The sequence below is a fragment of the Phyllobates terribilis genome, unplaced genomic scaffold (genome assembly GCF_046119375.1).
Source record: "Phyllobates terribilis strain yellow unplaced genomic scaffold, ASM4611937v1 Scaffold_8__6_contigs__length_399053987, whole genome shotgun sequence".
NCBI lineage: Eukaryota > Metazoa > Chordata > Amphibia > Anura > Dendrobatidae > Phyllobates > Phyllobates terribilis.
Genome location: NW_027362768.1, coordinates 53,611,576 through 53,755,754, shown reverse-complemented (window position 1 = coordinate 53,755,754; position 144,179 = coordinate 53,611,576). Strand labels below are relative to the sequence as shown.

At 45.9% G+C, this 144,179-nt stretch overlaps 2 protein-coding genes across 6 annotated transcripts; one reads left to right on the top strand and one right to left on the bottom strand.

Annotated features, from left to right (window-relative positions):
- Positions 1-45,282: 45,282 nt before the first annotated feature.
- Positions 45,283-100,790, bottom strand: LOC141156694 (uncharacterized). Of its 4 annotated transcripts, none has more exons than XM_073642962.1 (3): positions 100,422-100,542; positions 75,444-75,835; positions 45,290-47,453 (listed from the first exon to the last, which is right to left on the bottom strand). In XM_073642962.1, the coding sequence occupies exon 3, from the start codon at positions 47,450-47,452 to the stop codon at positions 46,547-46,549; it is 906 nt and encodes a 301-aa protein (XP_073499063.1). In that variant the 5' UTR covers position 47,453; positions 75,444-75,835; positions 100,422-100,542; the 3' UTR covers positions 45,290-46,546. The 4 variants fall into 4 exon arrangements, with proteins under 4 accessions (XP_073499062.1, XP_073499065.1, XP_073499063.1 ...); XM_073642963.1 differs by having other exon boundaries at positions 100,399-100,520; XM_073642961.1 differs by lacking the exon at positions 75,444-75,835 and having other exon boundaries at positions 45,283-47,453; positions 100,399-100,790.
- RNF2 (ring finger protein 2) lies at positions 100,524-130,525 on the top strand. Of its 2 annotated transcripts, none has more exons than XM_073642960.1 (7): positions 100,524-100,654; positions 103,786-103,877; positions 103,957-104,117; positions 111,811-112,026; positions 119,286-119,558; positions 124,579-124,750; positions 129,813-130,525. In XM_073642960.1, exons 2-7 carry the CDS (start codon positions 103,791-103,793, stop codon positions 129,912-129,914), a joined length of 1,011 nt encoding a protein of 336 aa, XP_073499061.1. In that variant the 5' UTR covers positions 100,524-100,654; positions 103,786-103,790; the 3' UTR covers positions 129,915-130,525. The 2 variants fall into 2 exon arrangements, with proteins under 2 accessions (XP_073499061.1, XP_073499060.1); XM_073642959.1 differs by lacking the exon at positions 100,524-100,654 and adding an exon at positions 100,726-100,793.
- The last annotated feature ends 13,654 nt before the right edge of the window (positions 130,526-144,179 follow it).

The window sequence follows — 144,179 nt, the reverse complement described above, 5'->3', positions numbered from 1 at the left end:
GCGTCCCTGCCTTGCAGGAGGCAGGGACGCCGACGCTACAGTACCCCCCCCCTTTAGGCCCCCCTTCTTTAGGCCAGACAGAAATTTATCAAGGATGAGAGGGGCATGGATGTTCTCCTGGGGCTCCCACGTTCTCTCCTCAGGACCAAACCCCTTCCAATCTACTAGAAAAAAGGTCTTTCCTCTTACCCTTTTGGTGGCCAGAATGTTCTCTACCTCAAACTCGTCTTCAGCAGAAACCGGAGCAGGAGGCGTACCTGTAGACTTGGAAAAAGAGTTAAGTACCACGGGTTTGAGGAGAGATACATGGAAGGAGTTAGGGATCCGCAAGTTGGCCGGGAGTTTCAATTTATAGGCCACCGGGTTGATCTGTTTGATAACCTCCAGTGGGCTGATGAACCGAGGACCTAACTTGTAGGAAGGAACCTTGAGCCGGACATACTTGGACAAGAGCCAGACTTTATCTCCAGGACGGAATTGTGGAGGATCCAGGCGTTTTTTGTCAGCGTGTTTTTTCATCCGCTCGGACGACTGAAGGAGTGCGGATCGGGTACTCTCCCAAATGGAGAAAAATTTGCTAACGAGGGATTCCGCAGCCGGATTGTCCACCGAGGTGGAGACGAGAAATGGGATCCGAGGATACTGACCGAAGACTATAAAAAACGGGGATTTGGAGGAAGATTCACTCTCGTGGTTATTGTAAGAGAATTCGGCCCATGGTAGGAGATCCACCCAGTCTGAATGGTGGGCATTAACGAAGTGCCGGAGGTAACTGGTCAGGATCTGATTGATCCGCTCCACTTGACCATTGGACTGTTGGTGGTAAGCGGAGGAGAAGTCCAGGGTGACGTCTAGCAGCTTACATGTGGCTCTCCAGAAGCGTGAGGTGAACTGAACCCCACGATCCGACACGATGTGGAGGGGCAGGCCATGGAGACGGAAGATGTGGCGGATAAAGTCTTTAGCCAGCTCGGGTGCAGACGGGAGGCCCGGCAGGGGAATGAAGTGAGCCATCTTGGAAAAGCGGTCAGCGACCACCCAAATGACCGTACAACCGGCAGAGACCGGGAGGTCTGTTATAAAGTCCATAGCTATATGCTGCCAGGGGGCAGCAGGTACTGGAAGAGGGAGGAGGCGGCCGGCTGGCAGGTGTCTCGGAACCTTGTTGCGGGCGCAGGACCCACAGGCAGAAACAAAGTCTATTACGTCCTTGTGTAGGGTAGGCCACCCGTAGTGCCGAGTAATAAGCTGGAGGGTCTTTTTCTGACCGGCGTGGCCAGCTAGCTTAGATGAGTGACCCCAGTGTAGGATCTTCTCCCGATCAGGTACAGTTACGAACGTCTTACCGGGAGGGAGACGATTTAGACTCACGGGGGCCATCTGCATTACTCTGGCGGGATCGATGATGTGTTTAGGTTCCTCCTCGAGATCAGACACCAGGAAGGATCGGGAAAAGGCATCAGCTTTGATGTTTTTGTCAGCCGGGCGAAAATGAAGAACAAAATCAAAGCGAGCAAAAAACAAGGACCACCGGGCTTGGCCCGGGTTAAGTCTCTGGGCACTCTGGAGGTAAGCCAAATTCTTGTGGTCCGTGTAAATTACCGGGTGAAGAGCCCCCTTGAGCAGGTAACGCCACTCCTCCAGTGCCAGCTTAATGGCCAATAACTCTCGGTCTCCTATAGAATAGTTGCGCTCAGAAGAGGAGAAGAGTTTGGAGAAGAAGCCGCAAGTTACCATTCTTCCGGAAGACGACTTTTGGGTAAGTACCGCTCCGGCTCCAGAGGATGAGGCGTCAACTTCCAGGAAGAATTGTTTGTTGTTGCCGTCCGGGCGATGCAGCACCGGGGCGGAAGAGAAAGCCTGTTTTAAGGAAAGAAAGGCTTCCTCTGCTTCGGGCGGCCATTCTCTGGGATTAGTGCCCTTACGGGTGAGCGCAGAGATTGGGGCATTCCGGGAAGAGAAGTGCGGTATGAAGAGGCGGTAGTAGTTGGCAAAGCCCAGGAACCGCTGAATAGCCTTCAACCCCTCTGGTCGAGGCCACTTCTGGATGGCAGACAGTTTCTCAGGATCCATTCGTAGGCCGGTCTGAGAGATAATGTAGCCCAAAAACGGAAGCGAGGTCTGCTCAAAGAGGCACTTCTCATATTTAGCGTAGAGGTGGTTCTGCCTGAGCCTGAGCAGGACCTGACGAACATCCCTCCGTTGACTGGGAAGATCCGGAGAGAAGACCAAGATGTCGTCCAGGTACACCAGTACGCAGGAGTAGAGAAGGTCCCGGAAGATGTCATTGACCAACTCTTGAAAGACGGCGGGAGCGTTACAGAGACCAAAGGGCATTACCAGGTATTCATAGTGGCCGTCCCGGGTGTTGAATGCCGTCTTCCATTCATCCCCCTGACGGATACGGACCAGGTTATAGGCCCCATGGAGGTCCAGCTTGGTGAAGATTCTAGCCCCCCTCAGACGGTCAAATAATTCCAGAATGAGCGGAAGGGGATATTTATTCTTCACCGTGATCTGGTTAAGGCCTCTATAGTCTATACAGAGACGGAGTGAGCCGTCCTTCTTTTTAACGAAGAAGAAGCCTGCTCCCGCCGGGGAGGTAGATTTCCGGATAAATCCCCGGGCCAGATTCTCCGTAATATATTCAGACATGGACTGGGTCTCAGCAGCGTACAAAGGGTAAATAGCCCATGGGGAGGAGTAGCGCCGGGTATCAGGTCGATTGGGCAGTCGTATGGTCTATGAGGGGGTAATGTCTCTGCCTCCTTTTTATTAAAGACGTCCGCATAAGACCAATAGGGAACCGGAAGACCAGGTAGATTGGCTGGAGTAGGAGAAGGACGGACAGGATGGACGGGAACTAAACAAGTCTTATGGCAGTCCTGCCCCCAGTGAAGGACTTCTCCGGTCTGCCAATCAAGCATGGGTGCATGTCTTTGAAGCCAAGGTAGGCCTAGCAAGAGGGCGTGAGAGAGTCCAGGCAGAACATGGAAGAAGATGCTCTCAGAGTGCAGCATTCCCACCTGCAGAGTAATGGATTCGGTGATGAGTTGGATGGGACGTGGTAAGAGGCCCCCATCCACGGCAGCGACAGATAAGGGTACAGTCAGAGGTTTGGTGGGAATGCGGTATTTTTCTACCAGGGACTGAGAAATGAGATTTCTGGCAGCTCCAGAGTCAAGTTGGGCTAGTTCAAAATAACGGTTCTCCCCGCAGATGATAGAGACCGACAACAACAGAGATGGAGAGGGTTTATTCTTGTCTAGGACGACCTCTCTGAGCGATCCTAGACACAGGCGTTTCCCGACCTCTCCGGGCAGGAACGGATCCGGTGCTCCTTACTGCCACAGTAGAAGCAGCTCCCCTCAGCTCGGCGTAACTCTTGACGGGTTTTGACCATCTTGGTCTGGTCGACCTGCATAGGTTCGGGTGAGTGCGCCTGGGGAGTAGCGGGAGAAGAGACGGGTTTCTGAAAGGTAGGGGCTAGACGTGGAAACCTCCTCTCACGGGTGACCTCTTTGGCGCGCTCCTGGAACCGGATGTCAATCCGGGTGGCAAGAGTTATTAAGTCATCGAGAGTGGTAGGAATGTCCCGACCGGCGAGTTCATCTTTAATACGGCCGGACAGACCCTCCCAAAAGACAGACACCAGGGCGTCGTTATCACAGGCCAGCTCTGAAGCAAGGGTACAGAACCGTATGGCATATTGGCCCACGGTGAGATCTCCTTGATGGAGGGGTAGCAGAGATGATGCGGATGAGGTCTTCCGTCCGGGTTTGTCGAAGACTTTCCGGAAAGCCGTGACAAAGGCTGGCAGGTTGGACACCAGGGGGTCTCCTCTCTCCCATAGAGTATTTAGCCAAGCCAGTGCCTCCCCCGAGAGATGGGACATGATGAAGGCTACTTTGGCCCGGTCGGAGATAAACTGGTGGGACAGGAGTTCAAAGTGCAGGGTGCACTGGTTTATGAAGCCCCGAGCTTGAGCGGGGTCGCCTCCGAAGCGAGGAGGTGCAGAAAGCCTGGGTCCAGGGCAGGATGCCATGGTATTGGTGGGCAGCGGCGCTGCCGGGTTGCGAGTCATGACACTAGCGGTGGTTGCTGGCGGAGCAGTCAGAGTGTCCAGGCGAGAGTTGACATTCCGCAGGTGACTCAGGATGGACTCCTGTTGGGACCTCTGACGGGACAGTTCATGACATAGGTCCGAGAGCGAGGGAGCTTGGGTGCCACCGGGTTCCATGGCCCGAGCAAACTGTAACGGGTCTGGGAGGTGGAACCTCTGAGCAACTATACAAAGGGGCAGTCCTTGTAAGGAAGCGGGTGACACCCAGGGAAGGCGGGCAGGCAGTCACGACTAGTGACGGGGACAGTCTCTGGGTAAGAGGGCAGGAGGTCACGGCAAGTGACGGGGACAGTCTCTGGGTAAGAGGGCAGGAGGACACGGCCAGTGACGGGGACAGTCTCTGAGTAAAAGGGCAGGAGGTCACGGCAAGTGACGGGGACAGTCTCTTGACAGGCGGGTGGTCACGGCAAGTGATGGCTAAGCCTCCAGGTAGGCTAGCAGGCAGGTAGCGGGTGGACGCTCCCAGGTGAGCGGGCGAGAGTCTCTGGACGGGCAGTTGGTCACAGCACGTGACGGCAGAGCCTCCAGGTAAGCTAGCGAGCAGGTAGCAGGTGAGCGCTCCCAGGTGAGCGGGTAAGATTCTCTGGACGGGCAGGTGGTCACAGCACGTGACGGCAGAGCCTCCAGGTAGGCTAGCAGGCAGGTAGCAGGTGAGCGCTCCCAGGTGAGCGGGCAGACGGATCCATAGACAGACTGGCAGGGCTGGTAGGCAGACTGTCGGACCGCAGGAATAGCAGCAGATAGACACGAGTCAGGCAGGTATCAGGCAGGAAACTGGCAGGTAACTGGTAACGGGACCTGAGGGCTGAAGCAGAGCGATGAACTATGCTACAACATTGCTCGGGCACCTCCATTTTGGAGGAGGTGCCTTATATATGGAGAGATCCTCCGGCCATTGGCCGGGGACTCCTTAGGACGGCGCGCGTGGCCCTTTTAAGAGAGGGGGAGCGCGCGCGCCCTAAGCACAGTGGCCGTGAAGGAGCGCGCGCTGCCAGCAGAGCGGGAGGAAGACGCCGGGCACGGAGCGGAGAGGTGAGGGGAACGGTGTCCCTGCCTTGCAGGAGGCAGGGACGCCGACGCTACAACCTTGAAGTTTATGTTGAAGAAAGTCGTGGAGAATGATGGGCGTTACAGTGAGCTGCTTTGTTTGTTAATTGTATATGGAGGTAGCTGCTCCTAGTAAGCACCTGTTCACATCTATTTCTTGTTTTGGAAGTGCCAGCCAGTTTTTTCTGTTTCTATGTATAAGCTTTGACTGAGCACTCCGCCTCTGTGCCACAGGCGATTTTAATTACAGCAGGATTCTATTATCCCACACACAAGCAGACATAATCACAAATGTTCAGCTTAGACACCCAATAATTAAAGGGAACTGAAGCATCAGAAAGGATGCACGTATGGTCACTTAAGTACTTCTTGACCATGTTCTATAACTTATCCCTTCTTGGCATTGTTACAGGCACAGATAGCCCTTTCTGTTGTGCTAGTTTATTGAAAATTGCCCAATTTGTGCACATTTTCCCCCACCTCTGTTGGAGCTGATGTTCGTGTCTCTCCCCATTATCCCTTGGTGTTGAAAAGAGCCGGTACCTCTGCCACCAGCATTGTCTGAGAGTGATGTTTTCAGCAACTGATCTACAACGGCCCTCTTGAACGATTCCATTGTAAAACTCTTTGGTGACTCCAAAAGGAGAGAAGGAAATTTCTCCTTGTACCGTGGATCGAGAAAGGTGGCCAACCAGTATAGGTCGCTCTTGTCACATGCACCTTAGAAACATCTCCTGAATCCAACCTTTTCTCACCTTTGAAACTGCTAAAACTCTTACTGTCGCTCTTATTCACTCACGTCTGGACAACTGCAATTCTCTTCTGATCGGTCTCCCTCTTACCAAACTTTCTCCTCTCCAATCCATCCTGTATGCGGCAGCCAGAGTCATATTTCTGTCCAGTCGCTTCACCGATGCCTCCATCTTGTGCCAGTCATTACACTGGTTGCCCATTTGCTACGGGGTCCAATATAAACTCATCACTCTCACCCACAAAGCTCTCCACAGTTCTGCACCACCTTATATCTCCTCTCTCATCTCTGTCTATCGCCCTATAGTTGCCCTTCATTTTACAAATGACCTAAGACTAGCATTCCCCATAATCCAAACCTCGCACCTCCGTATCCAAGACTTCTCTCGTGCTGCGCCAGTTCTCTGGAATTCTCTACCCCAGACGATCCGACTGATGCCTAGCCCCCACGTCTTCAAGCGCGCTTTAAAAACCCATCTCTTTAAACAAGCCTACCACCTCAACTACTCAACTAACTTTCCCCTGTTCTCGCCTTCTAAATATTATTCAGAATCTGCACCCTACTATTCATCTGTCTCCACACCCTCCATGGACACGATAACTGCCCTCAATACTTGATTATTGCACTTAAGCATACTGGCTGATGACCGGATCATGCAGCTTTATATGAAAATCCCTACTTATTATAATTGCCAGGCCTGAAATAACAAGCACTTTTCACCTATTGTGTCCACCCATTTCCTTGTAGATTGTAAGCTTGCGAGCAGGGCCCTCACTCCTAATGTAACTGTTTAAACTGTCTTACCTTGTATTGAATTTATTGTATGTACATGCCCCCGCTTAATTGTAAAGTGCTGCAGAATATGTTGGCGCTATATAAATAAAAAATATTATTATTATTATTGTTGGATAAAATGTGTGTCACGCGAAGGTCTTGCCACAGACACTTACACATGAACTGTGCCATGTGGGTCAAGCTGCAAAAAGGCAAATGTTCTGTGTCCTCAACAGTACCCATCCTCTCATCGCGCTGACTCGCCTCCTCCTCCTCTCCAGCCCATCCAGGCTGGACAGATATGGAGCTTAGGTTGGGTGTCCCCTCCCCTAATCCACATGTGTGTCACATGACAAATGATACGGTTTTAAATATTAGAGTTAGAACTGTCCCATAAGGTTTGCCGTGACGAGACGGGATGGCTTTCGCATTATTTTGATCAAAATTATGTTAACCAAGTACCCTTTATTATTTTCATGCACTATTGTGATTTATTTATTTACTGCAGGGTATTTGTGTATTATATTTCTGTCTTTGTTTTTTTTTCTGTTTAGCGGCCATGTGTGAACATGCTCTTACATGCTGCATGCACACCAATTTACATTCCAGTTCAGGTCTCTTGGTTTTTTCAGTCTAATGTGTACAAGCACATATAAGGGTGTGGCCGCCCTTTCTTTGAGCTGGAAAGCTTATTCATCTTGTTCCCCATGTCACCGTGTCCACAGTTTTGGTTCAGTTTCTCTGCCCTTATCCATATGTATGTCACTTGACAAATGGTAAGGTTTGAAATATTAGAGTTAGGACTGTCCCATAAGGGTTGCCGTGACAAGGCGGGATGGCTTTCGCGTTATTTTGATCAAAATTATGTTAACTAAGTACCCTTTATTATTTTCATTCACTATTGCGATTTATTTATTTACTGCAGGATATTTGTGTATTGTATTTCTGTCTTTGGTATTTTTTTTGGTGTCCCCTCTGTAGCATTACGAGTCCCCTCGGTAGCACTGAAAAAAAGTCCTCTCCCTCCTCATCCTCCTCATCTTCCTCCTCATCACAAAATGTTGCCTCAGAATATTGGCTGGGCTGGGTAGTATCACCCATTTGAAAATCTGGCTCCATACCAACATGCTGGGCATTCAAGCTTCCTCTTTGAGATTATGCAGTGATTGTTTCAAGAGACACAGCAGTGGGATGGTTACGCTGATAATAGCCTGATCACCGCTCACGAGGTTGGTGCAGTACTCAAAGTTCTCAAAAACCTCACAAATGTCAGCGGTCCACACCCACACGACAGTTGTTATGTGTGGTGGCTGAATCTCAGTCTGACGAGCATGTTGAAGCTGGTATTCAGCTACTGCCCTCTGTTGTTCACTAATCCTCGCCAACATATGATAGGTTGAGTTCCACCGCGTGGGCAGGTCGCAAATGAGTATGTGCCTTGGCAAATTCAAGCGCTTTTGCAGCACTGTAAGAGCAGCAAAAGCGGTAGAGGAATGGCGGCAATGGGCGCTAATACAGTGCACCTTCTCAAGTAGGTACGGCAAGTCACTGTAAGTTTTCAGAAATTTCTGAACAACTAGGTTCAGCACGTGAGCCATGCATGGCAAGTGTACCAGCTTTCCGACCTTTAAAGCCGCCACCAGGTTACGCCCATTATCGAAGACAACGAGACCGGGTTGGAGGTGCAGCAGGAAGAGCCACTGATCGGTCTGTTGTTTTAAAGCTTGCCACAGATCTGCTGCAGTCTGTGCTTTCTGACCTAAACAGATCAGCTTCAGCAGAGTGTGTTGCCGCTTTGCCGATGCGCTGCTGCACAGGTCCCAGCCTGGCAGTAATGGGTAGGGTAATTCAATAGAGGATGAGGAGCAGGAGGAGGGGAGAGAGGAAGTGGAATATGAAGAGTCAGAAACCCTGACAGAAGTTGGGCCCGCTATTCTTGGCGTGGGTAGGATGTGTGATGTTCCAGTTTTCGCCTTTGTCCCACCCTCCACCAGGTTCACCCAGTGTGCCGTGACAGAAATGTATCGTCCCTGTCCACAACAACTTGTCCAGGTGTCTGTTATTAGGTGGACCTTCCCGGTTATGGCGTTGGTGAGAGCACAGTTCAGATTGTTTAACACGTGCTTGTGTAATGCAGGGACGGCACACCGGGCAAAATAGTGGTGGCTGGGAACACTGTATTGTGGGGCAGCCACAGCCAAGAGATCATGGAAAGACTGTGCTCTCAAAAACGGCAACATCTCCACAGCTAGCAATTTGGCAATGTGCGAGTTTAGTATTTGTGCCTGTGGGTGCGTGGCTGGGTATTTACGCTTTCTTCCCAAGCTCTCAGGCACAAACAATTGGACGCTTCGCTGGGACAAGGAAGTGGATGTGGTTGATGTTTGTTGTGTGTGAGCAACCGCAGCTTGTGGGCAGGAGGTATGAGCGCCTGCTTCCTAAACAGCAGATTCTGAAGGACATAGCACAGGCGACATGGCATTGGTTTGACCCGCAGACGCAGATTTCATAACCTGGTTTTCCGCCCACCTACTGGGCTGCTTGGCAGCCATGTGCTTTCGCATACTGGTGGTGCTCAGGTTGCCTTTGTCCTGGCCTCTGCTCAACTTGGTATGGTAGATGCTACAGACTACAATGTTTTTCTCTGAAGGACTTTCAGAAAAAAAATTCCACACAGAAGCTGAACGCCCCCTTGCCCTGACATGGCGCACAGTGGGGTTGCTCTGGGGAATAGTTGACCCAGTTCTCACTCTGGGCAAACCACGACCCCTTGGTGCCTGTGTTGGTGCTACGTATCAATCTTCCCCTGTGTTGCTGTCATGGCTATGCGTGCCAACGGTCCAGGTCGGATCAATGGACTTATCATTGACCACCTCGTCTTCCATCTCATCCTCCTTCCCAGTTGACATTGTAGGCTGACCTGATGGCAACTGTGTCTCATCATCATCAGCCTCCACCTCTGGAGACAGTAAATGACGTTCCTCAAAGTGGATTTCTTCTGGCCGTAGGTCCTCAAATACTGGAGCATCAACGCACGCTACCTCCTCTTGTCCCTCTTCAATGCTGCACGGTGATAGGCCAGAGCCAACCAAAGGATACGTACCAAACAGATCCTCGGAGTGGCCAAGCTTGGGGTCATATGTCTCCTGTGACTGATAATGGCGGGAGGAAGGAGAACCAGCTTCAGGACTGGATGGGCCAGCCTTCTGTGTATCCACAGTAGACTGTGTGGTCGTGGAAGATTTGTTGCTTCTTGACAAATGTGTAGAGGCTTTGTCTGCTATCCAAGACAGAATCTGCTCTCGCTCTTATGGCTTCCACACAAGTTTACGTTCCAGACCGGGAAATTTTTCCAGGAACATAGTGGATGCATCAAACTTCTTCTCACCTGACACCGACTGAGTGCCTTCTCGCGCACCACTGACAACACCACGTCCACATCCCTTAACAATAAACTTTTTTGTCATTTTGGGTTTTGTTGACAGATTTTCAGATGTTGATGGCACAAGCCAAACTAGCTGTCACAGGCAAAATAGTGAGTCAACCATGACTCAGCCCATAGGGCTAATTTTTACAAAGCCTATGCACATTGTGCAGTGGACAAACCAGGACAGTATTCCTACTCCAGCCTAACTACTATTTGTGATTGGAGGCCCTTGGGTTGGTGGCTTCCTGCATCAACCATGACTCAGCCCATAGGGCTAATTTTTACAAGCCCTATGCACATTGTGCAGTGGACAAATCTGGAATGTACAGTGGTCCTTCCAAACTAATATTTGTCATTGGAGGCCCTTGTCACAGGTTGTGCCACATTGTAACTGAGATAGGGGATACATATTCAATAGAAATATACTGTCAGTCACCCTATTTGGCAAAAAACATGACTGGTTTGTGCCACATTGTGACTGAGATAGGGGATACATATTCAAGAGAAATTTACACTGACTGTTGATGACCGACTGATGGCCCTCTGAAAACTTGAATTCAGGGCCACAACTACTACAGTACTATAACGGGGGGCAGGGTGGTAGTCATGGGTGAGTGGCATGTTTGTTTCAGTGACTTTCTTCACCCTGGCCCGCTACAGAAATATGGGGACGTGCCTGGGTGTGTGTGTGCAGTGGTGCTTCGGTGGAGCATACTCACTTCTGGCCCGCCGTCACAGGTGTCGACTATTAGCCTTCAGAAGAAGGAGACCAGACAGTTTGATAAAAATCAAGTCTATTTTACTTGTCAAACTATCAGCATACAAAGGATAGCAGGAATTACACTTATTCACTTCTGCACCAAGCAGAGGCACTTTCTTGGCGGTTACTGGCAACGGCACAATACTTGTGGCAAACGTTACTGACAATTCAGTCTAGGTAGTCGATCTCCATATTACCAATGCAGCGCCACCCGGGTCAATGTGTTTCGCCGTGGAACTGAACTCAGACCAATCTTTCCTAGGGAACAAAAGTAAGGGAGCTTCTCCCACTGTCACCTTCCTATTCAAGCCCAGGCCTCGCTGTCTCTGTCCATCTGACTGCAGCACCCGGGCCTATCCAGCACTAGGGCTGTTCCCGCCACCTCTTTTAGAAAGGTTCCTCAAACGTCTCTTCCTCACTGTAGGTCCTCCAACTTGCCTGTGTCCGGAGAACACTGTCGCACTTGTAGTTTTTCTGAGAACACTTGCTTCCTTTTACACTGGCTCCCACACACACCCTTCTGTTGTACTGGTACCTGTGTCCTCCTGACACGTCCTTACTAATCACTGTCCCTCACTCAACTGAACTAAAATGGCTGAAATTAACTTCCAGTGCTCCCTCACTGACTAAGGGTGGGTCCCAAACCAGTTAACCCTCTGTGTCCCGACTACCATAAGGGTAATGTAATCTTAAACAGTATCTCTGCTGCCATCTAATGGAGGTACCTGAAAACAACAGTTTTTCAGATGACTTAAACATACACAAGATTATTAAAACAGTACAGTTCGGTAGGGGAGTGGAGCAGACATTCTCCACACACCCTTCACAGTACTCCATCGTAGATAATGTTTGTCAAGGGAGGCCCTTGTCATGGAATCTTCCTGCACCTATGGCACTGTGGCGCCCTGCTGCGCATTGGTGCCACAGAACCCAGAAGGGTGCACGGATGGACTTCTCCACAAGAGGCCCTCACACATTCACACACATCCACCCTACCACCTCAGACCAGCAGAGGGAGCCCATTAGGAATATATATAGGGAGGGTGGAGCCAGGCATCTCAGTTCTAGTTTAGTGTGCTCAGTGAGAGAGCAGCACGCAGGCTGCTGTGTGAGGCAAGTTGAGGCCTACAGCACGCACTGAAGAGTAGTGAGGGCCCTGAGTGTGGCCGAAGGCGAGAGGAGAAGGAAGAAGTAGCGAGGAGGCAGAGGAGCATACCAGGCTCACCCAGAGATATATCCCGGACACCGGGTCCGCGCCTACAGGGACCCGTTATACCCAGTAGGAACCCCTGGAGGACTACAGTTAGGTTTACCAAACGCTGACTACAGTACCAGGGCTAGGAGTCACGGAGGCCCCAGCGTCCAGGGAGAGTGATCTCCAAAAGAAGGCCCTACCACCAGGTCAGCAGGTGCGAGAGAGACAGTAACCAAGCTAGGCCTGGCTCCAGGCAGGTCAGAAGCTTAGCGAGTAAAGCAACGGATCAGGAGGCCCTATACCTGCTCACTGGGGAGAGTCCAAAAGTGCGCCCTTCATCCGGAGTACCCTGGACCGTGCCTGCATCATCACCAGTAAAGGTACTAAAGCTTACCCCAGTGTGAGTGTCCGTCTTTCCTCCGGGACCGGCCTGCCGTCTCTCCCCAGCATCCACCATCTACCCCTATACTGCCCTGGAGCTAGCTCTACCTGTGGAGAGCCACACCATCCCTGCTGCCGTAACACCAGCTCCAGAGGACTGCTCTGCAGCGGCGGCCCTCTTTAGCCGCATTCCACAGGTGGCGTCACGAACTTTCCAAATTCCCTATAAATATCCCCCTTTTACTGACCGCCCTGGGTCACAGACCGGGCCAGCCACCGTGATATGCCCCACCGGCATCCACAGAGGCCCGGCTGCCGAGTACCCCACGGCCCAGGGGGCGAGTCAGCCTTGGCGTCACGAACAGGATTCCGTGCCCGTTGCCACCGGGTACTGTGCGCCTTAAAAGACTGTAACACTCACTGTGGTGAAGGTTTCCCACCATTCCCGAGATTTCCCGCCATTGTCCGCCATCTTCCTGTCGCTGCGCGGGAAGAGGAGGGGCGTAACCGCGGGAACCAGAGAGGCATAACCGCTGGAAGCACGCGAAGCCCAGGACATGCCCCACCTCTGACGTCGAACCAGGAAGCGTCAGGTCCTGGAAGGAGCCCAGAGGACGCTCTGACGTCAGACGTGAAGCGACGCAAGGTTCTGGAAGAAGACCATCGCCCGCGGAGCTGCGGCCTACCTGATAAAGAAAGTGAAGAAGGTAGGCTCCAGTTCACTAGGGGGGCGCAGCCATGGCCGATGACCAGCAAGCCGCCGGAGCACCGGTTAACGCTTCAGATGCCCAACCTGCGCCCGGCGCTGCACAGGCCGGAGCGGCCGCTCCACCAGCAGGGGTCGTGACTCCGTTAATACCCATGGCTCTGCCGTATATCCCTGGAGCGAAATGTCTTCCCCAGTATAATGGCAAACCAGACACCCTGTCCGGATTCAAGAGAAAAATATGCAGCGTGCTAGACATGTATTCTATGACTGGGAAGCAGAGAGCTGCTGTGGTGCTAGGACAATTGACTGGTGCCGCAGAGCGGGAAGTTGAAACCTGGCCAGCCGCAGACCAGGAATCAGTATCCATTATCTTTAAGAGACTGCAAACTGTCTTTGAAAACCGCACTGAGACAGATCTCTGGGTCAGGTTCTACAACTGCGTCCAGAAACCTGAGGACAGTATCCGGGACTATGCCTGGCGCCTACAGGAAGCCCTGCGGGCCCTGAAACAGGTTAGTCCAGCCAGCATACAAGATGAGAATAAAATGCTGACGGAACAGTTCATCCGGGGGTTGAGGTCCCAGGAGGAGAGCAGAACTGTATGGTGATGGACTCTAGATCATCCAGACGCCACCTTTGACACCCTGAAGGACATGGCTATTAAGGGTCTACAGCCCCTGGAAACATCAGGGACTGCTATCCAGCGTTACCAGGGAGGGGCCACTCCAGTGCCCGCAGCACCCACTGCTCCTTCATTAACGGCTGAAACAAAGACGCAAACAGTGCCCCCTAGCGAGCTGAACAGCCTGCGCTCTGAAGTGCGCCAGCTAAGTAAAACCCTGGCCACTGTCCTGAGCACCCTGCAGCTACAGACGGAGCCCGAGCCGGAAGGAAGGATCCTACTCGCTGACAGTCCTGAGGATGTCCCCTGGATGAGGAGAAGAAGGAGGACAACGCCACCCCGTGGGAGGACCAACGACCAACGTCACCCTCCAGGAGAATTCATCTGCTACCGCTGTCAGAAGGCAGGCCACACAGCGCGGAACTGTCCTTTAAACGAGCAAACCCTGGGGCCGAGGGCCGACACCCAGGAGTAAATCAAGCAGGCCCATCAAGCTGGTACCATCGGTTCGTGGGAGGAAGACCTTTCCTGTCCATTGTGCTGGATGGCATCGCGACACCTGCCCTGCTGGCCACTGGATTGCAGGTAACCATCATACCTGATGTCCTCTACAAAAGGTACTGGTCCGTAGATGGACTCCAGCCGCCAGCCCCGAACCTCTCCGTGTATGCCTCTAACGGCCTTCCTCTTAACCTAGTAGGAGTTAAGGATGTGACAGTGAAGGTGGGGAGAGCGAAACTAAAGGACCAAGGGCTGATTGTAGTGGAGTCTAATCCTGGTGTTACAGACTTGTATATGATACTCGGTACAAATATTGTCAGTAACTGTTTGGGAGAAGTGTAGTTTTTGCTCCAACAGATTGCTGACACAGCCAAACCAGGGCAGAGGAAGGTGCTCCAGAGAGAGATATGAGCCCTCCTGTACCAGCAACAGGTAAAGCTAACAGGTGGTGAAATTGGTAATGTACAGATGACAGACCCAATACCCATTGTGAGTCCCCCGATGAGTGAAATGCTGATTTGGTGTAGGGCAGCAATAGGTCTCAAAGGACAGAACTACCAGGTGGTAGTGGAGCCCATTAGCTCAGAGCACAGACCTACACTCTTAACTGCTAGAGGGGTAGTTGATGTACGCAATGGGAGGGTACCCGTAAGTCTCCTAAATTGTGGGGAGGATGAAGTTAAACTACCAAGATACGCCACTGTTGCCAGGTTGTACACCGTGAATGATTATGCCATACACCCAGTGGAATCCTTGACCCCACCAGATACAGTGGAGGACAATGACTCAGAAACCTAGGTGGAGGATTGGTGTCAACAGCTCCATGTTGGGACTGACGCCACTCCTGTCCATCAAAAACAAGGGGTATACAGGGTGGTCCAGGAATACGAACAGGTATTCAGCAAACACGTGCTTGATTTTGGGAGGATTAAAAGGGGTACAACACCATATACCCACAGGTGACCATCCACCCATCAAAGAACGTTACAGGCCCATTCCACCAGCACACTACCAGAAAGCGAAGGAAATATTGCATGACATGAGGAAAGCAGGGGTAATAAGAGATAGCTGTAGCCCCTGGGCAGCTCCCCTGGTCCTGGTCAGGAAAAAGGATGGAAGCATGAGGATGTGTGTAGATTACAGACAGGTAAATCGCATAACACATAAAGATGCATACCCTTTGCCCCATATAGAGGAATCCCTGGCTGCACTAAAGTTTGCAAATTACTTCTCTACCCTTGACCTCACTAGTGGGTACTGGCAATAAGCAGTTGCTGAGGAGGACCGGGAGAAGACGTCCTTCACTACCCCGATGGGACTCTGCGAGTTCAACAGTATGCCGTTCGGACTCTGCAACACCCCTGGAACGTTCCAGAGAATGATGGAGTGCTGTTTGTGACACCGTAACTTTGAGACCGTGCTGCTATACCTGGATGACGTGATAGTGTACTCCAAGACGTATGAGGACCATTTGAAGCACCTGGCGGAGGTATTTGAAGCATTGTCCCGGTATGGGATGAAATTGAAGCCTTCCAAGTGCCTCCTGCTCAAACGGAAGGTTCAGTACCTGGGGCACATCGTCAGTCCAGAAGGAGTAGCACCAGACCCAGAGAAGGTCACTGCCATCCAGAAATGGCCGGAGCCGAAGAATCTCAAGGAGGTACGTCAGTTCCTGGGACTGCTCGGGTATTACCAGAGGTTTGTAAAGGACTACACCAAGAAGGCAACACCTTTGCAAGATCTCCTGGTAGGACAGTCCAACAGAAGCAAGAACCCCCCTTCCAGTGGGGTAAAGAGCAGGCTGAGTCCTTTGCAGTGATGAAAGAGATCCGGACTGGCGAAGAAATCCTGGCCTACCCTGACTACAACAAACCATTCCTGCCATACACTGATGCCAGCAACGAGGGATTAGGAGCTGTGTTGAGCCAGAAGCAGTATGGCAAGGAGAAGGTGATTGCCTATGCTAACAGGAAGCTCCATCCTACAGAGAGGAATCCAGAAAACTATAGCTCCTTCAAGTTGGAGCTCCTAGCCTTGGTCGGGGCCATCACTGAACGATTCAAGCACTACCTGGCCTCCACAAAGTTCACAGCCTATACTGACAACAACCCCCTGACACATCTAGAGACAGCCAAGTTGGGAGCCATAGAACAGCGTTGGATGGCCCGACTGTCAAACTATCAGTTCACCATCAAGTACCGGACAAGCCACAAGAACGCCAACACCGATGCCCTATCCAGAATGCCTCACCAGTCGGACACTGAAGAAGAAGTGGATGACCTGGAAGAGATTGAGCTACCTGCCTTCCATAGAAATGGGATGGTCCACGAGCAGCGCACCTCCAGGAGATATCGTGGTAAGACACTAAACCCTTTACCTCACCACAGTTGGAAGGAGACCCAGGACAGCGACCCGGTTGTCAGCCGTATCAAGGAACTGATAACCCAGGAAGGCTCCTCCCTGAAGGACACTTCTCCACAAGCCAAGCCACTGTGGAATGTGAGAAGCCAGCTGTTCATCTATAGAGAGAAGCTGTGCCGAAGGTATGTTAACCCCAGGACCCATGAGATGGTATGGCAGATCGTAGTGCCCAGGACAGACATCCAGATGGTGTTGGAGGCCTGCCACGATCAAGCAGGGCACTTTGGCTGGAAAAAGCTAGAAACTCTTCTGAAGAATCAGTTTTATTGGGTTGGAATGCGGAGTTCCATAGAGAGGTGATGCCGGGATTGTGGTCCCTGTAGCCTCAGAAAAAAAGATTACAGCAGCCAGAAGGCACCCCTGCAGTCCATCAAGACAACCAAGCCCCTGGAGATCGTTGCTCTGGATCACATCAAGTTGTCACCCAGCAGGTCAGGCTACTTCTATGCCCTGACCATGGTGGATCACTACTCCCGGTTCCTGGTGGTAGCCCCCGTCAAGGATCTGACGGCAGAAACTGCAGCAAGGACGTTTCAAGCCTACTTCTGCAGGTCCCATGGATACCCGGATAAGGTGCTGACGGATCAAGGCCCTGCCTTTGAAGCCGAGCTGTTCAAAGAGTTTTGCCATCTGTACGGGTGTAAGAAGATTCGGACTACACCGTACCACCCCCAAACCAATGGGTTATGTGAAACGATGAATAACATAGTCATCGACCTGTTGAGGACCTTACCTCTAGAAGAAAGAAACCAGTGGCCAGACAAACTACCTGACCTGGTAGATCTGTACAATCACATACCTGTGAGTTCCACCAATTGTACTCCAGCATACCTCATGAGAGCAAGACCCGGAAAGTTGCCCATGGACCTGGAGCTTGGAGTGGTAGAGCAGGAAGCAGATATGTCCACTGAAGACTGGGATACGACTCGACAGGAGCAGTACAAGAGAGTACAGGCCTGTGTCGAAGACAGTCTAAGTAGGGTGTGAGATAAGCAGGAACCACAGTACAACAAGAGTGCACCAGCCGAACCCTTGACACCTGGAGAAGTTGTGCTGAAACGAAAGAGAAGAAGCCACAAGCTTGATGACCAGTGGGAAAGGGAACCTTACACTGTGTTGAATTCCAGATTTGACAATAGAAAAACGTGCCTGATTAGCAAAGACGGAGGAAGAACGACTGCAACGGTATCAAGAGACCATCTGAAGTTGTGCCCAAGTCCGCTGAAGCCCCAGGAGGAAGTGCCTCTCACCGTACCGGAGGAGCCTAAAGAAGAAGTACTCCATACTGTTTTAGGAGATTTCCCGTCAGATTGGCCTCAACTGGATGGAGCGGTAATAATACCTGTGCTACACTTCTACCAACAGCCAGAAGACCCTCCACTGCAAGTAAGACCTGTAAGTGCCCCAGAAGAGCCTGCTCAGGAAGAATCCGCGGAAGAAGGATCACCGGTAGAAGCAGAGCCAGTAGGCCCAGTAACCAGTGCACTTGCCAGTCCCGTAGAGAGGATAAGGCAGTCTTGCAGTCCACCAACACATAGAGCGGAAAATAGCGCAAGCACCCACACTACACACATTTCAGTACTACATAGGTCATCGCGTAGCACAAAAGGCCAGACCCCTGTCAGGTATAGAGAATGAATAGAGAAATACTGACAGTATAAATAGTTACCCTGTAGGGTATGTTCTTGTATTAATTTCATGTGTTTATTTATTGATTTATCTTGCCTTGCTAATGGACAATTTATGTGACACGGACACTTCTAATTGCATTTAGTTAACCGTAAGGGTATCTATAAAGGACTCCGTGGCTGAGGACTGTGAGCAGCCCAAAAACTGTCGTGTACATAGTTGCACTCCCTGGAGTGCCTTTTAAGTGACCACGGAACAAAACCTGTTTGGCGTGGCGGAAGACGTGGTCCAGCACCTGGATCACCTATGCCCTGTAGCCACACCCAGGGCCTACGTTGAGGGTTTTCAGGCGGGTCCCTCATGTTCCTTCATCGGTGAAATGGACACCATGTTACGGAACTTACTGTGACTTAATTAATGTTATTTATAATTGTTATTATTGCATTATAATGTTACCTGTAACATTCAAGAAAAGTGCCTCCCATAAAGGGAAGAAATGCTATTGTTTAACCTGTTTTGAAAAAAAATGCTTCAGTCCAGAATTACTGAGTTTTACTAGGGGGGAATGTGGCGCCCTGCTGCACATTGGTGTCACAGAACCCAGAAGGGTGCACGGATGGACTTCTCCACAAGAGGCCCTCACACATTCACACACCTCCACCCTACCACCTCAGACCAGCAGAGGGAGCCAGTTAGGGATATATAGGGAGGGTGGAACCAGGCAGCTCAGTTCTAGTTTAGTGTGCTCAGTGAGAGAGCAGCATGCAGGCTGCTGTGTGAGGCAAGTTGAGGCCTACAGCACGCACTGAAGCCTAGTGAGGGCCCCGAGTGTGGCCAAAGGCGAGAGGAGAAGGAAGAAGTAGCGAGGGGGCAGAGGAGCATACCAGGCTCACCCCGAGATATATACCGGACACCGGGTCCGCACCTACAGGGACCCGTTATACCCAGTAGGAACCCCTGGAGGACTACAGGTCCCAGGTTTACCAAACGCTGACTACAGTACCAGGGCTAGGAGTCACGGAGGCCCCAGTGTCCAGGGAGAGTGATCTCCAAAAGAAGGCTCTACCACCAGGTCAGCAGGTGCAAGAGAGAGACAGTAACCAAGCTAGGCCTGGCTCCAGGCAGGTCAGAAGCTTAGCGAGTAAAGCAACGGATCAGGAGGCCCTATACCCGCTCACTGGGGAGAGTCCAAAAGTGCACCCTTCGTCCGGAGTACCCTGGACCGTGCCTGCATCATCACCAGTAAAGGTACTAAAGCTTACCCCCGTGTGAGTGTCCGTCTTTCCTCCGGGACCGGCCTGCCGTCTCTCCCCAGCATCCACCATCTACCCCTATACTGCCCTGGAGCTAGCTCTACCTGTGGAGAGCCACACCATCCCTGCTGCCGTAACACCAGCTCCAGAGGACTGCTCCGCAGCGGCGGCCCTCTTTAGCCGCATTCCACAGGTGGAGTCACGAACTTTCCAAATCCCCAATAAATATCCCCATTTTACTGACAGACCTGGGTCACGGACCGGGCCAGCCACCGTGATATCCCCCACCGGCATCCACAGAGGCCCGGCTGCCGAGTACCCCACGGCCCAGGGGGCGAGTCAACACAACCCCCAGGAGTAATTTTTTGAAATACGATGCACATTCTGCACTGGACCAAGTAGTACAGTATCAAGAAGTCTTCTCTTGCTATATAATCTGGGGAATTGTAAAGGGAAGTGTCCTAGGTTGTACATGCATATATGTATCTGCATGCTAGCCATGCTTGCAGATAAGTATACATGTATATATTGACCCCACAACGCCCCATGTGTTTCACCTCATGTACAGTTCACAGAGTGTTTGCTGCTGTCGATCCTGGGGGAGGATCAACAGAATGTCCAGCCATGTACTAAAACAGGTTTTGCGAGTATGGTTGGACATGAACAAAGACCTTAGCCAGTGGGCGGGGAATAATACATTATTTCCTGTGCTGGACTTAAAACCCCAGAGCCCACATGTGCTAGCCCCTTTTGGACTCTTGGAGACGATGGACACAACACATGGCTGAGAATCTCTCTTCCCCTGTAACTTCCTTACTTACTAGCCCTACATACCCTGTACTAACCCTCCTAGATATATCTATAATATAACCGGGGATGCGTGTTTCTCTCCGAAGCCTCGATAGACTGCGCATGCATGACGCGCAGTCTGGCTCCAGAGAGAAGCAGGCATCCAGCCGTTACAGGTAAGAGGAGGTGTATGGCGCCGGAGATCGCGCGGTATGCGTAGACACTAAACGCATACTGCGATCTCCGACGCCATACTTACCTGACCGGGAGGAGCGTTGCCGCGGCGCCTCTCTTTGCTTTAGACCGGGGGCGGAGTGAAGGCGTCGGACCGGCGCGTGCGCATAGCGCTATCCGGCGCCATTTTGCTGAAGACACATTTACAGTGTGTCTTCAGCAAAATGGCGTTGGACAGCGCGGTGCTCCGGTGCCGCACTCCTCCCCCGGCCTCCGGCAGAAAAGGACACAGCAGCGCTGGAGCACAGAGAAGAAAGGTGAGTATAACTGTTTATTTTTTTCGTATGCGTGTACAGTGTGAAAGGGGTGAGGGGACCATGCATATATCAGGATTGGGGGGTGAGGGGTACCAGACATACCAGGATTGGGGGGTGAGGGGTACCAGACATACCAGGATTGGGGGTAAGGGGTACCACGCATACCAGGATTGGGGGTAAGGGGTACCACGCATACCAGGATTGGGGGTGAGGGGTGCCACGCATACCAGGATTGGGGGGTGAGGGGTGCCACGCATACTGGGATTGGGGACGAGGGGTGCCATGCATACCAGGATTGGGGATGAGGGGTGCCACGCATACCAGGATTGGGAATGAGGGATGGGGAGCCATGCATACCAGGATGAGGGATACCATACACACCAGGATAGGGATGGGGTACCATGCATACCAGGATGAGGGATACCATACACACCATGATAAGGATGAGGGGTGCCACACATAACGGGATTGGGGGTGAGGGGTGCCAAGCATACCGGGATTGGGGGTGAGGGGAGCCACGCATACTGGGATTGGGGGTGAGGGGTGCCATGCATACCAGGATTGGGAGTGAGGGATAGGGTGCCATGCATACCAGGATGAGGGATACCATACACATCAGGATAGGGATGAGGGGTGCCACGTATACCAGGATGGGGGTGAGGGATGCCATGCATACCAGGATTGGGGGTGAGGGGTGCCACGCATACCAGGATTGGGGGGTGAGGGGTGCCACGCATACCAGGATTGGGGGGTGAGGGGTACCACGCATACCAGGATTGGGGGGTGAGGGGTGCCACGCATACCGGGATTGGGGGTGAGGGGTGCCAGGCATACTGGGATTGGGGGTGAGGGGTGCCATGCATACCGGGATTGGGGATGAGGGGTGCCACGCATACCGGGATTGGAAATGAGGGATGGGGTGCCATGCATACCATGATGAGGGATACCATACACACCAGGATAGGGATGGGGTACCATGCATACCAGGATGAGGGATACCATACACACCAGGATAAGGATAAGGGGTGCCATGCATACCGGGATTGGGGGTGAGGGGTGCCACGCATACCGGGATGAGAGGTGCCACGCATACCGGGATTGGGGGTGAGGGGTGTCATGCATACCGGGATTGGGAGTGAGGGATAGGGTGCCATGCATACCAGGATGAGGGATACCATACACACCAGGATAGGGGTGAGGGGTGCCATGCATACCAGGATTGGGGGTGAGGGGTGCCACGCATACCAGGATTGGGGGTGAGGGGTGCCACGCACACCAGGATTGGGGGTGAGGGGTGCCACGCATACCAGGATTGGGGGTGAGGGGTACCACGCATACCAGGATTGGGGGGTGAGGGGTGCCACGCATACCAGGATTGGGGGGTGAGGGGTGCCACGCATACTGGGATTGGGGATGAGGGGAGCCATGCATACCAGGATTGGGGATGAGGGGTGCCACGCATACCGGGATTGGGAATGAGGGATGGGGTGCCATGCATACCAGGATGAGGGATACCATACACACCAGGATAAGGATGAGGGGTGCCACACATACCGGGATTGGGGGTGAGGGGTGCCACGCATACCGGGATTGGGCGTGAGGGGAGCCACGCATACTGGGATTGGGGGTGAGGGATAGGGTGCCATGCATACCAGGATGAGGGATACCATACACATCAGGATAGGGATGAGGGGTGCCACGTATACCAGGATTGGGGGTGAGGGATGCCATGCATACCAGGATTGGGGGGTGAGGGGTGCCACGCATACCAGGATTGGGGGGTGAGGGGTGCCACGCATACCAGGATTGGGGGGTGAGGGGTACCACGCATACCAGGATTGGGGGGTGAGGGGTGCCACGCATACCGGGATTGGGGGTGAGGGGTGCCAGGCATACTGGGATTGGGGATGAGGGGTGCCACGCATACCGAGATTGGGAATGAGGGATGGGGTGCCATGCATACCATGATGAGGGATACCATACACACCAGTATAGGGATGGGGTACCATGCATACCAGGATGAGGGATACCATACACACCAGGATAAGGATGAGGGGTGCCATGCATACCGGGATTGGGGGTGAGGGGTGCCACGCATACCGGGATTGGGGGTGAGGGGAGCCACACATACCGGGATGAGAGGTGCCACGCATACCGGGATTGGGGGTGAGGGGTGTCATGCATACCGGGATTGGGAGTGAGGGATAGGGTGCCATGCATACCAGGATGAGGGATACCATACACACCAGGATAGGGGTGAGGGGTGCCACGCATACCAGGATTGGGGGTGAGGGGTGCCACGCATACCAGGATTGGGGGTGAGGGGTGCCACGCATACCAGGATTGGGGGTGAGGGGTGCCACGCATACCAGGATTGGGGGTGAGGGGTGCCACGCATACCAGGATTGGATGGTGGGGACAGGATGGGGGTAGCACAAATACAAGGAGGGGGGCAGCACATACCAGCATGGGAGACCATATACCAATAAAAATGCTCGCCACCCGGACGTAGAACGGGTTCAATATATATATATATATATATATATATATATATATATATATATATATATGATATAGATATAGATATAGATATAGATATAGATATATAGATATATATATAGATATATATAGATATACATAATCTATATCTATCTATCTATAGGGAAAGTTAGTATAGTTGGGTGGGCCACATGAATGATTAGGGAAAGTGGGTGGAAAATAGGTAATTGTATATTATTCTTATTATTGTGTACTGTGTTAGTGGGATAAATAGTAGTATTTTAACTTTAGACTTTTGTGTAATAAATACCTTTTATTAGTACACGGCTTTGTCTCAGTTGGTATATTGTATAAGGCACAGATAACGTTAGTGGATATTAATAATTAATAGTCAAGTTTGATGTTAATAGTTAATATCGGACCTCAATAGAGGTGTAGGAGAGTTCCCCATTAATTACTGATATTTTTGGAGGGAAACCTCGTCCTTTTAGGCTATGTGCCCACGATGCAGAAATGCTCAGGATTTTTTCCTGAGCGTTTCTGCATCTCCCTGGCAGAAAAAAATGCATGCAGCGTTCTTCACATGCATTTCCGCATGTGGGTGTCCAGCGCTTTCCAAGAGATTTTAGCATCACTTGGAAAGTGCTTGTCAACTTGGTCACACTATATAAATCCATGCAACCGGCATGGATTTATATAGTGTAACCGTAAAGAATGGTTAAAAATAAAAAAATAATGTATACTTACCTTCCGATGGCCCCCGTAGACTTGCTTCGCTCAGTTCTCCGTTGCCGGCACATCGCGGTACACTGTACTAGGACCTGCTGTCACATGACTGTAACGACAGCGCAGGTCCTACAGTCTACCGCAAGTTGCCGGCAAGCACAGAGAAGGAGTCGGAAGGTGAGTATAATCTTTATTTTTTATTTTATTCCTTTTTTTAACAGTTTCTATGGTACCCAGGTCTGGATGAGAGTCTTCTCTCCTCCAGACCTGGGTACCATCCGCACATTACAACGCATGGAATGCACATCTGCAGATGCAGTGATGCGCTTTTCATGCGTTCTAATGCAAGTCAATGACGGCGATTACACTGCGTGCCTGCAAAATTAATGGACATGCTGCGGATTTTTGAGCGCAGCATAATTGCTGCGGAAAAATTAGCAGCATGGGCATTGACATTGCGGCTTGTCATTGGGGACCATGGGGGATGGATTACCAAGGGTTTCCCAAGCGTTTATGCTGCGGAAATTCCGCAGCATAAGCGCTTGGAAAACGCATAGTGGGCACACAGCCTTACAGGAATATTGACAATCAAAATCTCTGAGCCGTTTGGAGAAGCTTCTCCAACTAATCCTGGAGGGGGGCACCATATATCCTTTGTCCATTGACTTGCACAAGTGATATATTTGAGCTCGTCATCCAGTTGACTAGTTCATATTTATTTATCCTGTTCACAGAGTTCAGCCATACCTGAGGATTGCAGGCCGCACTCACTGCTACCTTCTAGTACTCCATGTCTCTTGGCCTTTTTCTCTGTAGTCTCTGCCCTTAAATGAGTTAAATAATAGAGTGATGGCCCTACAATATGAATAAGTGAGGGCACTCTCAAATGTACACAAGAGGGACCTCCAAAATTTCTAGAGGAGGGCACTTCAAAATGTATGTTACAGGGGCACACGGGGGCTCTCACAAAACTCCGCTTTCCTGCCTACTGCAGGAACTCTGAACATTTGAATTTAGGGCCACAGTATCACATGGTGGTGGAGGAGGAGGGTCAAGCCCAACGTTATGATGGGCACATTGTAAACTGCTATGGAATATGTATTCTACTGAGTGTCAATGATGGAGGGACCGCCAAAATGTCTAAGTAACAGCTGTCCCTCCAAACCGCATGTTACAGAGCCACCTGAAGCCTCTCAGGTCAAAGATCAATATACCTACTGGTGCGTTCTAGCTGTGCTTGTAAAGTGCTGGGGAATAGCGAACTAAAAATGATGTATGACAGAGGGACCTAAAAAATGTATAAGTCAGGGCCCTCCCAATTGTAAAAGGTGAAAAAAAGCCACAACAGTATGTGTGAACAAACACTAAAAGGGATTTTTATGGTTTCTCTGGTTTATTTAGCCTTATATACAAGTGATTATGCAGGAAAAACTGTTTCTTAATCTTTTTGGCCTGTTAAATGCAATTTAGGTTAGGCTTGGTAGTTGTTCTTGTGTGTCTGTAAAAGTGGCGTAATACTGCGACAAACTTATTCCCAGAAACCATATGCGAGTCAGAAATGCATGCAGGCATATTCTCCAGGTTCTTCCCATTCTGTTTCATCACTTTCCCATCCATTTCAGCCTTTACCTCAGGCCCCCAGACCACTTTGTAGGGTCCAGCAGAAAATTACTTGCATTTCCCATTGACTTACATTGTACTCGCTATTCGGAACGAATACGCAATTACTACAAAGTACTCGTTACAAGTATAGCGATTACAAATATTACGGTACTCGCTCATCACTACTGGGCAAGACTAGGACTGCCTATTGCCATACCTGCTGTTCTCCATTAGGGAAGTTCCCCAGAGCTCTATGGAGATTCTCACCGTTTCAGCTGCTATACGGACGGCACCCTCGGGGACTTCTGGACATAGCGAAGGAGACCTAGGAAGCAGAGGTTACACCCCACAGGAGTGTCATCGAGCAAGTGGCCCAAATGCAGGACCAGATAGAGAAGGTGATGCCAATTGTGAGGGAGAGCCTCCTTCAATCCCAAGAGGCCTAAGCCCCGGTCTTCAACCGGGCGGCGAAGCTGAGACAATTTAGCCCGGGGGACCGGGTGTTGATGTTAATCCCCACGGTGGAAAGTAAATTCCTCGCTAAGTGGCAAGTGCCATACGAGGTGGTCGAAAAGTTGAGTGACGTCAACTACAAGGTACACCAACCAGGAAGAAGAAAGCCATACCAGGTATAACACATTAATCTGCTCAAACCCTGGCGAGACAGGAAACTCGTGGAACCTACGTATCTGGAGGCCCATCTTGAAGCCAAGGCTGAGGATGTCGCAATAGCAGAGACCCTATCACTGGCCCAGAAGCAACAGTGTCGAGAGTTGCTACAGCGAAACCGAGACCTGTTTTAGGAGTTGCTAGGGTGCATGCAGATTGTAAAACATGAGATCCGGACAAAACCGCATGTACGGGTGAACCAGAGGCCGTATCGAATCCCAGAGGCCCGCCTCGAGGTAATTTCCATGGAGGTGTGGAGAATTTTGAACCTGGGCGTCATCGAGGAGTCAAAGAGTGGCTGGTCCAGCCCCATTGTGGTTGTGCCAAAGCTGGATGGAGAGTGGCGGTTCTGTAACGATTACAGGAGGCTAAACGAAGTGTCTGAATTTGACGCGTACCCGATGCCCCAGGTAGACAAACTTATTGAAAGGGTAGGGCCAGCCAGGTACATCACCACCCTGGACCTAACAAAAGGGTACTGGCAAATCCTCCTGTCTCCAAATGCCAAGGAGAAGACTCCCTTCTCTACACCGGACGGATGCTTTCAGTACACCGCCGTTCGGTTTGCAGTGAGCCCCAGCTACCTTTCAGAGGGCCATGAACCGGATCTTAGCCTCGCACAGGAAGTACGCCTCAGCTTATCTAGACGACATAGTGATCTTCAGTCAAGATTGGGAAAGTTACCTACAGAAGGTCCAGGGGGTTCTGGATGCGCTGAGGAAGGCCGGCTTTACCATTAACCCGAAGAAGTGTGCTATGGTGAAAGAAGAGGCAAAGTACTTGGGCTATATTGTCGGAAGGGGCAAAATAAAGCCGCAAGTAAAGAGGGTGGAAGCAATCAAGAATTGTCCACAATCGACCTCCAAAAAACAAGTTCGAGCATTTCTAGGACTGGTGGGGTGCTAATGGCGGTTTGTCCCGAATTTCTCCATCATAGCTGCACCACTGACCGACCTACTGAAAGGTACAAAGACGGCAATGGCCAATTGGTCTTCTGAGGCAGAGATGACATTCCAGGAATTGAAGCTCGCTTTGTGTAAGCTGCCGATTTTGATTGTCCCTGACTTCAATAAAGAGTTCATAGACCAGATGGATGCCTCAGAAGTCGAGGTAGGAGCCGTGTTGTCTCAAGAAATAAACAAGGAACATCCCGTGTTATATCTAAGCAGAATACTCTAGGCTTGTGAGAAAAACTATGCTACTGCGGAAAAGGAGTGCTTGGCTATCATGTGGGCAGTTGACATCCTGAGGTACTACCTGTTAGGTCAGAAGTTCAGGCTGCCCAGGTGACTAGGTGGTTTTTAGCAGTCCAGGACTTTAGTTTCTCTGTGGAGCATAGGCCCGGGAAGCTATATGGGAACGCTGATGCCCTGTCCAGACTTCCATGTTTAGAAAACGAAGGTGTCAAAACCCCTGGCTTTGGGCAGAGGGGGGGGGGGGAGGGGGATATGTGACAAAGTCACTGGCAGAATACTGGAGGGTAGATATGTTTCACTGAGATTATTGGCTTCAGTGATGTGAACCATGGGGCATGCTTTACAGGTGGATGGCTAAGTGCTGGGAGGGACATCATCCACCCTATCTCCACTCCAGGGCGTGGTTTGGGGCTACAAAGAGCCAGCCTTTTGACTCAGGAGGTGATCAGTATCTGGAGGCCACCTCCAGAGAGAGGAGTTTGTGTTTGTTTCTGATAACCTGAACCGTGTGGATTTTGCTAATCCTTTGTAGCCGGACCCTGGCCGGTGCAAGGACTTTGCTAGATACTTTCTTATTTTGTTTTGCCGTTATGCCAGATGGGCTGTGTTTATTTTCATGAACTCTACATTGGTTTTTGCCACTTAGTAAACCAACTGAAAATTTAAAGAGACAGTGTTCCATTTCTACCTCCACGTGCAGCCGAGTGAGCAGATCTACCACAGGGGGTATATACATATATTCCATGTGTTGGAATCCAGAGGTTGTTCGCAGTTATTTTGGCTAAAGGTTGTGCAACCAAGTATTAGGCTGAGGGTGCCAATACTTTTGTCTGGCCCATTTTGGAGTTTTGTGTGAAATGATCAATGATTTGATTTTTGCTTCATTCTCTTTTGTGTTTTTTCCTTGCAAGCAAATTAAATGAAGATAATACCAAAGAATTTGTGATTGCAATCATTTTCAGGAAGAAACTGAGTATTATCTGACAAGAATTGCAGGGGTGCCAATACTTTTGGCCACCACTGTATATACACTGCCTGCCTGATATCTCTGCAGATGGTTAGTCCTCAGAAGGACTGTTTGTTGAGATGGATATGTGTCTCTAATATAGTTTGGTACACTTACACTTACTAGAAACAAGCAAATCTCTTCCTAACTCAGCAGCAGGTCTCCCTACACTGTCTGATTCCGGAGTGACTGTGACAAGCATGGCGGCGCCAGGTCTGGTATAGACCTGATGACGCTGTGCGGCCAGCCAATCGCTGTAATGCCACAACCAACATGGCTATGGCATTACAGTGAGTGGCAGGCAATACCTGCATGTTCAGGGAGGAAACTCAGCGAGCTCCTGCCGAGCAACCCCGGAAATACTCGGCGAGTGCCGAGCATCTCGAGCAGTGAGATGCTCGGATGAGCACCGAGCAGTAGGGAGCATGCTCGCTCATCACTAGTCGCTTGCCGATACCTAAGTAGTGAGTAGTCGGGATCGTGTGCTCGCGAATCCCTGATGAAATCCTGACAGTGACAACAGCGGTGAGATATTGTGTGATCTCCCCAGTGTCGTCCCTGTGGAACCCTGACAAACTGGTGGCAAGCGGTGGGATATTACAGATCAGTGGTTGGATTGAGCAATCATTCCTGTCACTGAAAACTAGCACGGTTCTTGCGAGAATTCTGTGCAGAGTTTTAAGAAATCAGACTCAGTGCTTTAATATTTTTTATCTGGAACATTACTGTACGTTTAACAGTTGCATACCCTCCCCTTCTCGTTTTTCTGTCCTATCTTTTATTTGGCAATAATGGCTACAAGTGGAGAGCCCTGGTATACCCAGCAGTCGAAGGCCACTCTCACTGCCTTCTGTGAGCTGAGACAGATTGACCCCACGGGCAAAAACAAGGCCCAACTGATTGCTGAACTGTTGAAAGGTGCCGCGGAGCCAGTCTGACAGCAGAGCCCTGATGATGGGGCAGCCCACCAAGGTCCGGATGGTGCTGCTGCAGTGGTCCCACCTGTGCTTGCCAGCCATACCCGTGGCCAGGGTAGTGTGGACCCCCACCTGCAGATGACCTTGGAGCAGCTCGCCGCAGACGACCGTGACGGACAACTGCAGCTGATCCTGAAATTCCAGGAGTGAGCAGAGCAACAGGCCCAAGCTGACAGACAGGCTGCTGAGCGACATGCTCAAGCTGACAGACAGGCTGCTGAGCGACATGCCCAAGCTGACAGACAGGCTGCTGAGTGACAGGCCCAAGCTGACAGACAGGCTGCTGAGCGACAGGCCCAAGCTGACAGACAGGCTGCTGAGCGACAGGACCAAGCTGACAGACAGGCTGCTGAGCGACAGGCCCAAGCTGACAGACAGGCTGCTGAGCGACAGGCCCAAGCTGACAGACAGGCTGCTGAGCGACAGGCCCAAGCTGACAGACAGGCTGCTGAGCGACAGGCCCAAGCTGACAGACAGGCTGCTGAGCGACAGGCCCAAGCTGACCGAAAGGCTGCTAAGTGACAGGCCCAAGCTGACAGACAGGCTGCTGAGTGACCGGCCCAAGCTGACCGAAAAGCTGCTAAGCGACAGGCCCAAGCTGTCCGAAAGGCTGCTGAGCGAAAGTGGCAAAATGAGCAACGGTACCAGCTGGAGTTAGCCCGAATCCAGCTGCCGAGATCCACCCCATCGAGCAGAGAGTCCAGCAGCACCAACGGCTTTAAACCCCGTCCGGAGAATTTGCCTGTAATGGAAAAGGATGGAGACTTGGACATATTTCTGTGGGGATTTGAAAAAGCATGCAGATAGTATCAGCTGCCCGCGGACCAGTGGGCCTAATATTTAATCCCAGGGCTCAGAGGAAAAGCTCTGGAGGTGTTTGCATCTCTCCCTCGAGTCCAAGATGGAGACTATGAGGCTGTCAAGCAGGCCCTGATAAAAAAGTACCAGCTGACTCCGGAAGTTTACCGGAAAAAAGTTCAGAGCCCTCCAACGTGGACCACATGATAACTACAGTGATGTGGTGGATGGGCTCAGGGCCAACTTTGTGCAGCGAGTCCAAGGTCTGTCAGTCATTACCATCGAGGAACTGAAGGATCTGATGGTGAAGGACCAGTTTCCTCATCTTTGCCTTGTGGAGGTGAGAGTTTGTGCTTGACCGGGAGCCAAATGAGGCCGCTAAAGCAGCCCAGATCGCAGATGCCCATGAGGTCAACCGCACACCAGAGGTGCAGAAGTCAGCCGCCACCAGCTGGAAAGGGGGTAAGCCTACAACTAGTGTTGAGCCACCCCCGTAGTGTTCGAGTTCGGTTCGGTTCGTCGAACACCCGTGTGTTCGCCGAACTGTTCGTCGAACTGTTCGTCGAACACCTTCGAACACCGTTAAAAACAATGGCAGGCAAACAAAAACACATAGAAACACATAGAAAACACCTTCAAAGGTGTCCAAAAGCTGACAAACTGCTCAGAAGACACAACTAACACATGGAAAAGTGACAAGTACATATAGTCATGCGAAAATAAAAGAGGTGGAGGAGTAAAAGGAGGGGGAGACACAGATATAGGCATGTCATGCCCTTCTAAAATCCAAAAAGTGAGAAGCCGACACGGCCAGTCCGCTCCTGCCCGTGCCACCTCCGTGTCGCCGGGTTTGTGCCAGAGCCGCGGTGAACCCTGACGGCCAGCCCCCCTCTCCCAATACTGGTGCCTGTCCGCTGGTGGGTCGAGCGAGCCCCCCTGTGGTGGAGGCAGCTCTAAGCTTTTTAATTTAAATTGTCTCTCTAATTTGAATGAATACACTTTAAATCCATTTACAAGGATCTATTGGAGGGCAAGTCTCATGCCAGCAGCCGCGTAATTCCAGCTCCAGTAGCGTCCACTAAAGCTGCTGCAGTTAAAAAGCTTTTATAAGGATCGAGCTCGGCTGTCCACCGCAAGGCATCCTAATGCCAGTCCCAGCCCCTATGCCTTGGGGTGCCTCCTGATGCTCTTCACTAAGTATCCCATGGTCCCGAATCATTTCCTTTGAAAAAATTAAGTGTCCAAACTACAGGTGGTGTAGCTTGCTTAACAGCCGGGATAATCCGCTGACTAGCAGACACTGCTACTAGGCACAAAGTATTTCCTGGGCTAGATGCAGTTAAAAATTTGTAATTAGATACTCTCGTTGGATGCTGAGAAAGCATTCCATAGAGTCTCCTGGCACGCCATATATGATTCTCTTAAAAAGCTTGGGGTAGGGGTCTAGGGGACCCTTTTATAGCCAAAATCACGGCCCTGTATCGCAATACGTCACCTAGGCTGAAGATAAATGGAACTGTAGCACCCTGAGGGCTCGGTTGCTACAGACGTATTGCACCTCACCCAGAGGTGTGATATCTCACTCTCAGGTAAGGATGGAGTGTGGATCAGGACCCGACACCTGCATGCATTACACCACATTGCCGTGGGGCAGGGCGACCAATATGCCCCTGAGATGGGCACGACAGTCCCTGTCCCTGGCTGGAGTGGGGGGAGGGAACACTGAGGAAGGGGAACCCTGTAGTGCAGGAGCAGGGAGGAAGCAGTTCCTGGGTGCATTGAGAAGGGAGTATAAAAGGTGGGCACCATCTTAGTTCAGTGCAGAGAAGTCTGAGCAGAAGTGGCAGGGAGCAGGGGCTCTGCATGAGCTCTGCTCCGGAGGCGGGCCTAGTAACAGAGGCCCAGGCCTGGAAGAGGGAGAAGGAAGGAAGAGGAGCGGAGAAGGCTCCAGGAACGAGGAATGAAGGGATCCCAGGGGTGCGGACGGGCGAGTCGCCACCGCACGCCCGAATCCACCTGCGTGGAGGGGTCAGGCCAAAGGGGGAGACCGGTCCCCGAACTAGTGGAGGCAGGAAACGACCCTCAGCTAGAAACCGGAGGCTCTGACATTTTATGTGGCGCAGCCCCTCGCTACACCCGCTAGGAAGGCACCACATAGGGTCAGGGAAACTGGCGCCAAGTTTACCAAGAGGAGGCCCGAGGCAGCCGGACAGAAGTGTTGGTAAGAAAGGCCAGACAAAGGACACACAAAGGGGGTCCTGTGAAGTGCTCCAAAGTTATCTGGGAGTTGTCTGAGCCCCTCACCTGGTGAGCACAGTATGACGTGGGCAGCCGTTACCTGCAGACGTGGTCTGGATAATAAGAACTGTGAGTAAAGGCCCTGGACTGCATCACTGACTCCGTGTCGTTACTGCTGCTGCCCTGCACCATCACCCCCATCCTCCGCATACACTGCCCTGAGGCTATACTCCTCCCGTGGGGAGTTATGCTACGCTCTGCTGCACCCACAACACCAGCCTCAGCGGTCTGCACTGGAGCGGCGGTTCACTCTGACCGCAATCCACGGGTGGCGTAGTCGGACATTTAAACATCAAAACCACATAAATAGTTCCGCCACTGGTTTGACCGCCCTGAGCCACGGAACCGGGTTGCCGCCACGGAGACTACAACCACCAGCATCCACCAAAAAGGGTCCGGCTCCGGGTGTCCCAAGGCCCAGGGGGCGCGTCAGAACATTTTCATCACCTTTCACAATCACCAATGGGACAAGGCAGGGATGTTCTCTGTCCCCTCTCTTATACATCCTAGTGACGGAGCACCTGCTCTCATCAATTCGCCATAACCCCAATATTAGGTGGATTGAGGTGGGAGGCACCGAGTACAAGTGCTCTCTATTTGCTGATGATGTCCTAGTATATATCACTCAATCACATATATCCATCCCTGCTGTTATGGCTGAAATAGATCACTTTGTTACATGGTCAAATTTTAAAATCAATGCAGCGAAGTCTGAGGCCCTCGATGTCTCCCTCCCCAAATCCATATAGGATTCCATCCAGTCCAACTTTCCCTTTGCCTGTCCCTCACAGGGTATCAAATACTTAGGAATTCCTATTCATAGAGACCTCTCCCATCTATGTTATCTTAATTTTGGGCCCTTTATTGAACAACTCCATACAGACCACGGTTGGCAAGTTAGAACTGTAAGATTCACTACGTGAACCGCTGGTGTTTTGTGGAAAAGCACATGTACACTGCGTTCCAAATTATTATGCAAAAAGTGTTTAGGAGTGATAAGGGAAGAATTTGTTTGTTTGTCAGTTAAACTCATTGATGGTGATGTGTGTCAGGGCTCTTTATATCACTGTAAGCAATTGCAGACACCTGTGCTAATTAGTTTGGCAGGTGTGTCCAATGAAAGGCAAGACTACTTAAGAAGGCTGTCCCACATTATTAAGCAGCCTACATTTTCTGCCAAAATGGGAAAGAAAAAGGATGTGTCGGCTGCTGAGAAGCAACAAATTGTGGAGTGTTTAGGTCAAGGCATGACTACAATCAACATTGTGCGATGATCAGGATGAAGTGTCTTGGCAATCAAGAAGTATGTAGCTGATTCACAGTACACAAGTGTGCGTGCTGATAAGGGCAAATTGAGGACTCTTTCCTACAGGCAATTACGTCAGGTTGAAAGAGCAGCGGCCAAAAAGCCTTGTCATAGCAGCAGACAAGTTTTTGAAGCTGCTTGTGCCTCCAACGTCCCCCGAACAACAAGATGCAGGGTCCTTCAGAGGTTTGCAGCTGTGCATACGCCATCCTGTCGACCTCCTCTATCCACTTCACACAAGCAAAAACGTCTCCAGTGGGCCAAACATTACATGAAGACTGATTTCAAAACTGTTTTGTTCACGGATGAGTGCCGTGCAGCGCTCGATGGTCCAGATGGATGGAGTGGAGGATGGCTGGTTGATGGACACCCCACGCAAACACGGCTACAGCGCCAACAAGGAGGAGGTGGAGTAATGTTTTGGGCTGGAATCATGGGGAGAGAGATTGTTGGCCCCTTTAGGATCCCTGAAGGCGCTAAAGATGAACTCCATAATGTATGTGGATTTTCTCAAACAGCACTTCCTGCCATGGTTCAAGAAGAAGAACCGTGTATTTCACAGCAAGATCATTTTTCTGCATGATAATGCACCATCTCATGCTGCACATAAAACATCTGCATCTCTGGCTGATATGGGCATAAAAGTGGACAAACTTATGGTGAGACCCCCATGCTCCCCTGACCTCTACCCCATTCAGAACCTTTGGAGCATCATTAAAAGGAGTGTCTATGATGGCGGGAGGCAGTTCACATCTAAGCAACAGCTCTGGGAGGGTATTCTGTCCTCATGCAAAACAATTGAAGCAGAAACCATCCAAAACCTGACAAATTCAATGGACGAGAGAGTTCAGAAGCTCCTTTCGAACAAGGGGTCCTATGTGAAAATGTAACATCACCTAGAATAAAGTTTTGAGTTGAAAACTGTTTGATTTCAGTTTCTAACAACCTGCTAATGCTTATAATTTCAAAAATGACCATTTTTTTGGTCTTTATTAAAATGAAAAGGTTGATCGAAAAGTTTGGGGGATCTAAGAGTGTGGCAACCCAGTAGTCATGATTACTTCGAATTCTGACAATATGAGGGTCATGCTGCAGGTAGTGCAGCAAGAAGGCACTTATGTGTCTTGCGCATCTCGGAGCCCCAAAATTATTTTCCGGGCTAGATGCAGCTAAAAATTATTATTAATTTTAAATCTGGTGAAGCTTTAGTATAGATGGCCTAATAGGATCAGTGCTGCACACTGCTACAAAGCCCAAATTATTTTCCAGTCAAGATACAGATAAACATGATTAGTAATTTGAAAGCTTAAAACGGTTGGTAGGGTGATTTTAACCAATCATCAAGCTTTTACTCTCCCCAGGATGACACAGGGGTAGAAAAGTCGTTTCGGATCCATGATTTGTTCATCTTTATGAACGTGAGTCTGTCTACATTATCAGTGGAGAGCCGCGTGCGCTTATCTGTCAGCACACCACCAGCAGCGCTGAACACACGTTCAGACAGAACGCTGGCTGCGGGGCATGACAAGATCTCCAAGGCGTAAGTGGCTAGCTCCGGCCATTTATCCAGATTGGAAGCCCAAAAAGAGCAAGGGTCCAGTGACACAGTCATGGCTTCAATGTTTACTTGGAGATACTCCTGTACCATCGTCTCTAGGCGTTGACTATGTGTCAGACTTCTTGTCTCCTGTGGCCTTGCAAAGGATGGGCTAAAAAAGTGGTGAAATGATTCCGCAAAATTGATGTTACCAGCAGATACTGTGGTTCTGTTACGGTTTGAGTGCTGAACACTTGACGGTCCCACGATTGGCAAGTTGGAACTGTGAGATTCACTACGTGCACCACTGGTATTTTGTGGAAAAGCACATGTAAGATTCTGCAACAGTCTCTGCTGATACTCCTGCATGCGTGCATCCCTTTCTATGGCAGGAATAATTTCTGCAAATTTACTTTTGTACCGGAGATCTAACAGTGTGGCAACCCAGTAGTCAGGATTATTTCTAATTCTCACAATTCGAGGGTCATGTTGCAGGTAGTGCAGCAAGAAGGCACTCATGTGTGTTGCGCATCCAGGAGCACCAAGTCCCTGTTGTGTTGGTGGCGAGGTAACAATCATGCTTCCTTCCTCTGTCCTCTCCCCCCAACCTCGCACAACAGAAATGTGATCAAGGTCTCCCTCATCTGATGAGTCTTCCATCAGTTCGTCCTCCACTTCTTCCTGGGCTCCTGCACCTTCCTCACTAGTTTGGCTGCTACCATGCGCCCTGGTAAAACCATCTCCCCCACCCTCACATGCCTGCCGCCTTGGTGCTGCCGACCACCTGGACCTTGCAGATGTTAGCCCTTCCGCATACAACTCCTCCTCCTCTACTTCCTTCACCTCCTCTTGTGCCACCACCTGACTCCGAATTCTGTTTAACATGTGCTCCAGCATGTAAATCACCGGAATAGTCATGCTGATAATGGCATCGTCAGCACTAAACATCTTCGTCGCCATTTCAAAACTGTGCAGAAGGGTGCATAGGTCCCTGATCTGAGACCACTCCTCCAGCGTGATTTGCCCCACCTCTGAATCTCGTTGGCCCAGGCTATACGTCAGAACGTATTGCACCAGGGCTTGTCGGTGCTGCCACAGTCGCTGCAACATGTGCAGAGTTGAATTCCACCGGGTAGGCACATCGCATTTTAGCCGGTGAAGTGGCAGGCCCAACGACTTCTGTAGAGATGTAAGTCGCTGAGCTGCGGGATGCGAACGGCGGAAGTGAGCACACAGCGACCGTGCCCTCTGCAGAAGGCCATCTAGTCTGGGATAGTGGGCTAAAAATTGCTGGACAACCAGGTTCAACATGTGAGCCATACAAGGCACGTGTGTGACATTGCCCCGGCGAAGGGCCGCACCCAGGTTTGCAGCATTGTCGCACACGGCCTTCCCTGGTTTCAGGTCCAGTGGAGACAACCATTCATGAAATTGGTTCTCCAGAGCTGACCACAACTCCTCAGCTGTGTGACTCACATTTCCCAGACATTTCAATGTAAAAACCGCCTGATGACGTTGAGCCCTATTGCCAGCATAGTAAGGAGGTGTGCAGGATCCCTTCTGCGCAGTTAGAAAGCTTGTGGCATGACCAGACAGGCTTTGGGTGCAGGTGGAAGACCGAGAGGAGGTTGAGGAGGCAGAAGCAGTGGAGGAACTTTGACATAAAGAGGATTGACGCACAACTCGTGGGGACGGCAAGACTTGGACAGCAGCCCCTTGTCCTGCTGTCACCATAGTTACCCAGTGCCCAGTCAGCGACATGTAACGCCCCTGTCCATGCCTACTCGTCCAAGTGTCTGTGGTGAAATGCACCCTGTCACACACAGAGTTTCTCAAAGAAGCGGTGATGTTGTGTGCGACATGCTGGTGGAGCGCAGGCACACCTTTCTTTGAGAAGTAGTGCCGACTGGGCATCTGGTACTGGGGCACTGCGACGGACATAAGGTCTCGAAAATCCTCTGTGTCCACCAGGCGGAAAGGCAGCATTTCTGTAGCCAAGAGCTTGCAGATGGTGAAATTCAACCTCTTAGCTTTCTCATGGCTAGGAGGAAATGGTCTTTTACTTGTCCACATCTGAGGGACCGAGGGCTGGCTATTGTGCTTAGACGGGGTTGATAAGGGTGTCCCCGGCAAACTGCCGGTCTGTGAGGAAGATGCAGGCGGACATGTTAGGTTGCCTTGATCCAAAGGTGGTGCTATCGATGTTGGACAGCGCTCAACACCAGCTGGTGTTCCCACCTCCAAAGAAAATGATGACCTGCCAATCACGCTGGCTGTTGCGGGTAAAGAGGTGGCAGGTCTGCGCCCCAAAACAGGTGTGACTGCTGTCCCCCCAGTCACAGAGGATGAAGAGGCCGCGGATGCACAAGATATGGCAGACGGTGGTTGGCCCGGCCGGCTAGGCCGCATTGTAGCACACTGAGCTTCCCACTGCAACTTATGCTTCATGTCCATGTGCCGGTTCATGCATGAAGTACTCAAACTATGTATTTTTTGGCCTCTACTTAGCTTTTGCTGACAAATGTTACAGATAACACGAGTTGGGTCATCTTTATCGATCTGAAAAAATGCCCAGGCTATGCAAGGCTTAGCACCCATGCGACCTGAAGAGCCACCACGACTTGTGGTGAGAGGCAGAGTTGTGTTTGAGGATGCAGTTGTTGACGTGCTTCCAGTACTACGTCTCTGTCCAGGAAGGCGCAACCTGACCTCGTCGTCACTAGCATCTTCCTCCACCTCCTCTGCTGACCTCATCTCTTGGCTGACTGTGGGTTGACAGTAAGTGGGATCTCCAACCTCATCATCATCACCCTGTGTGTTATCACACCCGTCGTCCTCAGAGCCAACCTGTTCCTGCCCTGACAAAAAACTAAAGTTGTCGCTCCAATCAGGTATTTGAGTCTTATCATCGTCTTCCTCATTGTCTCCACCAACAGGAGTTACAGTTTGGGAATGAGGGTCTACATTATGGTCAGAACCTTCTGCGTCTGGTCCTGGATCCGACTCATAAAGATTCTGGGCATCAGTGCAGATCATTTCCTCGTCTGGATTCACAGAAGCGCTGGAGTCAACCTCTGATTCCCAGGCTATAGTATGAGTAAACAGCTCTGCAGACTCAACCATCTGTTCTACCTCATACTCAGACGGGCAGCTGGAGATTTGGGAGCTGTGAGGAAGCAAGTGCGATTGGGGTGACACCTTTGAGGACTGGAGTATTTGTGATGTTGAAGTTGATGTGGAGGAGAGCCCACTTAAAGGAGCACTTGATATCCGTTGAAGCACCTGCTGTTTTTGTGCCTCATCTGGAATTTGTAGCGATTGGCGTGGCCGTAAGAAAGGGATCTTATCACATTGTCCGCTAAAAGAAGTAGACATTTTAGTTTGGCTGGAAGATGGTCTTTCTTCTGCAGATGTTACTGTTGCTTTAACACCTACCCCACGGACACAACCTTTTTTCCCCTTCCCAACACGCCTATTCCCCTTTCCACCAGCAGCAGGCCTTTTTCCACTCATTTTGGTGGTTAACTAATTCACAACTCTGGAGTTGTTTGCACAAAAAAACAATGGATGGTAACCGAGCAGAGCTGAGTGGCCAAACTGTGGTATTAGGCCAAAACTATTGGCTGGGTTAGATGCAGAAAAAAATTATATTCAATTTGCAACCTGATGGAGGTCAGTATAGATGGACTAATAGAACAAGTCCCACACACTGCTAGAAGGCCAAATATTTTTTCAGAGCTAGATGCAGAAAAAAATTATATTCAGTTTGCAACCTGATGGAGGTCAGTATAGATGGATTAATAGAACAAGACCCACACACAGCTAGAAGCCCAATATTTTTTCAGAGGTAGATGCAGAAAAAAATATATTCAGTTTGCAACCTGATGGAGGTCAGTATAGATGGACTAATACAGCAAGTCCCACACACAGCTAGAAGCCCAATATTTTTTCAGAGCTAGATGCAGAAAAAAATTATATTCAGTTTGCAACCTGATGGAGGTCAGTATAGATGGATTAATAGAACAAGACCCACACACAGCTAGAAGCCCAATATTTTTTCAGAGCTAGATGCAGAAAAAAATTATATTCAGTTTGCAACCTGATGGAGGTCAGTATAGATGGATTAATAGAACAAGACCCACACACAGCTAGAAGCCCAATATTTTTTCAGAGGTAGATGCAGAAAAAAATATATTCAGTTTGCAACCTGATGGAGGTCAGTATAGATGGACTAATACAACAAGTCCCACACACAGCTAGAAGCCCAATATTTTTTCAGAGGTAGATGCAGAAAAAAATATATTCAGTTTGCAACCTGATGGAGGTCAGTATAGGTGGACTAATAGAACAAGTCCCACACACTGCTAGAAGGCCAAATATTTTTTCAGAGCTAGATGCAGAAAAAAATTATATTCAGTTTGCAACCTGATGGAGGTCAGTATAGATGGATTAATAGAACAAGACCCACACACAGCTAGAAGCCCAATATTTTTTCAGAGCTAGATGCAGAAAAAAATTATATTCAGTTTGCAACCTGATGGAGGTCAGTATAGATGGACTAATACAACAAGACCCACACACAGCTAGAAGCCCAATATTTTTTCAGAGGTAGATGCAGAAAAAAATATATTCAGTTTGCAACCTGATGGAGGTCAGTATAGGTGGACTAATAGAACAAGTCCCACACACTGCTAGAAGGCCAAATATTTTTTCAGAGCTAGATGCAGAAAAAAATTATATTCAGTTTGCAACCTGATGGAGGTCAGTATAGATGGATTAATAGAACAAGACCCACACACAGCTAGAAGCCCAATATTTTTTCAGAGCTAGATGCAGAAAAAAATTATATTCAGTTTGCAACCTGATGGAGGTCAGTATAGATGGATTAATAGAACAAGACCCACACACAGCTAGAAGCCCAATATTTTTTCAGAGCTAGATGCAGAAAAAAATTAGATTCAGTTTGCAACCTGATGGAGGTCAGTATAGATGGATTAATAGAACAAGACCCACACACAGCTAGAAGCCCAATATTTTTTCAGAGCTAGATGCAGAAAAAAATTAGATTCAGTTTGCAACCTGATGGAGGTCAGTATAGATGGACTAATAGAATGATGCTATGCCCAAAAGATTTTACTTCACTAGGTGCAGTAAAAAAATTGGTATTCTATACACAGGTGTTATATCTTGCAACACAGATAGGCTACTCCACTGACTAACACACTCTGCAATAGGCCAAAAAGGATTAGCTTTGCTAGATTCAGCCAAATGCTGTGAAAAAAACTTGCACAGCACTGGCACAGACCTGCCTGGCAAAAACTGATAGGAACTGATGTAACCTAGTCCTGAAAAGGACTCCAATTACAATTAGTCTTTACTCCCACAACCTATCTATTTAAGAGCACAGACCTGCCTGATAAAAGTCGTAAGAAATGCTGTAACCTAGTCCTTAAAAGGACTGCAATCACAACTATTCCCTACTCCCAAGCTATCTGTATATTTGTGCGAAAATTGGCTTGAAATTAACAAGGTATAGCGCACACAGCAACAGCGGTGCCGTCTAACACGCAGCTGCAGCAGTGAGAAAATGGTGGCGACGGGGAAAATGGCTTGGTCTTATAGGGCAAGGACATGTGACATACACTGCCAATGACACATGCCCTTGCTTGTGTGAAAAAAAGCACTTCGCTCCGTGTGTGCGCTGCTGATAGGCTGACAGATTGCACCTCCCCACTGCAAATGCGGGAAAGAGAAAAAAAAATGGAGATCTTCATTGTTCCTGCAGAGATCCATCCCCTGCCCCTCCCCCCACCCCGCTGTACACTCAAACTGCGTATTAACGTTAATTTTCATCATTACTGAGAAAAAATCCAGTTATGATTTTGGTGCACGAACAGTTATCGAACATAACCTCGAACAGCCGAATTTTTCTCAAATTGTTCGTGTTCGCCGAACGGCTCGAACACCGCCCAAAACAGCTCGAATTTGAGATTGGCGAACAGTTCGAGTAGAACAACGCTCATCTCTACCTACAACCACCCCCATTGTTCCAGCCAGCCGGCCGGCCCTCACTAGGTTCAGCCCCATCTTCCAGCACCCGGCCTGCATTTGACTCCCGTGTTATACTTGTGCCCAAATGGGTCACATAAGCCTTGTCTGCCGGAGAGGTAGAAGATGGACCCCACACCTGAGGCCCCAGGGCCCACTGCAGCCATTCTTTTTGTGGGTGGGGCGGTTGGCTGGGCCCGTGAGAACTTACAACCGGTTACTGTGGGCAACACCGTTACTGTCGGCCTTAAGGACACTGGCGCAGAACGCACCCTCATCCGCCCTGAGTTCGTGTTACCCGAAGAGCTCATTCCTGGGAAGACCCTGACTGTCACTGGGTTTGGTGGGTGTTTGCCGTTCCATACCGATCACCCAAGGGTTAAGGGAAGTGGAGGTGTCGGAGAATCTCCCCCCCAATGTGCAATTGGGAACCGATCTGGGATGGTTGGTAGCCCGATACATAATAATAATCTTTATTTTTATATAGCGCTAACATATTCCGCAGCGCTTTACATACATTATCGTCATTGTCCCCATCGGGGCTCACAATCTAGATTCCCTATCAGTATGTCTTTGGAGTGTGGGAGGAAAGCGGAGAACCCCGGAGGAAACCCACGCAAACACAGGGAGAACATACAAACTCCTTGCAGATGTTGTCCTTGGTAGGATTTGAACCCAGGACCCCAGCGCTGCAAGGCTACAGTGCTAACCACTGTGCCACCGTGCCGCCCCTGATACATTCCTGACAACACTCTCAGATCTGAGGTCATATACAGTTATATGAAAAAGTTTAGGCACCCCTATTAATCTTAAGCTTAATGTTTTATAAAAATTGGTGTTTTTGCAACAGCTATTTCAGTTTGATATATGTAATAACTGTTGGACACAGTAATGTTTCTGCCTTGAAATGAGGTTTATTGTACTAACAGAAAATGTGCAATCTGCATTCCAACAAAATTTGACAGGTGCATAAGTATGGGCACCCTTATCATTTTCTTGTTTTAAATACTCCTACCTACTTTTTACTGACTTACTAAAGCACTTTTTTTGGTTTTGTAACCTCATTGAGCTTTGAACTTCATAGCCAGGTGTATGCAATCATGAGAAAAGCTACTTAAAGTGGCCACTTGCAAGTTGTTCTCCTGTTTGAATCTCCTCTGAAGAGTGGCATCATGGGCTCCTCAAAACAACTGTCAAATGATCTGAAAACAAAGATTATTCAACATAGTTGTTCAGGGGAAGGATGCAAAAAGCTGTCTCAGAGATTTAACCTGTCAGTTTCCACTGTGAGGAACATAGTAAGGAAATGGAAGAACACAGGGACAGTTCTTGTTAAGGGCAGAAGTGGCAGGCCAAGAAAAACATCAGAAAGGCAGAGAAGAAGAATGGTGAGATCAGTCAAGGACAATCCTCAGACCACCTCCAGAGAGGTGCAGCATCAACTTGCTGCAATTGGTGTCACTGTGCATAGGTCAACTATACAATGCACTTTGCACAAGGAGAAGCTGTATGGGAGAGTGATGCGAAAGAAGCCGTTTCTGCAAGCACGCCACAAACAGAGTCAGCTGAGGTATGCAAAAGCACATTTGGAGAAGCCAATTTCTTTTTGGAAGAAGGTCCTGTGGACTGATGAAACCAAGATTGAGTTGTTTGGTCATACAAAAAGGCGTTATGCATGGTGGTAAAAAAAAACAGCATTCCAAGAAAAACACTTGCTACCCACAGTAAAATTTGGTGGAGGTTCCATCATGCTTTGGGGCTGTGTGGCCAATGCCGGCACCGGGAATCTTGTTAAAGTTGAGGGACGCATGGATTCCACTCAGTATCAGCAGATTCTTGACAATAATGTTCAAGAATCAGTGATAAAGTTGAAGTTATGCAGGGAATGGATCTTTCAGCAAGACAATGATTCAAAACACCACTCCAAATCTACTCAGGCATTCAGGCAGAGGAACAATTACAATGTTCTGGAATGGCCATCCCAGTCCCCAGACCTGAATATCATTGAACATCTGTGGGATCATTTGAAGAGGGCTGTCCATGCTCGGCGACCATCAAACTTTACTGAACTGGAATTGTTTTGTTAAGAGGAATGGTCAAAAATACCTTCATCCAGGATCCAGGAACTCATTAAAAGCTACAGGAAGCGACTAGAGGCTGTTATTTTTGCAAAAGGAGGATCTACTAAATATTCATGTCACTTTTCTGGTGAGGTGCCCATACTTATGCACCTGTCAAATTTTGCTTGAATGCAGATTGCACATTTTCTGTTAGTACAATAAACCTCATTTCAAGGCAGAAACATTACTGTGTCCAACAGTTATTACATATATCAAACTGAAATAGCTGTTGCAAAAACACCAATTTTTATAAAACATTAAGCTTAAGATTAATAGGGGTGCCCAAACTTTTTCATATAACTGTAATGCCACTGTCAAAAATGTCAATATGATGTATAATAAAAGTGTGTGCTGTGGTAAAGGGGAACTCAGCCACCTCACCCCGCGAGGTGATGCTGCTGAGGATCCCCTAAAGCGAGCCAGTATAAGTGCTATGTGTAAGGAAAGCAGGCATGGACACCAGGAAGCAGATCGTCCCATGCAGGTGACCAGTGTCACGCCAGATAGTGACATGGTCCGTGGTAGCTGCCCCATGACTAGCACGGCTCCAGAGGTGATGAGAAAAGATCGGGAGAAACACAGGGGTCATAGGGAAATTGGTCCTGTGCCACCGACCAGTGTCACAAAGGACTGTGACCTGGCCGGTCTTAGCTCCCCCATAGTGAGCACAGCTTCCAAGGTAAAAGTGACAGGTGAAAAGGTAGGCCCCACAACCGGGCAAGGCAACAGAAAGGTGTGTGTCCCTGTCTGTCGGGAGTATGGGAGGAAGGTACCCATAGCTGGTCAGAGGTGTGGGGAAAATGTACCCCGAACCTGTAAGGGTGATCGGAAAGCTGGATCCCCAGTCGGTCAGAGTGGTGGATCCAGTTGGATCGAGTTGGGTCCACAGCTTGTCGCATCAGCAGGAAGCGTGGGCCAGGAGGTAGGCTTAAGGGGCGATCTGTAAACCAGCCCCTACGCCACCTCAAAAAGGGGGAGATGACATGGAGATATTAAGAAAAATATTAAGGATTTTTCTCTCTCTCTGAAGCCCCTCTCACCCCTCCCTTATCCACTATTTGTCACAAGAGAAGAGAGATCTTTCTGCAAATTATCACCCACAGCAGAAGCAGCTTAAACAAATGCTGGCACAAGAGAGGTTCTACCAACCCAATTAAAATGTGAGTGCATTTTCCCCTGGCAGAGGCATGGGATAATTAGACACAGACCCGTGACAATTTACATCTAGCTGTTGAAGCTTGGTTCCCAGGACGTCAAAGGGAATTTTACCGAAGCCCCAGTCCGACCGGCACCGATACGAAATATGGAATATCTCAAGTTCCATAATTCTGATAATAATGGGACCCATATTTTTAGTGACAGGGTCAGCTAAGGAACAATATGGATACTTTCCTGTCGCTGTAAACCCCTCTGGGGGGCTGTGGCGCAAAAGTAACAAAATAGCAGACGACAACCACGCTATGTGTGGTCTCTAAATGAAGGTAAATTCATAATGGAAAATATGGCACCACTTTCGGTCTTCTGTAATCAACAAGTGAGGAGTTATCAAAGAAGTTTGAGTTTTTAATAAAAACATGAAGGGTGGAGCGCAGCCCACATGATGTCAACACAAGGGGGCGTGTGGGCAGGTCCTCTCTTTGGCATAAAAGATGCAACTGAAGATTGATCCACATTCACTGCCAGGGGGGTATAGAGACTATAAGCAACGGATCCTGTTTGATAACAGTCAAATCAATAAGTGGGGTTGCCCTCCTCCAGCTAAATGTAATCATCTCTGCGATCTGTATAGTACGCAAGTCTTCGTTAACCCTCTTTATCTTGTGTAACTGTATATTCTGTATTGTAATGTCCCCTTTTGTAAAATCTTTGCATATTTTCATAACACTGCCTTTTGGACTAAATATAAAATGTAATAGTTCTGCTTCTTTTGCTCCGTAATCGTTCACTTCACCGAAGCCATATACGCTATCAGAACACAGGTGCTCGACCAGGCCTGAATTATATTTCAAATCTGGACGGTCGTTGCAGCAAATAATAATTGGGCTATCGTGAAGATGACAGTGACTGTAAGAGGGAATATTCACATATTCAATGTGTTGGAATCCGGAGGTGTGACGCCATACGCTCACTGGTCGCTTACCGATACCGAAGTAGTGAGTAGTCGGGATCGTGTGCTCGCGAATCCCTGACAAAATCCTGACAGAGTGACGGCAGCGGTGAGATATTGTGTGATCTCCCCGGTGTCGTCCCTGTGGAACCCTGACAAGATGGATTTCAGTATAGGGCAAAAATAGTTCTATATGAAAGGGTAATGTCCTGTGACAGGTATATTGTCAATCATGAAAAAAATGGTTTGGCCATTAATATTTTCTTATGTCCTATGGATCTCCTTAGACTGAAAGCAGAGACTTGCACCTGTATAGGTATCCAGTGTGGTGGGAAGATGATTAGAAAACTGCTAAACTGGAAAATTAAAGTTTATTAGGGACTCTTCCTTCCTTACAAGCCAATATTTCACTCCAAGATGAACGAACAACAAACTTAATAACACAAGCAAACATTATGAATGAATAGTTGGGATATTAAATAACAAAATGCTTAAGAAAAAAAGGATGCAACTGCGAGCTGGCGTGCATTCAAGGTAGACTGGTCCAATGTTGGATTATGAGAATACAGCACACGTCTGGATTCTGGCAGTTATTAGCCATTTATGCTTGCCAGGAGGTTTACATTGTATGTAACATAATTTATAGCTCATATTTTATTATATTGACATTTCTGATTCTCTTCCATATACAATAGTCCTCTTTAGCCATATCTGTATTGATCAGATGACCTCCAAATACAGGATAAACATTTTGGTCTTCAAACTGATCACTCCAAAATGCCTTCTATATCATATAAAATATTGGATGTTGTCTTTCTAATTGCCTGCAGATAACTCTTCTGGATTTTGGGGGTATGGGTGCAATCCACACCTGGGGGGCATTTGATGCACAAACATGAGGTGATTCCTGGTTCAGGCTATTTTCAGAAGTTGTACTACTTATGAGGGTGCCACGAATTGCTTCTTCGACTACATGACATTGTATACCCAGTGATTTATTTGATTTGGAGATATTGGCCATTACTTTCTTGTTTTTTGTGCCAATTAATGGATCTGTTTGTGTGGACTTATGAACTTGGCCTGGGAAAAATTCAGTCATCGTACCAATGGATCTAGTATGACACGTGCGGGTAGCCTTTCTTGTGATCCCTCTGCTACGAGGCTCTCTAAAAGACTTGTGTATTGGTAACTCTATAAATGTCAATGCATGGTCTTCTAATAAGCTTTGTTCGGAATCAACATCAATCAGATCAGAAGAAGAAGCGATGGACACAGATATGGTATTAGGACACGAAAGAGATGGTGATCGAGCGTATAAATGGTCAAAGCGATCAATGCCAGCAAAACTGCTCATTGGTCTCTCATCTTTCTTTACACTTTTGGATTTTGAGGTTTTATTGACACATGACTCTGATGGAAATATGGTCGGGAGGGCATTTTTTTTCAAACATCGAGTTCTTCCTCTGACTTCGTAACAGTCAAAACTAAAGTGTTTGGAGCAGATACGAAAGGCTCCTTTTGCACTAATGAAAATTTTTTGACACATGGCATCTAAGTCTCCGAAGTCTTGCTGTGTCTCTAACAGCCATCTTTTAATGATATTTATGTCCTTTGGAAAGGAATGCAGAACTAAATCGGGATCTTTAATCTTCCAGGAGCTGTTACATCCATTCACTATGCATGACGGCATACTGTAAAGAAAGAAAATACATATTAGCACCTCAATTCACAATGCTATAACAATGGAGACAGTTTAGACCTCGTTAAAAAAGTTCATTATTTATATTAGGACTGGATAAAAGGTAAGATATTAATATATCTGTTTCTTCCTCTTCTCTTCTGCATAGTTGGAACATTAAGAGAAAAAAACAGTGCAAGATTTTCTTTTCCAGGGTTAGTATTTGAGACCAGAACTTGACTTTTGGGTAAGACCATCATATATGGATCTAAGTGCCTATTTCCAAAGGACAACTCACTCAATTATTGGGTACAAAACTGGAATCTACCACTCTTAAGCAACAGCGTCACTGTCGTCAAGTAAAGCCTGCATCTTCCAATAAGCCTGGGAACCCACATATACACATGTGGTCAAAATTGTTGGTACCCCTTGTTTAATGAAAGAAAAACTCACAATGGTCACAGAAATAACTTGAATCTGACAAAAGTAATAATAAATTAAAAATCTTTGAAAATGAACAAATGAAAGTCAGACATTGCTTTTCAGCCCTGCTTCCACAGAATTTAAAAAAAAAATGAAACTCATGAAATAGGCCTGGACAGAAATGATGGTACTCTTAACTTAATATTCTGTTTAACAACCTTTTGAGGCAATCACTGCAATCAAACGATTCCTGCAACTGTCAATGAGACTTCTGCACCTCTCGACAGGTATTTTGTCCCACTCCTCATGAGCAAACTCCTCCAGTTGTCTCGTGTTTGAAGGTTGCCTTTCCCTGACGGAATGTTTCAGCTCTTTTCAAAGATGCTCAATAGGATTTAGGTTAGGGCTCATAGAAGGCCACTTCAGAATAGTCCAATGTTTTCCTCTTAGCCATTCTTGGGTGTTTTTAGCTGTGTGTTTTGGGTCATTATCCTGTTGCAAGACCCATGACCTGTGACTGAAACCAAGCTTTCTGACACTGGGCAGCACATTTCTCTCTATAATCCCTTGATTGAGATTTCATTGTACCCTGCACAGATTCAAGACACCCTGTGCCAGATGCAGCAAAGCAGCCCCAGAACATAACAGTGCCTCCTTCATGCTTCACAGTAGTGACAGTGTTCTTTTCTTGATATGCTTCATTTTTCCATCTGTGAACATAGAGCTGATGTGCCTTGCCAAAAACTTCCATTTATGTCTCATCTGTCCGTAGGACATTCTCCCAGAAGCTTTGTGGCTTGTCAACATGTAGTTTGGCAAATTCCAGTCTGGCTTTTTTATGTTTTTTTTTCAACAATGGTGTTCTCCTTGGTCGTCTCCCATGAAGTTCACGCTAGATCAAACAACGACGGATGGAGCGATCTGACACTGATGTTCCTTGAGCTTGAAATTCACCTTTAATCTCTTTAGAAGTTATCCTGGGCTCTTTTGTTACCATTCGTATTATCCGTCTCTTTGATTTGTCATAAGTTTTCCTCCTGCGGCCACGTCCAGGGAGGTTGGCTACATTCCATGGATCATAAATTTCTGAATAATATGTGCAACTGTAGGCACAGGAACATCAAGCTGCTTGGAGATGGTCTTATAACTTTTACCCTTAACATGCTTGTCTATAATTTTCTTTCTAATCTCCTGAGACAACTCTTTCCTTTGCTTCCTCTGGTCCATGTTGAGTGTGGTACAGACCATATCACCAAAAAGCACAGTGAGTATCTGTAGCCTTATATACAGGCTTACTGACTGATTACAAGATTGTAGACACCTGTGATGCTAATTGGTGGACACAACTTGATTTAACATGTCCCTTTTGTGACATTATTTTCAGGGGTACCATCATTTCTGTCCAGGCCTATTTCAGGAGTTTAATTTTTTTTAAAATTCTATGGAAGCAGAGTTGAAAAGCAATGTAATTAATTTATTACTTTTGTCAAATTCAAGTTATTTCTGTGACCATTATGGGTTTTTCTTTCATTAAATGAGGGGTACCAACAATTTTGACCACGTGTGTATTCCAAAATTCTGGAAAATGTTACTCTCTAATATAAGCCCGTAATCCATCAAGAGTTTCATGGTATGTACATACTTTGAGAGATACCACTCCTCCCCCTACTCTCAAGCTTACTCACCTATACCCTTTGATTTTCTGTTAGTTAAATGGAATCTGTCAGTACAAATGAACCCTTCTAAATCATCTATATTGTCATACAGGTCATAGAAAGTTGAATGAAATGATAACTTGGTATCTGCGATCCAATGTCTTATTCCAGAGAAATCCAGATTTTTCTTAATATGTAAATTAGCTGTTAACATCTATGGGTCGGACACAGATCTGCATGAGAATCTGCCTTCAAAACTAACTATAAATAAAAGGGGGAGATACCAGTGTGAGACATGTAAATGAGGAGAGCAGACAGTGAGTCTTTACATGTCTCACACGGTTAACGCCCCTTTCATTTAGGGATTGCTCACATAAGCGTATACATTGGATGAGTGCTATCTGTTTTATCAGATAGCATTCAGACTAATATTATACTATGAGGCAGTGCTGACCAGCGTTTTTTTCTCTCATGCCGATTCTGCATTGAAAAAAAAAAAAAAAAAAAAAAAAAAAAATCGCAGCATGCTGTGAGTTGCTGCCCAAATTGGATTGCACTTACCCATTCAAGACTTTAGGTGCGTGGAAAACATCAGCATGCACTCAAGATGTCATCTGAGTGCAGTCCAATTTCCGCGGACTCACACAATGTAGAACATCTTGTTCCACATCTTCTCCTCATCCGAGAGAATTGGATCACAAGGTGACACTCGGCTCAAACTCTGATCAGACTGATCGGAGTGTCATTTACATAACTGATCTGATTCCCTAGCATGAAAGAATCTACGCTCGTATGACCCCGGCCTTATAGTAAGCTCTGGAGGCAGATTTTCATGCAAATCAGTGTCCGGCACATAAAATGTAAATAAGCTGTTAAAATCTAAGAAAAATGTGGATTTCTCTGAAATAAGACATCGGATTACAGATATCAAGGTGTCATTTTATTCAACTTTCTATGACTTACATTCCCATAGAGAGGGAAACTGTGGCAATTTCTGAATCCTTAATAATAATTCCATCACCTATGTATTGCTAAAGAAATCCTGAAAACATGATGTGTTGGGGGCCAAGGACTGGGGATTGGTAAACTGCTATACAATAATGAAAACCATTCCCTGACCACCTTTGCTGTGATTAGACTGCCTGTATCATGGACAATGGCGGTCTAACTTCTGTGGGTACCACGGTGATGATTTCACTAGTCACTTAGTAACTAGGAAGGAACACCCCCTCTACAGCACTGCGGTCCATGTGGTGTTTTCTCATCATATACATTACTGTGCAAAAGTCTTAGGCGGGTGTGGACAAAATCCTGTAAAGTAAGGCTATGTTCACACATCTTGGCTTTTTCAGCGTTTTTTGATGCGTTTTTTAATGCAAATTTTCAGCTGCGTTTTACAGTACCAGCAAAGTCTATGAGATTCCAGAAATCTCATGCACACAACAGGTTTGTTTTCAAAATAGAGCAAGTCACTTCTTTCAGCTTTTTTTTCACCCATTGGAAGTAATGGGTGGCGTATAAACCTTGAAAAAAAAGCACCAAAATGCAGATGTCAGGTTCTTAAACGATTTTTGTGCCAAAACCAGAATGAGATTATTTTTTTCACTGAACTTTATGTACATGCATAAAAGAGACAAAAAGATAGTGAAAAAAAACGCTGAAAAAACACACCAAAAAAAAAAAAAAAAAGCAAGAAAAATCCTGAACAAGTTCCTGGCAAGAGATCAGGTTTTGCTGCAGAAAAAAAAAAACGCTGAAAAAAACAAGATATGTGAACATGGCCTAAGAAAGATTTCAAAGCTAGAAGTGTTAATAGTTTATTTTATCAATTAACAAAATGCAACGTGGATGAACAAAAAAAGCAATATAAATCAATCAAAGCCCCTCGGCTTTGGGCAGAGGGGGGGTATGTAAGATGGCCGCCGAAAAGGTCCTTGACGGAAGACATGCATCACCCAGGTTGGTAGCTTCGGTGATGCAAAACCGGGAAAGCATGATCCAGCACGTTTAGTGCTGAGAGGGTTAATAGGCGTGTCAGGGCCTGTTTTTACCAGCAGTCATAAGAGTTGGGCGGGATTGCCTGCTCACATATCCCCACCCCAGGGCCTGTGTATAAAATGGAGACCAAGTGTCTCATTCAGCGTCTGTGGCTGGAGGTGTGGAGACCTCCAGCATGCATGTGCTACAGGACACTGACTGTGAGCGGGTGAACTCGCAGCACTGTATGGACTGTTTTCTTGTTTTGCTACTTTGTGCCAGATAAGGTAGTGTTTGGTTACTTTGTGCCGGACAATGTTTCATTTACTTGGAGAGTGTAGTTTATGAAGTCCGAATAAACTCACCTTGGACATTTTAAAGAAACTGTGACTACCTCAAAAGCGGCTGAGTGAGTACCAAACCCCATACACTGGCATGTATGTATCATGTGACTGGCGTGTGTGTGTATGTATCATGTGACTGGCGTGTGTGTGTATGTATCATGTGACTGGCGTGTGTGTGTATGTATCATGTGACTGGCGTGTGTGTGTATGTATCATGTGACTGGCGTGTGTGTGTATGTATCATGTGACTGGCGTGTGTGTGTGTGTGTATCATGTGACTGGCGTGTGTGTGCGTGACGGGCGTGTATGTATCATGTGCCTGGCGTGTGTGTGCGTGACGGGCGTGTATGTATCATGTGCCTGGCGTGTGTGTGCGTGACGGGCGTGTATGTATCATGTGCCTGGCGTGTGTGTGCGTGACGGGCGTGTGTGTGTGTGTGTGTGTGTGTGTGTGTGTGTGTGTGTGTGTGTGTGTGTGTGTGTGTGTGTGTGTGTGTGTGTGTGACTGGCGTGTATGTATCATGTGCCTAGTGTGTGTGTGTGTGCGTGACTGGCGTGTATGTATCATGTGCCTAGTGTGTGTGTGCGTGACTGGCGTGTATGTATCATGTGCCTAGTGTGTGTGTGTGTGCGTGACTGGCGTGTATGTATCATGTGCCTAGTGTGTGTGTGCGTGACTGGCGTGTGTGTATCATGTGCCTAGTGTGTGTGTGTGCGTGACTGGCGTGTATGTATCATGTGCCTAGTGTGTGTGTGTGTGTGCGCTCGTGACTGGCGTGTATGTATCATGTGCCTAGTGTGTGTGTGTGTGTGTGTGTGCGCGTGACTGGCGTGTATGTATCATGTGCCTAGTGTGTGTGTGTGTGCGTGACTGGCGTGTATGTATCATGTGCCTAGTGTGTGTGTGTGCGTGACTGGCGTGTATGTATCATGTGCCTAGTGTGTGTGTGTGTGTGTGTGTGTGCGCGTGACTGGCGTGTATGTATCATGTGCCCAGTGTGTGTGTGTGTGTGTGTGTGTGCGCGTGACTGGCGTGTATGTATCATGTGCCTAGTGTGTGTGTGTGTGTGTGTGTATGTATCATGTGCCTAGTGTGTGTGTGTGTGTGTGTGTGTGTGTGTGTGACTGGCGTGTATGTATCATGTGCCTAGTGTGTGTGTGTGCGTGACTGGCGTGTATGTATCATGTGCCTAGTGTGTGTGTGCGTGACTGGCGTGTATGTATCATGTGCCTAGTGTGTGTGTGTGTGTGTGTGTGCGTGACTGGCGTGTATGTATCATGTGCCTAGTGTGTGTGCGTGACTGGCGTGTATGTATCATGTGCCTAGTGTGTGTGACTGGCGTGTATGTATCATGTGCCTAGTGTGTGTGTGCGTGACTGGCGTGTATGTATCATGTGCCCAGTGTGTGTGTGCATGACTGGAGTGTATGTATCATGTGCCTAGTGTGTGTGTGCGTGACTGGCGTGTATGTATCATGTGGCTAGTGTGTGTGTGACTGGCGTGTATGTGTGTGTGTGTCTGGCGTGTATGTATCATGTGGCGTGTGTGTGACTGGCGTGTATGTATCATGTGGCTAGTGTGTGTGTGACTGGCGTGTATGTATCATGTGGTTAGTGTGTGTGTGTGTGTGACTGGCGTGTATGTATCATGTGGCTAGTGTGTGTGACTGGCGTGTATGTATCATGTGGCTAGTGTGTGTGTGTGTCTGGCCTGTATGTATCGTGTGTGTGTGTGTGTGTCTGGCGTGTATGTATCATGTGGCGTGTGTGTCTGGCGTGTATGTATCATGTGGCGTGTGTGTGACTGGCGTGTATGTATCATGTGGCGTGTGTGTGACTGGCGTGTATGTATCATGTGGCGTGTGTGTGACTGGCGTGTATGTATCATGTGGCGTGTGTGTGACTGGCGTGTATGTATCATGTGGCGTGTGTGTGACTGGTGTGTATGTATCATGTGGCTAGTGTGTGTGACTGGCGTGTATGAATCATGTGGTTAGTGTGTGTGACTGGCGTGTATGAATCATGTGGTTAGTGTGTGTGTGTGTGTGTGTGTGTGTGACTGGTCTGTGTGTGTGTGTGACTGGTCTGTATGTATCATGTGGCTAGTGTGTGTGACTGGCGTGTATGTATCATGTGGCGTGTGTGTGACTGGCATGTATGTATCATGTGGCTAGTGTGTGTGTGACTGGCGTGTATGTATCATGTGGTTAGTGTGTGTATGTATCATGTGGCTAGTGTGTGTGACTGGCGTGTATGTATCATGTGTCTGGCGTGTATGTATCGTGTGTGTGTCTGGCGTGTATGTATCATGTGGCGTGTGTGTGACTGGTGTGTATGTATCATGTGGCGTGTGTGTAACTGGCGTGTATGTATCATGTGGCGTGTGTGTGACTGGCGTGTATGTATCATGTGGCGTGTGTGTGACTGGCGTGTATGTATCATGTGGCGTGTGTGTGACTGGCGTGTATGTATCATGTGGCTAGTGTGTGTGACTGGCGTGTATGTATCATGTGGCTAGTGTGTGTGACTGGCGTGTATGAATCATGTGGTTAGTGTGTGTGTGTGTGTGTGTGACTGGTCTGTATGTATCATGTGGCTAGTGTGTGTGACTGGCGTGTATGTATCATGTGGCTAGTGTGTGACTGGCGTGTGACTGGCGTGTATGTATCATGTGGCGCGTGTGTGTGGGCGGCGTAAGTGACGCACTTATGGTGCGGCGATGTTAAATGCCGCTGTCAGATTGACAGTGGCATTTAACATTAACAGCCGCGGGTGGATCGCGATTCCACCCGCGGCTGTTGCGGGCACGTCAGCTGACTTGTGCGTACAAATACGGCACAGGCTGTAAAGGGGTTAACCCCATAACGCTCAATGACTGTCATAGCATGTCAACTTCCACTCCCTGCCGTGCTATGCCCGTCATAACTTTGAACTGTCACAGTGACAGTTCAGTGCAAACAGCTGTCAGGGACAGCTGAGCGGCACGGGAGGAGGTGTGGGGACCCGTGTCAGTGGTCCCCACACCTAGATAGCTGTGATCGGTCATTCACTGATTGACCGATCACGGCATTATCACGCATGAGATGCTGAAATATCAGCACCTCTGTCCCGATCAGAGCAGGGGTTCAGCGCTGCCAGTGGCTTAGCCCCTGCACTAAACAGCCTGGAGCGGTGTCAGCACCTCCCCTGGTTAACTCCCTCTGCCTTCAGATCATTGCGGGGGCCCGATAGTTGCCATCGTGAACTGGGGTCGTCACGACGACCCCCGGGTCACCAAGCTACGGAAAGATTCTGAGACCATGCTCACAGTGAATCATACCTGTGAAAAAAGTGAAAGTCCCATTGAGGGACTAAGTAAAATAGTTTAAAAAAAGGTAAAAAAAAAATAATTTTAAATGTATAGAAATAATAAATATTACCCTAATAAATACACATTTGTGTTAAAAAATAAAAAAAAAAAAAAAAAAAAAATAATACACATATTTGGTATTGCAGTGTCCATAACAACCCGATCTATGAAAGTCTCACACTAGTTAACCGTTCAGTGAACGCTGTAAATTAAAAAACAAACAAAAATGTAGTAGCAAAGTATGGTTTATCATACCACTGGGAAAAAAAGAAATAGAACGCGATAAAAATGTTACCACTGAAGACGTCATCTTGTTCCGCAAAAAACAAGCCGCCATAAAGCTCCATCAGCTGAAAAATAAAAAAAGTTCTAGCTCTCAGAATAAAGCGATGCATAATTTTTTTCTTCAATAAAAGTTTTTATTGTGTAAAAGCACCAAAACATAAAAAAATATATAAATGTAGTACGGCTGAAAACGTACTGACCCGAAGAATAAAGCTGCTTTATCATTTTACCACACGCAGAACGGCATAATAAAAAAAATTCCTTAATTGTTGGTTTTTATTTATTCTGCCTCCCAAAAATTGGAACAGAAAGCAATCAGAAAATGTCACTTGCCCAAAAATGGTACCAATAAAAACGTCAACTTGTCCCGCAAAAAACAAGCAGTCACATGACTGTCGGACGAAATATGGAAAAATTATAGCTCTCAAAATATGGCGATGAAAAAAACTAGTCTTTGCAAAAAAAAGCGTCTTTTAGTGTAGGACAGCTGTCAATCAAAAATCCAATATGAATCTAGTATCGCTGTGATCACACAGACCTGAAGAATAGAGTGGTCTAATCACTTATACCACACGAGGAATGGAGTAAAAAATAAACGCTAGGGCGGTGTTTTTTTTAAAAAGAAAAAAAAAATGACGATATGGCGACCAGTGTTAAGCGCATCTGCCCACTACTTGAGTTTGCATCGGGGGCTCGGGTATGCACAGGCTATCGCGGGTGCTCGAATGACATGCTCAAGTCTCCGCGCCATATGCTTCGTGGACAAAAAAGGTGCATGGTTTGCCTGCCATGCACAAGTGATCCCTGCATGTTTTTTTTGGGTGTCTAATAAACGTGAAACATACGGGGCCTCGAGCATGTCACTTGAGCACCCACGATACTTGGTGCTTACCAGAGTACCCGATGCAAACTCAAATAGCGAGAACTTGCACTCAAGACTAATGACAACTTAATCAATATGATGACCTAATGTTATCAAATTCAGTGTTGTACCTCTGAGTTTAAAATGTTCACTATACCCCCTTGATAAAATCCTTGAGGGGTCTAGTTTCCAAAATGGGGTCACTTGTGGGGGTTTTCCACTATTTAGGCGCATCAGGGGCTCTCCAAACGCGACATGGCGTCCGCTCTCAAATTGCAGACAATTTTGCGTTCAAAAAGTCACACAATGCTCCTTCCCTTCTGAACCCTGCCATACTCACAAACAGTGTATTTTCCCCACATATTGGGTATCAGCTTACTCAGGAGAAATTGCACAACAAATTGTATGGTGCAATTTCTCCTGTTATCCTTATGAAAAACATTTTTGTGAGAAAAATGTGAAAATTTTATTTTTACGGCTCAATGTTATAAACTTCTGTGAAGTACCTGGGGGTTCAAGGTGCTCACCACACATCTAGATAAATTCCCTGAGGGGTCTAGTTTCCAGAATGATGTCACTTGTGGGGGTTTCCACTGTTTAGGCACATCAGGGGCTCTCCAAACGCAACATGGCATCTGCTAATTATTCAAGCAAATATTACATTCAAAAAGTCAAATGGCGCTCCTTCCCTTCCGAACCCGGCCGTGCGCCCAAACAGTGGTTCTCCCCCACATATTGGGTATCGGCGTACTCAGGGGAAATTGCACAACAAATTTTGGGGTCCATTTTTTTTCCTGTTACCCTTGCGAAATTAAAAAAATTGGGGTCTAAAGTAACATTTTTGTGAAAAAAAGTTAACTGTTCATTTTTTTTCTTCCACATTCCAAAAATTCCTGTGAAGCACATGAAGGGTTAATACACTTCTTGAATGTGGTTTTGAGCACCTTGAGGGGCGCAGTTTTTAGAATGGTGTCACTTTTGGGTATTTTCTGTCAATCACTTCAAATGTGATGTGGTCCCAAAAAAAAAAAAAAAAAAAAAAAATGGTTTTGTAAATTTTGTTGGAAAAATGAGAAATCGCTGATCAAATTTTAACCCTTATAACTTCCTAACCCCCAAAAAATTGGTTCACAAATTGTGCTGATGTAAAGTAGACATGTGGAAAATGTTATGTATTAATTATTTTGTGACATATCTCTCTGATTTAAGGGCATGAAAATTCAAAGTTTGAAAATTGCAAAATTTGACAAATTTCCATTTTTTTTTCACAAATAAATGCAAGTGACATCGTAGAAATTTTACCACTATCATGAAGTACAATTTGTCATGAAAAAACAATCTCAGAATCAGTGGGATCCGTTAAAGCGTTCCAGAGTTATTACCTCAAAGTGACAGTGGTCAGAATTGTAAAAATTGGCCTGGTCAGTAAAGTGCAAACCACCCTCGTAGGTAAAGGGGTTAATAGAAACACTTGAAATAGATCACTCTGTTTGTAATGACTCTATAATATGAGTTTCACTTTTTGTATTGAAGAACTGAAATGAACTTTTTGATGATATTCTAATTTTATGAGAAGCACTTGTAAATCTAGTATCACTGTAATCGCACCGACCCGAAGAATAGTAGTCTAATCACTTATACCACACGAACGGCGTGAAAAATAAATAAAACTAATTTTCCACCTGCTGTTTTTTTTTTTCCATTCTGCCTCCCAAAGATCGCAGTAAAGCTCTGCTCACATTTATCGGGTGCTCTATGCTGAGCACTGATATTGGGGGTTCCATTTAAATCTTCAAGTGACGTAATTCAGATGAAACCCAGGAGGGATCCATTCACTATAATGAGGCAGCAGAGTCCGTCTGGCCTCTGTTTTTTCAAAGGTTCACAAAACTGTTGCAGACGGCACTTTTATGCACGCCTAATAAAAAGATGAACACCCTGGAATCACAGGCCAGACAGCGTCCACAGAGCCTACATATGCCCCATTAAAGGGAATCTTCCGCCGGGGGTTCCGTCTGAATCACGTATTTCAGAGATTTACACGGAAACCCGGTGTAAGCGCTCAGCGCAGGATAAGTGTGAGTCGAGCCTTACTCCGATCTTTGGGAGGCAGAATGAACAAATCAGCAGGTGAAAAATTGGTTTTATTTATTTTTTACGCTGTTCCTTGTAGGGTATAAGTGATTAGACAACTTTCTTCTTCGGGTCGGTGCGATTACAGTGATACCAGATTAATATCAGGTTTTTATATTTGGCTGCTGTCACACACTAAAAAACACTTTTTTGTTGTTGCAAAAACTAGTTTTTGCATCACCATATTTTTGGAGCTATCATTTTTCCATATTTCGGTAGACAGTCATGTAAGAGCTTGTTTTTTGCAGGACAAGTTGATGTTTTTTATTGGTACCATTATCGGGCACGTGACATTTTTTTTATCGCTTTCTATTCCAATTTTGGGAGGCAGACTAAACAAAAACAAACAATTCAGGAATTGTTTTTTTCTTTTTTTTTTAATGCTGTTCTGCGTGTGGTAAAATTGATAAGACAGCTTTATTCTTCGGGTCAGTACGTTTACAGCGATACTGTAACATTGGAACTCTGGGACCTTGTGGAGTGTGTTAATGACTGCCTTCTGGACATCTGTCAAGTCAGCAGTCTTCCCCATGATTGTGGAGTCTGCTGAAACAGACTAAGGGACCTTTTTAAATGGTTAGGAAGTAGAGATGAGCGTTGTTCTACTCGAACTGTTCGCCAATCTCAAATTCGAGCTGTTTTGGGCGGTGTTCGAGCCGGTCGGCGAACACGAACAATTTGAGAAAAATTCGGCTGTTCGAGGTTATGTTCGATAACTGTTCGTGCACCAAAATCATAACTGGATTTTTTCTCAGTAATGATGAAAATTAATGTTAATACGCAGTTTGAGTGTACAGCGGGGCGGGGGGAGGGGCAGGGGATGGATCTCTGCAGGAACAATGAAGATCTCCATTTTTTTTTCTCTTTCCCGCATTTGCAGTGGGGAGGTGCAATCTGTCAGCCTATCAGCAGCGCACACACGGAGCGAAGTGCTTTTTTTCACACAAGCAAGGGCATGTGTGATTGGCAGTGTATGTCACATGTCCTTGCCCTATAAGACCAAGCCATTTTCCCCGTCGCCACCATTTTCTCACTGCTGCAGCTGCGTGTTAGACGGCACCGCTGTTGCTGTGTGCGCTATACCTTGTTAATTTCAAGCCAATTTTCGCACAAATATACAGATAGCTTGGGAGTAGGGAATAGTAGTGATTGCAGTCCTTTTAAGGACTAGGTTACAGCATTTCCTACGACTTTTATCAGGCAGGTCTGTGCTCTTAAATAGATAGATTGTGGGAGTAAAGACTAATTGTAATTGGAGTCCTTTTCAGGACTAGGTTACATCAGTTCCTATCAGTTTTTGCCAGGCAGGTCTGTGCCAGTGCTGTGCAAGTTTTTTTCACAGCATTTGGCTGAATCTAGCAAAGCTAATCCTTTTTGGCCTATTGCAGAGTGTGTTAGTCAGTGGAGTAGCCTATCTGTGTTGCAAGAAATACCACCTGTGTATAGAATACCAATTTTTTTACTGCACCTAGTGAAGTAAAATCTTTTGGGCATAGCATCATTCTATTAGTCCATCTATACTGACCTCCATCAGGTTGCAAACTGAATATAATTTTTTTCTGCATCTAGCTCTGAAAAAATATTTGGGCTTCTAGCGGTGTGTGGGACTTGGTCTATTAGTCCATCTATACTGACCTCCATCAGGTTGCAAATTGAATATAATTTTTTTCTGCATCTAACCCAGCCAATAGTTTTGGCCTAATACCACAGTTTGGCCACTCAGCTCTGCTCGGTTACCATCCATTGTTTTTTTGTGCAAACAACTCCAGAGTTGTGAATTAGTTAACCACCAAAATGAGTGGAAAAAGGCCTGCTGCTGGTGGAAAGGGGAATAGGCGTGTTGGGAAGGGGAAAAAAGGTTGTGTCCGTGGGGTAGGTGCAGAAGAAAGACCATCTTCCAGCCAAACTAAAATGTCTACTTCTTTTAGCGGACAATGTGATAAGATCCCTTTCTTACAGCCACGCCAATCGCTACAAATTCCAGATGAGGCACAAAAACAGCAGGTGCTTCAACGGATATCAAGTGCTCCTTTAAGTGGGCTCTCCTCCACATCAACTTCAACATCACAAATACTCCAGTCCTCAAAGGTGTCACCCAAATCGCACTTGCTTCCTCACAGCTCCCAAATCTCCAGCTGCCCGTCTGAGTATGAGGTAGAACAGATGGTTGAGTCTGCAGAGCTGTTTACTCATACTATAGCCTGGGAATCAGAGGTCGACTCCAGTGCTTCTGTAAATCCAGACGAGGAAATGATCTGCACTGATGCCCAGAATCTTTATGAGTCGGATCCAGGACCAGACGCAGAAGGTTCTGACCATAATGTAGACCCTCATTCCCAAACTGTAACTCCTGTTGGTGGAGACAATGAGGAAGACGATGATAAGACTCAAATACCTGATTGGAGCGACAACTTTAGTTTTTTGTCAGGGCAGGAACAGGTTGGCTCTGAGGACGACGGGTGTGATAACGCACAGGGTGATGATGATGAGGTCGGAGATCCCACTTACTGTCAACCCACAGTCAGCCAAGAGATGAGGTCAGCAGAGGAGGTGGAGGAAGATGCTAGTGACGACGAGGTCAGGTTGCGCCTTCCTGGACAGAGACGTAGTACTGGAAGCACGTCAACAACTGCATCCTCAAACACAACTCTGCCTCTCACCACAAGTCGTGGTGGCTCTTCAGGTCGCATGGGTGCTAAGCCTTGCATAGCCTGGGCATTTTTTCAGATCGATAAAGATGACCCAACTCGTGTTATCTGTAACATTTGTCAGCAAAAGCTAAGTAGAGGCCAAAAAATACATAGTTTGAGTACTTCATGCATGAACCGGCACATGGACATGAAGCATAAGTTGCAGTGGGAAGCTCAGTGTGCTACAATGCGGTCTAGCCGGCCGGGCCAACCACCGTCTGCCATATCTTGTGCATCCGCGGCCTCTTCATCCTCTGTGACTGGGGGGACAGCAGTCACACCTGTTTTGGGGCGCAGACCTGCCACCTCTTTACCCGCAACAGCCAGCGTGATTGGCAGGTCATCATTTTCTTTGGAGGTGGTAACACCAGCTGGTCTTGAGCGCTGTCAGACATCGATAGCACCACCTTTGGATCAAGGCAACCTAACATGTCCGCCTGCATCTTCCTCACAGACCGGCAGTTTGCCGGGGACACCCTTATCAACCCCGTCTAAGCACAATAGCCAGCCCTCGGTCCCTCAGATGTGGACAAGTAAAAGACCATTTCCTCCTAGCCATGAGAAAGCTAAGAGGTTGAATTTCACCATCTGCAAGCTCTTGGCTACAGAAATGCTGCCTTTCCGCCTGGTGGACACAGAGGATTTTCGAGACCTTATGTCCGTCGCAGTGCCCCAGTACCAGATGCCCAGTCGGCACTACTTCTCAAAGAAAGGTGTGCCTGCGCTCCACCAGCATGTCGCACACAACATCACCGCTTCTTTGAGAAACTCTGTGTGTGACAGGGTGCATTTCACCACAGACACTTGGACGAGTAGGCATGGACAGGGGCGTTACATGTCGCTGACTGGGCACTGGGTAACTATGGTGACAGCAGGACAAGGGGCTGCTGTCCAAGTCTTGCCGTCCCCACGAGTTGTGCGTCAATCCTCTTTATGTCATTTTTCCTCCACTGCTTCTGCCTCCTCAACCTCCTCTCGGTCTTCCACCTGCACCCAAAGCCTGTCTGGTCATGCCACAAGCTTTCTAACTGCGCAGAAGGGATCCTGCACACCTCCTTACTATGCTGGCAGTAGGGCTCAACGTCATCAGGCGGTTTTTACATTGAAATGTCTGGGAAATGTGAGTCACACAGCTGAGGAGTTGTGGTCAGCTCTGGAGAACCAATTTCATGAATGGTTGTCTCCACTGGACCTGAAACCAGGGAAGGCCGTGTGCGACAATGCTGCAAACCTGGGTGCGGCCCTTCGCCGGGGCAATGTCACACACGTGCCTTGTATGGCTCACGTGTTGAACCTGGTTGTCCAGCAATTTTTAGCCCACTATCCCAGACTAGATGGCCTTCTGCAGAGGGCACGGTCGCTGTGTGCTCACTTCCGCCGTTCGCATCCCGCAGCTCAGCGACTTACATCTCTACAGAAGTCGTTGGGCCTGCCACTTCACCGGCTAAAATGCGATGTGCCTACCCGGTGGAATTCAACTCTGCACATGTTGCAGCGACTGTGGCAGCACCGACAAGCCCTGGTGCAATACGTTCTGACGTATAGCCTGGGCCAACGAGATTCAGAGGTGGGGCAAATCACGCTGGAGGAGTGGTCTCAGATCAGGGACCTATGCACCCTTCTGCACAGTTTTGAAATGGCGACGAAGATGTTTAGTGCTGACGATGCCATTATCAGCATGACTATTCCGGTGATTTACATGCTGGAGCACATGTTAAACAGAATTCGGAGTCAGGTGGTGGCACAAGAGGAGGTGGAGGAAGTAGAGGAGGAGGAGTTGTATGCGGAAGGGCTAACATCTGCAAGGTCCAGACGGTCGGCAGCACCAAGGCGGCAGGCATGTGAGGGTGGGGGAGATGGTTTAACCAGGGCGCATGGTAGCAGCCAAACTAGTGAGGAAGGTGCAGGAGCCCAGGAAGAAGTGGAGGACGAACTGATGGAAGACTCATCAGATGAGGGAGACCTTGATCACATTTCTGTTGTGCGAGGTTGGGGGGAGAGGACAGAGGAAGGAAGCATGATTGTTACCTCGCCACCAACACAACAGGGACTTGGTGCTCCTGGATGCGCAACACACATGAGTGCCTTCTTGCTGCACTACCTGCAACATGACCCTCGAATTGTGAGAATTAGAAATAATCCTGACTACTGGGTTGCCACACTGTTAGATCCCCGGTACAAAAGTAAATTTGCAGAAATTATTCCTGCCATAGAAAGGGATGCACGCATGCAGGAGTATCAGCAGAGACTGTTGCAGAATCTTACATGTGCTTTTCCACAAAATACCAGTGGTGCACGTAGTGAATCTCACAGTTCCAACTTGCCAACCGTGGGACCGTCAAGTGTTCAGCACTCAAACCGTAACAGAACCACAGTATCTGCTGGTAACATCAATTTTGCGGAATCATTTCACCACTTTTTTAGCCCATCCTTTGCAAGGCCACAGGAGACAAGAAGTCTGACACATAGTCAACGCCTAGAGACGATGGTACAGGAGTATCTCCAAGTAAACATTGAAGCCACGACTGTGTCACTGGACCCTTGCTCTTTTTGGGCTTCCAATCTGGATAAATGGCCGGAGCTAGCCACTTACGCCTTGGAGATCTTGTCATGCCCCGCAGCCAGCGTTCTGTCTGAACGTGTGTTCAGCGCTGCTGGTGGTGTGCTGACAGATAAGCGCACGCGGCTCTCCACTGATAATGTAGACAGACTCACGTTCATAAAGATGAACAAATCATGGATCCGAAACGACTTTTCTACCCCTGTGTCATCCTGGGGAGAGTAAAAGCTTGATGATTGGTTAAAATCACCCTACCAACCGTTTTAAGCTTTCAAATTACTAATCATGTTCATCTGTATCTTGACTGGAAAATAATTTGGGCTTTGTAGCAGTGTGCAGCACTGATCCTATTAGGCCATCTATAATAAGCTTCACCAGATTTAAAATTAAAAATAATTTTTAGCTGCATCTAGCCCGGAAAATAATTTTGGGGCTCCGAGATGCGCAAGACACATAAGTGCCTTCTTGCTGCACTACCTGCAGCATGACCCTCATATTGTCAGAATTCGAAGTAATCATGACTACTGGGTTGCCACACTCTTAGATCCCCCAAACTTTTCGATCAACCTTTTCATTTTAATAAAGACCAAAAAAATGGTCATTTTTGAAATTATAAGCATTAGCAGGTTGTTAGAAACTGAAATCAAACAGTTTTCAACTCAAAACTTTATTCTAGGTGATGTTACATTTTCACATAGGACCCCTTGTTCGAAAGGAGCTTCTGAACTCTCTCGTCCATTGAATTTGTCAGGTTTTGGATGGTTTCTGCTTCAATTGTTTTGCATGAGGACAGAATACCCTCCCAGAGCTGTTGCTTAGATGTGAACTGCCTCCCGCCATCATAGACACTCCTTTTAATGATGCTCCAAAGGTTCTGAATGGGGTAGAGGTCAGGGGAGCATGGGGGTCACACCATAAGTTTGTCCCCTTTTATGCCCATATCAGCCAGAGATGGAGATGTTTTATGTGCAGCATGAGATGGTGCATTATCATGCAGAAAAATGATCTTGCTGTGAAATACACGGTTCTTCTTCTTGAACCACGGCAGGAAGTGCTGTTTGAGAAAATCCACATACATTATGGAGTTCATCTTTAGCGCCTTCAGGGATCCTAAAGGGGCCGACAATCTCTCTCCCCATGATTCCAGCCCAAAACATTACTCCACCTCCTCCTTGTTGGCGCTGTAGCCGTGTTTGCGTGGGGTGTCCATCAACCAGCCATCCTCCACTCCATTCATCTGGACCATCGAGCGCTGCACGGCACTCATCCGTGAACAAAACAGTTTTGAAATCAGTCTTCATGTAATGTTTGGCCCACTGGAGCCGTTTCTGCTTGTGTGAAGTGGATAGAGGAGGTCGACAGGATGGCGTATGCACAGCTGCAAACCTCTGAAGGACCCTGCATCTTGTTGTTCGGGGGACGTTGGAGGCACAAGCAGCTTCAAAAACTTGTCTGCTGCTATGACAAGGCTTTTTTGCCGCTGCTCTTTCAACCTGACGTAATTGCCTGTAGGAAAGAGTCCTCAATTTGCCCTTATCAGCACGCACACGTGTGTACTGTGAATCAGCTACATACTTCTTGATTGCCAAGACACTTCATCCTGATCATCGCACAATGTTGATTGTAGTCATGCCTTGACCTAAACACTCCACAATTTGTTGCTTCTCAGCAGCCGACACATCCTTTTTCTTTCCCATTTTGGCAGAAAATGTAGGCTGCTTAATAATGTGAGAGAGCCTTCTTAAGTAGTCTTGCCTTTCATTGGACACACCTGCCAAACTAATTAGCACAGGTGTCTGCAATTGCTTACAGTGATATAAAGAGCCCTGACACACATCACCATCAATGAGTTTAACTGACAAACAAACAAATTCTTCCCTTATCACTCCTAAACACTTTTTGCATAATAATTTGGAACGCGGTGTACATGTGCTTTTCCACAAAACACCAGTGGTTCACGTAGTGAATCTTACAGTTCTAACTTGCCAACCGTGGTCTGTATGGAATTGTTCAATAAAGGGCCCAAAATTAAGATAACATAGATGGGAGAGGTCTCTATGAATAGGAATTCCTAAGTATTTGATACCCTGTGAGGGCCAGGCAAAGGGAAAGTTGGACTGGATGGAATCCTATATGGATTTAGGGAGGGAGACATCGAGGGCCTCAGACTTCGCTGCATTGATTTTAAAATTTTACCATGTAACAAAGTGATCTATTTCAGCCATAACAGCAGGGATGGATATATGTGATTGAGTGATATATACTAGGACATCATCAGCAAATAGAGAGCACTTGTACTCGGTGCCTCCCACCTCAATCCACCTAATATTGGGGTTATGGCGAATTGATGAGAGCAGGTGCTCCGTCACTAGGATGTATAAGAGAGGGGACAGAGGACATCCCTGCCTTGTCCCATTGGTGATTGTGAAAGGTGATGAAAATGTTCTGACGCACCCCCTGGGCCTTGGGACACCCGGAGCCGGACCCTTTTTGGTGGATGCTGGTGGTTGTAGTCTTCGTGGCGGCGATCCGGTTCCGTGGCTCAGGGCGGTCAAACCAGTGGCGGAACTATTTATGTGGTTTTGATGTTTAAATGTCCGACTACGCCACCCGTGGATTGCGGTCAGAGTGAACCGCCGCTACAGGGCAGACCGCTAAGGCTGGTGTTGTGGGTGCAGCAGAGCGTAGCATAACTCCCCACGGGAGGAGTATAGCCTCAGGACAGTGTATGCAGAGTCAGTGATGCAGTTCAGGGCCTTTACTCACAGTTCTTATTATCCAGACCACGTCTGCAGGTAACGGCTGCCCACGTCGTACTGTGCTCACCAGGTGAGGGGCTCAGACAACTCCCAGATAACTTTGGAGCGCTTCACAGGACCCCCTTTGTGTGTCCTTTGTCTGGCCTTTCTTACCAACACTTCTGTCCGGCTGCCTCGGGCCTCCTCTTGGTAAACTTGGCGCCAGTTTCCCTGACCCTATGTGGTGCCTTCCTAGCGGGTGGAGCAAGGGGCTGCGCCACATAAAATGTCAGAGCCTCCGGTTTCTAGCTGAGGGTCGTTTCCTGCCTCCACTAGTTCGGGGACCGGTCTCCCCCTTTGGCCTGACCCCTCCAAGCAGGTGGATTCGGGCGTGCGGTGGCGACTCGCCCGTCCGCACCCCTGGGATCCCTTCATTCCTCGTTCCTGGAGCCTTCTCCGCTCCTCTTCCTTCCTTCTCCCTCTTGCAGGCCTGGGCCTCTGTTACTAGGCCCGCCTCCGGAGCAGAGCTCATGCAGAGCCCCTGCTCCCTGCCACTTCTGCTCAGACTTCTCTGCACTGAACTAAGATGGTGCCCACCTTTTATACTCCCTTCTCAATGCACCCAGGAACTGCTTCCTCCCTGCTCCTGCACTGCAGGGTTCCCCTTCCTCAGTGTTCCCTCCCCCCACTCCAGCCAGGGACAGGGACTGTCGTGCCCATCTCAGGGGCATATTGGTCGCCCTGCCCCACGGCAATGTGGTGTAATGCATGCAGGTGTCGGGTCCTGATCCACACTCCATCCTTATCTGAGAGTGAGATATCACACCTCTGGGTGAGGTGCAATACGTCTGTAGCAACCGAGCCCTCGGTGCTACAGTTCCATTTATCTTCAGCCTAGGTGACGTATTGTGATACAGGGCCGTGATTTTGGCTATAAAAGGGTCCCCTAGACCCCTACCCCAAGCTTTTTAAGAGAATCATATATGGCGTGCCAGGAGACTCTATGGAATGCTTTCTCAGCATCCAACGAGAGTATCTACTTACAAATTTTTAACTGCATCTAGCCCAGGAAATACTTTGTGCCTAGTAGCAGTGTCTGCTAGTCAGCGGATTATCCCGGCTGTTAAGCAAGCTACACCACCTGTAGTTTGGACACTTAATTTTTTCAAAGGAAATGCTTCGGGACCACGGGATACTTAGTGAAGAGCATCAGGAGGCACCCCAAGGCATAGGGGCTGGGACTGGCACTAGGATGCCTTGCGGTGGACAGCCGAGCTCGATCCTTATAAAAGCTTTTTAACTGCAGCAGCTTTAGTGGACGCTACTGGAGCTGGAATTACGCGGCTGCTGGCATGAGACTTGCCCTCCAATAGATCCTTGTAAATGGATTTAAAGTGTATTCATTCAAATTAGAGGGACAATTTAAATTAAAAAGCTTAGAGCTGCCTCCACCACAGGGGGGCTCTCTCGACCCACCAGCGGACAGGCACCAGTATTGGGAGAGGGGGGCTGGCCGTCAGGGTTCACCGCGGCTCTGGCACAAACCCGGCGACACGGAGGTGGCACGGGCAGGAGCGGACTGGCCGTCTCGGCTTCTCACTTTTTGGATTTTAGAAGGGCATGACATGCCTATATCTGTGTCTCCCCCTCCTTTTACTCCTCCACCTCTTTTCTTTTCGCATGACTATATGTACTTGTCACTTTTCCATGTGTTAGTTGTGTCTTCTGAGCAGTTTGTCAGCTTTTGGACACCTTTGAAGGTGTTTTCTGTGTGTTTCTATGTGTTTTTGTTTGCCTGCCATTGGTTTTAACGGTGTTCGAAGGTGTTCGACGAACAGTTCGACGAACAGTTCGGCGAACACACGGGTGTTCGACGAACCGAACCGAACTCGAACACTACGGGGGTGGCTCAACACTATTAGGAAGCCTTTACAGGTGTTTTTTGTTAATTATTTTAATTTACTGAGATAATGACTTTTGTGTTTTTGTTGGCTGTAAGCCATAATCCTCAACATTAACAGAAATAAACACTTGAAATAGATCACTCGGTTTGAAATGACTCCTATATAATGAGTTTCACTTTTTGAATTTAAGAACTGAAATAAATTAACTTTTTGATGATATTCAAATTTAGTGAGATGCACCTGTATGTTGTCTGAACCCATCTGAAAACTCGCCTTGCATATCTGACGGCCTTCCATATTGTATCTTTCTGTCTCTCCTGGTATGTTGTCTAAACCCATCTGAAAACCCACCCTGCATATCTGACTGCCTTCCACTGCCACCCTGGAAACAGACATGGTGGAGGAGTGGGTCTTCTCCTTTCCACCAACTGCACCTTTAGCCCAATTCCACCTCTACCCTCCCATATTCTGAAGTCCACTCTGTCTGCATCTACTCTCTTTCCAACCTCCAAGTAGCTGTCATATACCGACCTCCAGGCCCAGTCACTGACTTTATTGACCAATTCTCCACCTGGCTTCTCCACTTTCTCTCTGCTGACATTCCCACAATCATCATGGGCGATTTCAACATCCCCACTGACACTCGCCAGTTAGCAGCATCCAAACTCCTATCGCTTACTTCATCCTTTGGACTTACTCAGTGGTCCTCCTCAGCCAACCACACAGACGGACACACACTAAACCTCATCTTCACCAGACTCTGCTACCTATCTAACCTCACAACCCCCCCCCTACCCCTATCTGACCACCATCTACTCACATTCTCATCCCTGTCCTTCTCACCCGTCACCCATGTCCAGCAACTAGCACACCCCTGCAGAAACCTCGTACATCTAGACACTCACAGACTGACTCTATTCTACCACGGACATCCATATCTTCACTCTCCGACACAAACAGTGCCACCGCTTTCTACAATGCCACTCTCGCATCAGCTATTGACTTGGTCGCCCCTCTTGTGCATGGCAGAGCGCGACGAGTCAATAGGCAACCCTGGCACAACAACCTCACTAAACAGCTTCAGCAAGCGTCCAGGGTTGTGGAGCGGCGTTGGAAGAAAACCCGTTCGCAAGATTACTTCACTGCATTCAAACAAGCAACACTCGCATTCAAATCAGCCTTCACCTCTGTTAAACAGGCCTACGTCACATCCCTCATATCTTCTTTATCCCGCAACCCCAACCAATTATTCAACACTTTTAACTCTCTCCTCCGCCCTCCACTGCCCCCTCCAACCTCAGTCATCTCTGCTGAGGAGTTTGCCACACACTTCAAAAACAAGACTGACCAAACACAGCAAGTCTTTACTGTCCAAGCACCACAACCCCTTTGTCTTCCAGACCATTTCCCTTCCCCCATAACCTCCCTTTCCAACATCACTGAAGGAGGCCTTACTAGTCTCCTTTCCAAATCACACCTCACACAGCTCATAAAATCCCATGGCTTCCAGTACCATCTGTAAGCTGATGAGACCCAGATCTACCTATCTGGCTCTGATGTCACATCTCTGCTGTCCAGAATCCTAGCAAGTCTATCAGCCATATCCTCCTTCTCCTCTCACTTCCTCAAGCTCAATGTGGACAAAACTGAACTCCTCATCTTTCCTCCATGTCACATATCTTACACAACTCATCTTTCTATCGCAATAAATTAAATCACACTTTCCCCTGTACCGGCAATCCACTGCCTCACAGTAACCCTTGACTCTGCCCTGTCCTTCAAACCACACATCCAAGCTCTCGCCACCTCCTGTTGCCTCCAGCTCAAAAATATTTCCAGAATCCGTCCTTTCCTCAACCCTCAATCTACTAAACTTCTTGCGTATGCCCTCATCATCTCCCGCCTTGACTATTGCAACATTCTCCTCTGTGGCCTACCTGCTAACACTCTCGCACACCTCCAGACCATCCTCAACTCTGCTGCGCAGCTAGTTCATCTCTCACCTCGCTATTCCTCTGCTACCCTCCTTTGCAAATCCCTTCACCGGCTCCCAATTGCCCAGCATATCCAGTTCAAACTACTAACACTGACCTACAAAGCCATCCATAACCTTTCTCCTCCGTACATTTCTAAACTAATCTAACAATATATTCTCTTACGTAACCTCCGGTCCTCCCACGGCCTCCTTCTCTCCTCCACACTTATTCGTTCCTCACCCAATCGCCTCCAAGATTTCTCCCGAATATCCCCCATCCTCTGGAATTCTGTGCCTCAACACGGCCGATTATCCGCCACATTTGAATCCTTCAGACGGAACTTGAAAACCCATCTCTTCAAACAAGCTTACAACCTGCCATGACTTAGCTTGCTGCCACCTCAACAATACCAGAGCTACTGCAACCACCCAACCTACTGTCTCCTCCCCATTCCTGTAGAATGTAAGCCCTCAAGGGCAGGGTCCTCTTCCCACTGTACTAGGCTATCATTGTTAGCTTGTTTACTGTAAGTGATATCTGTATGTGGTACGTAACCCCCTCCTCATGTACAGCACCATGGAATTAATGGCGCTATAAAAATAAATAAAAAAGCCTATGTGCGGGCGCGATCGCTGAGACGTATCTATACGTACCTGATCGTTAAGGCCCCGGCCATAGGAACGTTAAAGGGACATAACTAACCTATTAATAAGGGCATACAAGTGATAGAAATGTAAAGCTATTCATACCTGTATGCCTCAAATTAATAGTTTTGAAATCTTCGATTATAACTTTTGTGAGGCAGTGAGAGGGATCATATGTAAGGGATGGTATGTATTCCCCAGAATGAGCATAGGGGTATATTGAACCAGCTGGAGTACATTGCAATCAGATAAATAGCTGTGGTTGCAGGGCAAAATAAAAGTACAATTTGGACTTGGTCAAACTATTTGGCTAAGTTGCATTTACGAAAACCCAGCATGGGCTTTTATTTTGGGAGTGAACTACAGGTGGCAGTGGGGTGGCTCACTCCCTCCAGCCGGGTCTTAAAAGTGGCTCATAGCCACAGATTCCATTTAAAAACCTGCAGCAAAGATTTAAGTGTGTCAGTGTTTTGTTTGCAAGCGGCATAGGAGGTGGCTCTACAATACAGGCCTGTGTGCAGCTAACACAGAGCGAAGGAAAGCAAAACTCCTGGGGCACCTCAGTGTGACACGGCGGTGCAGTCGCCCACAACAACGGGTTTTGGAGACGGACTGTTTTGACGCCCCGGCTACGATCCAGAGGATACCGTTTGCCTCATCTTTGTGAGTTTTTGGAAAATAAAGACATTTGAGTTGAACTTGACTGGGTCACTGCCTCTTTACCGCACAGTGTGAACACCGCCGCATTACACTTTATGGTAATGATCCCTTGAGTGCTCCAGGCCCGTAAAGAAATCCCCACCTCCTCCCTTTATCATCATAGTACTTCCCTCCCCCGCCACAGTGTCATGTTGCGGCACTATAATATCGCGCCGGCATGTTGAAATCCCTCCACCGTCCTCCATCCCACAAGTCTCCGTGACTCACCGGCGCCTGTGCAGAAGATCACGGAATATACTAGTGTATTCCTAATAGGTTAGAGTAGCACCCGGGCAAAAGTATCTACCTTGTCGTGGTGGCGGCTTAAAAAATCTTTTGGCCAAAACAAAAGCTGATAGCTATGTGTGTGATTTGATGTTCAATGGGAACTGTTAATGTGTGATTAATGAGGAAGTGGTGCAGAAGTGGAGTTTTTCCAAGAGTGGGCGGTGGGACTGTGGAAGGTTTGAGGGATGGAGGCAGTGCTGGGGGGAGCCTGGGCAGAGTCTCAAGGGGGCCGAATTTGCCCGTATGGGTCCCTGAAATCCCTGGTGGATGCCGTGAACGACACACTGTACATGAGCCTGTATTTGTATAATTATATATATTTAGAGGGGAAAAAAGTATTTAGTCAGCCACCAATTAAGCAAGTTCTCCCACTTAAAAAGAGGTCAAAACTTTGACCTCTGTCATTGCCAAAAAAGGATATATAACAAAGTATTGAGATGAACTTTTGTAATTGTCCAAATATTTATTTTCCATCAAAATGTTAAAAAAAAAATTCTTTCCAAATCAGACAGTGATTTTCAGGATTTGTTTTCTCATTTTGTCCCTCATAGTTGAGGTCTACCTATGATGTCAATTACAGGCCTCTCTCATCATTTTAAGTGGGACAACTTGAACAATTGGTGGCAGACTAAATAGTGTGAGTGTGTGTGTGTGTGTGTGTGTGTGTGTGTGTGTGTGTGTGTGTGTGTGTGTGTGTGTACAGACCAAAAGTTTGGACACACCTCATTTAAAGATTTTTCTGTATTTTCATGACTATGAAAATTGTACATTCACACTGAAGGCATCAAAACTATGAATTAACACATGTGGAATTATATACTTTACAAAAAAGTGTGAAACAACTGAAAATATGTCTTATATTCTAGGTTCTTCAAAGTAGCCACTTTTTGCTTTGATGACTGCTTTGCACACGCTTGGCATTCTCTTGATGAGCTTCAAGAGGTAGTCACCCGAAATGGTTTTCATCTCACAGGTGTGCCCTGTCAGGTTTAATAATTGGGATTTCTTGCCTAATAAATGGGGTTGGGACCATCAGTTGTGTTGTGCAGAAGTCTGGTGGATACACAGCTGATAGTCCTACTGAATAGACTGTTAGAATTTGTATTATGGCAATAAAAAAGCTAAGTAAAGAAAAATGAGTGGCCATCATTACTTTAAAAAATGAAGGTCAGTCAGTGCGAAAAATTGGGAAAACTTTGAAATTGTACCCAAGTGCAGTTGCAAAAACCATCAAGCGCTACAAAGAAACTGGCTCACATGAGGACCGCCCCAGGAAAGGAAGACCAAGAGTCACCTCTGCTTCTGAGGATAAGTTTATCCGAGTCACCAGCCTCAGAAATCGCAGGTTAACAGCAGCTCAGATTAGAGACCAGGTCAATGCCACACAGAGTTCTAGCAGCAGACACATCTCTACAACAACTGTTAAGAGGAGACTTTGCACAGCAGGCCTTCATGGTAAAATAGCGGCTAGGAAACCACTGCTAAGGACAGGCAACAAGCAGACGAGACTTGTTTGGGCTAAAGAACACAAGGAATGGACATTAGACCAGTGGAAATCTATGTTTTGGTCTGATGAGTCCAAATTTGAGATCTTTGGTTCCAACCACCGTGTCTTTGTGCGACGCAGAAAAAGTGAACGGATGGACTCGACTTGCCTGGTTCCCACCGTGAAGCATGGAGGAGGAGGTGTGATGGTGTGGGGGTGCTTTGCTGGTGACACTGTTTATTCAAAATTGAAGGCATACTGAACCAGCATGGCTACCACAGCATCTTGCAGCGGCATACTATTCCATCCGGTTTGCGTTTAGTTGGACCATCATTTATTTTTTAACAGGACAATGACCCCAAACACACCTCCAGGCTGTGTAAGGGCTATTTGACCAAGAAGGTGAGTGATGGGGTGCTACCCCAGATGACCTGGTCTCCACAGTCACCAGACCTGAACCCAATCGAGATGGTTTGGGGTGAGCTGGACCGCAGAGTGAAAGCAAAAGGGCCAACAAGTGCTAAGCATCTCTGGGAACTCTTCAAGATTGTTGGAAGACCATTTCCGGTGACTACCTCTTGAAGCTCATCAAGAGAATGCCAAGAGTGTGCAAAGCAGTCATCAAAGCAAAAGGTGGCTACTCTGAAGAACCTAGAATATAAGACATATTTTCAGTTGTTTCACACTTTTTTGTTAAGTATATAATTCCACATGTGTTAATTCATAGTTTTGATGCCTTCAGTGTGAATGTACAAATTTCATAGTCAGGAAAATACAGAAAAATCTTTAAATGAGGTGTGTCCAAACTTTTGGTCTGTACTGTGTGTGTAATATATTATACATATCTATCTATCTATCTATCTATCTATCTACACACACACACAGACTGATTATATAGTAATCAGTCTGCAGTAAGCCTGTATATACTGTATTTTTCAGACTGTAAGACACACCGGACCATAAGACGCACCTAGATTTTAGAGGCGGAAAATAGATTTTTTTTTTTTAGCAAAAAAATGTGGTCATGATGCACTGTTAAGGGGGAGGGGGTCTTCTGCTGACACTGTCATAGGGGTAAAGTCCCCCAATTCTGTTACTATCCCCCATCCTGGTATGCATGGCCCCCATCATCCCTCTTCTTGGTATGTATTGCACTCTTCATTCTGGTATGTATATGGCCCCCCTCATCCCTCTTCTTAATATGCTTGGCACCCTCTGATCCCCATCACGCTGCAGACAAAAAAAAAAAAACCCAAACAATTATACTCACTTCCTCTATTCTCCAGCGCTGCGTCCTGCTCTGCTGCCAACAGGGATCTCACTGTGTGAGCCGCGCATGGCAAATTTTAGGTAACACATATTACTGGAGTAATATTATTTTTAACCAGAAGATAATCAAGCAGATCTTTATCAATGATTTTATCATTATTGGCCTTACACGACAGTTCTTTAATTTTATTATATATAGTAAGTTTGGGATCCCAATTCAATTTACCATATACATTAGTATCCGAAAGCTGTCATTTGATTTCAAATAAATAGGCACTAGTATCCAAGAAGACAACCACCCCATCCTTATCAGCTGGCTTGATGGTAATATTGTCATCATGGATAAGCGCCTCAAGAGCTAAATGCTCCTCACTTCTTTTAAATTTGGATGTAAAATAGTTTTTTAGAAACCTCTTTCAATTTCAAAACATCATCATTAACGGCTTTGATGAAGGCATCTATAGCAGGAACATTACTCTCAGGGACAAAATTACATTTCTGTAGGTTCAATTTCTGTAATGTAAATTTCAGAATCAATGACTATCTGTAGTTGTATTTGTTACAAACCAATATTTTAACTTAATAGATCTATAAAATCGGAACAATTCTGTTTCAAGTTTAAACCAATTAATGTGACTGTTGGGACTAAATGACAATCCCCTACTCAAAACCTTAAAGTTTATGGCAAAATTTTTATTTTTATTTTTTAAGAAAGGTTTACCTTTTTTATGTTTCTTTTGGAGTAATAGCTTCTCCCTGGCAGAGGGGTCTTTCAGTCCATGTTGATCTAGTACTCGTTTCACTGTGGATATTGACACAATCTTACCAGCTTCCGCCATCATCTTCACAAGATCTTTTGCTTTTGTTTTTGGGTTGATATACACATGTCGGACCAAAGCACGTTCATCTTTGGGACACAAAACCCGTCTCCTTCCTGAGCGGTATGATGGCTGGACATTCCCATCTTGTTTGTACTTGCGTATAATTGTTTGTACAGATGAACGAGGCACCTTCAGGGATCTTGAAATTGTACCCAAGGATGAGCCAGACTTGTGCAAGTCCACAATTCTCTTCTTGATATCTTGGCTGATTTCTTTGGACTTTCCCATGATGCTACAAAAAGAAGCAGTTTCAGGGGTGCATTAAAATACATCCACAGGTGTATCTCTAACTCTAATTGTCAAAAAAAAAGCTTCCAAACACATGACATCATCATATGGGCAGTCCAGAAATGTTTAAAGGCATAGTAATCTATACATACACACACAGTTGAAACCAGAAGTTTACATACACTATATAAAAAGACACATATGCACGTTTTTCTCAATATCTGACATTAAATCAGAATAAACCTTTCCCGTTTTAGGTCAATTAGGATTACCATAATTTTTAATATTTGACAAATGCCAGAATAATGAGAGCGAAAATGTTTTAAGGAATTTTTTAATTACTTACTGCAAAGTCAAAAGTTTACATACACTAAGATTACTATACCTTTAAACAATTCTGGACTGCCCATATGATGTCATGTGTTCGGAAGCTTCTGATAGTTTTTTTTGGCAACATCTGAGTTAATTAGAGACACATCTGTGGATGTATTTTAATGCACACCTGAAACACACTGCCTCTTTTTGTAGCATTATGGGAAAATCTAAAGAAATCAGCCAAGATATCAGGAAGAGAATTGTAGACTTGCACAAGTCTGACTCATTGTTCTGTCCCATGATCGGGACATTTACAGACTATACTGAACATTTTACATACTGTATTGCATGTCTTTCAGTTTCCATGTATTCCCGGTTGTTGCTATATTGTAATGTTCACTTTCCTTGAAGTCTGTCCCTTCTCCCTCCCCGTCTTCCTCTCATGTGACTTGTTTAGCTAAACCTCTCCCTTCTTTCCCCTGCCTTGCTTTCAGTCACTATCCTGGCACCTTCTGCAGCCTGTTCTGTGAAAAGTTATTTTTAACCTGCTGCTTCTACATGCATTTAACAAGAGTTCTTAAAAAAAACAAAGTGTCAGTGTCCTCCTGTTAGAGCTTCAGCTGGCCAAAGCAGACCCACACCTGCCTGGGCTCAGCTACCTGGACACTGCTCGTGGGGTAATCCCAATAGCTTCTAAGCTACCATCCTATATCCAAGATAGGTGGGCCATGCTTAGATCAAAATACAAAAAGGAAAACCAAGTCTCCTTTCCTCCACTTTCCTACTTCTGTCAGTTTAATCGAAAACATTGCAGAGTGTAAGACTGACCCAAGCTTCTTCCATGAAGGACCCAGCGGCCCTGGTTCTTTCCCTCCCAAGTATGGAAGTCCACGTTCAAGCAACAGAAACCACAGCAGTCCAGTATCAGCAAGGAAGACTGATGTTCTTCCCACACCTTCACCAGCTCCAGACAAGAGAGAGGCAAGTAAAAAGATCGAAAATCCTAATCGTACGTGTCCTGTTCATAAGATGCCACATCCCCTAAAGAATTTCATAGGCTTCAGAAAGAAACCCCTCCAGCAACGCAAGGAGCTTCTAAAGAAGTTTGGGATATGTTACAGGTGTTGTGTGTCCACTGAACACCTTGCTAAAGACTGTAAAATCTCTAAGTGTTTTGAGTGCGACAGTGAGGAACACGTACAAGCACTCAGTCCATCCCAACCTGACTCTGCACCGCTTGCACCTTCCCCTACTACAAGGCATTGCGGAAAGAATGCAGAGCAACCAGCAAGTCCTACCACAATATTTTCCTCCTGTACAGAAGTCTACGCGGAAGATCTGTGTGACAAGTCATGTGCGAAGATATGTCTGGTGAACATGCATCCTAAGGGCCATCCAGAGAAAACTGTAAAGATGTACGCCGTTCTAGACGATCAGAGAAACCGATCCCTTGCAAGGTCAGAATTCTTTGATCTGTTTGACTTAAAGGGAAACGCTCACCCCTACACTCTGTGCACCTGTAGTGGTGTTATAGGGGTCTCTGGGAGAAGAGCCAATGGACTCATAGTATCTTCTCTTGAGAACAATGTGTAGATACACCTACCCACTTTGGTCGAGTGCAACCAGATACCATCCAACAGAGAGGAGATCCCTACTCCAGAGGCTGCTCTTTGTCACTCCCATCTAAAGACTATAGCCAACAAGATTCCAGCTCTTGACAACAGCGCGAACATCCTGATCCTGCTTGGCAGAGACATTCTCCGGCTACACAAGGTACGTCAGCAAATCAACGGGCCATTTGCTCCATGCTTTGATCTAGACTGGGTTATCATAGGTGATGTCTGCATGGAAAGGACGAAGAGACCTGCAAGGATCTTCTCATTTAAGACTCGTATCTCACCAAATGGTTGTAACACTCACTTTCAACCATGCCCACATCATCACTGGGTGAAAGAGAAGCCGAGTAATTGTAAGTGGCAGCAAGAAACCCCTGACAACATGAACACGTTCCTGTCCTGTGATGTCAACCTCGGGTCAACAGTGTTCAATTCTTCAAGTGATGACAACCGGCTGGTACCTGCAAGAGAAGACCGTGGAAACTATCTCAGGTTCCTACAGCACAAGGACAATGACGTCCACAACGAGGTCATAGACTACTGGATGAAGATACATGTCTTTGGGAACAGCCTCTCACCTGCTGCAGCAATCTGTGGACTGAGACAGACAGCCCAGGAAGGTGAGAGAGAGTATGGATCTGATGCTCCTCTATCTGTGGAGAAGAACTTCTAAGTAGATGATGTGCTTAAATCTCTACTCACAAGAGAAGAGACAATTGATCTGCTCTCCGAAGCACAGGAAATGTGGTTAGCAGCAAACCTCAGACCTCACAAGATCATCTCCATCAGCCAGGAGGTAATGAAGACCTCTCCATCTGAGGACCGTACAACGAGCATAAAGGATCTTGATCTGGGTTACGACGTTCCTTCTATGCAACGCAGCCTTGGTCTGCTCTGGGATATTAAACAGGACACGTTCTCATTCCAGGTGTCAGTCTGCATTAAACTCTTCACCAAAAGAGGAGTCTTACCTGTTGGGAACAGCACCTACGATCCTCTCGGGTTTACAGCACCCATCACCATTCAAGGCAAGATTCTGTTAAGACAGTTGACCGCTGAGAACACGGATTGGAACACTCCACTACCATCCCATTAACCACAAAAAGTGGGAAACATGGAAAATGTCTTCAATGATCTTAGATCATACCATCTCGTTCCCATCTGGCTCTGCCTTAAGGTCTCTTTCAGCCACCACAAGAAAAGTCCACATTCTCTCTGACGCATTTGCAAGGGTCATAGCTGCAGTAGCCTGCCTGAAGACTTCAGAAGCCGTCAACAAGGTATATTGTGAATTTGTCCTGGACAGGATCAAACTAGCCTCAAGGTCTGCTCACACTAAACCCACCAAGACTTGGTCTTTGTGCTGCTGCACTAGTGGTGGAGGTTGCAGAAGTGGCCCCTGGACAGTGGCACCACATCTCCACTGACTTGCATCCAACTCACCCAGAAACAGGACTCGTGGCTGCACCCAGCCTTTGTGACAACACCTGGCTGTCATTTCCAAGTTTTGTTCCTGAGGACCCTGGTTCTGTCAATGCTGGCAGCACATTTGAACTCGATGAACCAGTCGCTCACGGGGAGACCAGACCCGTCATCTCTACACGCGGCATACCTGTGAGTCACTCCAAGGTTGAAGGTGAGGCCTCATCTCTATGGACGCTTCTTGTGCTGGTCACCGGTTGTGCAGGCTGGTATTCGCCTTACTTACAGCGCCAAGTGCTTCATGGGTGAAGGCATCACATGAAGTACATCGCTTCTGGACACAGCTTACGGCGGGGAGTCTACCGCCACATACCTTCAGCTGTGTTGGAACATTGAACTTTCTCCAGCGGATTGTTGGGATGGTGGAAGTGTTTGCACGTTGCGGCTTCCTCAATCCAAAGATGGGTTTTCATTTGGACTCGGCGTATCCGGCTGTTGAGGACTTCAGGCCTCCATCTGAAAGTTGGACTACAACTGTTGTATTTTTGCTGTGTATTTCTTTTGTTTTTTAGGTCGACATTGACATCCCCAGAAGACATCACATCATAGAATTATTGAAATCTACAGATTTCAGACGGGGAGTGTTGTGTCCCATGATTGGGACATTTACAGACTATACTGGACATTTTACATACTGTATTGCATATCTTTCAGTTTCCATGTATTCCCGGCTGTTGCTATACTGTAATGTTCACTTTCCTTGAAGTCTGTCCCTTCTCCTTCCCTGTCTTCCTCTCATGTGACTTGTTTAGCTAAACCCCTCCCTTCTTTCCCCTGCCTTGCTTTCATTCACCATCTTGGCACCCTATGAAGCTCATGTGCTCACAGCCTGTTCTGTGAAAAGTTATTTTTAACCTGCTGCTTCTACATGCATTTAACAAGAGTTCTTAAAGAAAACAAAGTCTCTTATGAATTCTTCACAACGTGCCTGCTAGCAGCTGAGTTAAGCTATCTGCGACCATCGCCATTGTAAGTACAAGTGAAGAGACCCCGCCTCACAGAGCCATATTTACAGCCACAGGCAATGGGGACAAAATAGTCATCCTTGGGTACAATTTCAAGATACCTGAAGGTGCCTCGTTTATCTGTACAAACAATTATATGCAGGTACAAACAAGATGGGAATGTCCAGCCATCATACCACTCAGGAAGGAGAGGGGTTCTGTGATTTGGTCCGACATGTGCATATCAACCCAAGGACAAAAGCAAAAGATCTTGTGAAGATGATGGCAGAAGCTGGTAAGATTGTGTCAATATCCATAGTGAAACCAGTACTGGATCAACATGGGCGGAATGGCCACCTGCTAGGAAGAAGCCATTACTCCAAAAGAAACTTAAAAAAGTCAGATTCATGTTTGCAAATGCACACTGGAACAAAGACCTTAATTTTTGGAGACATGTCCTGTGGTCTGATGAAACTAAAATTTAACTTTTTGGGCATAATAACCATCGTTACGTTTGGAGGAAAAAGAGAGGAGATTGGAAGCCAACGAACAACATCCCAACTGTGAAACACAGGGTGGCAGCATCATGTTGTCGGGTTGTTTTGCTTCAGGAGGAACTGGTGCACTACACAAAATAGATGGCATCATGAGAAAAGAATATTATGTGGCAATACTGAAGCAACATCTCAAGACATCAGCCAGGAAGTTAAAGCTTGGGCGGAAATGGGTCTTCCAAATGGACAATGACCCGAAGCATACTGCCAAAATGGTAACAAATTGGCTTAAGGATAACAAAGTCAATGTTTTGGAGTGGCCATCACAAAGTCCTGATCTCAATCCTATTCGAAAATTTATGGGCAAAGATGAAAAGGCAGGTGCGAGCAAGGCGACCTACAAACCTGGATCAGTTACACCAGTTTTGTCAGGAGGAAAAGGCCCAAATTCCGAAGCTTGTGGAAGGATATCCCAAACGTTTAAACCAAGTCATTCAGTTTAAGGGTAATGGTACCAAATACTAATGCAATGTATGTAAACATTTGACTTTGCAGTAAGTAATAAAAATGGCTTAAAACATTCTCGCTCTCTCATTATTCAGGCATTTGGCAAATATTAAAAATTATGGTAATTCTAATTGACCTAAAACAGGAAAGGTTTATTCTGATTTCATGTTAGATATTGAGAAAAACATGATTATGTGTCTTTTTATATAGTGTATGTAAACTTTTGGTTTCAACTGTATATACATAGCCTGCAGAAATACATGTATACTCCACACACAGAAGCCTGACTACAGTTGAAACCAGAAGTTTACATACACTATATAAAAAGACACACATGCATGTTTTTCCAATTAGGATTACCACAATTTTTAATATTTGCCAACTGCCAGAATAGTGAGAGAATGTTTTAAGCCATTTTTATTACTTAAAGCAGTCAAAAGTTTACATCATTTCATTCGTATTTGTTACCATTGCCCTTAAATTGAATTACTTGGGTCAAACGTTTGGGTTCACTCCTCCTGACAAAACTGGTGTAACTGATCCAGGTTTGTAGGTCGCCTTGCTCGCAGTTGCCTTTTCAGCTTTGCCCATAATTTTTCAATAGGATTGAGATCAGGGCTCTATGATGGCCACTCCAAAACATTGACTTTGTTATCCTTAAGCTACTTTGTTACCATTTTGGCAGTATGCTTCGGGTCACTGTCCATTTGGAAGACCCATTTTTCGCTCAAGCATTAACTTCCTGGTTGATGTCTTGAGAGCTTACTTCAGCTGTATTGCCACATAATCTTCTTTTCTCATGATGCCATCTATTTTCTGAAGAGCACTAGTCCCTCCTGCAGCAAAACAACCCCACAACATGATGCTGCCACCCCTGTGTTTCACAGTTGGGATGGTATTCTTAGACTTCAAAGCTTCTCTCTTTTTCCTTCAAATGTAACGATGGTCATTATGCCCAAAAAGTTTAATTTTAGTTTCATCAGACCACAGGACATGTCTCCAAAAATTAAGGTCTTTGTTCCTGTGTGCCTTTGCAAATATGAATCTGGCTTTTTTATGTTTCTTTTGGAGTAATAGCTTCTCCCTGGCAGAGGGGTCTTTCAGTCCATGTTGATGCAGTACTTGTTTCACTGTAACTATTGACACAATCTTACCAGCTTTCGCCATCATCTTCACAAGATCTTTTGCTTTTGTCCTTGGGTTGATATGCACATGTCAAACCAAAGCACGTTCATCTCTGGGACACAGAACCCCTCTCCTTCCTGAGCGGTATAATGGCTGGCCATTCCTATCTTGTTTGTACTTGCGTATAATTGTTTGTACAGATGAACGAGGCACCTTCAGGTATCTTGAAATTGTACCCAAGAATGAGCCAGACTTGTACAAGTCCACAATTCTCTTCCTGATATCTTGGCTGATTTCTTTAGACTTTCCCAAAAGCAGCAGTGTATTTCAGGGGGTGCATTAAAATACATCCACAGGTGTGTCTCTAATTAACTCAGATGTTGCCAAAAAACCTATCAGAAGCTTCCAAACACATGACATCATCATATGGGCAGTCCAGAATTGTTTAAAGGTATAGTTACTTTAGTGCATGTAAACTTTTGACTTTGCAGTAAGTAATAAAAAAGCCTTAACACATTTTCACTCTCATTATTCTGGCATTTGTCAAATATTAAAAATTATGGTAATCCTAATTGACCTAAAACAGGAAAGGTTTATTCTGAATTCATGTCAGATATTGAGAAAAACATGCATGTGTGTCTTTTTATATAGTGTATGTAAACTTCTGGTGTCAAATGAATATACACCCTACAGTAATACATGTATACTCAGCACACAGTGTACATACACCGGAGCCCCTGGCATCAAAGATCAGGGGCTCCGGCCCCGAACCTTTTGTCCAGAGCGCCGGATCTCTTGCCAGACTGCAGTGGGGGCGACAGAGAATCAGGAGAAAGTTACTCTATGTACTGACCGCTGCCGCCCCACTGCCGTGATCCCTGCCTGCGATTACCTGCTGTGGGGGAGAGGAGCCTGTGTGTATATGAGTGTGTGTGTGTGTGTGTGTGTGTGTGTGTGTGTGTGTGTGTGTGTGTGTGTGTGTGTGTATGAGTGTGTGTGTATCACTGTATGCATATGAGTGTGTGTGTGTGTGTGTATCACTGTGTGCATATGAGAGTGTGTATCACTGTGTGCATATGAGAGTGTGTATCACTGTGTGCATATGAGTGTGTGTATCACTGTGTGTATATGAGTGTGTGTATCACTGTGTGTATATGAGTGTGTGTATCACTGTGTGTATATGAGTGTGTGTATCACTGTGTGTATATGAGTGTGTGTGTGTGTATCACTGTGCGTATCACAGTGTGTGTATGAGTGTGTGTTTTATATGTGAAGATGTGCATGTTTCTATGTGCGAGTGTGTGGATTTATGGTGGCATGTAATGGGCAGAAAAAAACATGTAATGTGTAACACCCAGTCCTTAACAACCGCCGATATGTCTTATTCTCACGGCGACAATGATTAAGTGTATCGCGCCCCCCAGTGGGCGAAAATCCCACGGTGACAGCTGTATATGACAGCTGACACCACCCTGCAGCAAATCCTTAAATGTTGCTGTCAATCACGATAGCGTCATCTAAGTGGTTAAAACACCAACTTTAACACCATCATTCCCCCGCGATCTTAATCGCTGGTGCTGATCATTGCCATGGTACCGCAATGTCATTTGATGACCCCAGGGTACGGTGGCCTGTTAGACCCAGAAATAGGCTGGTTCTAACAGGCTGAATCAGTATAAAATTGACAATTGACAGGTCTCAAGCATTGCAGTACTGCAGTGTATGAGACCAGCGATCAAAGTAAATAAATATTCATGTCCCAATGTGAGACTAAGTAAAAAAGTACAAAGAAGTTAAATAAAATCTGAAAAAAAAGTAAAAAAAAAATGCACTCAATAATCACAAAAGCTGTTTAACCAGTAAAAAGGCAGCGTTTGTGATAAAATAAATATAAACAAAAAACTGACACATAATTGGTATAGACACGTCCGGAAGGACCCAAACTATAAAATTGTCAAGTTATTTATTCCATACAGCGAAAAATAAAATTAGAAGAAAAAAAAAAAAACACGCCAAAAGCGTCATTTTATCATACCGACACAAAAATTTGAAGAAAACGTAATCAAAAAGTCAAATATTTAAAAAAAATGATATAAAAGGAAAACACCAAATTGGCCCACAAAAAAAACAAGCCCTAATACGGCTCATTCAGCAAAAACAAAAATAAAAAAAAAGGTTACAGCTCTCAGAATATGGTGTTGGAAAACCAAATTCATTTTTGTAAAATATTGTTTTTAGTGTGTAAAGGTAGCAAAGCATAAATAACTATATAAATCTGGTATCGCTGTAATTGCATTGACCCGAAAAATAAAGCCGCTTTATCGCTTATACTGCAAAAAAAAAAAAAAAAAAGATAAAAACAATAATTGAATAGCTGGTTTTTACTCATTGTGCGTCTGAAAAATATGGATACAAAAGTGATCAAAAAATTTTATGAGTGCATAACCTTTCTTGATCGCTTTTTATTCAGTTTTTTCAGACGCACAATGGTACAAAAAAAATCTTCAACTAACTGCGAAAAATAAGCCCTCATACAGGTCTGTTCAGCTCTCAGAATATGGTGACTAAAATACAAATTTTTATAAAAAAAAATATTTTCACTGTATGATAGTAGCAAAACAATATAAATCTTGTATCGCTGTAATCGCACCAATCCAAAGACTAAAGTTGCCTAATCACTCATACCGCATGGTGAATTGTGCAAAAATAAAATTAAGAACTATTCTTGTTCTGCTGTCTATTTGTTCATTCTACCTCCAAAAAGTCGGAATAATGCTCGGATAACATTTATCCTGCGCTCTCCGCTGAGAGCTTACGTTAGGGCTTCTGTGAAAACCCAAAAAAACGCAATTCAGACATAACCCTAGACAAAACCACTCACTTATGAGGCATATGGAATCACTTAGGACACCGCTGGAACAGAGTCCAGACGGAGTCCAATTATTTTAGGCATCTTTTTAGTGCACAAGTGTGGTAGACCAGAGTTCTGTGAAAGCCTGAAAAGATGGAGACCATCGGAACAGACACCAAATGGACTCCAAAGTGTCTACATCTGCCATATTATGGTGGGTGGTTCTCTCGGTGGTTTCATTTGAATCACATTTTTGGGGGATTTACATGGCAACCCCGACATTAGCGCTCAGCATAAAACACAAGAATGTGATTCCAGTCTTATACTGGAAGCGATCAAAAAATATTATATACCCCAAAATCTTACCAAAAAAGCACATCCATTATAAGGTATCATGTTCACTTTAATCCCTTCCCGACATTCATCGTACATGTACGATGCAAGTCGGGAGCAGGTGTATGGAGCGGGCCCACAGGCTGAGTCCGCATTATAGTGCAGGCTTGACTCTAGACTTCTGAATCCTCACAGTGAGCATCAGACAATGTGAGAATTCTAAAGTGTTGACAGTAAGAGTGGGCGGTCATGTGAGCATAAGTATGTGCTTTCCATACTTCCGGCCACATTCCATCTAGACATGTATTGAGCGAGTTTTCTCAAATTTAACCACAGGGGATATGTCACTCTTGACATTACATGCATCACACGTCACCCACTACACATATCGGTAGAGGGAAAATAGAGTATAGACAATTTATATTTTAAAAAAATTTTTCTTTATTTAATCCATTAAAAAGAGAAGTATATTTAAAATTAAGCAGGAGGAAAATTATTCAGCACCAGGGTTTACGTATAGGTCTCAATCCTATAGGATCAATCAACACCAATAAATTTATATTATTGCTGAGTTTAGAGGATATATTCAATCAATCGTAAAATCTAAGTTCTTTTCTCATAAAGTGCAACTATTGATAAAGTGTCCAGTGCCATCAGCTGAAACAGGCCTTACAAAATTCAAAGTTATGGCTAGATCTTCAGACCTCAAGTCATATCCATAAAGTACAACAGACAAGGAGTGTCTAGTGCTAGAAGCTATAATGATATTACAAAGCCATATATAAGCTGATGATATCCCACTGTTCATTGTAACACAAACTGGAAGATTCACATATCTCAAAGTATAATACCCACATGTGTGGTTCTAGCCGTGACAAAAATTGCTATCAAATAGAAGGTTACAATTCAAATCCTTTCTAAATCTGGTGATTAACTTACAGGAGAGAGTAGTGTCCCCGTGGTCCTGGCGCTGCATGGATTTATATAGTGTGACCCGAGAGAATGTCAAAAAATAAAAAAATACTTACCCTCCGATGGCCCGCACTGGCTTGTTTCACCGTCCCGGCTGCCGGCAGCGGTACACTGAAGGACCTGCCGACCTCAGCGTCGCGTGACCCGTCACATGACTCTGACGTCAGCGCAGGTCCTTCATTCCATCGCGATTTGCCGGCATGAGAGGAGGAGCGCAGCGCGGGCCGCAATAAGGTAAGTATATATTTATTTTTTATTTTATTCTCTTTTTTACAGTTCTCTATGGTACCCGGGTCCGGAGGAGAGTCTCCTCTCCTCTAGACCTGGGTACCATCCGCACATTAGAACACATGGAATGCACATCTACATATACAGTGATGCGTAATCCATGCGTTCCAATGCAAGTCAATGCAAGTCAGCACTTCCGCAAAATAATTGGTAGTGCTGCGTTGTTTTCCGCAATGATAATCCACGGCGGAAATTTCCGCAGCATGTGCACAGCACATGCGGATTATCATTGGGGAACATGGCAGGCCTTCTACCATGCGTTTAAGCGTTTCTGCAGCATTTTTGCCGCTGTGGAAACGCTTAAAAAAACGCATCGTGGGCACACAGCCTTAAGGTTATTGGAATAGATAAGGTGCAAAGACAAATAAGTGGAGGAGACAGAGGCAAGCTTCTCCTAGCCAGAGAAGCCTCATGGATTCGTAAACTTAACTCTCGCATTCCCAATGGTCTCAATTATCGCAATGATTTAATGTACATTTTTCGATACTTTTTTCTAATGATGTACTTAATTTGCCAGCATACCATGCACATAAGTTTAATCTATATATATAATTGTCTTATCCTGTCTGTCTGTCTGTCTAGGAAATCCCGCGTCGCTCAATGGTCCGGCAGCGGCCAATCAGCGCCGCGGGATTTCTGAAAAAAGATGGCGGCCGTTAGTGGCTCATCTGCGGGACGGAGCTGAGCGGCGATGCAGCGGGGAGATGAGCGCAGCGAGGTGCTCATCTCCCAGCCGGCAACAGCAGAAGGAACCCGACCGCCGGACGGAGATGCAGCCGGGAGATGAGCGGCGCGAGGCGCTCATCTCCCGGCTGGTATCAGCGGAAGGACTGCCGACGCCGCTGACCTCCATGCGGAAGGGAGGATCGGGGAGCGGTGCTGCGGGTCGGGATACTTCTGCTGCGAGCGCCCGCGATGTCCCGGGTTCTCGCAGCGTAAGTAGCCGCACAGGCAGCGCCGCTCCCCGGTCCTCACCAAGACGATTCGATGATTGGTCGCGGTCTTCGGACCCGACCAATCACTGATCTTAGCGCAAAACTTAAACACCGCTGTGCTGATTGGTCGCCGACGCTGCCCGCGACCAATCACCGATTTGGGCGCCAAATTTAAACACCGCTCTGCTGATTAGTCGCGACTAATCAGCGATTTTGGTGCCAAATTTAAACCCGCTCCCCAGTCCTCACTAACACGGTTCGCTGATTGGTCGCGGCCGCCGCCCGCGACCAATCATCGATATTGCCGCCAAATTTAAACCCGCTTTGCTGATTGCGCCCGGTCGGCCGCATACCTATTCTAGAATACCCGATGCATTAGAATCGGGCCACCATCTAGTTTATGTATATTACTGAGCAATTATCCTTAGGAGGATTTTCATTCACTAATGAACTTCCTGTGCTTTGTTGTCTCCACCCTACTTTCTCTTTTGCTTTCAGTCTATATATATATATATATATATATATATATATATATATATATATATATATATATATATATATATATATATATATATATATATATATATATATATATATATATATATATATATATATATATATATATATATATATATATATGTCTTTTATCTATAGCAATGTAACCTATGATTAAGAACCCCTGTTTGGTTCGAAACGCGTAAGGTCTGCCTTACATATGGCGCTTTTTTAATGGAACTAATAAAATGGACGTTTTAACTTTACATTTCTTGTGATGGATACGGAGAAGGTGCTGGAGTTTTTTTAAACTACTTCCTACTGCTTCTCATCCCTGGACTTGTTACCAAGGATTTCCGTGCACCAGTGGACCCTTATGGCATATGCATGGTAGGCTGAAATTTCCCTTTTTTTTTCCTTATATACCCAAGTCTATGAGAGGCAGAACAAGGCCAGAACGAGGCTCTCATAGACTTACATTGAACGCTTGTAATAGTGAGGAAGGGTGTAACCTTCGCATGGGACTGAAGTAGTTAGAATTACATATCCCCATAGTTAGGCACTCTCTGAACTGCTATTAGGTCTAGTTACGGGGTTAATTTCAGTGGCGCAGTCAGTGGAGTAAGGGGGAAACTTAGTGACAGGGATAGACATTGGGCATGTCTAGAGGTTAGATATAATTCCTTGTGGGGCTGCAGTACTTTTTATAAGCCACAAGATGCCACTGCTGGGCACAGTTGTCAGTGAGAGGCAAGGCAGTTGCTAAGCAGATGGCTTAGTGGGTGGAGCCTCTGGGTGTGCTAAAAATAGCTGCATCAATTATTTTTGAGTCAGTTGAAGCCCTGTCAGGGACGTGACAGGAACTCTTAAGTTCGGACATCCAGGGAAATTGGCTGCTAGGGTAGACAGGGGCTCTCTACCCTCAGACAGTGAATCCGCAGTGTGAATATCTCCTCATGCAGGAGTCCCATTAGCCGGCCGGAGAAACTCAACGGAGGTATTGACCTGGGGCATTTCTAGTCTGCAGGTAGCAGAGGAAAATAGGACTCCAGGATAAGCCGTGAGGGAGATAAAGGATCTGGGCACACTGTCGCTGGTGAGGAACCGTCTCTTAGGCTAAGGAATGAAACAGAGAGATGCTTCACCTATAGAGGGCACCAGGGCTGAAGATGATTTTAGCACCTGTATGGGAGACAAGAACCTGTTGGGCCTTATCCAATTTACCAGACTGTAAATATTGTAATTACTCCTTTCCCCCCCCCAAGTAAAACACCAGTTATGGTTAATAACTTTGTGTCTTCTGAAATTATTACTGCCCTGGTCCCAGAAGAGAAATGTCTGGAGACAACCGCGACCGTATGGTGTGAAGTAAGTGAAGAATGTCACATGCATAGCCACACATCAGAGGGAGGACACGAATTGTCGGTAAGGTGCCAAAGCGAGCAGGGGCCACAACTTGCCCACGACTACCTCGCTGGGGCACCTTACACGCTTGTGACAGTTACCTCTGAGTTCCGGTCAGTCAGAAGTCGCAGTCACAAATTAGTGGACAGGAGCGGCACAGCGAACAGCTGAAGACGGCGGCTGGTACATATAAGACTAGGTGCAGGGAACTTAGATTAGTAGCACCACTCCAGCACTGAAAGAAAAAAAATACTGGAGTGGTGCTTTTAACTAACCTGAAAGGTAAACATCGTGAATGTAAAAAAAAATTTTTGGTCTTCAAAAAGGTGCAAAACAAATACAGTAAGGAGTGATCAAAATGTCATATCTATTCCAAATGGTATGAAAATAAAAGTAATCTTGCCCCACAACAAAAAATATGGAATGACAGTTCCATTGACAGATAAAAACATTAAGGGTCTCTGGAAATGGTGACACAATAAACAAAAAAATGTATATAAACATATTTTACAAATTTCCAATTTTTCATTTCACAGCAAAAATATTTAAAAAACTGTACAAGTTTGGTATCGCCATAATTGTACTGATGAGGAGTCTATACTATATATAAGGGGTGTGGGTGCCATCATACTATAAGGGGTTATCAGGGTCATCTTGCTATATATAAGGGGGAGTGGGTGCCATAATACAGTGCATAGGGCGCTGTGGGGACCATCATGCAGTGCGTAGGGAGCTGTGGGGACCATCATGCAGTGAGTAGGGAGCTGTGGGGACCATCATGCAGTGAGTAGGGAGCTGTGGGGACCATCATGCAGTGAGTAGGGAGCTGTGGGGACCATCATGCAGTGAGTAGGGAGCTGTGGGGACCATCATGCAGTGAGTAGGGAGCTGTGGGGACCATCATGCAGTGAGTAGGGAGCTGTGGGGACCATCATGCAGTGAGTAGGGAGCTGTGGGGACCATCATGCAGTGAGTAGGGAGCTGTGGGGACCATCATGCAGTGAGTAGGGAGCTGTGGGGACCATCATGCAGTGAGTAGGGAGCTGTGGGGACCATCATGCAGTGCGTAGGGAGCTGTGGGGACCATCATGCAGTGCACAGAGGGCTGTGGGGGCACTTAGGACATAATTTCTTTTAAATGGGTGCATCATTAGTTTAGCTTTTATTGGGTCTTTGAGGGGGCATTATTGCTTAAGGCTAAGTTCACACAATGTGCTTTTGATGCGTTTTCGCTGCGTTTTTTTTCCGCCACGGAAACGGTTGCAATAGATCTGCCAGCTGTAGCAATGGTAATCTGGATGTGCTGTGCACATGATGCGGAAATTTCCGCTCCGGATTAGCATTGCGGTAAAAACAGCAGTATGACCATTTTTTGCGTGACCCAGCCTAAAAATTTGCGCCCATTGACTTACATTGAACCGCAGGTATAATATCTATACTGCGGATTTGCTGCGGTTCAATTACAGCCAATGGCAAAAATTGGCGGCGGAAATGTTGTGCGGGTGGTACCCGGGTCGAGAGAGGAGGACTACAACTCCTCTCATCCGACCGCCGCTCCCGCTGATAACACCGAGAGCGACGTGGATGGGAGGAGAAGTAGTCTGCTCTGCCCAGCCCACATTAGAAGTAAAAAAAAAGGTAAAAAAAAGTAAAAAGAAAAAAAAAAGAAAAAAAACCTTATACTCACCTGTCCAGCGGCCCCCGGTGTCCTCCTGGTCCCCGGCGGCAATCCTCTCCTCCCGGCGGTACACTGCGGGAGCGCGCGCTCCCGCAGCGTACAGAGCTGCTAGGACCTGCGCTGACGTCACTGATCAGCTGATGGTCGCCTAACCCTGGGAACATACGCAAGAATGTTCCCAGGGTGGTAAGCTCAACGGGGATGATCAGCTGAGCTTAAGATAATCAACTCCAGTGGCCTCCTGCAGCATGTATATTGATAGGGGTGATTTTACACCCCTGTCAGTACACAGTGCTGTCTTCTACAGCAGTGATGGCTGATGTCACTGCTGTAGAAGTGACCCGGATAGTCGTTGACGGCGGACAGGTGAGGGATATGGTTGTTTGTTATTTTACGTTTTTTTCAGAAGATCGACGGCTTCGTAGACGGAGTGTAATAAAAAAAAAAATTGTAGAACCGTGTGTTTATTTGATTAAAATACTTTATTCTGGGAGTCTTTTATTGAAAAAGCGGCGACCATTTTACTACTCGGCTAGTAATGGGGGCGTCTTATAGATGCCCTTCATTACTAACCTGAGCTTCCCGTCAGTCGCCAATACAACGCTGACGTGAACCCCAACCCCACTCGCCATCGCTACAGGGCAGTAGGAAGAGAGGAGGCTAAGTGCCAGATTTGGCGCATTTTATGGATGTGCCATTTCTGGGGCTGCTGAGGGATGATATTAATAGCTGCTGAAGGGGCTAGTATCTAGGACCCCTTCCCTGGCTATTAATATCAGCCAGCAGCTGTCTAGTTTAACCTTTGCTGGTCAGATTTTATAGGGGGACCCTATGTCAATTTTTTTCTGGGGTCACCCTGTAATCTAGCCAGTAAAGGCTAAACAAACTGCTGTGGGCTGATATTAATAGCCAGGGAACATAGTTGGCTAATGGCCCCTTCCCCGGCTAGTAATATCAGCCTCCAGTGGTCGGCTTTCCCTCTGCTGGTTATAAAAATGACGCGGGAGCCCACGTAAATTTTTTTATTTTATTTTATTTATTTATTTTTTTACACATTTTAGGCTCTGTGCCCACGATCCCGATGTAGCAGCGCTTTGGACGCATATTTTTGCTGCGGCCAAAACATTGCATTCTATTGAACGCAGGTAAATCCACATGTGCTCACATCAGGGTTGTGGAGTCGGTAAGCCAAACCTCCGACTCCTCAATTTCCATGACTACGACTCCGATTCCCTCATACATGGCTCATGTTTAAGTGATAAATTTACTGTAGCACAGATTCATCTCAGCTAAAAGTCTAGACCCTTAGATCAGGAATAGGACATTTCATAACTTTACCAAATTCTTATGAAAAAATATTCCCCACAAACTGAATTGAACTACTGTACCCAATTTATTATATATTTTAGGAGTCGGAGTTGGTCCATTTTATACTGACTCCAACTCCACCAAAATGGGCTCCGACTCCAGAGCCCTGGTTCACTGAACCATGTAGATATACCGCATTCTATACATTCTAATGGTCAAATTTCTGATGCGGAGACTAGCGACTCCGTAAGAGAATTTGACATGCTGCGGTCCTGAAAGACGCGCTGCATGTCAGTGTCCATGGGTGATCCGCAGCCTCTGATGCACGCATAGTGGACAGTGCTGTGGAGTCGGTAAGCCAAACCTTCGACTCCAACTCAATTTCCATGACACTGACTCAGACTTCAACTCCACGACTCTGACTCCCTCATACAAGGCTCATGCTTAAGTGATAAATTTACTGTAGCACAGATTCATCTCAGCTAAAAGTCTAGACCCTTATATCAGAATAGAACAGACATTTATAGGACATTTCATAACTTCCCCAAATTCTTATGGAAACATTTCCAGCACATCCTGCATTGAACTACAGTACCCAATTTATTATATATTTTAGGAGTTGGTCTATTTTATACCAACTCCAACTCCTCCAAAATGGACACCTACTCCAACTCCACAGCCCTGATTTAGTGGACATGGGATTTCTAGAGATCCCATCCACTATACCGTAACATCTGGACACTGCGGGTGTGACACTGTATAAAAACGCAGCATCAAACCTGCAGCGGCTCCTGACCGTGGCCACGTACCAAAACTCACCCGCAGCATGTCAATTTCTGTAGCGGACAAGCTAGTCTCCACTGCAGATTTTGACCGATTGAAGTGTCATTATATGCGGTGGATTCACATGTACTCACAACAAAAGTGCAGCATTAGAACACCACGTTTTGGACACAACAAAAATGCACTTCATCCAAAGTGCTACAGAGTGCTGATCGGGGGGATGTAGCGGTTAATGAACCAGCTGTGAGATGTTATCTAATGGCCAGGGACCATGTTTGCAAAAGGCGCCTTCCCAGGCTAAAAATACCAGCTCACAGCAGCTGCATAATTACATGAATAGAAATGCTAATGAAGATTGGGTGAATGTGACTAGCTGACACCCAGCTCTTTTGTTTGGTGATGACAAGGTGTCAATCAGACCTTTTCATGACCAAAACTAAGTAAAGTAAAGTAAAGAGTTAAATAAACACACAGACAGAGAGCAAATACTTTATTTGAAATATAACATACACATTCTTTAATCATTCAAATTAACCAATATACTCACCCCAGATCTGACAGTAATCCAAGGGTTTAAGCAATGTCCCACCATATAACTTTATTTAGCTCCAAAAAGCATTCATTGATGTACAAAAACGCATCAAGAACGCCCAGCGTTTTTCCTGCCAAGGAGATGCAGGAACGATCAGGAAATTTCTGCTTCAAATCCTGATCATGCGCACATACCCTAAAGGGGGTTCTCAAGGGTATTTGTTGCTTGGAGGGGACACTTTGGATGTTATAACTTTCAAAAGAGCATATCTGCCATTATTACTTCCTAGGTAGCACAGTGGGGTCTTTACTACTTTCTATGGGATGCTATTACTTTTATAGGCCCCCTCTATCTGGCACACAGTCTTTACAGCATTAATTGTTGGAGGGGTAATCATAGTAATGACATAATTTTTGACGTATCGGGTCCCTGTTCCACGTCGGAAGAGCCGGCAGCATGGGGAGGTTGTGCAGGTCGGTAATAGATGGGGACGGTGCTGGAAATGGGAGAAGTCAGATGGTCTTTATACAGTGTGTTTTTTATGTAGAGGCACTGGTCATATTATAATATTATGTACTTGCTGTGTAGTGGTGTAGTCGGGATGGTAGTGGACATTGTGTAGCAGTATTATTTTTAAAACCAAGCACACCATTGTTTTTCTTATGAAATTCTCAATAAGTTTGATGTGTCACATGACCCTCTTCCAATTGAAAAAAATAAAGTTGGATCCAAAATGGCCGACTTTAAAATGGCCGCCACGGTCACCACCCATCTGGAAAAGTTTTCCCCCTTCCATATACTTATGTGCCACAAACAGGAAGTTGATATCACCAACCATTCACATTTAATTTAGGTGTATCCATATAAATGGCCCACCCTGTATATATAGCCTCCAGTAATACATGTATACTCCGAACACAGTATACATACATTATGAAGCCTGTATACAGTGAAGGAAATAATTATTTGATCCCTTGCTGTTTTTGTAAGTTTGGCCACTGACAAAGACATGAAGAGTCTGTAATTTTAAGGATAGGTTAATTTTAACATTGAGAGATACGTAGAATATCCCCCCCCCCCCCAAAAAAAAAAATCACATTGCAGATAAATGTATTTGCATTTTGCAGTGAGAAATAAGCATTTGATCCCCTACAAACCATTATGAGTTCTGGCTCCTACAGACCAGTTAGACGCTCCTAATCAACTCCTTACCTACATTAAAGAAAGCTAAGGCTATGTGCCCACGATGCAGAAATGCTCAGGATTTTTTCCTGAGCGTTTCTTCATCTCCCTGGCAGAAAAAAAACGCAGGCGGATTGTACATGCGTTTTCCTGCCAGGGACAAGCGGAAGTGAAGCGTTCTTCACATGTATTTCCACATGAGGGTTGTCAAGCGCTTTCCAGGCGATTTTAGCATCACTTGGAAAGTGCTTGACAACTTGGTCACACTATATAAATCCATGCAAAAGGCATGGATTTATATAGTGTGACCGAGAGAATGTCAAAAAATAAATGTATACTTACCCTCCGATGGCCCGTGCTGTCTTGCTTCACCGTCCCTGCTGCAGGCAGTGGTAGAGTGAAGGACCGGCCGACGTCAGCGTCACGTGACCCGTCACATGACTCTGACGTCAGTGCAGGTCCTTCATTCCATTGCGAAGTGCCGGGAAGCAAGGAGGAGCGCAGCGCGGGCCGCCGGAAGGTAAGTATATATTTATTTTTTCTTTTCAGCTTTTTTAATGGTACCTGGGTGCGGATGAGACTCTCCTCTCCTTTACACCCGGGTACCATCCGCACATTAGAACGCGCCAATTACGCAAGTACAGATGCAGTCTTGAGGAATTGGAGAGGTCTAATGCAAGTCAATGGCGGCGAAAACGCAACACTTCTGCAAAATAATTGGTAGTGCTGCGTTTTTTTCCGCAATGATGATCCGCAGCGGAAATTTCCGCAGCATGTGCAGCACATGCGGATTATCATTGGGAAACACGGCAGGCCTTCTACCAAGCGTTTTTTAAGCGTTTCTGTAGCGTTTTTGCTGCTGCAGAAATGCTTAAAAAACGCATCGTGGGCACACAGCCTTAGGCTATGTGCCCACGATGCAGAAATGCTCCGGATTTTTCTTGAGCGTTTCTGCATCTCCCTGGCAGAAAAAATGTATGCGGATTTTACATGTGTTTTTCCTGCCAGGGACATGCGGATGTGAAGCGTTCTTCACATGCATTTCCGCATGCGGGTTGACAAGCGCTTTCCAAGCGATTTTAGCATCACTTGGAAAGTGCTTGACAACTTGGTCACACTATATAAATCCATGCGACTGGCATGGATTTATGTAGTGTGACCGAAAGAATGGTAAAAAATAAATATATACTTACCTTCTGATGGCCCCCGATGTCTTTATCCGATGCGTCCTGGCTTGCCGGCAGCTCGCGGTAGACTAAAGGACCTGCCGACGTCAGCGGTCGTGTGACCCGTCACATGACTAAATGATGTCACGGCAGGTCCTTTTCAGACCATCGCGAGCTGCCAGCAAGCTAAGAAGCATCGCTAAGGACACCGGGGGCCATCAGAAGGTAAGTATAATGTATATTTTTTATTTTATTGTTTATTTAACAGGTACTATGGTACCCGGGTGCGGAGGAGAGTCTCCTCTTCTCCAAACCCGGGTACCATCCGCACATTGAAACACATGGAATCCGCATCTTCAGATGCAGTGATGCAGATTACATGCGTTCCAATGCAAGTTAATGGTGGCGAAAACTCCGCGCTTCCGCAAAATAATTGGTAGTGCTGTAGACTTCTCCGCAATGATAATCCGCAGCATGTGCGTAGCACATGCAGATTATCATTGGGGAACATGGCAGACCTTCTACCAACCGTTTTTTATGCGTTTCTGCAGAGGAATTGCCGCTGTGGAAACGCTTAAAAAACGCATAGTTGGCACACAGCCTAAATAGACACCTGTATAAAAGACTCCTGTCCACAGACTCAATTAATCAGTCAGACTCTAACCTCTACAATATGGGCAAGACGAAAGAGCTTTCTAAGGATGTCAGGGACAAGATCATAGACCTGCACAAAGCTGGAATGGGCTACAAAACCTTAAGTAAAGACGCTGGGTGAGAAGGAGACAACTGTTGGTGGAATAGTAAGAAAATGGAAGAAATGCAAAATGACTGTCAATCGACAGCGATTTGGGGCACCATGCAAAATCTCACCTCGTGGGGTATCCTTGATCATGAGGAAGGTGAGAGATCAGCCTAAAACTACACAGGGGGAACTTGTTAATGATCTCAAGGCAGCTGGGACCACAGTCACCAAGAAAACCATTGCTAACACATTACACCTTAAAGGTTTAAAACAGGGCTGTGGAGTCGGCGTCTGTATAAAATAGACCGAATTCATAATAATTTGGGAAAGTTATGAAAGGTCTGTCCTATTCCTGATCTAAGGGTCTAGACTTTTAGCTGAGATGAATCTGTGCTACAGTAAATTTATCACTTAAACATGAGTCATGTATGAGGGAGTCGGAGTCGTGAGGCATGGAAATTGAGGCGTTGGAGGTTTGGCTTACCGACTCCACAGCCCTAGTTTAAAATCCTGCAGTGCCCGCAAGGTCCCCCTGCTCAAGAAGGCACATGTGCAGGCCTGTCTGAAGTTTGCCAATGAATCCCTGGATGATTCTGTGAGTTATTGGGAGAAGGTGCTGTGGTCAGATGAGACAAAAATTCAGCTCTTTGGCATTAACTCAACTCGCTGTGTTTGGAGGAAGAGAAATGCTGCCTATGATCTAAAGAACACAGTCCCCCATAGTCAAGCATGGAGGCGGAAACATTATGTTTTGGGGGTGTTTCTCTGCTAAGGGCACAGGACTACTTCACAGCATCAATGGGAGAATGGATGGAGCCATGTAAAGTAAAATCCTGAGTGACAACTTCCTTCCGTCCGCCAGGACATTAAAAATGGGTCGTGGCTGGGTCTTCCAGCAAGACAATGACCCAAAACATACAGCCAAGGCAACAAAGGAATGGCTCAAAAAGAAGCACATTAAAGGTCATGGAGTGGCCTAGCCAGTCTCCAGACCTTAATCCCATAGAAAACTTATGAAGGGAGTTGACGCTCCGAGTTGCCAAGCGACAGCCTCAAAATCTAAATGATTTAGAGATGATCTGCAAAGAGGAGTGGACCAAAATTCCTCCTGACATGTGCACAACCCTCATCATTAACTAAAAAAAAAAGTCTGACTGCTGTGCTTCCCAACAAGGGTTTTGCCACCAAGTATTAAAGAAGTTGTCCACTACTTTTACATTGATGTCCTATCCGTAGGATAGGGCATTAATGTATGATTGGCCAGGGTCCCAAACGCGGCACCCTTGCCGATCAGCTGTCGGCGGCGGCTGCGAGTGCTCACCTGCGGGGCTCCGCAGTCAAGTGGTAGTGGCTGCCGCGGTGTACTGCACGTCCGCCTCCTATTCAATTGGATAGGGCATCAATGTAAAAGTAGTGGACAACCCCTTTAAGTAAGTGTTGTTTGCCAGAGGGCTCAAATACTTATTTCTCACTGCAAAATGCAAATAAATGTATTTAATTTATACAATGTGATTTTTTTTTTGGATATTCTGTCTCTCAATGTTAAAATTAACCTACCCTTAAAATTACAGACTGTTCATGTCTTTGTCAGTGGGCAAACTTACAAAAACAGCAAAGGATCAAATACTTATTTCCTTCACTGTGTATGTACAGTACAGACCAAAAGTTTGGACACACCTTCTCATTTAAAGATTGTTCTGTATTTTCATGACTTTGAAAATTGTACATTCACACTGAAGGCATCAAAACTATGAATTAACACATGTGGAATTATATACTTAACAAAAAAGTGTGAAACAGCTGAAAATATGTCTTATATTCTAGGTTCTTCAAAGTAGCCACCTTTTGCTTTGATGACTGCTTTGCACACTCTTGGCATTCTCTTGATGAGCTTCAAGAGGTACTCACCGGAAATGGTCTTCCAACAATCTTGAAGGACTTCCCAGAGATGCTTAGCACTTGTTGGCCCTTTTGCCTTCACTCTGCGGTCCAGCTCACCCCAAACCATCTCGATTGGGTTCAGGTCTGGTGACTGTGGAGGCCAGGTCATCTGGCGTAGCACCCCATCACTCTCCTTCTTGGTCAAATAGCCCTTACACAGCCTGGAGGTGTGTTTGGGGTCATTGTCCTGTTGAAAAATAAATGATGGTCCAACTAAACACAAACCGGATGGAATAGCATGCCGCTGCAAGATGCTGTGGTAGCCATGCTGGTTCAGCATGCCTTCAATTTTGAATAAACCCCCAACAGTGTCACCAGCAAAGCACCCCCACACCATCACACCTCCTCCTCCATGCTTCACGGTGGGAACCAGGCATGTAGAGTCCATCCGTTCACCTTTTCTGCGTCGCACAAAGACACGGTGGTTGGAACTAAAGATCTCAAATTTGGACTCATCAGAGCAAAGCACAGATTTCCACTGGTCTAATGTCCATTCCTTGTGTTCTTTAGCCCAAACAAGTCTCTTCTGCTTGTTGCCTGTCCTTAGCAGTGGTTTCCTAGCAGCTATTTTACCATGAAGGCCTGCTGCACAAAGTCTCCTCTTAACAGTTGTTGAAGAGATGTGTCTGCTGCTAGAACTCTGTGTGGCATTGACCTGGTCTCTAATCTGAGCTGCTATTAACCTGCGATTTCTGAGGCTGGTGACTCAGATAAACTTATCCTCAGAAGCAGAGGTGACTCTTGGTCTTCCTTTCCTGGGACGGTCCTCATGTGAGCCAGTTTCTTTGTAGCGCTTGATGGTTTTTGCAACTGCACTTGGGGACAATTTCAAAGTTTTCCCAATTTTTCAGACTGACTGACCTTCATTTCTTAAAGTAATGATGGCCACATGTTTTTTTTACTTAGCTGCTTTTTTCTTGCCATAATACAAATTCTAACAGTCTATTCAGTAGGACTATCAGCTGTGTATCCACCAGACTTCTGCACAACACAACTGATGGTCCCAACCCCATTTATAAGGCAAGAAATCCCACTTATTAAACCTGACAGGGCACACCTGTGAAGTGAAAACCATTTCCGGTGACTACCTTTTGAAGCTCATCAAGAGAATGCCAAGAGAGTGCAAAGCAGTCATCAAAGCAAAAGGTGGCTACTTTGAAGAACCTAGAATATAAGACATATTTTCAGTTGTTTCACACTTTTTTGTTAAGTATATAATTCCACATGTGTTAATTCATAGTTTTGATGCCTTCAGTGTGAATGTACAATTTTCAAAGTCATGAAAATACAGAAAAATCTTTAAATGAGAAGGTGTGTCCAAACTTTTGGTCTGTATGTATATATAGCCTGCAGTAATACATGTATACTCCGCACACAGTCACACAGTGTACACTATGAAGTCTTCATATACATAGCCTGCAGTAATACATGTATACTCCGCACACATAGCCACCGTTACATCTGTACCCTGTACCTGTAATCACACGCTGCACTCACCTCCCTGCGACAGTCACCCGTTTCCTTCCCTATGGTGAGCGGTTGTTGTCGCCTCTTCCGTCCTTCCCTTTCCGCCTCCTCCTCCGTCCTCCCTCCCATCACTGTGTGCAGCATCTTCCCGAGCTCCATTGCGGATGCTGCTGGGCCCGCGCCATATTGTGTCGGTGCAGTGCTAGCCGCAGCTCTCCGCTTGTCCTCCGCCTGTCTGCAGACCGCGTCCCGCCGAGCGCAGTGTGAGTACGGGCTCCTTCCTCATGTGCCTCCATGTTGCCGGGGACGTTGTGCTGGCTGTGATCAGCCGCCGCTGTGTGCTGTGCAGGGGATGCCATTGTCTGCGGAGACGGGCGCTGTGCCCACCGCTGTCTGCACAGGGTAAGAACCGCTGCTGATGCCGGCTGCATGCACAGCTGGGGGGTCGGTGCAGTGTGTCCGACCTATTTATCTCCCGGTATCAGTCCAGCCTGGCAGCTGATTGCCACCCGTCAGTAGTGGCCTGGGAGCAGCCGCTTATATGGGCCTCCTCCAGAGGCTGTAATCCTCTCTCCTGACAGCATGCTGAGACTTGCAGTTCCCAAACAGCCAGGCACCACAGAGCAGCCCCTGTCCATGCCTGTGTGCGCCTACAGTCACAGCGTAGACAATGACCTGAGCCCTGTGTGGGGTAACGGATGGCGGTGGTGACCCCACTACATGTTGTGTAGCCCGGCTGGGGGGCAGCCCACAGTGATGGTATGTGCACCTGGCATCTGCGCCTGGAGAAGCGCTGACTCAAAACTGTGACTGTGAAGACCTGAAGTGTTCCGTTGGCGTAACGCTACTCAGACAAAACAGGGTGCTGGTAAAACAGCGTGGTAATACTTGATTGAACCACAAAGCGGACAATAAAAACATAGAACAGTCCCAGCAAAGACCCAAGATGGTACAACATTACACAGTCTCACCCTTCCTTTTCCGTCTGCCTGAGATAGAACAGCTGCAGCTTTGGAGACTTCCATGGCCGACTACCTCAACCTGAGGGCCCCCAGTTGTGGCGGGCCCCCACAGAGAGAAGGTAGCTGCAAGCTTAGGAAGCTGATAGTCCATCGAGGTACAAGGCCAGGAGACCCGAGGGTCCCAACCTGGCCTCTCCAAGAGTTTCCATGGGGCCAGATGACTGGTGGGTCCCAATCTGGCTTCTCCGAATGTCTCTGGGGATTGCAGGCGACCCGTGGGTCCCTCCTGGCAACCCCAAACAACATATCCATGGGGCCAGGCGACTTCTTCGTCCTCTCCTGGTCTCCCCAAAATGTATCCCTGTCTCTCTGATGGTCAAATGGAGCAAATTCGTATCTTTCTAGTCAGGGCCGATACCCTTTGACTAGAATCATGTAGAATACAAATCTGTGTCTCTTTGGGTGCCATGCTGTCCATCTACTTTCCTTATGGATGTCTCTGATTTTCCTTGTAAAGTGTTTCTGAAGCTCCTTGATTCTCTGTCCCTAGTCTGACTGCTACAAAAACACATGCCCCTTCTGCTTCTCTGGGCTCAGCCCCCTCAATGGCAGAATTGCTCTCACCCTCTTCCCCCAAAGCTAAGTGTGCATTAGTGGAGGTATCTCTCTCAGGTGGACTGCATCACCTGGGTCTACATGTGAGACTTCCTGTGGTGAAGGCTCCGCCGGATCTTCTTTCAACTCTTACACAATGGGCCTAGATGATTTTTTTGAACAATGGTTAGTGTCCTGAGATACTAATGAGATTAGTGGAATGCTGGACTCTTTATAAGTTAAATTAGTGTATATAAACTGGATGAGCAAGCAGAACATTAGTAAAACACGCCAGCAATCTCTAATAAAACACAAAAAGGTATTTCTCTTGGATTAACAAATCTAATCGTCTGGCTAACTAAGATTTTGAGTTGTATCGTCACAGTGACCATCTACAGTTCTGTGCCACTCGCTGTTCACATGGCCAGGCTTTTCATCCTTTCCGGTTTCTAAAAATGTAATGATTTTAAAATAAGTGAGCAACTGTTCTTCAGGCGTCTGGGGACGCTCCACACTTTACAATAGAAGACAATGGATGCCACAAAGCACCCAGAAGACGCCCCCATGGCTTTCTGAGGGAATTTGGTAGCTGTTTCCTCATTGTATAGCATTACAAAAAGTCATAAAATGCCAGTAAGAAACACAACAAAACCCCCCGACGATCAATAACGTCATAAGTGTCCAGGAAACAATCAGAAAAGAGTCTGCAGGGAAACCTGAGGTGTCACCCGCCTGATAGACGTGTGCACGTATCCTCAGTGCTGGCGCTCTGAGACTGGGCAGGATCGCTGCTGTACTGATGGGGGGGGTGATTTAGGTTGTCTTCACACTGCAGCCTTACAGCATTTGGGGTCCTGGGGGACGACATCTGCAAGGAGTTTGTATGTTCTCCCCGTGTTTGCATGGGTTTCCTCCCACACTCCAAAGACAGATTGATAGGGAATTTAGGTTGTGAGCCCCAGTGATGGTGATGTGTGTAAAGTGCTGTGGAATATCATAGCGCTATATAAGTGAATTAATCTACAAGCATTGTTCTGTTGGGTACAAATGGCCATACACTTTAGGCAGCTTTTCCTCTCCACCCCTACAAACATGCACACACAAAGCAGGTGAGCGTGCATGTGGTGTTAGTGGGAGGAGGACAGTAAACCATTGTCGGATACAATTGGTAGGGTTTATTTCCTGTGAGAACAACAGTCTTGAGTATGTTGGCATCCTACAAGCTGAGCCTTCATCTGCCGCCCCCCGGATCAGGACACCATTTTTAAGAAATGGACGGCTGTTACCACTGACATTGTCGGCTTTGACCAATATTCATCTAATATTTTTTGGGGGCTTTTTTTTTCCTTTGGGGCTAAGAATTTACCAGCGGGGAGTAGGTAACTACTTGTTCTACCCTGTAAAGATCTCTCCTGGCTCAGGCAGCGATTCTGATGCTTACTTTGACCCTATGTCAACAGAGCAGCTCTTCCTCATCTTCTGTCACTGAGGCGTCACTGCTGACGTTATGCTGATTGACAGCCTGCTACATGTGGTCAGAGAGCAGGGAGACAGCTGTCAATCAGCATAATGTCAGCAGTGATGTCCCGTCGACAGAGCAGGAGAGAAGGAGCCGCTCTGTAGATTACGTCTTGGGAAGCAGCAGCATGGCTGCCAGGAGCTGTCCGTGACTGCTAAGTGGGAAAAGATCAGCAAACGCAAGTGGTTAGCAACTACCTGCCGATAAGTGCTCAGCCCAATGGGAATTAAGCAAAGTCCCGAATAATCCCTTTAACCCTACCGTCACTTATTGTAGGTGCTTCACACTAACACTATTCTGGTGTCATTCTTCCTTTCAGTAACCATGTCTCAGGCTGTCCAAACCAATGGGGCTCAACCATTGAGCAAAACATGGGAGCTGAGCCTTTACGAGCTGCAGCGGACACCACAGGTAGTCGTCTGACATGCACCAGGAGTGTGCCCTTATTGCTCCTATTCTGCAGTTTAATCAGTCACTTATCTTTTAACAGGAAGCAATTACAGATGGCTTAGAAATTGTAGTGTCCCCGAGAAGCCTGCACAGTGAGCTGATGTGTCCCATCTGCCTGGACATGCTGAAGAACACGATGACAACCAAGGAGTGTCTGCACCGCTTCTGTGCCGACTGTATCATCACCGCTCTCAGGAGTGGGTACGTAACGCCAGGGGCGGCGCTGCGCCAGAACATATGCGGTGCCACACAGTCTTCATTTTTATTTTCTACCATTTGTTTGGATTTATGTTACAATAATTGAAGATGATCTTTGACTCCTTGATGATGAGGCCAGAAAGGCCCTCAATATTCTGCCAAATGTCTTTTTCTTTCGCTTCTCTTCAAAGTTTTTTTTTTTTTTCATTGATGTGGCTGAATGAGGTTCTGTTGTATGAGCGCTGTATGGATACATAAAAGTTATATTTTGTATGGATACATAAAAATTATTTTATATGTATTTTTTTAGTTTTTGCATTGTAAATATAGAAAAAAAAATGTGTTTTTTTTTTGTTTTGTTTATACTTTCAACTATTCACCTTGTACACTAACATAACTTCTTGAATTTATTCTCCAGATTTAGTCATGTGAATACCCATTGTATAGGGTTTTTTGTTACATGTATGAAATGTGTGTGTGTATATATGTGTGTGTGTGTGTGTGTGTGTGTGTATATATATATATATATATATATATATATATATATATATATATATATATTATAATCTCTCTTACTACATAAAAAGCTTAATGTTTAGGTGAGTCTGAGAAAAAAATTAGCTGAAGTTGTACCGTATATACTCAGAATAAGCCGACTTTTTCAGCACATTTTTTGTGCTGAAAAAACCCCCCTCGGCTTATACTCTGGTGGTTGGGGGGGGTGGTGGCGGCGGCAGAGAAGCGGTGCACAGGCATTAGCTGCTGCTGCAGCTACCACGTGTGCCCGCCACTAAAGGTTAGTGAATATTCACTCTTCTCCACGCCCATGGGAGTGGAGAAGAGTGAATATGCATTTTCTTTAATAGCGGGCACAGAGGAGTGCTGAACTGCGGCTGCGATTGACAGTACCAGCTATTAAAGAAAATACATATTCACTCCTCTCCACGCACATAGTCCCAGTGTGGAGAGGAGTGAATATCCTAGGACCTCACCTCAGCGTCTGAGGGCGCATGGCAGTGATGTCATGGGCTGCTCAGATGCTGACATGAGCTGCTGGCATACAGGATGCAGAGGTGAGGAAGGAAGGTGAGTATAAGTGTTTATTTTTTTTTTTTCATGTGTGCAGTGATGGGGGGCCATGTATACCAGGATTGGGGATGAGAGGGGGCCATTCATACAAGGATGGAGGCCATTCTTACCTAGATGGGGGAGCATGCTTACCAGGATTGGAGGATGAGGGGTACCATGCATACCAGGATTGGAGGATGAGGGGTACCATGCATACCAGGATTGGAGGATGAGGGGTACCATACATACCAGGATTGGAGGATGAGGGGTACCATGCATACCAGGATTGGAGGATGAGGGGTACCATACATACCAGGATTGGAGGATGAGGGGTACCATACATACCAGGATTGGAGGATGAGGGGTACCATACATACCAGGATTGGAGGATGAGGGGTACCATACATACCAGGATTGGAGGATGAGGGGTACCATACATACCAGGATTGGAGGATGAGGGGTACCATACATACCAGGATTGGAGGATGAGGGGTACCATACATACCAGGATTGGAGGATGAGGGGTACCATACATACCAGGATTGGAGGATGAGGGGTACCATACATACCAGTATAGGAGGATGAGGGGTACCATACATACAAGGATGGGGGCCATTCTTACCTGGATGGGGGAGCATGCTTACCAGGATTGGGGATGAGGGGTGCCATGCATACCAGGATTGAGGATGAGGGGCCATGCATACCAGGATTGGGGATGAGGGGTGCCATACATACATACAGTACAGACAAAAAGTTTGGACACACCTTCTCATTTAAAGATTTTTCTGTATTTTCAGGACTATGAAAATTGTACATTCACACTGAAGGCATCAAACTATGAATTAACACATGTGGATTATATACTTAACAAAAAAGTGTGAAACAACTGAAAATATGTCTTATATTCTAGGTTCTTCAAAGTAGCCACCTTTTGCTTTGATGACTGCTTTGCACACTCTTGGCATTCTCTTGATGAGCTTCAAGAGGTAGTCACCGGAAATGGTTTTCACTTCACAGGTGTGCCCTGTCAGGTTTAATAAGTGGGATTTCTTGCCTTATAAATGGGGTTGGGACCATCAGTTGTGTTCAGAAGTCTGGTGGATACACAGCTGATAGTCCTACTGAATAGACTGTTAGCTGCTTTTTTCTTGCCATCATTCAAATTCTAAGTAAAGAAAAACGAGTGGCCATCATTACTTTAAGAAATGAAGGTCAGTCAGTCCGAAAAATTGGTAAAACTTTGAAACTGTCCCCAAGTGCAGTTGCAAAAACCATCAAGCGCTACAAAGAAACTGGCTCACATGAGGACCGCCCCAGGAAAGGAAGACCAAGAGTCACCTCTGCTTCTGAGGATAAGTTTATCCGAGTCACCAGCCTCAGAAATCGCAGGTTAATAGCAGCTCAGATTAGAGACCAGGTCAATGCCACACAGAGTTCTAGCTGCAGACCCATCTCTACAACAACTGTTAAGAGGAGACTTTGTGCAGCAGGCCTTCATGGTAAAATAGCTGCTAGGAAACCACTGCTAAGGACAGGCAACAAGCAGAAGAGACTTGTTTGGTCTAAAGAACACAAGGAATGGACATTAGACCAGTGGAAATCTGTGCTTTAGTCTGATGAGTCCAAATTTGAGATCTTTGGTTCCAACTACCGTGTCTTTGTGCGATGCAGGAAAGGTGAACGGATGGACTCTACATGCCTGGTTCCCACCGTGAAGCATGGAGGAGGAGGTTTGATGGTGTGGGGGTGCTTTGCTGGTGACACTGTTGGGGATTTATTCAAAATTGAAGGCATACTGAACCAGCATGGCTACCACAGCATCTTGCAGCGGCATGCTATTCCATCCGGTTTGCGTTTAGTTGGACCATCATTTATTTTTCAACAAGGCAATGACCCCAAACACACCTCCAGGCTGTGTAAGGGCTATTTGACCAAGAAGGAGAGTGATGGGGTGCTACGCCAGATGACCTGGCCTCCAGAGTCACCAGACCTGAACCCAATCGAGATGGTTTGGGGTGAGCTGGACCGCAGAGTGAAAGCAAAAGGGCCAACAAGTGCTAAGCATCTCTGGGAACTCCTTCAAGATTGTTGGAAGACCATTTCCGGTGACTACCTCTTGAAGCGCATTAAGAGAATGCCAAGAGTGTGCAAAGCAGTCATCAAAGCAAAAGGTCGCTACTTTGAAGAACCTAAAATATAAGACATATTTTCAGCTGTTTCACACTTTTTTGTTAAGTATATAATTTCACATGTGTTAATTCATAGTTTTGACTCCTCCAGTGTGAATGTACAATTTTCAAAGTTATGAAAATACAGAAAAATCTTTAAATGAGAAGGTGTGTCCAAACTTTTGGTCTGTACAGTACATACAAGGATTGAGGATGAGGGGGCCATGCATACATCTACTTCAGTAGGCCAGAAGAGCAACATACAGAGATTTCCACGCTATCTGCCCTGGGCAATTCACTTTTTGAATTGGCGAACGTCTCTGTAATCTTCTAAATTTTATTTTTGTTTTCTGTAATGCCATTTACTAATTTATTAATTATGACACCTTTGTTGTTTATCATGTAAAAAGGCTGAAAGTAAATAGACATGGGTAATTTGAGTTTGTTTTTATTATGTAGAGCACATTTTTCTAGCTTCCCAAATATATATATATATATATATATATATATATATATATATATATATATATATATATATATATAATATTATATTATATTATATTGCCAGCTCTGGTAAAAATTAAGAGACCACTGAACAGTTTTCTATTGGAAAGCATGGAAAGACTGGTGGAAAGCATGCCAAGACGAATGAAAGCTGTGATTAAAAATCATGGTTAGTCCACCAAATATTGCCTAATATTGATTTCACAGTTAAAACATGAGTAATTTGAGGTCTGAAAGCACTTTCTTTTTTAGTATTTTGACGCTTTATCATTTGTTGCAAATAAATACAAAATTTTTAGCTTTGAATTTCGGAGACATGTTGTCAGTAGTTTTTAGACTAAAACAACAATGTACATTTTACTCAAAAATATACCTATAAAGAGAAAAATCAGAGAAACTGAAAATTTTGCAATGGTCTCTTCATTTTTGCCAGAGCTGTTTGTTTATAATTTTTTTTAGTTTTTTTATTTCAACAAAGATCTGTGAGGAACATTTTATCATTTTAATTCCACTGTAGTTACTCCATCCATAGAAGCCCCAAGTACAGGGGAAAAAAAAGCCCACTGGGGAGACAGAAGTCATTGACAGAGCTGACCTGGCTCTGCTAGGACCCAGCACTTCTGAAATGCTGGCAGACACACAGCGATCATGTGATCGCATGGTCATATAGAAGCATAGGTAGTGCCAATGCTTCTACACACTACATAACTCACACTGACCGCCGTGTGGCCAGCAACATAACAGGTAGAAGTAGTGACCAGTTCTGTCTTGTCCCCAGCTATGTCTAACAGCCAGGCACCTGACCTGCTCTAGGAGGTTTAATCACTTCACGAAATTTGACGTATCTATACGTCATGGTCGGATAGGGGTTCCCTACTGATGACGTATAGGTACGTCATGATGTTCGTGCATGGCACAGGAGGTATGCCCGGGTGATCGCCGCTGAGACTCATCTCTCACAGCCTGGAGCGGTGCTCTCGCTGTCTCTGGCTGTTTAACCCCCCCAAATGCCACAATCGATATCGATCACAACATTTAGAAGGCAGGGAGGGGGTTCCCTCTCCTGTCTGATCGGCGCCCCCGTCCCCCACCCCGTGACGTTGTCATGGCAACCCGGGGTCGTCATGACGACCTCTGGGTTTGCCAGCTGCGGCAAGCCTGTTAGACCATGCTGGGTGTATGGTCTAAGAGGCTTGTCAGTGTAACACTGATAGGTATAAAACATTGCAATGCATTATACCAGCGATCAGAGTGATAAAAGTTAAAATACCATAAAACCATTTCATTTTCATTTTTCATTTGAGAACCCCCAGTGCATGCTGGGATACTCAGCGAGTCGTCATCATCAGGGGGCAGAGGTTGCAGTCTCTGCCCCCTCCCTAAAGCGAAGTGTCAACGGTGACCTCCATATTAGGGGCTGCGATAGTCCCTGTTCTACTGAGCATGTGTCGGTTGTCAATTCCAAGGTATGCTCAGCAGGATCTCGTCACTATGCACCGTGACTTCACTAACTCTTCGCGAACTACGAACAGTGCACACGGTCAGCTTTTATGTAAGGAGATAACCCAGCATGCAGAGGCCAGTACTGGCTTCACAAGTGACATTAGGGACTTTGTTAGAAAAGAGATTAGATTATGACATTAAATAGACAGACATTTAGGATTAAAATAAATGTTAGCTTCAGAGCACCCATTTTAAAGTGCACCTGTCAGCAGGATTGTGCTCAGTAAACTACATACACTGTCAGGTGGGCGCCATTACACTGATTAATATGATACCTTGGTTGATGAAATCCGTCCTGTGGTTCTTGTGTAAGCTTTACTTTCAGTTTGGAGTTAATGATATGCTTGTGCTCTGGGGCGGCCTGTGGGGGGCGCTCTATCTGGTTCTCTGCTTACATATTCATCTGTATGCTCTTATGACAGCTCTCTAATCATTAAGTGACCTGCCCCCTATTTTACATAATGCATCTATTAGTGCGGAGCTAGGTAAAATAGGAGGCAGGTCAGTGAAGGCACAGTGTGCTGTCTTAAGAGCATACAGATGAATATGTAAGCAGAGAACCAGATAGAGCCCCCCCTCACAGGCCACCTCGAAGCACGAGCATATCATTGTCTCCAAACTGAAAGTAAAGATTACACAAGAACCATAGGATTCTTGTGTAATCACAAGGACACAAGATTGACAGCAGCATTTAACATGATAACAGCCGTGGGTGGAGATGTTAGAAGCAGATGACGGCTGAATAACTCAGCCATCATCAGCCGGGAAAGATGCGGGCTCTGCATGTGAGCCCGTAGCAAAGACAGGGACTCAACATATGATGTTAGTTTACATCATATGTCGTGAAGGGGTTAAGTAGGCTGGTGTACTTACTATGAAAAACCATGTTAGAATGGCTGTATAATTCTGATATTAAAGAAGAACTCCCTTTTTATTTCCTAAACCTGTGTAAATGTATATGTAGAGTGGTGTAAATGCAGTGCTATACTTACTGTGCACCGTCTTCTCCAGTTTTCAGCACCGCTTCAGTCCTCTTCTTTGTCATCTGACTTCTATTCCAACTCACTGACTCACACTGGGGTTTATGTGTGAGATGGAAGTCAATATTACAATGTATGGAGCCTTGTTCCTGCGCTCCATAGGATTATATTGTAAAAACGACTTCTGGCTCACGCACAGATCCCAGTGTGATGTGGAGAATCAGAACTTCAGTCACGTGACTCGGAAGAGGACTGTAGAGGTGCAGGACACCAGAGAAGCTGGCGGCCGATGAGTATATTACCACACTTAAACTACACTACATATACATTTACTCAGGTGTAGGCAATACAAAGTTTTGTGGGAGTGCTTCTTTAGAATGAGCATTTTGTGAGTCCAGCAATTGATTGATATAGCTGGTGTCCAAGTGTATTCAGTCTCTGCCAACCCAGCTTGACTGGCAGCGACAGCTCATACTGAGCAGTGTGGGATCTCAGCAGCATAAGGGATACTGAGGTTCTGTCAATCAAGCTAGCTAAGTGGACTTCCAACTTCTACTAAGAAGTTGCCTGAAATATCTCCCATCACATAACTCAAGCTGCAACGCGTCCTTGGCATGTATTGGAACAAGTAGTCTGAAGAAAGCCTGATATAGATACATGTCTTTGCGTGATTTTAGAACAATGTCCTATCATGCTCAGTAGTGGCATCATGAATGAGCATAACTGATCTGCTCTTTCAGCCTGAACACAGAACAGGACCGACGCAGGAGACCCGTTCTGGTGAGTCAAACTGACAGCTTTACAGTAGGGCACAGAGGCTGACTGAGCAGAATGAGTTGACAACTGAGCATGGAGCCAAACTGAAGCAGGGGAAAAAGTCCATTCTACTTTAGCCCTGCTCTGTGTCCAGCTGTAAACCTGTTGGGCTGAGGGAGAAGATCAGTTTTGCTCATTCCTAATGCTGCTCTTCAACATGACAGAAGCTTGTATTAAGGGTGTATTCATACTGAGTGTTTTTTTTGCAGCGTATTTGGGGCAGAAACACTTCAAAAAACATGAAGAGTTCAAAACCACAAGTTTTGATTGGAATTTGGAGAGTTTCTGCTCTGAAAACCCAGAAAAACATCAGTGTAAGCACACACTTACATCGCTCACAATATTTGTCTTGGTAGTGTTCCTTCAGGCAAACCCGTCCTAATGCGTGCCTAAGATGGATTGCCACCAGAAATATGTGACTGGCATTTTGCACAGCTTGTCGGCGAATCCCCTTAAGCTAAAACTTTCAAAAAAGGATTATTTTCGTTCTTTCATTTCTTTTAAAGACAAACACCAGCCTCTTCAGGTCCAAGAGATCTATTTAGTATTTTATATAGTTTTTGTTTTCAAACCTAAGGATGTATCCCATTTAAGTGTTATTTACGTGGTTTACTAGTTCACTTATTTTTTACACTGCCATAATATTTTTTCAAACAGAAATAAGGAATGTCCGACGTGTCGTAAAAAGCTGGTATCCAAAAGATCACTACGACCAGACCCAAACTTTGATGCCCTGATAAGTAAAATCTATCCGAGTCGAGATGAATATGAAGCTCATCAGGAAAGAGTTCTGGCCAGGATCAGCAAACATAACAATCAGCAAGCGCTAAGCCATAGTATTGAGGAGGGCCTAAAAATCCAAGCCATGAACAGGTAATGTGATTGATACTGTATGCTGTAATGTGCAGTATGAATGAGGTTCTATTAATCCAGGTATGTGGCCCTCATTCTTTTTTTTTTTTTCCTTTCACAACTTGGTAACAATTACTGATGCGCGAGCGTGCTCGGCACTGCTTGATACTCGACCCTGCGTTGGGGTGCTCTATCGAGTATTGAGCAGTGCCGAGTATTGCGTGGTGCTGGAGTGGGGTCCCTGTAATAAGACCATTTGATTCTGAATCGGCTGAGCTGCACTGAAGCCAGGAATTCTCCTGCTGGGAGAGCAGGGACTCCTCAGACTCTTTGTGAGTTGAAGAGCTCCGGGGGCATGGTCTCTCTCTTCCTGTAAGAAGCTCACTTGAATCATCTGAGCCGCGCGCTGCACTGAAGCCAGGTATATCCATCTGTCTCTCCATATCTATCTCCATATCGTGGGTGGATATGGATGTGGAGATGGATGGATATACCTGGCTTCAGTGTGATGTGGGGCTCAGATGTTTCAAGTGAGCTTCTTACAGGAAGAGAGAGACCATGCCCCCGGAAGCTCTTCAACTCACAAAGAGTCTGAGGAGTCCCTGCTCTCCCAGTAGGGGAATTCCCAGCTTCATTGCAGTGTGGCTCAGCTAATTCTGCATTAAATGAGCTCCCTCTTTACTAATAGAGAACTCTCTCTCATCGTCCACCTACCTGGCCGTCGAGTGCAGGTCTCCCGGAAGAATGCTCAAGTCCTTCATTGACTTACATTATACTCGGTACTCGAGTTAAGCAGGTCCGAGCGTGCGACCTGCTCGATTTAAGTACCAAACACTCGAGCAGTTTACTGCTAACTCATCACTAGTAACAATCCAAAACTGAAGTGATTGTAAGCACATTTTTAGCATTAGTGTTAGCAGGAGCTCCGTATTCCAATGCATGTTGGTGGAGTTGTATATTCTGGGCACTACAGCTCATATAAAACTACAACATTAGATTGTCAGTTGTCGTAGCCTGGTGCCTGATGCACAGAACATGGTCCTCCAGACTCAATACAGTATGTGCAAACATGGAGCATTTTTTTTCCTGTATCGACCCATAACAAAGCAGGTACTAAAAAAAAAGTTGTATTTTCAGAGAAAATGTTAAAGGCGTTTTCCTGGATGAAATTCCTGATGATCTATCCCCAGGATAGGTTATCAGTTTGAGAATGGTCAGGTCCAACACCCCCACCTGTCAGCTGATATTTGCTCCAGCAATATACAGAGCTGGGTTCCACTCCTTACATTGCTTACACCTGTCTGCTGCCAGTGAAAATATCAGCTGATTGGTGGGGTTGCTGGGTGCCAGACAACACTGATCTCATTGATGTACACTCCTATACTACAGAAAGGTATACAATAGTTTAATACCAGACAACCCCTTTGAATACTAAGCGACTTGATTTACTTAAATCCAGTTCTTCTCAGGAAATAACGTTCTGTTAATGTTCACATTCATGTAATATTCTTCTGCGTCGGTCACATCACTTACTGCCAATATGTTCAAACAACACAGTTCATGGAATCCAAACCGTGATGCTGGTTACCGGGAAATGCTGGATTTGGTTGGTCTCTACTATTCCTGGTTGCTGGATTGTTTCTGTGCACCCGTAAGGTCACCAGATCCACAGGAGTGAGAGGAGATGAGGGTGAAGGAGTCATTTGTTTGTGTTTTTAGCTTAATTTTTGGGCTGCTCAAAGAAGACATGGATAGTCCACGTGATCACTGCAGCACCACTGCACATTGCCCTATTACTGGAGATGTATTGTGTAGTAACCGCACAGGCGGCAGCTGGTATGTACAGTAAGTATATAGCAAACAATTCTGTCCTCTTGTGCTTAGACCAGTCGTGTATTCTTACATCTCTGTATTCAGCATCGTTGTGATGGAGTTATGCAACACTAAATGGTATTTGGGCATTCTGATGATCATATAAATAAGGGTCAATGCTAGCAGTATTACATCTATAATGGTGCCGTCTTAAGGGGCCTCGGTGAGTTCCCATATTTACCCCAGAAGCAATGCTTCTACAGAAAAATATTTCTGTAAAATGGGATGGCATGGAGCTTCTTACAGGGCCATTGAGGTACAGTCCGGATCTAAGGCATGCCAAGGGTGCCCTATTAAGGATCTGTACAACAATGACCCAGAATATGGCTGTGGACCTGTGGTCTCAGCAGAATAAATGTTTTTTCAGAGACATTTACCCATTGATATAAATTCTATCCCATTATGAGTTGAATGCATGGGTAATTATTAGAGGTATCTTCTGTTTTGTGCTGTGTACAGGGAAAGGAGAACATTCTAAGCTGCTTACCAGTTTCTTCTTCTGGAAAATAATCCAACCGCAGGAGAAGAACATTATGGTAAGCCAATTTAGAATTTTCTCTTTTTTTAGCATCAAAACATTTGTTTAGGTGAAGAAAACATTCATTTAATGTCGCATTTGTCAAATATATGAGTATCTGAACAAGACATCTCACGAATGTCTGTGCAAAGTATAGCCAAGATGCTGGAGTTGGATTAACACCTTGTATGCTATGCACCATGAGAGCATTCTTCAATACATCAAAGTTTAACATGTTAGTACATTTTCACAAGCGACTACTGGGGAATACTTACATTGTAAGAATTGTTAAGTATCAGTTTCAGTCCTACACTATGGCTGCACCAGGTTTGTCCTTCTATCTTTGGGACCCTTTCATGCAAGGCTACAGAACGCAGTGGCTCAGGTGCAATTACCGTATATTCCGGCGTATAAGACGACTTTTGAAGACTGAAAAATCTTCTGTCTAGTCTGGGGTCGTCTTATACGCCGGTAATGTTTTTGAACTTTCAGAAATTGACATGCGGGGATACTCTGGGGGTGTTAATAAGCTGCCATGGCCGTATCCCTGCCATGTGGGAGTTAATATAAGGTGGAGGGAGTTAAAATACGGCGGCGGTAGGTCCAGACAGTCAGCGCTTCTGTGCTGAAACTGACACATCGCTGCGCTGTGTCTTCTCAGGCCTGGGACACAGCGCAGCGTATTCCCAGCAGCGGAGACAGACAGAACCTAGCGAACTTTTCTGACACATCGCAGTGTCTTCCCAGCTCCGGACACAGCGCAGGGCTTCTGTGCCGACAGCTTTCACTTGTCACAGAAGCGCTGCGCTGTGTCCGGAGCTGGGAAGTTCGCATCGCTTCTGTGACAAGTAGTGTTGAGCATTCCGATACCGTGAATATCGGCCGATACCCGATATTACAGTATCGGAATTCCGATACTTAATTCCGATACTTTTACAATATCGAATACCGGAATCGGAAGTTCCCATAATGCCTGCGCTCTGCAGTGTCTCTGAAGGATGACAAGCTGGATGGCAGAGCTCAGCTGAGATCCAGCCTGTCATCAGAATGCCATCCCAGCGTGGGAGAATTCTCCTGATTGTTTAAAAGCCGGCGGGCGGTAAAAAGCCGCCGGCTTTTAAACAATCACACAGCCCCATACTGCTTCCCCGCAGCCTCCCACCCCGATCCTCCGCTCCCCTCGCCACCTCCCATCCCGATCGTAAGTTAGGACCGGGCGGGGAGTGCAGCACAAAGGAGCGGGGAGCGAAGGACCCGGGCGGGGAAGCCGGCAGTGAAAAGACTTCACCGCCGGCTTTCCCGTTCTGTGCTGCGCTTTCCCGCCGGTTATTTCAAATGAACAGCTGAGGTATCAGGTGATGCCGATCAGCTGTTCATTTGAAGTCGCCGCGGTGCCCTCAGAGGGTTCATGTGAGTTCATGCTTGACTGCATTGCATGAACTCACATGAACTTTCCCACGGTCTCACAGGTCAGCCTCACCTCCCAGACCCGTCATGATTGGTGTGTGCGGGTGTCTGTGCGTGTGTCTGCGAGTGTGTGTGCGGTGTCTGTGAGAATGTGCGGGTGTGCGCGGTGTCTGTGCGATGTGTCTGTGCGATGTCTGCGAGTGTGTGCGGGTGTGCGCGGTGTCTGTGCGATGTCTGGGGGTGTGTGCGGTGTCTGTGCGATGTGTGCGGTGTCTGTGCGATGTCTGGGGGTGTGTGCGGTGTCTGTGCGATGTGTGCGGTGTGTGCGCGGTGTCTGTGCGATGTGTGCGGGTGTGTGCGTGCAGGCAGACATAGGCCGATGTGACACTACTACTCCCATCGGCCTATGTCTGTCCCCCGTCCACTCCTGCCAGCAGGATCAGCTCGATGGGAGCAGTAGTTCCCATCAGCCTGATCCTGCTATATAAATTGCCCTACTGTGTCCCCAATAAATGTTAAATACATGTCATTGGTGGCCAGTGGTTGCCTACAATAAATTAGTTTATACATTACCTGTCCCCGCCGATCGCCACCTAAAATAAAGTAAAAAATAAAAAACTACACCTATACTCACCTAGACACCTAATTCCCCGAAGCCATCGATCTCCTGTAATAAAATATAAAATAATAAACCACAACCTTATCCTTACCCCTCCGTAGTAGTCCACGAGTGTCCCACGAAGATCTCCAGTTCAGAGCATCCACATAGAATGTGGCCGCTCTGAACCGCTGCCGCCGCTAGAATGACGGGGCCGTAAAGCAGCCCCGTCATTGCATAAGCGGGTTCGCCGGAGTTCAGGCAGCGCTGCTCCGGTTAGCTTCTTTACGGCCCTGCTGTATCGTGAGAAATTCCCACGGTACAGCAGTGCCGTAAAGGAGGTCTCCGGAGCTGCGCTGACTGAATGCACTCCGGTGACCTCAGTCAGTGGCTCCCGCTGCCGGGAGCGGACGTGTTCCCGGCAGCGTGAGCTTACAGCAGCCATGCACAGCTGTCACCATCTCCAGATGTGACAGCTGTGCATGGGAGATCAGCGCAGGAACGTGGACAGGTAACTATTTTTTTTTTAGTAAACTAAGAATTAAATAAAATGGTGTGGTTTATTTCAAATAAATTATTTTTTTCTTGGTGTAGTGTGTGTTTTTTCTTTTTAACACTTTGTAGGTTAGTAATGGGGGTGTCTTATAGACGCTCATCATTACTATCCTGGGCTTCATGGCAGCTGGCGCTGACATGAACCCCAGCCCTATTACCCCCTGCCACCGCACCAGGGCAGCGTGGAAGAGCGAGGCTAAGTGCCAGAATTGGCGCATCCTATGGATGCGCCATTTCTGGGGCGGCTGACGGCTGGTGTTTCTAGCCTGGGAGGGGGCCAATATTCATGGCACCCTTCCTGGGCTATTAATATCAGCCCCCAGCTGTCTGCCTAGCCTTTGCTAGCTATTAAAATAGGGGGGACCCCACGTCATTTTTTTTGGGGGGGGTCCCCCATTTTAATAGCTAGTAAAGGCTAGGTATTCAGCTGGGGGCTGATATTAGTAGCCTGGGAAGCTCCGTAGGTATTACCCCCTTCCCAGGCTTCAAACATCTGCCCCAGCTGTCTGCTTAACCTCCGCTAGAGACTAAAATTAAGGGGAACCCCACGCCAATTTTTTTTAAAATAAATCCTTTATTTTAACACTAAATGACAAGTACAGTAATCAACACTATCACTGTACTTCATATATATGTGACTGACATGTTTCTATCTATCTAATCTATGTATGATTCTCTATTCCTTCTATTCTAAATTGTCGGGTACAGATGCTGAATTGCCGGCCGGCTTTTTTAAAGAGACGGTGCATGAAAACACTATTATTTTTTTAAATAAATCCTTTACACTAAATGACAAGTACAGTAAGCAACAATGTCACTGTACTTCATATATATGTGACTGACATATTTCTATCTAATCTATGTGTGAAGCTCTATTCTTTCTGTTGTAAATTGTCGGGTACCGGTGTATGCCGCTGATGAAAATGGATGATAGTAATGTTGTTGTTGTATGCCTTATGTTTATGAGTGACAGTTTTCCTGCTATATACCTGCATGTCATAAGAATTTAAATTAAAAAAGGACCATGTTAAATTCAAATCTGTTTTTTTTTTTAATTTTTACCGGTGTTTGGTATGCGTTGGAAAAGGGGTAGTCTAAGGCTGAGTTCACACGATGCGTTTTTCATGCGTTTCCGCGGCGTTTTTGCAGTTGCGTAAACGCCACGGAAACGCATGAAAAACGCATGGTAGAAGGGCAGCAATGTTTCCTAATGGAAATCCGCATGTGCTGTGCCCATGATGCGGATTTTTCCGCAGCGTAAACGTTGCGGTCAAAAATCCGCAGCATGTCAATTAATTTTGCGGAAACGCTGCTCTTTTGCCGCCATTGACTTGCATTAGACCGCATGGAATCCGCATCACTGTATATGTTGATGCGCTTTTCATGCGGTCTAATGTGCGGATGGTACCCGGGTGTGGATGAGAGGACTCTCATCCAGACCCAGGTACCATTAAAAAAAAAAGAATAAAATAAAAAATATATATATTCTCACCTTCTGACGGCCCGCGCTGCGTCCTGCCGGCTTCCCGCGCACTTCGCGGTTGAATGAAGGACCTTCGCTGACGTCAGAGTCATGTGACGGGTCACGTGACGCTGACGTCGGAAGGTCCTACAGTCTTCACTGCCGGCAGCCGGGACCGATGAAGCAGGACACCGGGGGCCATCAGAGGGTAACGTATAGATTTATTTTTTATTTTTTGACATCACACACTATATAAATCCATGCCGGTTGCATGGATTTATATAGTGTGAAGTTGACAAGCACTTTCCAAGTGATGCTAAAATCGCTTGGGAAGCGCTTGTCAACCCGCATGCGGAAATGAAAGTGAAGACCGCTTCATTTCCGCATGTCCCTGGCAGGAAACCGCATGTACAATCCGCATGCGTTTTTTCCTGCCAGAGAGATGCAGAAACGCTCAGGAAAAAATCCTGAGCATTTCTGCATCGTGTGCACATACCCTTATACGGTGAATATATCCTAAACTCTATATTTTAACAGGAAAGTAGGGGGGTCGTCTTATACACCAGGTCGTCTTATACGCCGGAATATACGGTACTTATCTCAGAAGTGGGGTATGCACACTTGTAAGGCTGTATGTGATAACTCATCCTAAAATACGCATGAGTAAAAATGATATCCTACATTACAAATCCCGTTCTTCTAGCAATACCTCGGCCCTAGGTAACTATTACATTAGAAGGAAAGGGCTGTGGAAACTCTTCCAGTTTTTGTTGTGGAAACTCATCCAGAAAACTGGATGCATAGTCACAAGCACTTGTGTGGAATTTGTTAATTGCAGGACATTACTGAGTAGTATCCTTTTTTTTCAGGTTACAAAGAGGTAAAAAGCAGCAGGTGGAGAATGGCAGTGGGGCAGAAGACAACGCAGACAGTTCTCACTGCAGTAATGCTTCTGTACATAGCAATCAGGAAGCGGGGCCGAGCAACAAGAGGACCAAAACATCCGATGATTCAGGGTTAGAGCTGGACACCAACACTGAAGCCGTTACTCTGGATCCTGCACTGGATGGATCAAGTGAGATAGAGTTGGTGTTTAGACCCCACCCCACACTAATGGAGAAAGATGATAATGCCCAGACTCGGTAATAACTATAATAATGTAGTAATGTGAGAATATAATACCACGTTGTCGAGACTAAAAGCTGTGCCCACATGTTTTAGCCCGTGAGTGTTAGTATTGCCTCAGTGTCAGCTGCAAACTCGTGCGCTCCTTCGCCCCTGCATGTGGCCGCCCTGCATGGGATCCTTGTGTATATATACATTGAAGCCCATTGGAAGCACTATTAATAATGATAATGTTTATTATTATTATTATGCTATTACCCTCTTACTGCACAAATATGATGGAAGTCATGCAACTGGTGCAAGATTATACAGTTAATATAAATCCCAAAGTTTATAGTGATGTACATTACATTTTCATATAAATTCTATATTTTTTATGTATGTTAATTGTTTTGATTAGTATTCCTGTTATGCCAGTTTTGAGCCACAGTCATGTTTCATCTTCTGACATTGTACCTGCTGCTGTATCTACATTACCTTATTATAGGACAGGAAAGGAGGAGCATATAAGCACTTAGCGCTAAGGGACATCCATGTACCTCAGTCAGCACTGTGGTGCTCTATGTTAAGGTCCTTCATGGATTATATTCATTGTGGCTTGCAATTGTAGTATTTGTCCTGCTGTATGTGACAAATTTGGAAGTACTCAGATCGTCTCGGTCGGCATGTACTTACTGACCTTAGACATACTAAGTACGTCTTGACTAAAATGCTGCACTGCGACCATTGTCACGGTGATCGCATTTATCTGCCGGAGCCATCTTGGAGCAGGGCACATGGCGTCATCATACAGGGGGGTGTCGCCGCCCCCCGCAACTACAATCACTGGGATTGATTGGCTGTTCAGAATTGAACAGCCAGTCATAGCGTTTTCAGTGTTTCAGGCAGTCAGATTGCCTGAAACACTGATGTCCAGCCTAGGATCGGTGCTGTAAGAGCAACGCCAGCCCTCACCTGAGCCTGCTCTGATTGGTGCGATCGATGGTGACTTCAATCGCACCAATCAGAGCACCCCAAGGCAATCTAACCTCAGGGTGACCACCCTGTACTTCCTCATTCTAGCTGCAAATTTGTACAGGGCGGTCACTCTGTCCCTCTGTGCAACGTGCTGGGCCTTGTGGTGCCATCAGAATTGCTGCTGCTGCATTTGAATCGCTGTTCCTGCTGAAAGAAAGAAGAGTTCCTGACCCTTGCTTGAGCTCTCCTCATCCACCTCAATCCCCCCCCTCCCTTTTCTCCCTGACAGTGAGGGAGAGGATCCCACCTTCCTTTTATTTTCCTGAGTCATCCTCTTCCTCAAGTGATATCGAACCACCACATAGACGCCTCAGGACAGAAAAACCAGCGCCCACCGTTACTGACCCCGTATGGCCCTCGCGCCCCCCCCCCCCCGAAGACTGAGCGCCCCAGATTCCTGATTTTGTGGCGCAATCAGGAATCCAATGTGAGTCCACCGGCCTCACAGAAATATACTTTTTCAAAGTCTTTTTCTCTGAGAATTTTGCAAACCTCATTGTGGCCGAGACAAATTTTATATGCCCAGCAATTTTTGTCACAAAACCGCACTTCATTATTCTCTAACTGGACCCCTATAGACTCAGTAGACATGATGACGTTTTGGGGCCTGGTTCTTCACATGGGGATACTGATGAAGCCAGAAATTTGGCAATATTGGAGTGTTGACGTTTTGTATAACACTCCAGTTCTGCATGGCTATTCCCCGGAAACGTTTTGAGACCATCCACAAATTCTTGCATTATAATAATAATGCACGGTGTCCTCCCCGAAATGACCCCAACTTTGACTGACTTTTCAAAGTTCGGCCGGTCATTGAGCACTTCAGCAAAAAGTTTGTTGAGGTGTATGTGCCCCAAAGGGACATCTGCGTGGATGAGTCCCTAATCCATTTCAAGGGGAGGCTCAAATTCCAGCAGTACCTGCCCAGTAAGAGTACCAGTTACGGAATTAAGCTGTACAAACTGTGTGAGAGTACATCAGGGTACACCCACAGGTTTAGAGTTTATGAAGGGAAGGACACCTGTATTGAACCCCCTGAATGCCTCCCTGTCCTGGGAGTGAGTGGGAAAATTGTATGGGATTTGGTGCATCCACTGCTGGATCAAGGTTATCACCTCTATGTGGATAACTTTTATACCAGCATCCCACTCTTCAAGTCCCTCTCTGCATGAGGCCTCCCTAAGATGCTAATTGGGCAGCTGCTCAGAAAGGGCGAGAGCAGAGCCCAATGTAGCGACAACCTGCTGTTGGTCAAGTACAAGGACAAAAGGGATGGCCTTTTCTTGACCACTATACATGGTGATGGCAGCACCCCACTGTATGAGGTTCCTCTACACAGGTCGTCAAACCAGACTGTGTAGTGGAGTACAACAAGAATATGGGGCGAGTTGATCTCTGTGATCAAGTTCTCCAGCCGTACAGTGCCATGAGAAAAGCCAAGGTATGGTACAAGAAGCTGGCCGTGCACATCGTACAGATGGCAATGCACAATGCTTATGTGCTATCACGATGTGCAGGCCAGACAGCTATGCCGTACCTTCAGTTCCAGGAGGTAGTGATCAAGGCCCTGATATTTGGCAGTCAGGAAGGAGCAGGCCCCAGTACTTCTGAAACTGAAGGTGCTCGTTTCTTATCAGGCCAACATTTAGTCGGTGAGGTCCCTCAAATTGCAAAGAGAGGAAGGTCGCAAAAAAGGGTGAAGATTCTGTTACAAAAGGGGGAAAGTCGAGGACACAATTTGGCAATGCGACACCTGCCCTGACAAACCTGGCCTGTGTATAAAAGAATGCTTCAGACTGTACCACACCTCCATTGACTACTAAATTAATTTCTGACTTACACAACTCGCGTATGACAACCTGACGTACGCTACACAATTTACATATGCTACCATATTATAAAATTCACATACCAGGACACACTAGATCAATACCAATATAGGGTCACTTGTGGGGGGTTTCTGCTGTTTAGGCACATCAGGGGCTCTGCAAACGCGACATGACGCCCGCAGACTATTCCATCAAAGTCTGCATTCCAAACAATAGTTTTCTCCCACATATGGGGTATCAGGTTACTCAGGAGAAATTGCACAACAACTTTTTGGATCCAATTTCTCCTGTTACACTTGTGAAAATAAAAAAATGTGGGTCTAAAGTAAAATTTTTGTGAAAAAAAGTTAAATATAAATTTTTTTTCTTTTCACGTTCCATTAATTCCTGTGACGCACTTAAAGGGTTAATAAACTTCTTGAATGTGGTTTTGAGCACCTTGAGGGGTGCAGTTTTTAGAATGTCACTTTTTAGGTCATATAGACCCCTCAAAGCCACTTTAAATGTGATGTGGTCCCTAAAAAAAAAAAAGTATATGGTTTGTAAATATTGTTGGAAAAATGAGAAATCGCTGGTCAACTTTTAACTCTTCTAACTCCCTAAGAAAAAAACTTTGTTTCAAAAATTGTGCTGATATAAAGTGGACGTGGGAAATGTTATTTACTTACTATTTTGTGTGACATGACACTGATTGAGGGGCATAAAAATTCAAAGTTTGAAAATTGCTGCATTTTCACCATTTTCGCCAAATTTCTGATTTTTTTTTTCCCAAAACGCTAGTTATATCGAAGAAATGTTACCACTATCTTGAAGTACAATATGTCGCGAAAAAACATTCTCAGATCAGTGGGATCCGTTGAAGTGTTCCAGAGTTATTACCACATAACCTGACACTGGTCAGAATTGTAAAAGTTGGCCTGGTCAGGAAGGTGAAAACAGCCGTAGGGGTGAAGGGGTTAAAGCATATCTAATAGAAATTATTTTTAACGGGTATACAATTTTTCTGTGAGTCTACTAGAGCCTGTATACCTTACATTGTCATATACTGTGAATTGCTGTTAACTATTTAAATGCCACTGTCGATCTCGGATATCAGCATTTAAATGGAGCCTGATGAAGGGCACTGCTATCTTGGTAGTTCTGTGAAGCTCAGCTACAGACTGCGACTTTCACTATATACTGTAGTACAGTGCTATTTCAGTATCTGGTACAAGCAATCAGACAATGGCAGGTTCAAGTCCTCTGAGGGGACTAAAAAGTAAGTAAAAATTTAGGGAAAAAAAAAGTTTTTAAAATTATTTACTTAAAAAAATTTATATAAAAATTAAAACCGCCCCATTTTTCCTCCATATAAAAACAAAGAAATAAAAAAAGAACTGAAGTAAACATATTTGGTGTTGCTGTGTCTGTAAAAGTCTGGGATATTAAAATATAAAAGTAATGCAAACGGTTCACTCTTCAAAGAGAAAAACAATCAAAAGGCAAGAACTTGAGCTTTGTTGGTCATCAGACCTCCCTAAAAAAATACAGTAAAAAGTGATCAAAACGTCATCTGTATCTTAAACAAGATTTTTTTTCATAAACTTATGAAAAATTTTCCGCTACATAAATAAAGAAAAATCTATATGCTTGTTTGGTATCACAGTAATCGTACTGATCTGGAGAATCAGGTTTCAAAGTAATTTTTACTGCACAATAAACAAAGGAAAAATAAAACCTAATAAACGATGCCGGAATTGCATTTTATTCACCGTTTCACCCCACTTGGAATTATTTTCCTGTTTTTTTGGGACACAATTCCGCTCACTATATAATGTCATTCAAAACTACAACTCCTCCTGCAAAGAAAATCTGATCTGGGTATGGGGGACAGAAAAATAAAAAAAAGTTATTGTTCTTAGAAGAAGGGGATGAGAATATGCAAATTTTTTACAAAATGAAAATTTTGCTTCAGAGGCAAGGGGTTCATGGGGTTTTGTGGGAACAGATTTAATATGACTATAACTCCCTGGTCACTTGATGCTGATGAGACATACTGTATCTTGTACTCGGCTCCTCCTGCTATAAGAGGTTGTGTGCAGATAGGGCAGCAGGTTCTGTGTGGTGGATTGGCTGTAGACCTGCATGCATTTATTAATTTGGTGCCTTATGTATAAAAATAATTATTAGTATTGTGTTTTTACATTATAAGGTACATAAAAACATCTGGAAATGCCACAGTCGATCATTTATCCAAGTACTTGGCAGTAAGGTTGGCTCTTGAAGAATTGCGAAGTAAAGGAGAGACAAACCAAATGAGTCTGAATGCGGCCAGTGAAAAACAGTACACCATATACATTGCTACAGCCAATGGGCAATTTACAGTGAGTATTACATATCCAAAGCAAGCAACTAACAAAACTTAGAATTTGACTCCTCTTTTTTGTGAAGAGTGGACAGTTCCACCAGTGTATTTACAAGTGGTGGAAGGAGTGCTATTCGATGGGCCAGTGCAATTGCTATAAAAAAATGTTATGTAGAAATTTTCTTTCTTTTTTTTTTTTTTGTCATTGCATTCAGAGAGTGCATTGTAAAAGTAGGACCTTGCAGTGTGGTGTTTCTGGATATTAGTGGGCAGTGCTGGGCATACAGCTCCTGGGCTCTGTACACTCCAGCGATCAGTGTTCTCTCAGGTTTGGTTAGGAGATCCCATGTGCATTGTAAATGAAGGACCTTTCAGTGTGGTGTTTCTGGATATCAGTGGGCAGTGCTGGGCATACAGCTCCTGGGCTCTGTACACACCAGCGATCAGCGTTCTCTCAGGTTTGGTTAGGAGATCCCATGTGCATTGTAAATGAAGGACCTTGCAGTGTGGTGTTTCTGGATATCAGTGGGCAATGCTGGGCATACAGCTCCTGGGCTCTGTACACACCAGCGATCAGCGTTCTCTCAGGTTTGGTCAGGAGATCCCATGTGCATTGTAAATGAAGGACCTTGCAGTGTGGTGTTTCTGGATATCAGTGGGCAATGCTGGGCATACAGCTCCTGGGCTCTGTACACTCCAGCGATCAGTGTTCTCTCAGGTTTGGTTAGGAGATCCCATGTGCATTGTAAATGAAGGACCTTTCAGTGTGGTGTTTCTGGATATCAGTGGGCAATGCTGGGCATACAGCTCCTGGGCTCTGTACACACCAGCGATCAGTGTTCTCTCAGGTTTGGTCAGGAGATCCCATGTGCATTTAAATGAAGGACCTTTCAGTGTGGTGTTTCTGGATATCAGTGGCAATGCTGGGCATACAGCTCCTGGGCTCTGTACACTCCAGCGATCAGTGTTCTCTCAGGTTTGGTTAGGAGATCCCATGTGCATTGTAAATGAAGGACCTTTCAGTGTGGTGTTTCTGGATATCAGTGGGCAATGCTGGGCATACAGCTCCTGGGCTCTGTACACTCCAGCGATCAGTGTTCTCTCAGGTTTGGTCAGGAGATCCCATGTGCATTTAAATGAAGGACCTTTCAGTGTGGTGTTTCTGGATATCAGTGGGCAGTGCTGGGCATACAGCTCCTGGGCTCTGTACACACCAGCGATCAGCGTTCTCTCAGGTTTGGTTAGGAGATCCCATGTGCATTGTAAATGAAGGACCTTGCAGTGTGGTGTTTCTGGATATCAGTGGGCAATGCTGGGCATACAGCTCCTGGGCTCTGTACACTCCAGCGATCAGTGTTCTCTCAGGTTTGGTTAGGAGATCCCATGTGCATTGTAAATGAAGGACCTTGCAGTGTGGTGTTTCTGGATATCAGTGGGCAGTGCTGGGCATACAGCTCCTGGGCTCTGTACACTCCAGTGATCAGTGTTCTCTCAGGTTTGGTTAGGAGATCCCATGTGCATTGTAAATGAAGGACCTTTCAGTGTGGTGTTTCTGGATATCAGTGGGCAATGCTGGGCACACAGCTCCTGGGCTCTGTACACACCAGCAATCAGCGTTCTCTCAGGTTTGGTTAGGAGATCCCATGTGCATTGTAAATGTAGGACCTTGCAGTGTGGTGTTTCTGGATATCAGTGGGCAATGCTGGGCATACAGCTCCTGGGCTCTGTACACACCAGCGATCAGTGTTCTCTCAGGTTTGGTCAGGAGATCCCATGTGCATTGTAAATGAAGGACCTTGCAGTGTGGTGTTTCTGGATATCAGTGGGCAGTGCTGGGCATACAGCTCCTGGGCTCTGTACACTCCAGCGATCAGTGTTCTCTCAGGTTTGGTTAGGAGATCCCATGTGCATTGTAAATGTAGGACCTTGCAGTGTGGTGTTTCTGGATATCAGTGGGCAGTGCTGGGCATACAGCTCCTGGGCTCTGTACACTCCAGCGATCAGTGTTCTCTCAGGTTTGGTTAGGAGATCCCATGTGCATTGTAAATGTAGGACCTTGCAGTGTGGTGTTTCTGGATATCAGTGGGCAATGCTGGGCATACAGCTCCTGGGCTCTGTACACTCCAGCGATCAGTGTTCTCTCAGGTTTGGTTAGGAGATCCCATGTGCATTGTAAATGAAGGACCTTGCAGTGTGGTGTTTCTGGATATCAGTGGGCAATGCTGGGCATACAGCTCCTGGGCTCTGTACACACCAGCGATCAGCATTCTCTCAGGTTTGGTCAGGAGATCCCATGTGCATTGTAAATGAAGGACCTTGCAGTGTGGTGTTTCTGGATATCAGTGGCAATGCTGGGCATACAGCTCCTGGGCTCTGTACACTCCAGCGATCAGTGTTCTCTCAGGTTTGGTTAGGAGATCCCATGTGCATTGTAAATGAAGGACCTTTCAGTGTGGTGTTTCTGGATATCAGTGGGCAGTGCTGGGCATACAGCTCCTGGGCTCTGTACACACCAGCGATCAGCGTTCTCTCAGGTTTGGTTAGGAGATCCCATGTGCATTGTAAATGAAGGACCTTGCAGTGTGGTGTTTCTGGATATCAGTGGGCAATGCTGGGCATACAGCTCCTGGGCTCTGTACACTCCAGCGATCAGTGTTCTCTCAGGTTTGGTCAGGAGATCCCATGTGCATTGTAAATGTAGGACCTTGCAGTGTGGTGTTTCTGGATATCAGTGGGCAATGCTGGGCACACAGCTCCTGGGCTCTGTACACACCAGCAATCAGCGTTCTCTCAGGTTTGGTTAGGAGATCCCATGTGCATTGTAAATGTAGGACCTTGCAGTGTGGTGTTTCTGGATATCAGTGGGCAATGCTGGGCATACAGCTCCTGAGCTCTGTACACACCAGCGATCAGCGTTCTCTCAGGTTTGGTCAGGAGATCCCATGTGCATTGTAAGTGTAGGACCTTGCAGTGTGGTGTTTCTGGATATCAGTGGGCAGTGCTGGGCATACAGCTCCTGGGCTCTGTACACTCCAGCGATCAGTGTTCTCTCAGGTTTGGTCAGGAGATCCCATGTGCATTGTAAATGTAGGACCTTGCAGTGTGGTGTTTCTGGATATCATTGACAATGCTGGGCATACAGCTCCTGGGCTCTGTACACACCAGCGATCAGTGTTCTCTCAGGTTTGGTTAGGAGATCCCATGTGCATTGTAAATGTAGGACCTTGCAGTGTGGTGTTTCTGGATATCAGTGGGCAGTGCTGGGCATACAGCTCCTGGGCTCTGTACACACCAGCGATCAGTGTTCTCTCAGGTTTGGTTAGGAGATCCCATGTGCATTGTAAATGTAGGACCTTGCAGTGTGGTGTTTCTGGATATCAGTGGGCAGTGCTGGGCATACAGCTCCTGGGCTCTGTACACTCCAGCGATCAGTGTTCTCTCAGGTTTGGTCAGGAGATCCCATGTGCATTGTAAATGAAGGACCTTGCAGTGTGGTGTTTCTGGATATCAGTGGCAATGCTGGGCATACAGCTCCTGGGCTCTGTACACACCAGCGATCAGCGTTCTCTCAGGTTTGGTCAGGAGATCCCATGTGCATTGTAAATGTAGGACCTTGCAGTGTGGTGTTTCTGGATATCAGTGGCAATGCTGGGCATACAGCTCCTGGGCTCTGTACACACCGGCGATCAGCGTTCTCTCAGGTTTGGTCAGGAGATCCCATGTGCATTGTAAATGTAGGACCTTGCAGTGTGGTGTTTCTGGATATCAGTGGGCAGTGCTGGGCATACAGCTCCTGGGCTCTGTACACACCAGCGATCAGTGTTCTCTCCGGTTTGGTCAGGAGATCCCATGTGCATTGTAAATGTAGGACCTTGCAGTGTGGTGTTTCTGGATATCAGTGGGCAGTGCTGGGCATACAGCTCCTGGGCTCTGTACACTCCAGCGATCAGTGTTCTCTCCGGTTTGGTCAGGAGATCCCATGTGCATTGTAAATGTAGGACCTTGCAGTGTGGTGTTTCTGGATATCAGTGGGCAATGCTGGGCATACAGCTCCTGGGCTCTGTACACTCCAGCGATCAGCGTTCTCTCAGGTTTGGTTAGGAGATCCCATGTGCATTGTAAATGAAGGACCTTGCAGTGTGGTGTTTCTGGATATCAGTGGCAATGCTGGGCATACAGCTCCTGAGCTCTGTACACACCAGCGATCAGCGTTCTCTCAGGTTTGGTCAGGAGATCCCATGTGCATTGTAAATGTAGGACCTTGCAGTGTGGTGTTTTTGGATATCAGTGGGCAGTGCTGGGCATACAGCTCCTGGGCTCTGTACACACCAGCGATCAGTGTTCTCTCCGGTTTGGTCAGGAGATCCCATGTGCATTGTAAATTTAGGACCTTGCAGTGTGGTGTTTCTGGATATCAGTGGGCAGTGCTGGGCATACAGCTCCTGGGCTCTGTACACACCAGCGATCAGTGTTCTCTCAGGTTTGGTCAGGAGATCCCATGTGCATTGTAAATGAAGGACCTTTCAGTGTGGTGTTTCTGGATATCAGTGGGCAGTGCTGGGCATACAGCTCCTGGGCTCTGTACACACCAGCGATCAGCGTTCTCTCAGGTTTGGTCAGGAGATCCCATGTGCATTGTAAATGTAGGACCTTGCAGTGTGGTGTTTCTGGATATCAGTGGCAATGCTGGGCATACAGCTCCTGGGCTCTGTACACACCGGCAATCATAAAGCACCATATTACAGGGCAGTGGGAGCTGAGCAGACTGATATATAGTTTTGAGAATAGAGTCAGTATAACCGGTGTTTTTTCCATTCATCCTCTGCTCTTTCAGGAATGTTCGATCCAGTGGGCGGTCCGATCAGTGCCGGCCAGCTATGTCTGCATGCACATTTATGCAAGTAAAGCTGTCAATCACTGGATTCCACAAAGCTAATTAAAAAAAAATAATTTCCAGCATTTCCAATTTTTTTTTTTTAAATTTGAGGTGAATTTTTTTTGCCCTGAACGGATTTGCTTCATCTCATGTTTACTCCACTCTCATTTTTGTGAACAAGTGATTTAGGCCTCTTTTCTTCTAGGTGCTAAATGGTTCATTCTCCTTGGAACTAGTCAGTGAAAAGTACTGGAAGGTGAATAAACCAATGGAACTTTACTACGCACCAACTAAGGAGCACAAGTAGTGGTGAGCCCGGGGAGAAGGGCTCTTCCTTACCTGGCAATAATGCCAAGGAGACTTTGCACTTGTGAAGCCGGTGACACCTCTGACGTGACGGACGCTTGTCAGCGTATTTACAAAGACCATTTTCTAACTCTGCTTTTGGAGACTGCCTCTTGGAGCAAAGAGACTTCTTTGACACAAGGACGACGGCTTTATCTACGGATGCTTCTCGTTATTTGTATTTATTTATTTAGTAAAATGTTGGTAACTGGTAAGTACGCATTGTATGGACCCAAATGTAGTGGTGGCAAAATGCAGGCTATGTATCGAACCTACGTTTTGGAGCACAACGAATGTGGTAAGTGGGCACATATGCTACATCGTTTCCATTTTACATAATGCTACATGTCCAGAAACTTAATTTTCTAAATAGCATATGTACCCCCTCCATTTACATCTGTCACATTGAAACTATTGGACAAGGCTTGTATTACATCTTAATGGTTAACAGAGGGAAACTCTGCGCCATGTGTATTTTAGGCATGTGAGGGTTTGACATTATAATTGTGAAGGGTTGAGTCCTCGGATTATGATGTATATATCCTTTGTAAATAAAACACTGAGCTGGCATGACTTATTTCTGCACGTTGACCATTTTTTAACATATTTTGTACTTTTTAACTTTATAATGATGGCAGAGCATAAGTCAACAATTGCGTGTTTTGACCATCACATTGATGTTCTGCTGTGATTTTTTTTTTTTTTAGGTAACAATTCAGCAGTTTCAAAATTTGTACCATCGCTAGGGTCAGTGGATTATGATCAAAACATTGGCATGCTGTACGTATTGCCTATTCATCAATAGGCATCTCTGTAGAACTTCACAAATGGTTAGAAAAACATATGCACAAAATGAAAAAGCCACCAGTAACCAGGTCCAGATGCGGCAGACTTGCAGTGCTGATTCTGCCCCACAAATCTGTAGCAATTTAAACTATGAGTGAATGAAGTTTTACATTTTCTGGACAGAGCATGCTCCATATTATCGAAATGCCTGTGGCTGGACTAAGCATAAAGCAATGTTCACACACCGCTTTTTGATGTGGATTTTTCAGTTTCAAAAATAAAATCCCGTATATTTTGATGCACATTTTTTCTTGTTCATTCAGCAGTAAAATTTGGAGCGTTTTGGAAATGCCTCAAACTGACGTTGCAATATTTTTTAACCCACGGTGAGAGAAAAACTCGTAGGAAAATGAAGCTCTGTTATGTGCATTAAAGGAACATTTTTCAATTGAAAACAAGAAGAATTTTATTGAATGTCCGTAAGAATGTGCAGGTTTGTTTTTTATTTAGATTTCGGAGCAGGATCTGCTCCAAAATCAATATCAAAAGACTGAGCATATCCTGAAAGGGAATGACCGCTTTTTACAGTTCTTTTCTGTTAGAGGAAACCCACATAATAAACTGATCCCAGGTTGTCCCTATAATAGCTCTGTCCACGACCGTTCACATGTTAAATGTCGCTGTCAATCTCTAAGAGAGGCATTTAACACGTGCCAGCAGAAGGCGCATCGTTCTTCTCACCCATTGACGGCACGCCCCTGATGTGATATCGGGGCAATGATGGGTTGCCATGACAGACGTGAGTCTGCTGAAGACCACCGTGCTTGTCATGATGATTCTCATGTGAAAGTCCGCTTGTAGCTGGTGTTCATATGAGATTGTGATTTTCGCTATGCATAGCAGTACATCATGTATACAACCCCTGGCAAAAATTATGGAATCACCGGGCTCGGAGGATGTTCATTCAGTTGTTTAGTGTTGAAAAAAAGCAGATCACAGACATGGCACAAAACTAAAGTCATTTCAAATGGCAACTTTAGGGCTTTAAGAATCACTAAAAGAAATCAAGATTAAAAATGTGGTACTCCAGTAAGGGTCATTTTTTTCCCAGACCAAGCCGAGGGAAAAAATTATGGAATCACTCAATTCTGAGGAAAAAATTATGGAATCATAAACAACAAGCACACAAAAGAACACTCCAATACATCACTAGTATTTTGTTGCTCCACCTCTGGCTTTAATAACAGCTTGCAGTCTCTGAGGCATGGACTTAATGAGTGACAAACAGTACTCTTCATCAATCTGGCTCCAACTTTCTCTGATTGCTGTTGCCAGATCAGCTTTGCAGGTTGGCGCCTTGTTATGGACCATTTTCTTCAACTTCCACCAAAGATTTTCAATTGGATTGAGATCCGGACTATTTGCAGGCCATGACATTGACCTTATGTGTCTTCTTTCAAGGAATGTTTTCACAGTTTTTGCTCTATGGCAGGATGCATTATCATCTTGAAAAATTATGTAATCATCCCCAAACATTCTTTCAATTGATGGGATAAGAAAACTGTCCAAAATATCAATGTAAACTTGGGCATTTATTGAAGATGTAATGACAGCCATCTCCCCAGTGCCTTTACCTGACATGCAGCCCCAGATCATCAATGACTGTGGAAATTTGCATGTTCTCTTCATGCAGTCATCTTTATAAATCTTATTGGAACGGCACCAAACAAAAGTTCCAGCATCATCACCTTGCCCAATGCAGATTCGCGATTCATCACTGAATATGACTTTTATCCAATCATCCACAGTCCACAATTGCTTTTCCTTAGCCCATTGTAACCTTGTTTTTTTCTGTTTAGGTGTTAATGATGGCTTTTGTTTAGCTTTTCTGTATGTAAATTCCATTTACTTTAGGCGGTTTCTTACAGTTCGGTCATAGACATTGACTCCAGTTTCCTCCCATTTGTCCCTCATTTGTTTTGTTGTGCATTTCCTGTTTTGGAGACATTGCTTTAAGTTTCCGGTCTTGACGCTTTGATGTCTTCCTTGGTCTACCAGTATGTTTGCCTTTAACAACCTTCCCATGTTGTTTGTATTTGGTCCAGATTTTAGACACAGCTGACTGTGAACCACCAACATCTTTTACAACATTGAGTGATGATTTACTTTCTTTTAGGCTGGGTGCCCACGTAGCGTTTTTCAAGCGTTTATGCTGCAGAATTTCCGCAGCGGAAACGCTTGTGAAACGCTAGGTAATCCGCACCCCATGGTCCCCAAGGGGATTCCGCATGTTCTATGCACATGCTGCAGATTTTTCTGCAGCGTTTATGCTGCGTACAAAAATCCGCAGCATGTCATTTAATTTTGCGGAAGCGCAGCGGAACTCCCGCCATTGACTTGCATTGAAACGCATAGAAACCGCGACTGTACATTTGTACAAGCGGCTTCTATGCGTCTCTATGTGCGGATGGTACCCAGTTCTGGAGGAGAGGAGACTCTCATCCAGACCTGGGTACCATTGTACCTGTAAAAAAAGAATAAAATAACAAATAAAGTTTATACTCACCTTTCCGAAGGCTTTTCTCTGAATGCCGGCATCGCTTGAGGACCTGCGGTGACGTCACAGTCATGTGACCGCAGGCCCTTCACCGCTCTGTCTCGCGATATGCCGGCAGCCTGGAACCAGACAGGAACGAGCGCTGCTGCACACACCGGGGCCTCGGGGGTGAGTATAGCTTTCTTTGTTTTAATTTTTACGGTTCACACTGTATAAATCCATGCCGTTTGCATGGATTTATAGTGTGACCTAGTTGTCAAGCACTTTCCAAGTGATGCTATCGCCTGGAAAGCGCTTGTCAATCTGCATGCGGAAACGCATGTGAATCCGCATGTATTCTGCAGGAAAAACGCATGCACAATCTGCATGCGTTTTTTCTGCCAGGGAGATGCAGAAATGCTGCAGCAATTTTCTGCTTCATTTCTGCATCGTGGGCACATAGCCTTAAGAGTTTGATAATCCTCTCCTTTCTTTCAATTGACATCTCTCGTGTTGGAGCCATGATTCATGTCAGTCCACTTGGTGCAACAGCTCTCCAAGGTGTGATCACTCCTTTTTAGATGCAGATCTAATTTGATGCAGGTGTTAGTTTTGGAAATTAAAATTTACAGGGTGATTCCATAATTTTTTCCTCAGAATTGAGTGATTCCATAATTTTTTTTTCCTCTGCTTGGTCTGAAAAACATTACCCTTACTGAGTACCACATTTTTAATCTTGATTTATTTTAGTGTTTCTTAAAGCCCTAAAGTTGCCATTTGAAATGACTTTAGTTTTGTGCCATGTCTGTGATCTGCTTTTTTTTCAACAACATTAAACAACTGAATGAACATCCTGCGAACCCGGTGATTCCATAATTTTTGCCAGGGGTTGTAGTATAAGTAATTGGATGATCGCAGCTTCAAGTCCTCTAGGGGAACTAACAAATACAATTAAAAGTGAAAAAAAAGTTTTTAAAAATATGAAAAAACAAAACACAAGTTCAAATCACCCCTCTTTGGCTCCATTAAAAATAAAATAAGAAAAATACATATTTGGTATCACTGCTCTCATAAAAGTTTGATCTATTAAAATATAAAATAAATTTAATCCGATCAATAAACGACGTAACCAGAAAAACAGAGCACAAGATATACTTTTTTTTGGCCTCTGCAACATTGCAATAAAATTCAATAAGAGGCAAACAAACCATCGTATCTACCGGAACATGGTATTGAGAAAAATGTCCGCTCAGGAGGCAAAAAATAAGTCCTCTCACAGCACCATACGCTTCTGGTCTTTGAAATGGCGACACAAGCAAAATGTATTTTTTTTTTTTTTTTTACAAATTTCAGATTTTTTTTTTTCACCACTTAAATAAAAAAACAATACATGTTTTGTTATCTGCATAATTGTACTGACTTGGAGAATCATATTGCCAGTTAATTTTTAACAGATAGTAAGCATGGTAAATAAAGAACCCAAAAAACAATTGTGGAATTGCCATTTTTTGCAATTTCAACTCATTTGAATTTTCTCCCACTTTCCAGTGTATCACGTAATAAAATGATTGGTCTCATTTGAAAGTACAACTTGTCCTGCAAAACACAAGCCCTCATATGGCTATGTGGATGGAAAAATAGTCGTTTTGGCTCTTGGAAGAAGGGGAGGCAAAAAACTGAAAACAACCCGGTCATGAAGGGGTTACAAGTGTCTACTACTGGACAACCCCTTTTAATGGTTTCAGGGTGCTGTATAAATTAAAAAAGTCTACACTTGGCTCTTGGGTTAGCTCTATATAAACTAAATTAAACCTTTTAAAATCATATTTCTTAAGGTATAAGTTTAAAAACATGCCACACAATTGTGCAAAAAAACAAAACAACCCGACCCACAGATTAAACGTTGTACACTAATTACCAGTCAAACAGAAAAAAAAAACCAGCCAATAACCTAGGTTATAATCATGGTTCAGCCTCCCATCTACTGTTAGTAGTCATAATGTCCGAGGTCAGCCTATACTCTCCTAGGTATACCTAAATAAGTAGTATGTTGGTTAGATGATTTTCAGTATGACAAATATCTATAACCCTCCACTCAGAGGAAGATGCCTAGTACCCAATTTCAACTATAACCATCCATTCAGATGAAAAATGCTTAATGCCCGACGCATTTCTCCACCATCTGTCGTAGCGGCTCTTCAGGGGCAACACACGTTAACAAGCCTATATATGGTTATGTATAACACATTACAGATACAAGTTTCTGTTTACTCCACTGAGAAATCAACATATAAATCTTCCAGTGTCTCTCTTGCAGCTTTTATTTAGAGGTTCATCTAGTGTTCCCCATGACCTAGGGAGACAGAAGAGGAGCAGTAATAGTGGTTCACCTAATATTCCCCATAACAAAAAAAGAACACTAAATAAATTAGCCCGTACCTCTGCGGCCATATGTTATATAAAAATGAGACATACCTATAGAGGTTGCTATTCCATCATCATTTATAAACACTCATCAGATCAGAGCCAAATACTCCTTTTGATGATATAGACCTGAGTCTGTCCCACTCCGTCCAGGACCCCTCAGGATTCATTTCTCTCCTACACAAATAAACATAATGTTTTATGGGTTCCACTATCAAGCCCCTGGGACACAAAAGGGAAAAAAAAAAAAAAAAGAGAGAGAAAAAGTCCCTCCCATTTACCAGACTAGGCATATTACCGTACAGCAAAAGTAGGCTCCTCACCTCCTTTATATTTTATTCCATGGTATTTTTACACAAGAACTAACAACCAAGATTTCATCTTAGTTATGATTTCATTTATAACTCAGACAGCGCTCCTTTCCTATAAAAACATATAGTGATGAAAGGTTCTTATAAACAAAAATTTCCCCAGCATAAAACTAATTTTGAACCCTCAGAGCGGGTGTATCAGAAAAACTGACCCCCTCCCTTGTATCCAATTCAAGGAAACCCAAGAAAACAGGCTTACCAGTAAAATTCTTTATAAATGATATTTCCACACTGAAGGTTTCAGATCCCTGCCACAAAACACAGAAGGAGAGGGGAACCAAGTCAAATAAATGAAAGTACACCCCTATTTAAAGTTTTCTTCCCACAGGACATACCTTATCCTGGAGACAGTGTTCCTGGTTCCTATCTGCAGCTCTAGTGAGAACTGACCATGGGCATGTTTTATAGCCCTCATGGACCAATCATCCAAATCAGCTGGTCAAATTACCTTTGCAATAGGACCATTACACTTCCCCTCCTTAACCATTTTCATGCCAGCGTCGTGCGCATAAAGGGCCATAATCCCGATGCTCAGTACTATCGCGGCAATGCACGCAACCAAACCGCGCTAAGTGAACACCACACCACAGGCACAGCGATACGTGCCATCAACCTGCGCCAAACAAACGCCACACCTCAGACACATCTGGTGTACGCCGATCAGATGACCGCCACACCAGAGCACATCATCCAACTGCGCACGCCCCAGTCAGGAGCACCTCAAGCAGAAACGCAGGGTGCGCCACAATAACGCGCATGCGCAGGGGGCCGCGCACTCCACGCATGAAACGCACAACCAGACGCCCTATACCTGCGTTAGTGCGCATCACATAGTTGCGCCTGCACAGAGAACCATGGAGCGCATGAACCTTCCCACTACTATCCAATGTCCTATTAAAGGGAACACTTAGTACACGGAGAAAAAAAAAAGGGGGGGGGGATTCAGGATATTAAATTCAACTCCAACAGTTTATAATCCTTAAAGAGATAAATACCCAAGAGGGTAAAGTTCACATGATCAATAGCCACACCGCACTTATATAGAACTCATAATCAAGAGAGACCGATGACATGTACTCACAGTGAATTCTGTAAATAGAAAAGTTGTTTTTTATTGCTTAAAAACAAATTATGGAAAACCTGAGAGATCTCCCAAGTTAAAAAATTATATACACCAAGACCCCTTATGGGTCGATAGGTATACATGATGGCTTCAAACCCTAGCGGTCCAGGGCAAATATTCCCAAACCAGTGGGACATAGAAAAAAGAGAGAGGGGGAGTCTCAAATTGCTACCCTAAGGAAGTACATAACCCCGTGGTCATAGAAGCCCTTGAGAGACCAAGCCTAATATTAAATAGAACAAACGTAAACCTAATTCGAAGTCGAACAGGAGTTGCCTCGGTGCATAGGACGGAAAAAAGAAAAATGAATGATACAAAGGAGAGACCCTCATTAAGGCCTAGGGGCGTCACCATTTTCAGACGATGTATCCATCTCGCCTAGTTCTGCAATAGAAGACGATCCCAATCGCCCCCTCTTGGTGACAGAGTAACGGCTTCAACCCCACAAAGGAGACTACACCTAGATCTCCCCCATGTTCAAACCTAACATGGTTTGAAATGGGGGTATCTCTGCCATTCCGTATATCCCCAGTGGGCTCCCCAATTCTTTTTTTAAACTCTCTCTTAGTTTTACCCACATACTCTAATTCACATCTATATTTAAACAGATAAATCACCCCCATCATCCTACAGCTTACAAAATGGCTCTGAAAAAAATCTCCTGTTCAGGTTTTTACTCACAAAATCCTTACCGACCCTCACACATTTACAATTCACTCACTTACCACACCTATAGGTACCACTTAGCCTATTTTATAACCATGTTTTAGCGGGGGGTTTCCCTCCTATAGAAAGAATGAAACAATTGATCTTTAATACTTCTCCCCCTTCTATACGTTATGGCCGGTTTCTCGGGTAGAAGCTCTGAAAGACTGGGGTCCGCTTTCAGAATACGCCAATGTTTAGAAATAATCTCTCTCACTTCCCTGGCCCTATTGTCGAATCTGCCAATTATCCTCATCGTGGAATCCTCTGCCTCAAGCGCTGGTTTAACTTGCAATAAATATATCCCTAGCATGCTGGTAGGCCTGGCTAAGGACTTTCTCGGGTTAGCCGCTATCCAGAAATCTTCCCCTCAAATCCCTTGCCTGTTGCTAGAATATTGTGTCTGTCGTACAATTCCTTCTTACACGAAAGTATTGACCCTTCGGTATCCCTTTCCTCTGTGCTGCTGGGTGATGGCTATTCCAGTTGAGCAGGCTATTGCTGGATGTACATTTTCGGTACGTCTTAGTTGTAATAGATCTGTCAGCCTGGATATTAATTGTCAGGTCCAGAAAATTAATCTCTTTTCCTCCAAACTCCGACGTAAACCTAAGGCCGATCTCATTGTTGTTAAATTCATTTACAAACCGATTAAATGTCTCTACACCCCCTTCCCATAACAACAAAATGTCATCTATGTAGTACACCCAGAATATTATCTGGGGGCACCACCATGATGTAACGATGTCACCTCCAAAGACCATCACATCCTCCCACCAGCCCAGGAACAGGTTGGCATAAGTTGGGGCCAGGGAGCTACCCATGGCCGTGCCCCTGAGCTGGTGGAAGAAACTGCCCCCAAAGGTGAAAAAATTGTGCGTCAAAACGTGTTCCAATAGTCTAAGGACAAAATCATTGTGACCACCATATTGTACTCCTCTGGAGTCCAAATAGAATTTAATTGCTTTAAGGCCATGTTCATGTGGAATGCAGGTGTAAAGTGCCTCCACGTCAATGGAGGCCAGATGGATACCCTCTTCCACAGCTACATCCTCCAAACGTGACAAAAGATCCAAAGTGTCCCTCAAATATGAAGGAAGAGCCGTTACAAAACCTCTCAGTACACGATCAATATATATACTAGAATTCTGTGTCAATGAATCAATACCAGCAACAATTGGACGACCTCTTAAGGGGTTGAGGCCCTAATGGACTTTGGGAAGAGAATAAAATGTTGCAACCACAGGATGTCTCTTGCTCATAAAATCCTTCTCGTTCTTACTTATCAAGTTTTTTTCAAAAGCATCCTCCAGTATAACCTCAAGTTCCCCCCGAAACATGCCCGTAGGGTTTCTTTGTAAAACACTGTAGGTCTTTCTATAATCAAGTAAATCAAGACACATCCCTTTATAGTTATCGTGGTTCAAAATAACTAACTAAATTACCACCTTTATCAGATGGTTTCAGAATTATGTCTTCCCTCCGTGCCAAGGGCTTCTCTCTCACTCTCTTCCAAATTAGGGAAATAGTCACTCTTTTGTAATCTACGATTATCAAGGTCCCCACTCACCAACTTTAAAAAGATATCTATACTTGTGGTATCCTGTACAGGTGGAACCTTCGTACTGCGCGGCCTAAGATCTGTAAATGGTCCTTCCCCTGGTATCCTCTCATAAGACCCTTTAGAGTTTCAAAACAGGCGTAGTCCTCTTCATTAATTCCGAGCGCTAAGCATTCTTTCTTATGTTCTCTAAAGAACTTGCGCCAGCACAATTTGCGCATAAATAGATTGATATCTTTGATCCAATCAAATGGTTCGAAATTTGAAGTTGGAACATACGACAAACCTTTCTTTAAGGCCTCAATTTTAGTTTCTGACAGGACTATAGATGTTAAATTAATAATTTATGTCATCCCCCCGATTCTTATTAATAATAGGACCTCCCAGGGCTCTTGGGGCTACTTGTAGCGAGGAGTTCCAATCCGATCTCTCAGCTCATAGCCTTTCTGTTGATCTTTCAGCCCCGTCTCTAAAAAAGAGGTTGGCACAAAAGATGTAGGCAACGGCAGACCACCACCTGACTGGGGGGGGATATTGTCTTGAGGGTCTGGGTTCTGATCCCCATCCTCCCCTTCCCCTTCCTCGTCGCAATCTTGGCCGTCTCAGATCTCCTCACAACCCTCCTCTATTATTTGCTCTTTTGATACATTCAAGACGTTCACTTAGACCTACTTGCAACACCTGTGATGTCTCACCATCCTATGTCTCAGCCTCGGATGATGAAATATCTGTGCCATTTCCAACCAATGTGCCTCGTTGATCATCCACTGAAGAGGGATACTCTCTCTTTTCTTTTGATTCAACAAAGTCTCTATTGAATTGTTTCTGCTTCCTATCCTTAATATTACTCTGAAATTTTTCAATCGTGTATTGGAGGGTAGACTCTTTCCTCCCAAAATCGGGATCAGATTTATACCTGACCACCTGCTCTGTTACCTCATTCAGACTTCTGGAGGTTTCTTCATAAATTAGTTTTTCTTCTTTTAACAGTATTTCCATAAACCTTACTGAACTATCCACCAATCTTTCCCCCATGCCTCAAGCAGCCCCTATGACCTTGCCCTTAAAGAGGAAACAAAGTTAATCCTTAAACCGTTAGGAACAACTCTGTGTTTGATGTAACTCTCAAGGGATTTGACTTCCCACCACGACCTAAGATTATTCTTAAAACTAGACGTAAGTTCTTGAAATGCCGATTTGATGGTGACTGGCAACTGACCTCCAGCCACCCCTGTTGTTGGTTCACAAAAAACCTCCCTTGGGCTAACTCTGCTCCTCCATGTCTTAGTTCTGTGTTCCCACCAGTTTCCTGACATAAACATTGTCACGTTAATGCTGCCGCCCCCATGTCTTCTGTGTCATCTGTTTTATATGGCTACTCATAGACTTTAATGGCCGAATATGATCCGCATAACTGATGAGAATAGGACATTCTCTGGGTCACATGGACCGGAGACACGGATGTGTTTGCGGAGCAATAAAACTATGGGTCAGTGTGCTGTCTGAGAAAAATATGGATAGCGCTATTACTTGTTACACGGATGTCTGAATGTAGTCTTATGATGACTGACAGTGGTCACTTTTAGGATTGAATCACAGCCCTTCACAAACTGAAACGGCAGGAATCAAGAGCAGTGTCTCTCCCTGGTTCCCTTCTCTCATGTCAGCAGTGGCCAGAGAGGGATGAAAGTACACAAATTGACTGTGCAGGAACCCAGCGTACACACAGTGTCTGAGGGAGCGCTAGAGGAATTGCTCTATTAATAAAACGTGAGAATATCATAGAAGATGCATAGACGGCTCGTTTCGCACCACTTTTCAAACACATTTGCTATCCATCAGGGGCAGGAACTGGTGTGTGAACCTGTCTATGGAACCTTCTTCAAACACTTTCTGACTTGAGCCGTAATAATGCATCCCTGTGCCCTGGGCTTTATGAACCAGGCCAGACAGAGTCCAGAGTAAGACCGGTTTCACACGTCCTGATATTTTCGGTATCGGAAAAATCAGTACCAGAGATATCCGTATCCATGTGCACCTGTGAGGATCAGGGACACGCGTACCGGCGCCTGGGAATCAGCGGTACAGCTAGCGCTGTTCCCAAGTGCTGGGTGATGAAAGCTGCCCTCATCATTGTCCCCTGCTTGCCCTGTGATCAGCGCGAGCAAGGGACAGCGATGAGAGTAGTATTCTGTTCCCGCTGTGACTTGGTGTAAAAATAAGAATAAAATAAAAAAATCCTTATACTGTCCGAAGATGTCCCCCGCTGTAACCCACCTTGACTGCTCACGCCCGGGAGAATGACTCGCTCCATTGAACGCTCAGCAAACGGTGTCCTGCCATTCACTGAGCTCAGCGCAGCTCTGGGGCTTCCTCGCTGGACATTCTCCACTGTGTGCGCTTGGCAACAGTTCTAACTGTACTCTGATTCCCAGGCGCCGGTGACACACGGATGTCATTGCGTTTGTGGCCCGTGCATCGCGAAAAAAACTGACATGTCGACATTTCTACACGGTCTGTGCAATCACACTGACATGTGCACTGACCTATTCATTTGAATGGGTCTGCGTGTGCATGTGTCTCCAGTACGCGTGGAAACTGACTTGTGAAAGAGACCTAACTCTGCTTCCTCATTATAGTGAATGGATCCCTCGGGGGTTTCATCTGAATTACGTCACTCGGAGATTTAAATGGAAACTTTGATATCAGTGCTCAGCATAGCGCACAAGATAAATGGGAACATTTTACATAACATTTTGTATCACAAAAACAGCTTTAACTCAATCCACAAAAAAAGCAAGTCCCCACTCAGGTCCATCATCTGTTAACAGAAATATAGGGGGCTTCCACGTTACTAGCAGCACAAAGGCTCTGGAAAAGTGAAATGGCATTTGCCCCCCAAAAGAAATTCAGCAAATTCTGTGCTCCCAAATACAAATGCCCACCTCCCTTTTGAGCCCCACAGTGTGCCTAAACCGCAGTTAGCGTCCACATTTTTGTGCAATGAGAGCCCGCCTAATTTACTGGTGCATGTCTCCAGAAGCATGAGCTGGGCACAACGTACACTACAATGCACTGGTCACAACAACGTACTGGTCACTACAACGGGAGTTTGCAATTTTCACTCTGCAGCATCCACTGCTGTTTGTTTCTGGAAAACACCCATGTAGGTAAAATCCTCACCACACCTGTAGATAAATTCCCAAAGGGGTATAATTTCCAAAATGGGGTCACTTGAGGGGGAATTCTGCTCCTCTAGCATTTAGGAGCTTTGTATATGGAGTCTGCATACTATTCTAGGAAAATCTGCTCTCCAGGAGGCAAATGGCGCTCCGTCCCTCCCAAGTCTCGCCGTGTGGCTAAGCAGTACTGTACAGCCACATATGGGGTATTGGTACATTCAGCTAAAATTGTGTGACAAATTTTGGTGCCATTTTTACCCATTTCCCAATGTGAAAATGTAAAATCTGGGGCTAAAACAAAACTTTGAAGGTAAAAATTTAATTATTCTTTCTTCACCGCCCAACGGTGTAAAATTCACATGTGGTGAATGTAAAAGGCACATGTGGTGTCAACATGCTCACTGCACCCCTATATGAATTTATTGAGAGGTGTAGTTTAAAAAATGGGGTCTCTTATGGGGGGTTCTGCTATTCTGGCACCTTAGGGGCTCTGCCAATGTGACATGGCACTATCAAACCAGTCCAACAAAATCTGAACTCCAATATGGCACTTCTTCCCTTCTGAGCTTTGCACTGTGCCTCAAAAGTAGTTTTTGACCACATATGGGGTATCTGCGTGCTCAGGAGAAATTGCACAAAACATTTTGGGGTCTACTTCCTGTACTCATCACACATCTAAATAAATGCATCTAGTCTCCATAAAGGGGGCACTTGTTGGGCATTTCCACTGTTTAAGCACATCAGGGGCTCTGCAAACGCGACGACGCCCGCAGACCATTCCATTAAAGTCTTCATTCCAAAACGTCACTCCTTCCCTTCCGAACCCTGCCGTGTGCCAAAACAATGGTTTTCCCCCACATATGGGGTATAAGCGTACTCAGGAGAAATTGCACAACAACTTTTGGGGTCCAATTTCTCCTATTACCCTTGTGAAAATAAAAACAATTGGCTAAAAGATCATTTTTGTAAAAAAAAAAAGTGATTTTTTTTTTTTATTTTTTTATTTTCACGGATCTACGTTATAAACTTTTGTGTAACACTTGGAGGTTCAAAGTGCTCACCACACATCTAGATAAGTTCCATGAGGGGTCTAGTTTCCAAAATGGGGTCACTTGTGGGGGATTTCCACTGTTTAGGCACATCAGGGGTTCCCCAAATGCGACATAGCGTCCGCTAATTATTCACCCAAATTTTACATTCAAAAAGTCAGATGGCACTCCTTCCCTTCCGAGCCATGCCGTGCGCCCATGAAGTGGTTTTCCCCCACATATAGGATTACGGCGTGCTCAACAAGTTTTGGGGTCCATTTTTTTCCTGTTACCCTTGTAAGGGTAAAACGATAAAAAAAAAAAAATTGGGTCTAAAGTAACACTTTTGTGAAAAAAAGTTAAATGTTCATTGTTTTTTTTTCCACATTCCAAAAATTGCTATGAAGTACCTGAAGGGTTAATAAGCTTCTTGAATGTGGTTTTGAGCACCTTGAGAGGTGCAGTTTTTATAGTTATGTCACTTTTAGGTATTTTCTGTCATAAAGTCCCC

Coding starts and splice junctions, on each gene's coding strand:
- LOC141156694 (XM_073642961.1), bottom strand. CDS start 100,550: ATGGAGCTCGGGAAGATGCTGCACACAGTGATGGGAGGGAGGACGGAG. Junction 47,454..100,398: donor AGTGCAGCGTGTGATTACAG/GTACAGGGTACA, acceptor CTTTCTTTACAG/TATGCCGTCATGCATAGTGA.
- RNF2 (XM_073642960.1), top strand. CDS start 103,791: ATGTCTCAGGCTGTCCAAACCAATGGGGCTCAACCATTGAGCAAAACA. Junction 104,118..111,810: donor ATCACCGCTCTCAGGAGTGG/GTACGTAACGCC, acceptor TTTTTCAAACAG/AAATAAGGAATGTCCGACGT. Junction 112,027..119,285: donor AAAATCCAAGCCATGAACAG/GTAATGTGATTG, acceptor CTTTTTTTTCAG/GTTACAAAGAGGTAAAAAGC.